Below are 123,144 nucleotides of genomic sequence, written 5' to 3' on the forward strand. Positions count from 1 at the left end.
GGATGTCCGAGGGCAGCCAGGGGGGTTCTGGCAGGATTTTCTTTGTGTTTCCATCAAAACCATTCCAGATGGTGCTGCAGAGGAATTCTCACCCCGACCAGGTGCAGGATAGTCTGGAATTGCTTGGTGGGATAGAGGGAAAAAAACTTGTTGCAGCAAAAAAAAACCAACTCCAAGTGAAGGATTTTTTGGCAAAAAGTGAAATGATGAAGGTGCTGCCTGGCTGGAAAAAGGGATTAAAGTTTATTTACAGTGCAAAAAGGAGGAATTAGTGCAGTTCAGTCCCTGAGCCAGGCCAGGAGTGAGGGATGAGGGGAAATAGAGACAAGAGGGATTTATTATTAAATTAAAATCACTTAATTACTGCAAATGTTAAATATGCACTTTTCTGGCATTTCAGGGATGTTTTCCCCTCAAATTGCAATGAATTGTCCACTTGGAATTCCCCCTCCTGCAGCAGCGGGTAAATGTCAGCCCTAAATTAAAGTTAACTGGGATCTGCTCCACCTCAGCAAAAAAGATTTCATTAGAATCAATGAAGCGCCTTTGGCTGGAGCTGTGCAAATGCAGGGAGCCCGAAACCTGGGCAGCGGCTCGCAGCCCGGGCTCAGGGGGAGCGCCCGGCCGAGGGACACGGCCCCTCCTGCTGGGGCTTGCCATGGGGCTCAGAGCCCCGGTGCCAGCCCTGCTGCAACCCCACCGGGTTTGGGGGCAGCTCCGGCATCCCCAAACCCAGCCCTGCTGCAAGGGCCTGGAGCAGGGACAGGGCTGCAAACCCCTCCCAGCGCGGCCCCAGGCGGGATTCCACGGCTCCAGGACTCTGGGACTCTTGTTCCCATCCCCAACCCCATTTCCAGCCCATCCCAATGCAGGATTTGATGTCTCCAGGACTCTGGGACTCTTGTTCCCATCCCCAACCCCTTTCCCATCCCAGCCCAATGCAGGATTCCACGGCTCCAGGACTCTGGGACTCTTGTTCCCATCCCCAACCCCATTTCCATCCCATCCCAATGCAGGATTCCACGGCTTCAGGACTCTGGGACTCTTGTTCCCATCCCCAACCCCATTTCCATCCCAGCCCAATGCAGGATTCCACGGCTCCAGGACTCTGGGACTCTTGTTCCCATCCCCAACCCCATTTCCAGCCCATCCATCCCATCCCAATGCAGGATTTGATGTCTCCAGGACTCTGGGACTCTTGTTCCCATCCCCGTTCCTATTCCCATCCCATTCCCATTCCCATTCCTATTCCCATTCCATTGCCATTCCCACCCCATCCTCATCTCATTCCCATCCCATCCCATCCCATCCCATCCCATCCCATCCCAGTGCAGCATTCCATGCCCCCATGATCCCATAACCCTTATTCCCATTCCCAATCCCATTTCCCAGGTGCTGTGCCCCCGGCAGTGATTCCAGAGCCTTTTCCAAACCCATCTCACAGCCCCACTCCCTAAAACAGAGACAGAAGGCTGGGCAGTGTCAGACTGTGGGAAGCAGCTGGAATTTGATTAGGAGCCTCCCAGCACACAGAGATCAGCGGGAATTAATGCCCTGACCAATTCCATCGGGAATGGGATTTTCAGGGAGTTCTTCCCTTAATCCTCTTGTTCTCCGCTTCCTTAGGAGGAGGCACAAAAGCTCCTAAATTAGGACAAGGAGATATTCAAATATTCAAATCCCGCTGTGGATTCTGGAGACATCCGGGGGGAATCTCCTCCAGCAGATCCCAAATTCCTCCCTCACAGCTCCCCTGCTCCCACTTCATTGTCTGGCCTCATCCCGCTGGGATCCCGGATTATTTGGAGTCAAATTCAATTAATTTGCTGTGTTTGAGTCAGAAGTTTTTATATTTTCAAATGAATTCCCATATCCAGCTAGAAAACCTTAAACTCACAACATTTCCCTGTGGCTGGGAATCCAGGAGGGCCACAAGTCTGGATCATCCCAAATCCCACCCAGGGATCAGAATAAACGGGAAAAAGGATCAGTTTGATTTAACATGAGGAATTCCATCATCCCAAATCCCACCCAGGGATTAGAATAAACGGGAAAAGGGGATCAGTTTGAACCCCCTTTAACATGAGGAATTCCATCATCCCAAATCCCACCCAGGGATTAGAATAAACGGGAAAAGGGGATCAGTTTGAACCCCCTTTCCATGAGGAATTCCATCAGGAGCTCTTGCAGGTAGTGCTGGGATTTCCACTGGGATTTCCACTGGGATTTCCACTGGGATTTCCACGTTCCCCTTGGCAGGAGGGCTCTGGGATTCATGGGATTCACTCCCCACTCCCCATCCAAGCTAAAAAGGCACAGCAAGGTGGGAATTGCCTGCAGTTGTCCTACACGACAATCCCATAAATTATTCATGGCCACCAGTTATTATTCCGTGAGTAATTCCGAGGCAGCCCCGAGGAGTTTCCCTCCCAGCCACTACACGTGTCAGGCTGGGAGCCCAGGGAGGAATATTTTAAGGACAACAACTTCTTTTTCCCATTTTTTACCCGGCCAGGACTAAAGTGAGGCACTGCCACACTTGCTCCCAGCTGGAAAAACCATCCCCAATATGTTTAAAATTCCACAGGAAATAGGATTTCCCTAAATCTTCCTATTTTTAGATGCTCTGCTTTGGTTTTCAAGATTCCCTCTTTGATATTTTCTATTTCCTGAGCTGCTATCCCAGATTATCAATGCCAGGATGGAATTGGGATTGGGACCCCAAAGGCGTCTCCAAGCTCATGGATGAGGAGTTCAGGAGGAATTTCCCCATGGAGAGGATCCCTTGGGGGTGTCCCAGGCTCTGTGACCCCAAAGGCATCTCCAAGCTCACCGTTGCCACGAGGAGGAGGAGGAGGAAGGCTGGGGACACCTGGAGCCCCCAGCCCCTTCCCAGGTGATTCCCCAGCCCCTCTTTGTGTCCCTCAGTTGTCGCTGAGCATCTCGAGGCATTTCCAGCAGGAAATTGCATTTGCATCCTGTGTGGCACAAGCATGTTGTGAATCTCATAAAAACACATATGGTCCCAAAGGCTGGGAGAGAAGGCGATAAAAGTGACATTTAGGGAACAGCTTTGGGAAAGGCAAACCATGTGCAGGGAGCTGCTTTCCTGCAGCTCCTCCCTCAGAAAGATTCTGGGCTCTCACTTCTTAATTCTTAATTTTCTCTGCAAACTTCCTTTTGTACAAGCTCCCTTTTTCCAAATTTGTTGGTGCAAGCTTCCTCACTTTCATTCTACAAACTTCATTTTCTTCTCCCAAACTTCCTAATTCTTTTTGTACAATGTATTGAAATGCTCATTTCAAACGTGAGACGTTTGAGCTTGAACCTCCTGGGATATCCTGGAAGAAACTCCAGGTGTGGGACAGATTCCATGGCAGGTTCAGATTGAATTTTGAATAGCTTGGAACAATATTTTGGGATTTCATCGCTTGGACTTTGATCAGGAAGTTCCTGGGTTGGATGGGAATATCCCCGGGATACTCTCTGGGAATCCCTTGGGAATTTTCCTGCCTGAGTTGGATTTATGCTGGAATTCTGGATAGCACAAGTGTGTGGACCTCACGAAATACGAACTTGCAACAAGGAAAAAGGAATAACTTGGTGCCTTGGAGGTTCTGGGTGGAAAAGCAGGAAGTCATTCCCACAAATAGAACTCCCATGAAACCATTCCCAATTTCTCTGTGGCTTCAGAGCTCCCTGTGAGGATCATCCCAGAGGATGGTTCAGCTTTTCCAGCCCTCCTGGTCCATGGGCAGGATCCCTGCGAGTCCCAGCAGGGAATTGATTCCAATTTTCCAGAGCTGTAAACTGCAACCCTTTACCGTGTGCCAGCAGATCCGACGGGAGCGTGCTCTGCCATAAATCCTCCCAAAATGTTCCTTTTGCTCCCAAACGCTGCGGCTGATTCATGCTCCAAAGGCGGATCTGCGGCTCCTGCCAAGTCACCATGGCTCCTTCTGCTTGCGAGCAGGGAGGAGGAGGAGGAGGAGGAGGAGGAGGAGGAGGAGGAAGCTCCAGATCTGCCTGTCCCCGCAGCTGCGGGCTGCGCTGCAGCTCTCCCGGGGGTGCCCGCGGCTCCTGGCATCACCGGCAGGGATTCCTACTGCTCCCGGGTGGGGAGCACACGCCGAGCCCTCCCCGCGCCGCAACGCCGATCGCTGGCTTTGAATAAAAGTTCCACAGGAATCCAGCGGCTGTAAAAATAGCAATACTGTGAGAGCGATGATAACCTGGACAATATGAGACAACAGAGACTCCTGGGTACCTTTTGTGGGCACGCATTAACAAAGGATTGACCCTTAAAAACAACAGCCTGTTGCATATTCATACACCTCATGCATGATGCATAAATTCTATTGAAATTCCAAATTCTGCCTGGTCATCCTCAACTTCTTCCTTTTAATCCTAACAGGAAGAAGTTCACTTCTTCTGCTCAGAGAACAAGAAATTCTTTTTTTCTGAGAGATTCAGGTGTCCTGTGGCTGCTATCTTTAAAAAAGTATCCTACATAGCATCGTTTCTATTTGAACACTTTTTAGAACCTGAAATGATATTTAAGAGAATGAATCCAGCATCACTTTCTAGCACAACACATCGAATATTCATTTGAATATTTGCAAAAGCCAGCCATCAAATACACATTTTTCACCCTGCCTCGGGAAGCAGCGGGACAGGGTGAATCCCGGCGCTGTTCCCGCTGCGAGGAGACACCCGGGAAAGGAAAGGGGGGAGCCCTCCGGCTCGGGGAATTCACAGCCTGACAAAGTTGTGACTTGCAGAAACGCCAGGGAACGGGGGAGCTGCTGCTTTTCCCGGCAGGGAAATTGTTCCCCCTAGTTTCCAGTCGGGGAATCGTTGAGCTGCCTCGGGAAAGCACCCGGAGGGAGGAGGAAGGCTGGAGGATGAGGATGAGGTGGCGCAGATGTCTCCGGAGCTGCGTGCCTCGCTGCGGGATTCACCGCCCAGCTGCTCAATGGAAACAATTGCTGCTTCTCCAGCAAGAGAAACAGCTCGGCGAGAAGCCTCTCCCTGCTCCGTGCCTCCAGCCCCAGCGGGGCACCGGGGAGTGGGAGATGCTCCACTGGCAGGAGAAGCTCCTCTGGAAGGTGCTCCACTGGCAGGAGAAGCTCCTCTGGAAGGTGTTCCACTGGAAGGAGAAGCTCCTCTGGAAGATGTTCCGCTGGAAGGAGAAGCTCCACTGGAAGAGGCTCCACTGGAAGGAGAAACTGCACTGAAAAATGTTCCACTGGAAGAGATGTTCCACTGGAAGGAGAAGTCCACTGCAAGATGTTCCACTGCAAGATGTTGCATTGGAAGGAGAAGCTTCCGTGGAAGATGTTCCACGGAAAAGAGAAGCTCCACTGGAAGGAGAAGCTCCATTGGAAGGAGCAGTTGCATTAGAAGGAGATGGTCCACAGGAAGGAGCAGCTCCACTGGCAGGAGAAACTCCACTGGAAGGAGAAGATCCACTGGAAGATGTTCCACTGGGAGGAGATGTTCCACTGGAAGATACGTTCCATTGGAAGGAAATGTTCTACTGTAAGGATAAGTTCCACTGGGAGGAGATGTTCCACTGGAAGATACTCCACTGGAAGATGTTCTACTGCAAGATGTTCCACTGGAAGGTGTTCCATTGGAAGGAGAAGCACCACTGGCAGGAGAAGCTCCACTGGAAGAAGAAGCTCCACTGGAAGATGTTCCACTGGAAGGAGAAGCTCCACTGGGATTAGAAGCCCCACAGGAAGGAGAAACTCCCCTGGAAGGAGACGTTCCACAGGAAGGAGAAGCTCCATTAGAAAGAGACACCATCCTGCTATCCACACCCTGGCTGTGCTGCAGACCAGGAGCTGCCTTGGGTTCCTGTTCCTCTTCCCACCAAAGCAGGAACCACATGGAATGTGCTCCAAGAAACCCTTGGAGGACACTGAATCCAGAGCTCCTGGATGTGTGTCCCACAGGGACTTTGGGGCAGGATCCAGAGCTCCTGGATGTGTGTCCCACAGGGACTTTGGGGCAGGATCCAGCTCCTGGTGTGTGTCACGGATTGGATAGTTGTGTGTGTACAGACGTTGGGGCAGGATCCAGAGCTCCTGGATGTGTGTCCCACAGGGACTTTGGGGCAGGATCCAGAGCTCCTGGTGTGTCCCAGGACTTTGGCAGGATCAATTGTGTGTGCCCCAGACTTTGGGGCAGATCCAGCTCTGGATTGTGTCCCACAGGGCTTTGGGGCAGGTCCAGTCTTCCATCAATTGGGAGGGGGGGCAGGATCCAGAGCTCCTGGATCTGTGTCCCACAGGGACGTTGGGGCAGGATCCAGAGCTCCTGGATCTATGTCCCACAGGGATTTTGGAGCTCCAGGCAGGATCCAGGAAGCTCCTCCAAGCCCATCCCACATCCATTTTTAACCCAGACCTTCTGTGCTCTCCCTTTTCCAGCTCTGTGGCTCCGAACAAAGATGTTCCTGGCTTAGTGGGATTAAAAACCAAATTTCAGCCCCAAAAAACCCTGGCAAGGCCAGACATGGTTTCAGGAGAGCCACAAACGGACAGGGAGGGAAGCAGATGTGGATGGGGATGGAAGGACAGGATGGAGACCTGGGAGTCAGAAACAAAAATCTCTCAGTTGCTGTTCCAGGATTGCAGATTGGAATTAGAGAAAGAGGAATGGGATGGAAATGAGGGAAAAAGAGAGAAATGGTGCTTTGGTTTGTGCTGAGAGAATAAATCCATGCTGCATTCCTGGGGACAAGGTGGGGCCCAGGCCCAGCTTGGACAAGAAGCTCCTGGAGCTCTTTTCCAGCTGAAATCACTCCGGGATTCTGGGATCCTCATCCAAAAACCAGATCCTGTGTTCAGGCACTGGTGTGATCCTCGGGGAACATTCCAGTGTTTTCTCTGTGAATTCCTGCTGTGTTTTGTTTGGTTTGCTCTTTCCCCTTGCAAGATTGATTTTTCCCTGGTGTCTCAGGAGCTCCTTGTGGCCATCTGCAGCATTCCCTGGGAATTTGGGATTTTGTAGCCCAGTGCCAGCCGGATTTGCCGTCTGTCTGTCCTCGGCAAGGACAGACAGCAAATCTGTCTGTCCCTCGCAGCCCCAAAGCGCCCACAGAGCTCTTTCACAGCTCACAATGGAGCCATTGAGAGCGCGGAGTCATTTGGAGTTATTTGGGCTTGAGTCACACCTTGGCAGCGGCCAGCCCTGCACAGATTTCCTTTTTTTCTCTTTTTTCAAGTGCACTTTTCTTTTCCAGCTCCAGAAACAAGGGACCTTTATCAGCTTCGACTTCATCTCTGCCCCAGAAAAGCTGCACCCGGCCCAGTCCTGCCCGAGGAAACTTCCAGAACTTCTGCATCTGGGGACTTGCAGCTCCCAGTGGCTGCGCTCTCACCCCAGTTGGAACTTTGTGTGAAAAGCCTGCAATTCTTGGGCTGTCAGTGCCTGCAGGATTGAGGGACCCATTCCCATCTCTCCATTGGCAGGTGTGTGAAAACCTCTGGTCTTTCCTACATTTTCCTGTGCTTTCTGTTAAAAGGACAGATTTTCCTTAGGGAATGCTGCGCACTGCAGAATGCACCACCCATTCCTCGAGCCCACAACGTCCACACTCAGCTCCTGCCCAGCCTGGATGCTCCAGAGGGGACAAAGCTCCATCCCGAGCACCCTCAGGCTCCGCGGTCAGGCTGCTCCCTCCCTCCAGCTCCCGTGTTTTCCCGGGAGTTGGGAAGGCGGCCTCGGCTGCAGGTGCCAATCGCGGCTCCGGGGGGAGCGCGGGAGCTGCCGGGCCATTGTTCGTGGGAGCGCCGACGGGATCAGGCACAGATGGGAGACACGGAGCTGTCAGGAAGGAGCCGGCATTGGGAAATGTTCTAATTGGGATGGTAAACAAGTTCACAAGGAGCCTATTGAGGCGAGGCATTGCCATGGTAACCGCCCGGCAAAGTCTGGCAATGAGGAAGGGGCAGCACGGGCAAGGGGGATGCAGGCTCTGGGATGGGCTCCAAGGCTGCCCTGCGGTGGGATCCTGCGGGACGGGGCTGGAAAGGACCTTTCCAGCACTCCCAGCAGCGCTGGGGCTCTTCAGCAGCTCCCTGCCTTTAATGGGATCATGCTCCACAGCCCAAGATGGATGCAGCGATTTTCCCGGCTCCAAGAAAACCATAAAATTTCTTTATAGGCCAAAAGAAATGTTAAGGACCCGGGGCCACTGAAAGCCTCAGAACAAATCTTTTTTAAGTGGCAGGGCAAGGAGTTGTCTGCCAGGACTTGCACAGTTAATTTGGGAAGAGAGCTTTTCCCAAAAATGGACATTTTTGGTGCCCCTTCTGTTCCCCAAAATCCCCCTGATCCACAGACTGCAAGTGACCAAAAATGCCATTTTTGTATGAACTGTTCCCCAAAATCCCCCTGATCCATAGACTGCAAATGACCAAAAATGCCATTTTTGTATGAGCTTTTCCCCAAAATCTCCCCAATCCATAGACTGCCAGTGACCAAAAATGCCATTTGGGTTCCACTTCTGTTCCCCAAAATCCCCCTGATCCACAAACTGCCAGTGACCAAAAATGTCATTTTTGCATGAACTTTTCCCCAAAATCTCCTGATCCACAGACTGCCAGTGACCAAAAATGCCATTTTTGCATGAACTCTTCCCCAAAAATCCCCTGATCCACAGACTGCCAGTGACCAAAGATGCCATTTTTGTGTGAACTTTTCCCCAAAATCTCCTGATCCACAGACTGCAAGTGACCAAAAATGGACATTTTGGGTGCCACTTCTGTATGAGCTTTTCCCCAAAGTCCCCCTGATCCACAGACTGCCAGTGACCACAGCTGCCATTTTTGGTGCCACTTCTGTTCCCCAAATGTCCCCAATCCACAGGCTGCCCGTGCCCCCAGCTGCCCTTTGGTGTGTTTCGGAGCACGCCGTTTCTCGTTCCGAAGGAGCGCTGCGAGCGGGCGGAGCGGGATCCCCGCTCCCACCTGCCAGAGCCATCAATAGCAGCCCAGCTCCCATTCCCCTCCATCATGGCTGATAATCACTTATGGATGGAGCCACCGCGTCCTGTGCAAAATCAGGAGCTGGGCTGATTATCAGAGGCTCAAATCAAGAGATTGATGCCCAAAGGCTGCCTAATTAGCAGGAGTCTATTGGAGAGGAAGCTGAGCATGCTGCTCCAGCGCTGCCAAATGAAATTAAAGCCCAATTATTGATAAATGAAGAGTGGTTTGTGCTGGAGCCTGGCCTGGAGTCGAGGAAATGCAGCTGTCACTTGGGCTGCCCGCGAGTCACTCGCGTGTGACACTGCATCCTGCGCAGCCTGGGCTGCAGCTGGGGCTGCTGCTGCTGGGCATGGGGCCATGGCAGCCACGGGGGACAGGGCACGGACACCAGGGACAGCTCCTGATCCTGCCGTGGCAGCCACGGGGGACAGGGCACGGACACCAGGGACACCAGGGACAGCAGGGACAGCTCCTGATCCTGCCATGGCAGCCACAGGGGACAGGGCACGGACACCAGGGACACCAGGGACAGCACCTCCTGCTCCTTCCCTGCTCCTGCTCCTTCTCTGCTCCTTCCCTGCTCCTTCCCTGCTCCTTCCTTACTCCTACCCTGCTCCCATGGGTTTCCACTTAGCAGGGACTTCACCATCACCATGAAAATGGGGAATTTGAAATTCCTCATTTCCCCAGCCTCTCAAGCCACAAAATCCATAAATGAGGTCAGTGGGGTTGGGAAGCGAGCACTTTTCAGAGACCTTCAACTGGAGCAGATTTTGGTCAGTCCCTGGCCAAAAACATTGGATCAGAAGGAATTTTTCAGGAGTTCTGGGGCAAAGGGAGGTCAGGGATGGCAGAGGAGACCTCCTGCAATGACCAGGGAAAGTTCACACGGGATATTGGGAGTTAATTCCCAGCTGGGTGCCCAGACTGACCAAGGCCAGGTTGGACATCGAGGCTTGGAGCAACCTGGTCATGGAGTGGAAATCCTTCAAATCCTTCAAATCCCTTCCAGCCTGAATGATTCCATAATTCCCCAGAGATTCATAGAGCCCTGGCCAAGCTCTTGGCTCCAGAGGTCCCAAAATACCTCCGAGGATGTGGGATGACACCTTGGGAAGTGCCTTTTGTCAGCTCCTTGTCACAGGTGTCACCGTGTCTTTTAATACCCAAACGTTTTTGGAAATCTGCCCCAATTTTAAGTAGGGCAGGAAATGTCAGTTCATCTGCAAATCTGGTTTTCCTCCTGCCATTTCTCCCGCTCCCTCCAAAGCAGAGGAATCATCCCAGGGATCCCCCTGGAGCAGCACCAGGCCTGCAATCCCAGCTCCATGTCAAATATTAAAAAGAGCAATGCAATGGAACTCCAGCTACGCATCCTAACCGGGTTTGGGGCTGCAGGCATTGATTGCATCGTTTGCAGCCCCTCTGGCTCCCCTGGGGGATCCCTGGGAGTGCAGCTGCTCCCAGCTCACCTTGGCTGTCCCCTGGCTGTGCCGCCTGCGCTGTGACCCCAGTGTGCAGGCAAAGCTGCCAAGGCCAGCCGGGACAGGCACATTGCCTGAGCGCACAGCTCCAGGAGAACCCTGCGGCGCCCCAAACCATCGCAGCTCGGGGTGCTGAGGCAGCGTGCAATAAAACCAGGAAAAGATCTCTTTTTTAGTGAGAACCACATCAATAAAACCCTTAGATTTAAAAATAACAGGAGGAGAACAAGCTGAGCTACACAGACACAACAGCCACGGAGGGCTGAGAGCTGGGGAAGGAGCTGGAGCCCAGAGAGGGGTTTTGCAGTGAGGTTTAAACCTCTCACAAATGTCAGGCTGGGCTTGGCCAAGCTCTTCCTGTGGCACCACAGAATGAAATTCTCTGAGCAGCCTTTGGGGCCCTGCAGCAGGCGAGCAGCGGATGAAATGAGCTGCAAATGTCCTTTAAACACAAACTCAAGGCCTTTCGTTGGAAAAAATCTCTTTCAAGGCATTGTTTCTTTGGTTTACCTTTGGTTCCTTAACAAAGTAAATTAATAAGTGGAGGGGTAGCAGAGTTGTTTCTATAGCAATCCCCATGGAAACATCAAAAATGCCACAAACACTCGTGCTCAGCCTCCAGCTCCCAGCTCAGGGTACAACGCAGCCGGAGCTCCTGCATCCGGCCCTCGACAGCCACAGACCCCAAAAAGTGAAGTTGTCAGAGCAAACCTAGTGAGGAGGAGCTGGAGCTGCCCATCCCCTCCCATGGGGGCTGGTGAGAAACTCTTGGTGGGTTAAACCTGGCCATTTCCCTGATTGAGAGCTCGAGTGAGCTCGGTGAGGCGGTGCCAACCTCTGATCCTGGCACCCCTGCGTGCCCCGGTGCGTTTGGCTCACTATTCGGCCATCCAGTTAATATTGAGTGTTTTTCCAGCTGTTTTATCAATAACACAGGCAGAGAATGCAGCCAGGATCTGTTGGAGACACCTCAGGAAAAGGAATGATGTAAATAACAGATGGAGGCAGAAACAGGCACCAAAATATTCCCTGCCTGTGTAGGGAGAGGCTGAACAGACAGATGGACAGAGGGACACGGGACAGCACGCGGGGCATGGCTTCATCTGACAGAGGGACACGGGGACAGGACAGAGGGACACGGGGACAGGACACGGGGCATGGCTTCTCAGCATCTCCAGCCTGGAAACCTGCTGGGATTTCAGCATCTCCAGCCTGGAAACCTGCTGGGATTTCAGGGATCTCCAGCCTGGAAACCTGCTGGGATTTCAGGGATCTCCAGCCTGGAATCCTGCTGGGATTCTCAGCATCTCCAGCCTGGAAACCTGCTGGGATTTCAGGGATCTCCAGCCTGGAAACCTGCTGGGATTTCAGCATCTCCAGCCTGGAAACCTGCTGGGATCCTCAGCATCTCCAGAGCTCCCGTGTCCCTCACCAAGCCCCAGTTGGGAGGTTTGGGAACCCCAGAGCTGTGTTAGGATAAGGCCCGGCTTTAATTGCAGTGAGAGGAGGGGATAGGTGTGATTTCCAACAGGAGGAATCCTCGGGATATTTATGGGATATTCCTGGGATATTTCTGGCCCCATTCAGCGCCGTGCTTTGCCTTAAGGAGGAGGGGATTTACACGTGCTGAGTGCTCCTACAAATCTCCTGCGCCCTTTCCTGGAAAAGGGCAGCACAACAATAATTGGGAAATTTATGGCTAAACACGTCTGTACTGCAGAGAGAGCTCGGCAAACTCCTCACACTTCCTGCTTCTTCCACTTTCTCTCCCTGAGCTGCTTCCATCGCAATTCCGGGATCCAGGGGAGAGGCTGACGGGCAGCTCTGGCACTGCTGGAAATTCGGGAAGTTTCTGTGCACAAACTGTGATTTCCTCACCAGAATGTACTCCTGGAATCCTCTGCAGTCACAGGAACTGAGGTCGGAGCAGGCCTCCAGCACTGGGCAGTTCAATCAATCCCTCCAGGAACGGGGATTCCAGCTATGCCAGTGCCTGAATTTGCCCTAAAACCCTGATCCTGACAATGCCACCACCTTTCCAGGCTGGAGATCCCTGGGAATCCCAGCAGGATTCCAGGCTGGAGATGCTGAAATCCCAGCAGGATTCCAGGCTGGAGATGCTGAAATCCCAGCAGGTTTCCAGGCTGGAGATCCCTGAAATCCCAGCAGGATTCCAGGCTGGAGATGCTGAGAATCCCAGCAGGATTCCAGGCTGGAGATCCCTGAAATCCCAGCAGGTCCGGCTGGAGATGCTGAAATCCCAGCAGGATTCCGTTTGGAGTCCTGATCGTTTCCTTTTTGAGATCCTGAATCCCGCGTCCAGGCTGGAGATCTGAATCCCAGCATTTCCACTGGTTATAGGCTGGAGATGCCGAGCTGGTTGGTTTGTTTAAGGAACCCATTCCTCTAAACTCAGTTCCTTTGTTCTTTGCCCCTTTCTCCTGTGCCCATGGCTCATGAGAGCTTTTCTCCCTTCCAGAGGAGGGTCCCTCGTTCCCAGGAGCTCTGCCATGGCCACCTCGTGGGAAGCTGGGATTCCCAAGGATGCAGCAGGCCTGGAATCCCCATGGATTGAGGAAGCACCAGGGTAAGCTGCAGGAAAATCTGCTCTTCCCGAAGTTTTGAAGTTTGCTTTTCCCTCGCAGGCAGAGGAAGGAGTCCAACCCCCTGGCCGTGCAAGAGGGAGCATCTCCTGTCGAATTTTAGCGTTGCTATAGCGATTGATTAAATAAAATAAAATAACCCGCCCTCCCCTCCGCTTGTAAATTCCAAGTCCTAATTGTACTGACAACAATCTGAATGTGCTTGGAACAGTGAGTCACACTGCACATTCCGTGTCTGAGCAGGGCTTCATTTCCATCTAACAAGGCAATTACTGCAGCCGTGTTAATTCCGTGTTAATTCTGTAGCATTTGATTAACAAAAACGTGCCGGGGAGCTTCAGCACCTCTGCTATTCCGGCAGATCCTTATCTCCACCCCTGCTCATTAGCATAAAATATGCAGATGCGCCCTCCCCAAACGGGACCAGGAGAAGCTCAGATCCACGGGAAATCACAAGGAGAAGATTTCCTTTAAAGTCTGATCCCACAAACGCTTCTGTTTCTCAGCCCGGGAAGCTGCCAAGGAATTCGGGGTCACTTGCAGCAATTAGGTCATTGCACAGATCCCCTTAATGAGTTTGCAGTGACTCAGCCCCGTCCTTGGCCAGGCAGGAGGAACTTTCCCCACGCGGCTCTGCTCCTTCCTCCCAGAGATCCCACAGGATCCCCAGGAGCAGCTGCAGCCACCCAGCGCCTGGCTCGGCCCTGAAAACATTCACTGAACAGCCAGGAGGAGATGGGGAGGCCGTTCCAGAAATCCCAAATGGGAAACGAGGCCTTTCCTCCCTAAAGGGGCCATCCCATGGCAAACAGAACTTCCCATTCCCCACTTCGTTCAGCCAAGGCTCCCTGATTACTCCTGGAATTGCTCTGGAGTCATTCTGCATGGATGTTAGCTACACACAAATGGCATTTCCTTTGCAATCCCTATTCCCAAACCTGTGCACAACCAAATCCCAATCCCTTGGAGGGCTGAACTTTGGGATTTGCCAACTTTGGGATGGCTGAGGCAGCACCAGGATGTGAGGCTGGGTTCCCATTCCCCCATTCCTCCCAGGAATTGCTCTGGAGTCATTCTGGATGGATATTAACTACACACAAATGGCATTTCCTTTGCAATCCCTATTCCCAAACCTGTGCACAAACCAATCCCTTGGAGGGTTTTATTTGGGATTTGCCCCAGGGAAAAAGGAAAAGCAGCTGGAGCTGGGAGTGCAGCCCCACGTGCTGGAGCTGTTTGCTTATGAATATAGATGACATTTTTGCCATGGCAAATAAACAAATGCATAAAGATGCATTATTTCATAAGCATAAAAAAATCCCTGCTGCAACTATAGTGCTTTTCATTTGTTTTTATGATTACTTGTAATTAATTAGCATCAAAAGAAGATTATCAACATGGCTAAACCCCGAGATTGTAGCAGCAAACGCAGCGACGATGGCGCTGCTTTATCTTTCTATTAAGGTGGGAAAAAAAGGAAATTATCCCTTTTTTATTTCCTTTTTTAACTCTGCTGAGATTGGAGTGTCAGAACCCGGTGGCACACAGCCTCAAAACGCACAGAAAGTGAATCTCCAGTGGATCTCCGGCCTGGAAAGTGCTGGGATCCTCAGGATCTCCAGGGGGAATGTTCTGGGCTCCTCGGGCAGCAGCAATCCCCAGGATTCCAGAAGTTTCCAGGAGAACCCCTGGGTGTTCCAGACACAGGAAATCCTTGGGAAGGAGGCAGTGTGTCCATCCAGAACTCTGATCCCATCTCCCGCATTCCTCATCCAGCCCAGAGCCTCTTGCCAAACCCCCAAATCCAAATTGTGCCTTCTTTTAATGGCTGATTAATTAATGAAGGGCCGTGCTTGTCCCACGCTGATGGGCACGGGGCTGCTCCCATCCCATCCCATCCCATCCATCCCATCCCATCCCATCCCATCCCATCCCATCCCATCCCATCCCATCCCATCCCATCCCATCTCATCCCATTATCCCATTATCCCATCCCATCCCATCCCATCCCATCCCATCCCATCCCATCTCATCCCATTATCCCATCCCATCCCATCCCATCCCATCCCATCTCATCCCATTATCCCATTATCCCATCCCATCCCATCCCATCCCATCCCATCCCATCTCATCCCATTATCCCATCCCATCCCATCCCAGAATGAAATATGAACTGAGCTCGGGCTCAGAACCACTCTGGCGCCATTAGCTCTCATTTGCATATTCATGAGGGCTCATAAATGTTGAAGGAGTCAGAGAGGCGCCGACAGCAGCAGCAGGGCGGAGCCAAGGTGTGTTTACAGCCCTTTTTGTGGCACAAATCGGCCCTAATTAGGGCTGGCTTTGTGGGACCAATCGGCCCTAATTAGGGCTGGCTTTGTGGGACAAATGCAGAAGCAGAGCCCAGGAATTCCCCTCCATCCCTGGAACGTGGGAAATGAGGGAAGCCTTGGAAACCTGCTCGAAGTGCCTGCTAGCAGGAGAAACGTCCGTGATTTCCCTCGCTGCTATCGATAACAAAGTGCTAAATGGATGGTATTTAATAACATTTTCCTGTCTGTTAAGCGTAGCTAAAGCAGGACAGCGATTCATTGGCAAGACAAGAAAAAGTTCCTTTTCTGCTTACTGGATGTTTTCCCCTCTGCAAAGCATAAATCACATTTTGTGTGAAGCGTGCATCCTTGCTCTGCCCGTTATTTGAATCTCTGGTACTTTATAATAAATGCTTTTTATTGATTTTTTTTTCCTTCAGGAAAAATTGAATAAACTCCTGGAGCAGGCAGCTGAGAGGAGAAAATGGGATCAGCATCTTTGCAAGGTAAAGGCGGCAGCACAGGGGGACTTGCCTCGCTCAGCAGCTCGGGCAGTGCCACCGCAGCACAAACCGGGTGGCCCAGGGGCGCTTGTGGAGTTCCAGAGCTCTGGGCCAGGCCAGGAGCGGCTGGAGAGCCACCGAGGCCCAGGGAAGGGACCTGGAGCATCTCGGGTGGGATTTGTGCAGGATCTGGGCTCACAGCACAGAGCTTCGCACCCAAAGATGGCCCCGCAAAGGCCACACTGTTCCCTGCTGGGAGTGTGCTCCTGCTCCAGGTCACAATTACCTCAAGCGCTCCACACAGCATTCATTGCTGCTTGATTGAACATTCCCGTGCAGGAGCCACCTCTGCCATGGTGACAACCTGCAAGGCACTGGTGGGGCTCCTCCAGCAGGGAATGGATGGAGAAGCTCTTCCAGCTCGGGACATTCTGTCACTCCATGAGCTGATGGATTATTGACAGAATATTCCTCAAACCCTGGGCCTTGTCAAGAACTTGGCCACCACCTCCATGGGTCTGTCCCCAAATTCTCCAGAGGTTCAGGGGCTTCAGGTGCTTCACCTTGTGAAGAAAACATTCTCCATGCAGGAGCCACCTCTGCCATGGTGACAGACTGCAGGGCACTGATGGGGTTCCTCCAGCAGGGAATGGATGGAGGGAAGCAGAACCTCAGCCTCAGTTGTGGGGGGAAGAATGAGGCAGAACTGATCCTTCTGGCACTCAAAGTACCAATCACAGGCTGAAAACCACCTCCAAGTGCTCTTCCAGCTCAGGACATTCTGTCGCTCCACGAGTTTATGGATTATTTACAAAATATTCCTGAAACCCTGGGCCTTGTCAAGAGCTTGGTCCCTGCCACGTCCCCGTGGCCGTTTGGAGGTCACAGGGAATTTTCCATTCAGTGAGGAGAGAGGATTTTGCCCGAGGTGCCTGCAGATGTTGCCAGAGATGCCCCAAGGCCCTGCAGATCCCTTCCTGCCTGAGATGGGAACCAAAGAGAATTCCCAGGCAGCGCTGCTGGGTGTGAGGGGCCTTGGATCAGCGGGCTCACACACTGAAAGTGTCACCGGGAATTCTCCACCCTGCCTTTATATAATAGGGGAGGTATTAATCAGGAGTGGAGGTCTGCAAATATTTGCCTGTTTCCATAGAGATGGGGAGCCCACACACACAATAAATACCTTTTCCCACATGCGTTATCATCGCTGCCTAATCATATAATCACCAAGGCACGGCTCAGGCGGGGCCAGCGGGAGAATAAACACCATTAATTAACAGATTGATCAACTAGAGGAGGAGGAGGAGGTGGCAAACGAGGAATGGAGTGGAAAAAGCGCTTTGGAGCAGGTTTGGGCCTTTCTCGTTTCTCCAGGAAACTTCACAAACTCTTAATTAGCTCCCCAAATCCTCTCTGTGTTCTTCCAAAAATAAAACTTGTGACAAGTGTTCAAAACCACGCCGCGCTCTCACCCACCAAACACACATTGGAGCGCAAATAGAAAGCCACGGCGGGGAAGTGTCACAGGCATCGCTGGGAAGGAGGAAAATAAAACTGAGACTCCTGGCACAGGCACAAAATCCGACGGGCTGTCACCCCGCGATTGTCTGGGAACGGGGCACGTGCTAAATCCAAGCGGAATTTTGGAATTCAAGCACTTTGGGGAGTTCCTTTGGTTTCCAGGAGCTTTGCCCAGGTGGCACCTCCATCCAGCCTGCTCTCCATAAAGGGAAAGGAGCATCCAGACCCAAAGGGATTTTGGGGTCAAGGCAGGTGCTGTTCATTCCTCATTCCATTCTAAATCCAAATGGAGTTTTGGAATTAAAGTAGCAAAGTTCGGGGAGTTCCTTTGGTTTCCAGAGGATTGAGCCCTGAGTTTCCAGGGACAAAAGCACCCCTGGCTGCTGGGGGTGCAGAGGAGCCATCCCCAGGGATTGTCCGGTGGATCATGGAATAAACCATTCCATGGGGCTGCCAAGGGACCCAAAGCAGGACAGGGCCACCCTCCAGTGTCCCAGGGTGCTCTGAGCTCCATCCAGCCTGGCTGGGACTCTCAGGGTTTGTTATTCCCACTGAGATTTGTTATTCCCGCTGGGAATTCCGTGATTTGGGGGCTGTGGCTGGGAAAGGACCCAAAGCAGGACAGAGCCACCTTCCACTGTCCCAGGGTGCCCCATGGAGCCTGGCCCGGGACTCTCAGGGTTTGTTGTTGTTATTCCCACTGAGGTTTGTGGTTCCCGCTGGGAATTGCGTGCTTTGGGAGCTGCGGCGGTGCCAGGGCGGGCACGCACCGGCCGCCCGTGCCCCGCGCTCTCCAGGCGGGGAGCGGGGCCGTGCTTGGCCGCAGCGCGGTGTCCCCACGCTCGGTGGCACCCGCAGCACGGTGTCCCCACGCTCGGTGGCACCCGCAGCGCGGTGTCCCCAGCCTCGGTGGCACCCGCAGCGCGGTGTCCCCACGCTCGGTGGCACTCGGAGCGCGGTGTCCCCAGCCTCGGTGGCACCCGCAGCGCGGTGTCCCCGCGCTCGGTGGCACCCGCAGCGTCCCCGGCCGGGGCCGCCCCTCGGGGCCGGGCCACGCCCGTCGCGCTGACATGTGAGTGATGCGCGCTCCAGCGGCGTGACGGGCTCATTATGGAGCATAATTGCGGCGCAATCTCCTGGTAAACACTGGGTTAAAGCCCCTGGAAGATGCTCGTTCCTCTCGTTATTAATTAGCACGTGTCCACTCCGCCAGATCCAGAGCCCAAACTTCATTTGTTATGTTCAGCCAAATGCATGAGTAGCTTTGGAGTAATTATTTTCCAACATCATCTAATACCTCTCTGCACATCAATTAAAAATCCTCTTAACAAGGAACTGCATTTTGTTGGAGATCAAATGCCTCGTCCAAAGCTGTATCAATCATGTAGAGCTAATTAGTGGGTCTGCTTTATATCATTTGTTTTACTTTATTATTCTATTATACACTTCCTAATGAAACCAATTGAACAATTTGGAAATCTTTGTTCAATTAATTGAAGGCTTAAAGGCCAGCTCCCTTTTCTTTTGCCTTTAAAAAGCAGAGATGCAAAGGGAAAGAAGATTCCCTGCGCGCTTTAGATCTATTCATTCTATTTATTGGATATCTCACTGCGGTTCTGGAGGAGAACTGTCCAAGGAAGGCTCTCCCAGCCCTGCAGGAACCCAGGGAAGGCTCTCCCGGCCCATGGTTCTGCAGGAACCCTGTCCAAGGAAGGCTCTCCCAGCCCATGGTTCTGCAGGAACCCTGTCCAAGGAAGGTTCTCCAGGCCCATGGTTCTGCAGGAACCCTGTCCAAGCAAGGCTCTCCAGGCTCTGCAGGAACCCTGTCCAAGGAAGGCTCTCCCAGCCCATGGTTCTGCAGGAACCCAAGGAAGGTTCTCCAGGCCCATGGTTCTGCAGGAACCCTGTCCAAGCAAGGCTCTCCAGGCCCATGGTTCTGCAGGAACCCTGTCCAAGGAAGGCTCTCCAGGCCCATGGTTCTTCAGGAACCCTGTCCAAGGAAGGCTCTCCAGGCCCTGCTTAGTCCCAGCAGCTGGATGTGAGAACTTCCAGGCCATCCTGCAGCTCTGTTTTCCAGACACCACAAGCAGAGGGAGAGGATTAGAACCACAAACAACAGAGGAGCATCCCAAAGATAAACCTGCAGCTAGAGAAGGGAAAGCTGGACAAGAGACAGGCTGAAGGATGGGATAAAGGGGATAAAAAAGTGTCTGAATCCAGGGAGGCTGATGGCACCTGGATTGTGTCACCTCCTGTGGCAGCAGGAGCTGGGCAGGGCCAAACCTCCAGTCCTGGGCTCCTCATGACAGGGAAGACATGGAGCTGGAAAGAGCTGGAGAATCCCTGAGGGAGCCGGGAAGGGGCTGGAGAATCCCTGAGGAGCTGGGAAGGGAATGGAGAATCCCTGAGGAGCTGGGAAAGGGCTGGAGAATCCCTGAGGGAGCTGGGAAGGGGCTGGAGAATCCCTGAGGAGCTGGGAAGGGAATGGAGAATCCCTGAGGAGCTGGGAAAGGGCTGGAGAATCCCTGAGGGAGCTGGGAAGGGGCTGGAGAATCCCTGAGGAGCTGGGAAGGGAATGGAGAATCCCTGAGGAGCTGGGAAAGGGCTCAGCCTGGAGCAAAGGAGGCTCAGGGGGACGTCCTGGCTCTGCAGCCAGGAGGGGACAGGGACAGGGACAGAGGGAGCAGCCTCAGGCTGGGCCAGGGGACGTCAGGGATGGGTGCTCAGGAATTGGGGCTGCCCAGGGAGGGTTGGAGCCCCCGCGGTCCCAGGTGCCCAGCGCCCCTGGGACACCTCAGGGGGACAGAGCACAGCTCCATCCTGTCCCAGGTGCCCAGCGCCCCTGGGACACCTCAGGGGGACAGAGCACAGCTCCATCCTGTCCCAGGTGCCCAGAGCACAGCTCCATCCTGTCCCAGGTGCCCAGAGCACAGCTCCATCCTGTCCCAGGTGCCCAGCGCCCCTGGGACACCTCAGGGGGACAGAGCACAGCTCCGTCCGTGCTGCTGGTGCAGGAGCAGGAATTGAGAGCAGCCCCTCTGCAGCCACCGTGAAAGCTTCTCAGCTAAATGGAACTGACAAATCAGCAGATGCTGAGGGGCTCGCAGCAAATGGACTGTGTTTCCTTTCTCATATGGAGAAGGAGGGTAAAAATAAGAATGGCTTTCACATGCCGTCAGATTGCTCGGGAGGAATGAAAGGATATTCTAGAAGCATTGGAGCAGAGGGAACTCAGATTTAGAGCTCTCGAAATCTGAGGTTGCTGCTTGTCAGTAATAGAAAAATCTTATTTCTCCGTTGGTTTAAAGGCACGGCTCCGGCAGCAGGGCCAGCAGGAGCCACCCCCAGCAGAAGCAGCTCCGAGCCTTGCCAGGGGCTGGCAGCAGTTGTGGCTTGGCTGGGAGCAATCGGAGCACTTAGGCTGGGTGTTTGTTGTGCACACAGGTCCCCCTCGGCCCCAGCTGCTCCAGATGTGCTGCGAGTGCGGCCCGGCGCATCCCGGACACGGGCACGGGTGGTCCCGGCCCGCGGAGCCTCTGATGTCCAGCCCAGGTAGGCAGGGCTGGGATGGGGACATTTGGGAGCCATTAGGGCTCCTCGCTCACACACGGGAGGGAGGAGGGGAAACATCCTTTTCGGATTAGCCCGGCTTCCTGTTTGGAGAGCTGCGGCCAGCTCCGGCTCGCAGCCAGCGAGGAAACAAAAGCGGCCGCGCACACAAAGCCCGGGGCCCCTCGGTGTCACAGGAGGGCTGAGCTCAGTCACTTCCGAGCTTCAAAACATCCCAGGAAAAAATAAAACATCCCGAGGTTGCTGAGCGGAGCGCGGGGAAATAAAAAAGGAGTGGAAAAGCAGCCCCGGAGCTCACCGCTGTGCTGAGGGTGTCACTCGGCCCTCACCGCACTGAAGCCCCGTCTTAAAATAGGGCTGAAGTAGGCCAGAAGTGCCGGGAACCTCGTGCGCCGAGCGGGGACGTTTCAGCTCCAGCGAGCGCGGAGCTCTCGCTTGGCCCGGCTGAACCCGGCTGGCACCGAGCCCCGAGCCGAGTTTAGCCAGGGCGGCTGGGTCCGGCCGGGACTAGCAGAGCCCCGAGCCGGGTTTAGCCAGGGGCGCTGGGTCCGGCCGGGTCTAGCAGAGCCCCGAGCCGGGTTTAGCCAGGGCGGCTGGGTCCGGCCGGGTCTAGCAGAGCCCCGAGCCGGGTTTAGCCAGGGCGGCTGGGTCCGGCCGGGTCTAGCAGAGCCCCGAGCCGGGTTTAGCCAGGGCGGCTGGGTCCGGCCGGGTCTAGCAGAGCCCCGAGCCGGGTTTAGCCAGGGCGGCTGGGTCCGGCCGGGTCTAGCAGAGCCCCGAGCCGGGTTTAGCCAGGGCGGTTCCGCCTGCAGAGCCCCGTTTAGCAGTGCGCCCTTTAGCGAGCTGGGTCCGCCCAGCAGTGCCCCGGCTTTAGCCGGCGGCCCGGCAGAGCCCCGAGCCGGGTTTAGCCAGGGCGGCTGGGTCCGGCCGGGACAGCAGAGCCCCGAGCCGGGTTTAGCGAGGGATCCAGCAGGATCCAGCAGTGCCCCGAGCCGGGTTTAGCGAGGGATCCAGCAGTGCCCCGAGCTGGGTTTAGCGAGGGATCAGCCGGCTCCAGCCTCTCCTCAGATGGCTTTAGGGACAGCAGCTCGTGGTGCCCTGGCAATGGATCCCGACAGAGGCAGGCAGGGGTCCCCTCCCACTCCTGGGATCCTCTCCTGCCCCTCAGCTGGGAAATGAATTTGGAGCAAAGTGTAAAGGCAGAATATTTTAGTGCTCGAATGCTGTAGGTCCCATTATTTAATTTGTGGATACAAAGCAGGGAATGCAGAGGCAGATGCGGGAGAGAGCTCGAGAGGCAGCAAGGACATTGTTCAGTCCTGCTCCTCTGAAGAGCCAATTATTCCCTTCAAGCCCTTCAGCTCCAGGGGCCGTGCAGGAGTTGCAGGGATAAAAGTGGGAGCCTTTCATCTGGAGCACTCGAGTGCCATCCTCCAGGCAGACCAGAGCCTCGTGGAGAGGCTGCCTGCTCGTCCTCCTTAATGCATTATTCTGGAATGGGATTATTAAACAGTACTGAATGGAGAATTTAAATTCGCAGCATTGACGGCTGATTAATTTTTTTTTAAACAAGAAGAACAATTCACTCATCATCAGAAATATAAATTAAATCTTTTTAGGGAACCTCCAAGGAAAAACACAATGGTTGCTGTTTTCCCTGACTCTGGAGCTCCTTTCTTAATTCTGCATTAAGGGGGAATTTCCTGTGAGCTACCAAATAAAATCCAGATTTCAGTCCATGAATCAGGAAGTTGGAGGTGTCCCGTCCCGTGAATCCCTCAGAGCAGGTGCCGAGGAGCTCCTGCACTTCTGGAACTCCCCAGTTCCCATCCATGTCCATCCATACCCATCCATGTCCATCCATGTCCACCCATACCCATCCATGTCCATCCATATCCATCCATGTCCATCCATGTCCCATCCATGTATCATTACCATACCCATCCATGTCCATCCGTCTGTCCATCCATACCCATCCATGTCCATCCATGTCCATCCATACCCATCCATGTCCATCCATACCCATCCATGTCCATCCATGTCCATCCATACCCATCCATGTCCATCCATGTCCATCCATGTCCATCCATACCCATCCATACCCATCCATACCCATCCATGTCCATCCATGTCCATCCATACCCATCCATACCCATCCATGTCCATCCATGTCCATCCATACCCATCCATGTCCATCCATACCCATCCATGTCCATCCATGTCCATCCATGTCCATCCATGTCCATCCATGTCCATCCATACCCATCCATGTCCATCCATACCCATCCATGTCCATCCATGTCCATCCATACCCATCCATACCCATCCATGTCCATCTACACTTCCAGCCAAACTTAATAAAAATAATAACGACTACACAAATCAGCCACTCATTTTACTCCCAATTAATGTCGCTTTCATTCCAAATGTCACTTTAATTTCTGCAATGGAACTGATTCCTCGGACATCCCCTCCTTTTCCTAATTCCCATTCACTTTCCCATGTGTCCTGCTGGAGAGAGTCTCCCCATGGAACCAAGGCATGGTCTGGGTTCGGAAAGGCAGGGAAATCCCTCTAAATACAAATCCTGAAGTAGGGGATTTCTGGAGCAGCACAGGAGGGTGTACCCCTGGATTGGGCAGGGATTTAGGTCACAGAGCCACAGCACCCCGCGATGGTTTCATCTGGAAGGCGTTCCAAGGGTTTTTGTCTCATTCCTGCCATCTTGCTCCAGAACACCCCAAGTGCTCCCAGGAAATGCAGCATCCCATAAAAATTGCACAGCTCTGGAGGAAACAGGATCCTTTGCATGGACTTGGGAATCCGAGGGATTAGGGGTTTATCTGTAAGCCCAGCTCAGGCTGCTCTGCAGCACTTCAAACTCCTAATTTCCCAAAATCTCCATATTACCCGCTCAAGATCTTTGAGCAACCAGCAGATTTCCCCAGACTGTGTTAATCCCACATTTCATCCTTCCCCGGGCTGTTTTTAGAGGCTGAGAAATGTAATCCTAATTGAAGCCCGGCTGGAAGCCGCTGAGGGAGGCGCAGGGGCAGCGGGCAGGTCTGGCACAGCCATGGGGTCAGCAGGAAAGGGGTTCCCAGAAATTCCCTTTGTGCTCCCGACCCCACAGCCCTGCTGGGTGGGTGGGTGGGGCAGAAAGGGAATTTCAGGGACACGGGGGGATTTTCCCCCGCTGAGGATGCTGAAACTTGGATATCTCCACCAAGAACACCCTCAGAGACAACCTCGAGGAATTTATTCAATCTTCCTTGGTAAAGCAAAAAGGAAATATCCTCAGCTCTCTGAGGCCTTGGCATGCTCAGAATATTCCAAGAACTTTCATTCTCCTTGTCCCCAAAAAGAGCTCATCTCTTTTTTTTTGGTGGGAATACCGGGTTGAGATTGAGAGCAGAATAAATCAGGAGCCGGACTCTGCTGCTCCCGGTGGGGATCAGGAAATTCTGTGGGTCCTCCTTTGCTCAAATTCCAGTTCCAGTGCTGGACAGGAGCTGTGTCCAGGCAAATTCCATCTCAGAGTGACCCCTGTGCCTCTTCCCTCCCTGAGCCCCGTTCCCACCTCCTGCCCAGCTGCTGGGTAATTCGCCCTGGGGCACAAAGCAGTTTTCATCTTTAGCTTTCTGTTCAGGACAAACAGCCTTCCCTCCCCATCCTATTCACCCTGCACCTCAGGAATGCTGGGCTTAGTTAAGCTCAGCTTTAGGTGGTGCTGCAGGGCTCAGCCTCTGCACTTGGGAGGTAAATGGGAATACAAACATGGGAAATGTGCCATCCCAAGTGCAGAGAGGAAACCGGGGGTCTGAGCCTCCAGCCCAGCTCCTGGAGCTGGGATTTAGGGACTTTGTGGGGGATTAGTGGGATGGATCACCTCCCTTCGCCCCAAGATTCAGCAGGGCTGTGATTTGTGCCTGCTAAGCCGCTCTAATGATGAACAATCCTTTTTATTACCGGGCCTAAAAATAGCAGCTGCAGCCAGCCCTTACATAAAGCAGCAGTGCCGTGTGTCCCCCCGGGAGAGCTGCAGGGGCACAGCGGGCTTCAGCTGCTGTCCCCGGGATTGGGGGCTGTGGGGCTGCGCACCCACAGCAGTGGGGATTTCACCCCAGTGTCCCTCAGTGTCACCAGGGGCTGCTCCCCCTTTCCCATGAGTTTTAGGGGCACAGGACACAGCCTGGGATCCCCACAGCTCTGATTCCTTGGGGCCCTCTCAGGGATGCCTCAGCCTGTCCCCTTTCCATGTGGGAATCAACCCTGAAATAAAACAGGGGGATGAAGCAAAAAGGAGAATTCTGTCCCTTCCTAAGAGAAACCTGGCAGTGATTCACACTCAGCTCTGGGGAACCCTTCCCCAGTGAGCTCCGAGTGCCTGAGCCAGCCCCAAACGCTGAAACCCCCAGGAACCAAACCCTGTTCAGCTTTTCCCCAGTGAGCTCCGAGTGCCTGAGCCAGCCCCAAACGCTGAAACCCCCAGGAACCAAACCCTGTTCAGCTTTTCCCCAGTGAGCTCCGAGTGCCTGAGCCAGCCCCAAACGCTGAAACCCCCAGGAACCAAACCCTGTTCAGCTTTTCCCTGGGCTCTGCTGCTCTCTGGAACTTCCAGGATGGAATTAGCAGCTCAATCATGAGAAAAGGCATCGGAGCCTCCTCCAAGCTGTCGAGTGCATTTTGCTGGATGATTAATTGGCAGAGCTGTGGCCAAGCCCTGGGTCCTGCTAAAGGCCATGCCCTTGACTTGCACCTGCCACTGATTGCACAAAATGGATGTCTTCACTTCTCCCTCGTTGTGTTTTTCTCCTCCCGGTTGTTTTTGGGTGCAGCTGTTAAACTGCTTGAAGGAAATCTTATTTATCCCGACCAGAAACTTGAACTTCTTCTGAATGGAATTCTCTGCCTCAGCCTGACTTATGGAAGCAATATTTTAGGATCTTTAGGAAAGCTGTGCTCATTGGACATGATTTTTGTTTCTTTTCTAGGAGCTGGGATGGTGCTGCGCTCTGCGGAGGTGCTGGAGTGGGATCTGCCCAGGGTGAGTGCAGCAGAACGGGGGAAACCCCAAAACAAATTGCTTGCAGCTGGTGAAGGAAAACAAATGTTTACCTTTGGCGTTGAATTTTGTGGCAGAGACCAAGGCAAAAAGGCAAATCCAGTGGTGGGTAATTCCTGGTTATTTGGTGTCGCAGGGATTCACTGATGGGGACAAACCTGGGGCTGTGGCACCGAGGAAAATCCCTCAGAACTCCTCCCTCCCCGGTGGTTCCGCGTGTGGAAAAGTTGGGGAAAAATTGGGGGGAAATTGGGAAAAATTGGGGAGAATTGGGGAAAAATTGGGGGGGGGAAAATTGGGGAAAAATTGGGGAAAATGGGGAAAAAATTGGGGAAAAATTGGTGAAAAATTGGGGGAAAATTGGGGGAAAATGGGGAAAAATTGGGGAAAATTGGGAAAAAATGGGGAAAAAATGTGGGGAAATTGGGAAAAAATTTGGGGGGAAAATTGGGAAAAAATTTGGGGGGGAAATGGGGCGAAATTGTGGAAAATGGGGGAAAATGGGGGAAAAATTGGGAAAAAATTAGGGAAAAATTGAGGAAAAGTAATGGAGAATTGGGAGTCAAACAAATTGAGAGTGACAGAGAAAAAACCCCAAGCTTGCCTGGATTTGCTTGCTGGGAATGCCACGAAGTCAAGTATCTTATTAAGTTCAAGAGAATTTCATTTTCCATGCTCCAGAGAGAGACACGAGCCCTTTGGAACATCCTAATGAAGGGCTTTGTGCCACCCTCATTTGCATAGCTTTGATAAATGGCTGTAACCAGATTAGGCCGATAAAATAACCAGTCTATTAATTACCGTGATTATTATTTAATCGAAAATGGGATTCAGCAATGCATTCTAGGGATGTGCTGGTTTATCTTTGGGACGAAGATAAGTGTCCGGCTCCTCTGCAATCCAAGGAATACGTTCATTACCTGGCCAAGATTTATAAGTATAATTGAGTGTAATATTTGAAAACTCTTTGCCTTACTCGGTGGCCGAGGCAGGGCTGCTGCTTTAATTAAGCCGCCTAAATGAAGTTATCAAGCAGGGAGCCATTTGTAGGGAATTACTGCAAACTTTGGGAGCTGGGAGAGCCCCGGTGTTGTTATCTACAGCCCCGCGGGTGTTTTAGGGCTGTCTCGTGGAAATGAAATAAAAACTGTGAGGCCTCAGGGCCCAGTTGGCAATTTCCATGAGAAATTCCTGGGCTCCTCAGGACAGGGCAGACCTGGGGGTGTCCAGGGCAGGGAAAGGAGCCCCAGGAGGGGCTGGGGGAGCTGGGATGGGGATGAGGAGCTGGGATGGGGCTGAGGAGCTGGGATGGGGATGAGGAGCTGGGATGGGGATGAGGAGCTGGGATGGGGATGGGGGAGCTGGGATGGGGATGAGGAGCTGGGATGGGGATGGGGGAGCTGGGATGGGGATGGGGGAGCTGGGATGGGGCTGAGGGAGCTGGGATGGGGATGGGGGGAGCTGGGATGGGGCTGAGGAGCTGGGATGGGGATGGGGGAGCTGGGATGGGGATGGGGGAGCTGGGATGGGGATGAGGAGCTGGGATGGGGATGATGAGGAGCTGGGATGGGGCTCAGCCTGGAGAAAGGAGCTGGGGGAACCTCCTGGAGGTGTCCAGGGCAGGGCTGGACCTGGCTCTGGGTTTGAACAACATTTCCCAGAGGGCATTGGTGTGGGGCGCGGCAGGGGCAGGGCCAGGAGGGACGGGCCCCGCGGTGTCCCCTGTCTCTGTCCCCTGTCCCTCTCCCTGCCCCGTGTCCCTGTCCCGTGTCCCCTGTCCCGTCCCCTGTCCCCTGTCCCTGTCCCCTGTCCCGTGTCCCCTGTCCCCTGTCCCGTCCCCTGTCTCCTGTTCCTGTCGCTGTCGCTGTCGCTGTCGCTGTCGCTGTCCCGGCCTGGCTGCCGGTGGCAGAGGCAATGAAAGATGGATGGTGCCATCTGTGCCCGCACATGGCACGGCGCAGGGGAGGGCAATGCTAAGTAGAGCACGAGACGCGGCTGCCGGAGCCACCGTGGCAGAAAATGAGCGCCCGCAGTGCCCGCGGCCGGCCCGGCCCCGCACCGCCCCCGGGGCCGTGTGCCCCTGTCCCGTGTCCCACTCCCCTGCCCCGTGTCTCGTGTCCCCTGTCCCCTGTCCCGCAGCCGCTCTCTGTCTGTCCCCTGTCCCGCAGCCACTCTCTGTCTGTCCCCTGTCCCCTCCCTCTCCCCGCGGCTCTGTCCCCGCCTCCCTCGTCGCTGTTGTCACCTTTCCGGAGCCGGTGTCGTGTGTCACATCTCCCCTTGGCACCCCCAGCATCCGTGACTCCCCCTGGCATCTGTCAGGTCACCCTGTGCCACCCCCGAGCGGGGCAGTGCCCGGGCATGGAGCCCCAGCACCGGCTCACAGAGCAGGAGCCAATGCCACCCTTCCAATGCCACCTTTCCAATGCCACCCTTCCAATGCCACCCTTCCAATGCCACCCTTCCATGCCCACCCTGCCATCCCTACCCTCAAACTGACAGCAATTTGAGCACCTCAAAAACCAGCAGAAAATTCAGGGCAGGCAGGACCCAGGATCTCTCCATTCCACCAGGAAAACAGCCAGGAACTGGTGGGTTTAGGGACATGCAGGATCTCTCCATTCCACCAGGAAACAGAGAGGACCCAAGACCCCCAAATTCCTGCTCTGGGGTTCAATGTTCAGCTTGGAAAAGGCTCCAAGACCCCCAAATTCCTGCTCAGATATTCAGGTGGGAAAAGGCTCCAAGACCCCCAAATTCCTGCTCAGATATTCAGGCTGGTAAAGGCTCCCAAGACCCCCAAATTCCTGCTCTGGTTCTCAAATATTCAGGCTGGAAAATCCTCCCAAGATCCCCAAATCCAACCATTCCCCTGTCCCCAAGTGTGACATCCACATGGATTTTAATCCCTCCATCCTGCCTGTTTCTCACTCTTTCAATTTGGAATTTTCTCCCCAGGGATTTTGTTCCAAATGGTTTGGAAATTGTTGAGGTGTCCCTGGAAATGAGGAAATTCAGGTTTTTGTGATCCTCACTCTGAGTGCCTCAAACAGGCAAGGGGAAGAAGGATCATTCCCATTTCTTTGCTAAAGTGAGGAGGAAAGAAAAAGGAAAACCAGGTGCTTTAAATTTTTCCAAGGTGCAAACAAAATGACAAAAGGCAGGAGCGGTTCATTGTTTGAGTTTGGAATAAAAGGCGGATAATTAGGAAATTGGGAGTCGATTAATTTCCCAAATTTACTCAGGCACGAAGCACTGAGCTCTGGTGATATTTGCTTACCTCGTCATTATGCAAAAATATATTAGCTAATTATTTTGACTAATGCAATTAAGATATGCATATTTAGCAGAAACTCCACAATGGAAACGTTCCAGTCAGCAGTTGCTGGCTTTGCACTCGTGGGCAGCGCAGAGGCGAGAGCCAAACGGGGATTCGGTGCCACAGGAGGCGCCACACGGGCACCCTGTGCCCGGGCACGCCGGGGACACACGGGGACCCTGGGCATGGCACCATGGAATGGCTGTGCCCGGGCACGCCGGGGACACGCGGGGCGCCTGGGCATGGCACCATGGAATGGCTGTGCCCGGGCACGCCGGGGACACGCAGGGCGCCTGGGCATGGCACCATGGAATGGCTCTGCCCGGGCACGCCGGGGACACGCAGGGCCCCTGGGCATGGCACCATGGAATGGCTGGGGCTGGCTGGGGGCACCGTGTGCCAGCAATTCCAGCCCATATCCCAGATTCCTGCTTGGGGGCAGCTTGGAACAATGTCCTTTCCTCCTTTCATGGAATTCTGGAATGGTTTAATTCCAATATCCCATCATTCCAATATCCCATCATCCCAATGTCCCATCATTCCATCATGGAATTCCAATATCCCATCATTCCACTATGGAATCCCAATATCCCATCATCCCAATGTCCCATCATTCCACTATGGAATCCCAATATCCCATCATTCCAATATCCCATCATTCCAATATCCCATCATTCCAATGTCCCATCATTCCATTATGGAATCCCAATATCCCCAATTCCTGCTCCGATATTCAGCTTGGAACAGCCTCCCTCCCTCCTCTCATGGGATTCTGGAATGGTTTAGGTTGGCACCACGGAACGGGCATGGAAGGGACCCAAAGGTCACCCAGCTCCAGGGCGGGATGGCACCCTGGCCATGGTGGGGAGCGGCTCTGGGGGCACTGGGTGCCAGCTGGGCGCCAGGCTGGCCCTGCTGGGTCACTGAGTGCCAGGCTGGCCCTGTAGGGTCACTGGGTGCCAGGCTGGCCCTGCTGGGTCACTGAGTGCCCAGGCTGGCCCTGCTGGGTCACTGGGTGCCACGCTGGCCCTGCTGGGTCACTGAGTGCCCAGGCTGGCCATGCTGGGTCACTGGGTGCCAGGCTGGCCCTGCTGGGTCACTGGGTGCCAGGCTGGCTCTGCTGGGTCACTGGGTGCCAGGCTGGCCCTGCTGGGTCACTGAGTGCCCAGGCTGGCCATGCTGGGTCACTGAGTGCCCAGGCTGGCCATGCTGGGTCACTGAGTGCCAGCTGGGCGCCACGCTGGCCCTGCTGGGTCACTGAGTGCCCAGGCTGGCCATGCTGGGTCACTGAGTGCCCAGGCTGGCCCTGCTGGGTCACTGGGTGCCAGGCTGGCTCTGCTGGGTCACTGGGTGCCCAGGCTGGCCCTGCTGGGTGCCAGGCTGGCCCTGCAGGCTGCTGTGGGTGCCCGGTGCCCGCGGGCCCGGCGCTGGCAGCGGAGCTGTTGCAGACGCAGCCCAGATTGGCAGCAGATGGCACATCCCACTCTCAGGGAAATATTTGCAAGGGCACCCAAACCCAGCAGGAGCCACTTGCCAGCCCACATGGCTGGGCAGCAATGCAGCAAAGCGGGCAGAGCCAGCCAAACCGCGGCAGCTACCCCTCGCTGTGCCCCAGCAGTGCCAGGCTGGGAGCCCCAGAGGGCACATCTGGCTGCACAACGCCTGGGTGTGCTGCAACAGAGAGCCGGGAAAGGCAGCGGCATGCTCGGGGAGCTGAGAGCGGCCGGGGCACCGCACCCACCGCCAGGGGCGGCACTGGCATGGAACCGCCGAGCCGGCCGGGAACATTCCAGAATGCCAGGAGAGGGGGATTGGCACGGAATTCCTGGAACATTCCAGAATGCCAGGAGAGGGGGATATTGGCACGGAATTCCTGGAACATTCCAGAATGCCAGGAGAGGGGGATATTGGGATGGAATTCCTGGAACATTCCAGAATCCTATGAGAGGAGGAAGGGAGGCTGTTCCAACCTGAATATCTGTGCAGGAATCTGATCTGGGATATTGGGATTCCATAGTGGGATGATGGGATATTGGAAAGATGGGATATTGGAATCGGGGATATTGGGATTCCATAATGGAATGATGGGATATTGGGATGATGGGATGTTGGAATTCCATAGTGGAATGATGGGATATTGGAATGTGGGATATTGGAATTCCATGATGGAATGATGGGATATTGGGATGATGGGATGTTGGAATTCCATAGTGGAATGATGGGATATTGGGATGATGGGATATTGGAATTCCATAGTGGAATGATGGGATATTGGAATGTGGGATATTGGAATTCCATGATGGAATGATGGGATATTGGGATGATGGGATATTGGAATTCCATGATGGAATGATAGGATATTGGGATTCCATAATGGAATGATGGGATATTGGAATGTGGGATATTGGAATTCCATAATGGAATGATGGGATATTGGAATCTGGGATATTGGAATTGTGGAATGATGGGATTGTGGAATGAAAGCATTCCAGAATGCCATGAAAGGAGGAAGGGAGGCTTTTCCCAGGCGAGTATCCGAGCGGGAGTTTGGGATGTGGGGCTGGAGCTGCTGGCACAGGGTGTGCCAGCCCTGCAGGCCCAGGGGCGCTGGCAGTGCCACCCTGGGGGCTGCGGTGCCCTCCTGGCATCCCCGCCATCCTCACCCGGCCCCGCGCGGGATGCATCCCCCGTCCTGCAGACACTCTTTCCCTGCCTGGATTCTGGGCAGTTTTTCCCTAAATCCCACCCCAAAATCTGCTCCTTAAACTCAACAGGTTTAACTCTGCTTCGGCTCCTGGGGATGGGGTGAAAATTCCTGAGGATTCCAGCTTCTTTTTTTCCTCCAGGAATTCTCTTGTCAATGTTCAGGGGCAGTTTCAGTTCTCTTGACAATGTTTAGGGGCAGTTTCAGTTATTTTGTCAATGTTCAGGGGCAGTTTCAGGGTCAGGAATCTTTGGAAGAGTTGGAGGGATCAGGCAGGTGGGATTTCCTCCCCAGCAGATCCAAAGCTCAAGGCACAAAGAGCAGATCGAAGAACGGGAATTTTCAGCCTCTCCTTGGCTAGATGTTCATCTTGTCTGGATTTAGGGAACTTGTGGTGACAGCAAATTGAAAAGCCAAGGTAAAGCCCCTGGATTTGCTCCTGGTGAGGTCCCAGCACGTCCCGGGCTCGCCCCTCCACAGGCAGCGATTTTATCTCCCCCTCGCAGCGCCTGACTTTGATTCCCTGCGATGATTTTGGAGCCGCTGAACAAGTGCGATGGGAAGAGCTCTGGGGGCAGATTATTGCGGCAGCCGCTGCAATGTAAATCCCATTAGGCTGCGCCGCGCATCGGACAGGGAGATCTGGCAGCCCCGCTCCTCCTGCAGGGCTCTCCGCTCGCCGGGAAGCTGCGCTGAAACTTAATCGGGAATTACAACCCTCTAAATACCCGCCGAGGAGAGAGAGAGCGGACTTTGCGAACCCAAAGCCTTTAATCTTCTTAGGTAATGAGGGGAAAAGCGGCCGAGACGGCGGCGCCGCCGCTCTCCGAGGGCAGCGGCAGCTGCGGGAAACTCCGGCTTGGTTAGCGACCCCGAATAGCGGCACCAGCCTGCAGCAAACAGGGCAAAGCAGCTCCCAGCAGCCGGCACAGAGGCACTTTCCCTCCTTTATTCCATTAATTAATCCCACGAGGATGGCGGGAGGGAGGAGAGCAGCAGGTGGATCCCGGGGAGGAGCTCCCGGAGCTCGGGGAGGAGCCCTGTGGGAAGACGGGCTCAGAATTCCAACCTTGGCATGGCAGGAAGGGGCTCAGAATTCCAACCTTGGCATGGCAGGAAGGGGCTCAGAATTCCAACCTTGGGAATGGCAGGAAGGGGCTCAGAATTCCAACCCTGAGATGGCAGGAAGGGGCTCAGCATTCCAACCTTGGGAATGGCAGGAAGGGGCTCAGAATTCCAACCTTGGCATGGCAGGAATCGGCTCCAGAACTACAGAATTCCAACCTTGGCATGGCAGGAAGGGGCTCCAGAATTGCAGAATTCCAACCTTGGCATGGCAGGAAGGGGCTCCAGGATTGCAGAATTCCAGAGACCCATTCTCATTAGGGTTTCCTTTGCAATTTTGCCTAATTAGTCTCCAATAATTAATGCTGCGAGCTGGAATCAGACAAATGCCGGCGAGGCAGCCCCATGGAAGCCATCAGTCTTGGGTAGTAATGATTATGTTCTTTTTTATTATTAAAGATCCCATTAGAAAGAATTGATGATTTTTCCCCTTTGTGAGAGAAATAATCAACATTCCGTCGGCTGCTCCCGGTTTTTGGTGCGGATCCCTAATTAGGCACAGTTAAAAAGAGATTTTGCCTGAATGGCTTTTGGGGAACATTACATCCAAATTACAGCCCCTCCGATTTATTTCCTGGGAAAATACATTCCCAATAAATAACTCAGATCCGCTTGGGCTGAAACAACATTCCAGCCAGGAGGAGGCAGGCGGGGAAGGAGCAACTCCCGTTGGAGAAAATCCCCAAAGCCGTTGGGAAATTGGAGAAAATTCCCAATGGGGAATTGGAGAAAATTCCCAATGGGGAATTGGAGGAAATTCCCATTGGGAAATGGGAGAAAATTCCCAAAGGCAATGGGAAATTGGAGGAGATTCCCAAAGCCATTGGGAAACTGGAGAAAATTCCCAAAGCCAATGGGAAATTGGAGAAAATTCCCAAAGCCATTGGGAAACTGGAGAAAATTCCAAAGACAATGGGAAATTGGTGAAAATTCCCATTGGGAAATTAGAGAAAATTCCCATTGGGAAATTGGAGCAAATTCCCAAAGCCAATGGGAAATTGGAGCAAATTCCCAATGGGAAATTGGAGAAAATTCCCAAAGCCATTGGGAAATAGGAGAAAATTCTCAATGCCAGTGGGAAATTGGAGAAAATTCCCAAAGCCAAAGGGAAATTGGAGCAAATTCCCAATGGGAAATTGGAGAAAATTCCCAACAGCTCCTTGTGTGGGATCCTGTTCCAGCTCAAGGTGCATTTTCCACAGCTGCTCTTGGAAGTGCCTTCAATGGGAAGCCATTCCAAGGGGAAGTGATTTGGAGATCATTCCCATGCTGGGAAATTTTGTTTCCAGAGCCGTTTCATGGAAATTTCAGTCTCTGCTTGTTGGGAGTTGATGAATTCCAACGGCGCTCGCCTCGAGTTTTTACGGCGTCGGATTCGCTGCGGATCTTAAAAACAATGCCCGCAAAAATTCCGCTTCATTCACTGGGAATTCAGCTTTTATTTCCATCCTGGCTTTGGCAGGCGCCTCCATTCCACATGCAGGAAGGATGGAGCCTTTCCATCCCCAATCAAATGGAGCTGGTGATTTGCATGCACCTTTGGAGTCCAAATCAAACATTTGCCCTGCCTTGGCCCCGGTTTAATTAAAATGATGAGAACGGGCGATAGGCTTTTGGTCTGAGGCAAAAAGGATGCACAGCCCTGAAATTTGGAACAAACATAAAAAAAATTGCGAAAGGCATGGTTGGAAGTGATAAGAAATGCCAAGACTATGTATTACACGGGATCACGGGATGAAAATAGAAAATATCCTTAAAAAAACATCCCGGCGTGCTGTGAAAGTGTCGTAGGAAGGGCTGGATTGGATTACAGGATTTATGGATAATGGCCCTGCACCCAGCTCTGCCCAGGCTGCTCCCCAGCTGCGGGAAGGCAACGGGAATTTTCTCATGGATACGGGCTCCTATTTGCATTTTTGAGCGCGGCTTCATTTCTTTAATTGGGAGTTGAATGCATTTGAGATGAGGTGAAATGCAAGTTCTGGAAAACAACTGATCATTCCTAGGGAGCACCATCCATTGTGGGAGCTGAGGGCTCCCTCCCTGCCATTCCCATCCCTTCTGGCTCCGGGGTCTGGGGCCATCAATGTTCCAGGTAAACTGAGGGGTGGAGGGTTTGAAAATCACATTTTCTCCCCTGAATATAAAGTTTCTTTTAAAAACTCTAATTTCCATGGGCTGTTCAAGGAGCTGATTGGAATTGAGGGTTTTCCCCAAGACCAAGGCACCACTGGAACAGCTGGGCTAGTTTTCCCCCCGAAGCTTTGCACAGTGAAATAAAGAACAAAGCAGGAATTCCTGTGGCCTCGATTCACCCTGCAGAGTTTGGGCTCTCGGGTGTCCTGGGCGGCCTTTTCAGGGGCATTTCCACACCACCACCCCAGCTCCATGGGGAAAATTCCTCCCCACAGGAATTCTCCTCTTGGGATGGGTTTTCTCCCCCAGCCCATCACCAGCAGAGCTGATTTTATTTTCATTTGTAAATGCTTTGATATCCGGGCACTTGGCTCTTGTACAGCCCCAAATTCCAGCAGGGGGGAACAGTTTCCAATACTTTTTACTTGACTCAATTTCCCATTTTTCTTCAAGTCTCAAGGGGGAACTGCTCATTTTTCAGTGGGATTCTCTCCTGCTCTTGGGCTTGCTGGCATCCCGGGAATCACATCCAGGAATGGGATGGGATGGGATGGGATGGGATGGGATGGGAATAGGAATAGGAATGGGATGGGATTGGGAATGACAGTGACAATGGGATGGCACCAGGAATGGCAGTGGGAATGTCAGTGACAATGGGATGGCAATGGCAATGGAAGGGGCCAAGTGACAGAACTCCAGAGGATTCGGGCAGGGTAGAGGAGGGAAGAGATGCACAGGGGCTGAGCTGGGCTGGGAGCTGAAGCTGGGGGGCTTTGTGCTGCTTTGAAATCCCTGCGGCGTCCGAAGGATGAGGGCAGTGTCAGAAAACTGCCATTTGTCCCTGTAGCTGCAGCAATAGTCCTGGGAGACTGGTTCCATCCATCCATCCATCCCCCATCCATCCATCCATCCATCCACCCATCCATCCATCCTCCATCCACCCATCCACCCATCCATCCATCCATCCATCATCCATCCATCCATCCATCCATCTATCCATCCCCCATCCATCCATCCATCCATCCCCCATCCATCCATCCATCCATCCATCCATCCATCCATCCATCCATCCATCATCCATCCATCCATCATCCATCCATCCATCCATCCATCATCCATCCATCCATCCATCCATCTATCCATCCCCCATCCATCCATCCATCCATCCCCCATCCATCCATCCATCCACCCATCCATCCATCCTCCATCCACCCATCCATCCATCCATCCATCCATCATCCATCCATCCATCCACCCATCCATCCATCCATCCATCCATCCATCATCCATCCATCCATCTATCCATCCCCCATCCATCATCATCATCCCCCATCCACATCCATCATCCAATCATATCCATACCATCCATCATCACTCCACCATATCCATCCATCATCCATCCATCCATCCATCCATCTATCCATCCCCCATCCATCCATCCATCCATCCATCCATCCATCCATCCATCCATCCATCCATCCATCCATCATCCATCCATCCATCCATCTATCCATCCCCCATCCATCCATCATCCATCTATCATCCATCCATCCAATATCCATCCCCCGTCCCTCCCTCGCCGCCTGCAGCGCTCCCCGCCCGCTCCAGCCCGTCCCCAGTGCCGGCCCCCCCGCAGCAGCTCTGCCTCGCTGCCCACAACATCTGCTCACCCCGTGGCCTTTGCTAATCCAGTCGCGCCGTTCCCTGCGCGCATTCCCGGCCGCCGGCCCCGGGCTGCCCCCGCTCCTCGTTGCGCGGCTGCCCGGGGTTCGCACGGCAGCCGGGGCCGTGCCCAGCCTGGCAGGGCTGCCCGGGCATCGCGGGGGTACGGCGGGCACTGCCAGCACAGGAGCCTGCCTCGCTGCCTGCACCAGCACAGCAGACTGCGCCTCTCTGGTGCATTGCCTACAAACCCAGCTAAAATGGTGCTGGAATGTCAAAAGAGACCCTCAGGACCGTCAGATTTCACAGGCAGGACTGAAAAAAATAAAATCCAAGGAGCTCAGCACATGGAAAAAGAGCTGGGTCTGGAAGGGGGGTAAATGTAAATCACTCTCCAGCACAGCACCAAAACGGCTCCTGGTGGTGCTGTGGAGTGTGGGCGCCTGGCATGGGGCTCCTGCGGGACATTCCGAGGGCAGGAGCCACCAGGGTCACGCCAAAGGGACATTGCTGGGGTCACCCACAGCACATGGAAACATCACCACATGGAAAGTGTTTTGCACATCTCCAACCTTCCCACCGCATTGTTTGGGGAATAAAACACAACCTGCTGGGCAGTGAGGGACAGCTGGGCTGGTGGCCTTTAGCTGGGGATTTTAGGAGGCATTTGAGGAGGGAATTGTTCCCTGGCATGGTGGGCAGGCCCTGGCACAGGGGGCACAGAGCAGCTGGGGCTGCCCCTGGGTCCCTGGCAGTGCCCAAGGCCAGGCTGGACACTGGGGCTGGGAGCAGCCTGGGACAGCGGCGTCACTGCCATGGGGAGGTGGCACTGCCATAGCAGAGCTGTCGCTGCCATGGGGAGGTGGCACTGCCCTGAGGAGCTGTCGCTGCCATAGCGGCGCTGTCGCTGCCATGGGGAGGTGGCACTGCCCTGAGGAGCTGTCGCTGCCATAGCAGAGCTGTCGCTGCCATGGGGAGGTGGCACTGCCCTGAGGAGCTGTCGCTGCCATAGCAGAGCTGTCGCTGCCATGGGGAGGTGGCACTGCCCTGAGGAGCTGTCGCTGCCATAGCGGCGCTGTCCCCTCACAGCGGAGCCGTCCCCGCCGCTTTCCCGCCCTTTTCTCGCGCTCGCGCTCCCTCAGCGCTCGGGCCGCCAGGGGGCGCTGTCGCCCCAGGTTTCCCCTCACGGAGCGGCGGGAGCGGAGCGGCCCCGGCGGCGCGGAGCGAGCGCGGAGACACCGGCGGCTCGGCACGGAGGCTGCTTCGGGGACCACCCGGTGCCACACCTGCACCTGCCACGGCCCAGGTAATTCCAAATTGCCCTGGAACGCTTCCAGGGATGGGGCAGCCGCAGCTGCTGTGGGCGCGCCGGGCCGGGGCTCAGCCCCCTCACGGGCAGAAACCGCCTCACAATGTCCCCTCACGGGCAGAAACCGCCTCCTAATGTCCCGTCTAGGCCCGTCTGTCAAAGGGAAACCGCTCCCCCTTGTCCTGGCATTCTGTGCCTTGTCCAAAGTCCCTCTGCAGCTCTCCTGGAACCCCCTGGAACAATTTCAGGGATGGGGCAGCCGCAGCTGCTGTGGGCGGGCTGGGTCGGGGCTCAGCTCCCTCACGGGGAGAAACCGCCTCACAATGCCCCCTCACGGACAGACATCGCCTCCCAATGTCCCGTCTGTCAAAGGGAAGCCTCTCCCCTTGTCCTAGCATCCCGTTCCTTGTCCAAAGTCCCTCTTCAAGCTCTCCTGGAGCCCCCTGAGGCATTTCCAGGGACGGGGCAGCCGCAGCTGCTGTGGGCGCGCCGGGTCGGGGCTCAGCCCCCTCACGGGCAGAAACCTCCTCCCAATGTCCCGTCTGTCAAAGGGAAGCCTCTCCCCTTGTCCTAGCATCCCGTGCTTTGTCCAGAGTCCCTCTGCAGCTCTCCCGGAGCCCCCTGGAACACTGGAAGGGGTGCCAAGGCCTCACCGGGGAGCTGCCACATTCCCCAACCCTGGCGCTCCGTGAGGGGAACGTTGGCCCTCTGAGGCTGGAATGAAATCTATGACAGATGGCTTCAAAAAACGAAAAAAGCAATTATCAAAGGGGAAGGGTTTGGAACATGGCCTTTGAAATCCAAATTTGTTTAGCATTTTTAGCAGCTGAAATAATTTTCGGAGCATCTGATGAGAGCTTTGAGTGCTTCCTTCCCTCCTCTCCCTCGCCAAGCCATCCGTTCGAAGGCTGCCACTGGCACAGCGAGTTCCCTGCTTTATTGCCATTGGAATTTCTCATTGGGGAATGCTGGAATGAGGGGTGAACTGAGATGTGTCCTTTTGAAATCCTCCGTGCCTTTGCAGAGGATGGAAGAACCGTACTCTGGGATTCTTCAAACATAACTACACGGGAATGTGTCTCATTACAGCTTCCCTTCCTTCCTCACTCTATCCTGATCTCCACCAAAAAGATGGGGATTAATCATTCCCCTTGTCCATTAGCCAGAGCAAGTGCCAGATCACTGGAAAAATTAACGAGGGGTGAAGGAAGCACCTTTTTGTCACAGGCAGCTGTGCTGATGTTTTGAAACTGCTCCAGGGAAGGTGGCTGCTGGGGAGTTGTTAATTGGTGTGTGGCCCCAGACAGCTCCCATGGAGGCAGATCCAGGCTGTGGAGAGTTTTCCAGCCTCCCCACATAAACCAGGCACAGGCAGGGGCAGTCCCCTGCCCCACCTCGGGCAGCTGAAGGGGCTCTGGAGAGGCTGCACGTCCGATGGGATGAGTCTCAGGAAAGAGGATAACAAGGCCCTGCAGGAGATTAAAGCTGGCTCCTTCTGGTGTGGATCTGGAGGACAAACAGCCTCTAATCCCGCTCCAAAGGGAGATCCAAGGCCTCTCTTAAGCCGCCGTGGTTTGGGCTCGGCCGGGAGCTGCCCCCGGGCTCTGCGGCTCTTTCCTGCTGCCAGGCTGGGCAAAGGGGGCTCTGTGCCAGCCAGGGGGGCTCCACAGCCCCAAAGCCGGGGTCATGCCCGGGGTCATGGCAGTGGGGCGGCAGCGAGGCCGTGCGCTTGCTTTGGGTAAGGCTCTCTCAGACTCTGGGGTCCCCAAACCAGAGCTGTGCTTCCAGCATCATCCCTAGAAAAGCTTACAGAGTGTTGGAGCAGCTTCCCAGGACTGACATTTGTTTGTTTCTTTCATTGTGGTTCTGATGGAGGCAAATCCCGGGTTTCCTAGGTAGGATGGGGCTGTGAAGTAGAGCTGGTTTAACCAAGGACAATCAGTCAGGAAGTGTGGGGGCGAGTTTGGAGCCCGCTAAATCTTTGTGCGTTTGGGGGGTGACCGAGGTGTGCCTCACCCATCCCCAGGGTTTCCAGCAGAAATTCCACAGTTTTCACCCACCGCAGACCCCGAGGTGCAGCGAGCATCTCGCAGGGACTGCGGTGTGTCCTGGAAGCGGTCCCAGATGGGCTGGGAACGCAGCAGTTTTCCTCGGAGAGAGCTGAAGGTGCTGCCAGGTGTGCGGCTTCCTACCTGGCTCGGGGCCACGGGCTGGAAAATGAGCGCGGGAGGGAGGGAAGGAGGGAAGGAGGGATGGAGGCAGCGCCCCCGCGGCGAGCTGGAGCGTGCCTAATGCAATTACACAGCCGCTCCTTGCGCCGCCGAGCAGGCCGAGCTGCACTAATGCTGCCGATACCTGCGGGGCGGAAATGGGAAACAGCTGCTGGGACACCGAGGGGCCGCGACATCGGCACGGGAACCCAGGGCAGCTCCTTATCGGCGCTGCGGAGCATCCCCAGCCTGTCCCAAACTCCTCCTGCCCGGCTGGGTGGCACCGGGACGCACAAAGCCCCAGCCAAAGCGGGCTCTGCAGGGGAGGGACATTGCTCTGGGAATGTCCCGCTCCGCGGGGTTTCACACATTCATTCCAGAGCCTCTCAGCTCTTCACCAGCACGGTACAGTGCTTTAATACCCTGGGGTTTGTTTGTACCTCATTCCTGGGACCTCCCCAGGAATAATCAGGATGACTCCGGGGGTCTCCCAGCACACACAGGCTCCAGGCCCCAGCCCGTGTCTGCCCCACTTCTGGGTTCCTCTTTGTGTCAGTGAGGGAAACGGTAGAAAAGCAAAATATTTGTACATGTGCGCCTAAAATCACATTTCCCAAGGGCATTTCCGTAACACACTCCCAGGAGATGATTTTAGAAAGTGCAGGAGGTGTTTGGGAGCCTTTGAGCCCCAAAAATCATCAGTGGCTCTTTAAAACATGGATTTATCAGGTGTGGCACAGAGGGAGGATTTTCCAAAGGGCCCTCAGTGCCCGGGCTTGTTCTAAATGGAGAGCTCTGGGAGAGCAGCAGCTCAAACAAACAATATGGAATTGATAAAATTGTGGTGGATATATAGGGGTAATAAAGTGTCTCTATTGTATCTAATGTTATAGATTTTATAAAGTTATATAAAGTTGGGATCCAGGGTTGGGCCCCTGGAGCAGATCCCGTGGATCCAGGGCTGGATCATTTCCCCTGGAGCAGATCCCATGGATCCAGGGCTGGATCATTTCCCCTGGAGCAAATCCCATGGATCCAGGGCTGGGCCCCTGGAGCAGATCCCGTGGATCCAGGGCTGGATCATTTCCCCTGGAGCAGATCCCATGGATCCAGGGCTGGATCATTTCCCCTCCATTTGTACTTTTCCCACCTTTCCCAGCATTCCAGCTCCAATGGCCATTCCCACGAAAGGATAATGTGCGCAGGATAAAGGAGGCATTTAGAGGATGGCAAACTAATTGCTGTAGGAATGAAATTGGAGAAATGCTCCATCTTCCCGCAGCAGTGGGAGTGCAAACCTCCGCCTGTAATGAGCTGGATGTGCCGCATTCCCGGGATGAGGCTGCATTCGGAGCTGCTGGGATGGGAATTGTCATTACCCGATCCACCGGCTCCTCCCCGCTCGGGGCAGCGCGGCGCTGCCGCAGGTGCTGCACGGAGCCGCCAGGAGCCGCCCTCGATGGGCATTAGAGGAATTGGGGCGCCTCTCGCTGCCGCGGGCTGCGAGCGCGCCTCTAATGAGCCTCATTTAGCGGGACAAACATCTCTGCCTCGTTAGCGCTGCGGAGCTCTGCCGGCGGCTGCTGCCGCGCCGGAGGGCTGGCAGCCCCGCCAGGGTGTGCAGGGCACCGGGTGTGCCAGCACCGTGCCAGCCACAGCCAGGGTGTGCAGGGCACCGGGTGTGCCAGCACCGTGCCGCCCACATGGCTGTGCAAATAAATTCCATTGGGATCCTGCCCACGGGTGTGCCACCTTTCCTCACCCAGAGCCCTGGGCAGCCAGTTTGTGAAAAACGCCAATCGCTTGGGTTTAAAGTTATGCAAGTTTAATAGTAATCAAATGGTTATAATTTGGACAAATTGAATTAGGACAATATGAGACAATAGAGACAAAGAGTTACGGATGTCTGGGTACCTTTTCTGGGCAGCACGAGCCCAAAATTAACAAAGGATTAACCCTTAAAAACCACAGCCTGTTGCATATTCATACACTTAATACATGATGCACAAATTCCATTCAAACACAGGATTCTGTCTGGTCATCATCAACTTCTTCCTCTGAATCCTGACAGGAAGAAGTTCGTTTCTTCTGATGAGAGAGCAATAAATTGTTTTTCTCTGAAAGATTCAGGTGTCCTGGGGCTGCTATCTGGTGCGAGTGCCTCATTCCTTTCTTAAAAAAATTCCCACTAACATAGTTCTTATTTGAACCACAAAAGTCACCTTTTAACTCCAAGACTACATTTCTCCTATAATTAAAATGTTAATACAGCACTGCTACTCAATCCATCAAAATACACATGGTAGGGCCATTTAATGTGCACTTTGCACAAAGTTCAATATGAGAGTGTGCAGGGATTATACCCGTACGGTATCCCACTTAATCCCAGTTACCAGGGGGCATGAAAATATCCCGTGAAAATATCCCGTGCCGTTCCTGATGGCCAGGGAGCCTTTGGGGAGCTGCTGCTTCCTTTCCCCGCCTGGTCAGGGATCCGGGAGCTGCACGTCCCAGGCAGAGCAGGGCGCCCCTCGGGCCGCCTGGCAGCTGCAGCAAAGGTCAGAGAATTCATTAAAGTGTCCCCCGGCCACCTCGGCAGATGCCGCGGGCTCGGGCAAAGCCGCAGCCCCTGGGCTCCGCCTGCCCGGGGAGCCGAGAGGGCATCCCGGTCCTGCCGTGCGCTGCTGGGGGACAGGGGGACAAAGGCAGCTCTGGGAATGGCGAATGTGCCTCGGTTCAGGAGAATGAGCTCCTGCTTGGAGCTCTGAGCACATTGCTCTGGGAATGGCGAATGTGCCTTGGTTCAGGAGAATTGGGGGCTCCAGGTCCTGCTCGGAGCTCTGAGCACATTGCTCTGGGAATGGCGAATATGCCTCGGTTCAGGAGAATTGGGGGCTCCAGGTCCTGCTTGGAGCTCTGAGCACATTGCTCTGGGAATGGCGAATGTGCCTTGGTTCAGGAGAATGAGGGCTCCAGGTCCTGCTTTGAGCTCTGAGCACATTGCTCTGGGAATGGCGAATATTCTTTAATTCAGGAGAATTGAGGGCTCCGGGTCCCGCTCCCAGCTCGGAGCGCTCAGCCTGGCTGGCGAGCAGAAGGTGGCCACGGCTGGCCGAGATAAGCCCTGCAGCTCCCGACTCGGAGCAGGGCTGATGAGGTGATATCGCGGCTGATAAGGAGCCCCCCCGTTATCAGGTGTTGCCGGTGTTTGTGTTTGAAGTGTGGAAATGGATAGCAGGGCAGAGCTGCCGTTCCCTATGGAAAATGGAACCCGGTTGGGATGTTGGAGACGAGTGCCAGAGCTCAGCTTGTAAGGGACTGTGGGGCCGTGGTGTGCCCCCCGTGCCATGGCAGGGACACGCAGGGAAAGGCTCCTGGCACGGCCGTGCCCAGCCCGATGGCTCTTTGTGCCAGCCCTCCCAGCTCCACGTGTTTACGTTCCTTCTGCTTAATATTTCTGCAATCTTCTCTGGCATCATCCACTCGCAATTTTTCTCCTCCCACTTCACACCTCGGCGGAGCCTTCTGGTCCCGCAGCAGATGCATTGTGAGGCTTCTCCTTCTCCGGCGCCCGCATATGCTCCATTAAAAGTGTTTGTTTCTTTCAGCGCCTCCCAGTTGGGATGTGACGGAAAAAAAACCCCAAAAAACCCTCCCAACTTTTTTACTTTTTTGGCCCGGGCTCGGCCGAGGAGCTCCAGGCGCGGGGTCCCCGTGTCACCCGCCCGCTCGGTGCCTCCGCCGTGCACCGGCAGCCAAAGATAGAAACGGGGCTTTGCCGCATCCCGGCGCGGCAGGAACACGGTGGGAGGGAGGGAGGTGCCAATGCGGGCGCGGAGAGCGCCATGGAGCCGTTGCCTAGCGATGGCAGCGCGGGCAGGCTGGCATTTCCCGCGGCGCGGAGCCGTGCCAGCCCCCAGCTGGCACCGCCGCGGGGTGCTCCGAGGGCACAGGGCGCGCGGGGGTCACCCCAGGGAAACTGAGGCACGGCTCGCTGCCTCCTGCCAAACCGGGGACAGCTCCCGCCGATAGCCCGGCATGAGCAGCGGGCAAGGCCCTGCTCCCGAGCGGCACAATTCCTGCCTGGATTAACAGGTGTTGATGGAACGGCTCTGGCCACAGCTGCACCCATAAAATACCTCTTTTATTCCTGCTGGAAAAGGTGGTTGCTTCCAATGGCTGCAGATGTGGGAATTTCAGAGTAACGGTGCCCCGACACCCTCGGGAGCGGCAGCAATCCCGGCTCCCGGCTTCCCTTCCCGGCGGGGCCGGGCCGCCCGGGGCTCCGCGCGGGGCTGCGGCGGCGGCGCAGGGAACAGAGGCTCGCTCAGCAGTTTGGGCTGATGGGAAAGAGACCTCCATCCTTCCAGAGCATGGGAATTGCTGCTAAGCGTGGTCTGCTCTCCATCCCTCCGCGGCCGGGGATCCCGGGCATCTGCAGCTCCCGGCGGGGCTGCCCTGTCCCTTCCCGGCTCCGAAATCAAACCCAGCGAGTTTAATCCAGGCGGGGCTGCCCTGTCCCTTCCCAGCTCCGAAATCAAACCCAGCAGGTTTAATCCAGGCGGGGCTGCCCTGTCCCTTCCCAGCTCCGAAATCAAACCCAGCAGGTTTAATCCAGGCGGGGCTGCCCTGTCCCTTCCCGGCTCCGAAATCAGCGGGAATCACATTCCCGCAGCATTCCCGCAATTCCCAGATGTGGAATGACTGCACATTCGGTGTTTTCCGTCCCCCCTCGGCCTGGGCAGCCCTTCCCTTCCCTTGCCCGGTGTGGCACTGCCACCTGCCCGGGCTCCTCCTTGTCGCTGCTCAGTTTCACATCGCATTTTCCCGCTGGCTCGCATGAGAAATGCGGCTGCCGGGATCCTCCCCGGCAGGTATTGCTGTCGAACGTGCCACGGAGCTGAAGAACTCACCGCGACACCAATTACCGCAGGAAAAGCGCGGGCTCAACCGGGGCTGGCAGCCCGCGCTGCCCCGCCTGCGACCTCCTCAGCCGCGCCTAAACCCGGCCTAAACTAGTCCCGATTAAACCCGCCAGCCTTGCCGGGAATCGCTGTCATTCCTACGGGAAAATGGGACTGAATTCATGGCTCAGGAGCTACAAATAATGCAAATCCAAATCGTTTTATCTACAGGAAAATACTGGGGGGTAATGACTGAGGTGGGGCTCACACTTAGCAGGGGGTGTGTAAGAAACAAGAATGTGTAAGAAATGTAAGAAAAGCCTAGAGCGTTTCTAGCGGGATATTTCAAATTTCCCTGGAAATAATGGTGAATTCCTCTAGGAAAATCAACCTGGGAGAGCACATGAGCAAGTGGAGTCATTCCATGCTCTGAGCAGGAAAAACACCTTTATTCCCCTTGGGAAGGGGAAAAGCTTTGAACTGTGGTGGTCACAAATGGGGCAATTTCACCAAATTCTCCTTGTTCTCCTTTTCCCCCCACTGACATGAAAATATAATAAACTGAGAAAGCACCTTCACCTTCCTTTCCCTTTTCCCTTGCATTTTCATTTCCCTTTCCTTTTCCCTTGTCTGTGTGAGTTATTTGCTGAGCTAATCTCAATATGAATAAAAATAAAAATAATAAAAATAAAGACAATAAATACAAAAATCCAAACCCACCCAGGGTCGGGATGGAGAATTTGGGGCATTTTGTCCATCCTTGGAGGTCCAAGCCCTTTCCTGGGACATGGTCAGGGACATGGGACACAGGTTTGTGTCACCTCCCTGGGACACTCCTTTGTGTCACTTCCCTGGGTCATGGTCCCTGGGGGTGACACAAACCTGTGTCTCCTGTAGCGAGTGTGTCCCTGGGGGTGACACAAACAAGGGTCCCTGTCCCTGAGCGTGTCCTGGGGGGTGAAACAAACCTGTGTCCTGGGGAGGTGACACAAATGTGTGTCCCATGTCCCCAAGGGTGTCCCTGGGGAGTGACACAACTGTGTCCTGGGGAGGTGACACAAACAAGAGTCGCATGTCCCCAGACGTGTCCTGGGCAGTGACACAACTGCGTGTCCTGGGGAGGTGACACAAAGGAGTGTCCTGGGGTGACACAAATGAGTGTCCTGGGGAGGTGACACAAATGGGTGTCCGGGGGTGACAAAAATGAATGTCCTGGGGTGGTGACACAAACAAGTGTCCCAGCTGAGTGACACCAATGGCTGTCCCAGGGGGTGACACAAAGGACAGTTCCAGGGCAGTGACACCAATGGGTGTCCCCGAGCATTCCACCGCCTGCAGCGCCACCTGGTGGATCACAGCACGCACTGCACCGGGAGCACACGGCATAGCAACAGAATAAATAAATTATAAAATAAAATAAGCTATAAAATAAGCTATAAAATAAGCTATAAAATAAAATAAAATAAAATAAAATAAAATAAAATAAAATAAAATAAAATAAAACAAAATAAAAAGACCTAAATTAAAAAAAAAGGTAAAAGAAAGAAAGGATAATATAAAAAAAATTCAAACTCATCCGGTGGCTATAATAAGTATTATTTATGAAATAATCGTTGTCATTAATTATGTGATAGTTACGAATAAATATAATTTTATATCAATGTATATAATTACTATATCAATTATAATTTATAAAGTTTACGGTAAGTACCTGTACTTATTAATTATAATACATACCTAAGAATACATACATAACTGTGCATGACTGTACATACCTGTACACACTGTACATAACTGTACATACCTGTACATATCTGTACACACTGTACACACTGTACACACTGTACATAACTGTACATACCTGTACATATCTGTACACACTGTACATGCCTGTACACACTGTACATAACTGTACACACTGTACATAACTGTACATACCTGTACATATCTGTACACACTGTACATAACTGTACACACTGTACATAACTGTACATAACTGCACATATCTGTACACACTGTACATAACTGTACACACTGTACTGCACTGTACAGAACTGTACGTACCAGTACACACTGTACATAACAGTACATAGCTGTACGTGCCTGTACACACTGTACAGAACTGTATATACCTGGGCACACTGTACATAACTTTACGTACCAGTACACACTGTATAGAACTGTACAGAACTGTACATAACTGTACGTACAAGTACACACTGAACATAACTGTACAGAACTGTACACACTGTACATAACTGTACATACCTGTACACACTGAACACACCTTACATATCTGTACACACTGTACATAACTGTACATAACTGTACACACTGAACACACGGTACATCACTGTACATACCAGTACACACTGTACATAACTGTACGTGGTAGTGCACACTGTACACAACGGTACATAAATGCACATACCTGTACGTTCCAGTACACACTGTACATATCTGTATGTTCCAGTACACACTGTACATAACTGTACGCACAAGTACACACTGTACATATCTGTATGTACCTGGACACACTGTACATAACAGTACATAACTGTACACACTGTACACACTGTACATAACTGTACACAGTGCACACACTGTAGGCACTGTACATAAGTGTGCACAATGTGCACACTGTACATAATTTGACATAACTGTACGTAACTGTACATGAGTGTACACACTGTAGATAACTGTATATAATTGTACACATTCTACATAACTGCACATAACAGTACACACTGTACATAACTGTACATACCTGTACACACTGTACATAACTGTACACACTGTACATAACTGTACATAACTGTACACACTGTACACACTGTACATAACTGTACATAACTACACAGTGCACACACTGTAGGCACTGTACATAAGCGTGCACAATGTGCACATTGTACATAATTTGACATAACTGTACGTAACTGTACATGAGTGTACACACTGTAGATAACTGTATATAATTGTACACATTCTACATAACTGCACATAACCGTACACATTTTACATAACTGCACATAACTCTGCACAATGTACACACATTTTTTACCGTAATTCTCCTAATTTATTCCCATTTTCCCCAATTTTTACCATAATAAAGCCTTTAACTGCAATTATCCTAATAGATTCCCAAATTCTGATTTTTTACCGTAATTCTCCTAATAGACGCCCAATTTTCCCATAGATTTTAACCGTAATTCTCCTAATAGATTCCCAATTGTCTACCGTAATTCTCCTAGTAGATTCCGTATTTTCTCCGAATTTTTTACCGTAATTGTCCTAATAGATTCCCAAATTCCTCCCAAGTTTTTTACCGTAATGCTCCTAATAGATTCCCAACTTCCTCCCAATTTTTTTACCGTAATTCTCCTAGTAGAGTCCCAATTTCCCCTAAATCTTTACCGTAATTCTCCTAATAGAGTCGTATATTTAACCGTAATTCTCCTAGTAGAGTCCAAATTTTCTCCCGAATTTTTACCGTAATTGTCCTAATAGATTCCCAAAATTTCCCCCAAATTTTTACCGTAATTCTCCTAATACATTCCCAATTTCGCTCATTTTTAAACCGTAATTCTCCTAATAGATTCCCAATTTTTTTCCAATTTTTTCCCATAATTCTCCTAATAGATTCGCAATTTTCCCCCAATTTCTCCCAAATTTTTACCGTAATTCTCCTAACAGAGTCCCAATTTTTTAAACCGTAATTCTCCTAGTAGATTCCGTATTTTTCTCCGAAATTTTTACCGTAATTTTCCTAATAGAGTCCCAATTTCCTCCCAAATTTTTACCGTAATTCTCCTAATAGAGTGGCATTTTAACCGTAATTCTCCTAATAGAGTCCAAATTTTCTCCTGAATTTTTACCATAATTCTCCTAATAATTCCCATTCCCCCCTAAATTTTTACCGTAATTCTCCTAATAGAGTGGCATTTTAACCGTAATTCTCCTAATAGAGTCCAAATTTTCTCCCAAATTTTTACCATAATTGTCCTAATAGATTCCCAATTTTTTAAACCGTAATTCTCCTAGTAGATTCCCAATTTTCCCCGAATTTTTACCGTAATTGTCCTAATAGATTCCCAATTTTTTAAACCGTAATTCTCCTAGTAGATTCCCAATTGTCTCCCAAATTTTTACCGTAATTGTCCTAATAGATTCTCGATTTTTTCCAATTTTTACCATAATTCTCCTAATAGATTCGCAATTTTTTTCCCAATTTATCCCAAATTTTTACCGCAATTCTCCTAATAGATTCCCAATTTTTTAAACCGTAATTCTCCTAGTAGATTCCCAATTTTCTCCCGAATTTTTACCGTAATTGTCCTAACAGATTCCCAAAATTTCCCCAAATTTTTACCGTAATTCTCCTAATACATTCCCAATTTCGCTCATTTTTAAATCGTAATTCTCCTAATAGATCCCGACTTTCTCCCAAATTTTTACCGTAATTGTCCTAATAGATTCCCAATTTTTTCCCATAATTCTCCTAATAGATTTGCAATTTTCCCCCAATTTCTCCCAAATTTTTACCGTAATTCTCCTAATAGATTCCCAATTTTTTTCCCATAATTCTCCTAATAGATTTGCAATTTTCCCCCAATTTCTCCCAAATTTTTACCGTAATTCTCCTAATAGAGTCCCAATTTTTAACCGTAATTCTCCTAGTAGATTCCCAATTTCCCCAAAATTTTTACCATAATTCTCCTAATAGATACCAATTTTCTCCCAATTTTTACCGTATTTCTCCTAATCGATTCCCAATTTTTTAAACCGTAATTCTCCTAATAGATTCTCAATTTTTCTACCATAATTCTCCTAATAGCTTCCCAATTTTCTCCCAAGTTTTTACCATAATTCTCATAATAGATTCCCAATTTCCCCCAGTTTCTACCGTATGTCTCCTAATAGATTCCCAGTTTCCCCCCTATTTTCTTCCAATTTTTTTACTGTAATTCTCCTAATGTAGTCTCAATTTTCTCCCAATTTTTACCGTAAATTCTCCTAATAGATTCCAAATTTTTTACCATAATTCTCCTAATAGATTCCCAATTTTCTCCCAATTTTCTCCCGTAATTCTCCTAATATATTCCCAATTTACTCCCATAATTGTCCTAATATATTCCCAATTTTTTACCATAATTCTCCTAATATATTCCCAATTCCCCCATTTTTACCGTAGTTCTAACAGATTCCCATTTTTTACCATAATTCTCCTAATAGATTCCCAATTTCTCCCCATTTTTACCGTAGTTCTCCTAATATACTACCAATTTTTTTATACTACCAATTACACACTCTAGCCAGTCCATATCCTGCCCGCACTGCCCACAGATCCCACCGCTGATTTCCCTGCCCACCGCTCCGGGGCTGCTGCCCCGCTCTGCAGGGATTTTGCCGCCTCATGCTCTGCCATTTCTGCCGTTCTATTGTGGGTTTGAAATTTCGGCGGTTTCACTTTTTGTTTTTCACTTGTTAATATGGTTTCGTATTTTTCCTTTGTGGTATTTTTCCAGTTTTCTTTTTTTTTTTTTTTTTTAATTTCCAAACTTGTTCAGGATTTTTTGGTTGTTTAATTATTTTTTTGGTTATTTTTTTTAATTTTTATTTTTTCTATTTTTTATTTTATTCTATTCCTTTATTTTTTATTTTACTTTATTATTTTATTATTTTATCTTTATTTATTTATATTTCAATTTATTTTAGTTTTCAATTTTATTTTTATTTAAATTTCTTCGATTTCTTTTTATTTTATTTACTTTAATGTATTCTGACTTTACTTTCCTTAATTGTATTTTATTCACTCTGCGGCGTGAAACGCGTGTAAAAAAAACACACACACACACGAACGGCCCTCCCGCCCGGCCCTAATGAGGAGGCCCTTCCTAACCCCCCCCCCCCCGGGACCCCCTCCTAATGAGAGGGTCCCTGTAACCCGCACCCTCCACCCCCCAGTGTGATGTTGGGAAAGCCGGAACCCCGGCGCTGTGGGGCGGTGCTTTAGGCTGGAATGGGGGGACCCGCAGAACGGGTCCGGCCCCGTGTGGGGACCCAGCGAGGGCGGGGGCGCCGGGCTCCGGCCCTCAGGGCTTTATTATTGCCCGGCACCCCGGCAATATTAAAGAATATTGGGAATCTATTAGGAGGATTACAGTAAAAATTGGGGGAAAATGGGAATAAATTAGGAGAATTACGGTAAAAAATGTGTGTACATTGTGCAGAGTTATGTGCAGTTATGTAAAATGTGTACAGTTATATACAGTTATCTACAGTGTGTACACTCATGTACAGTTACGTACAGTTATGTCAAATTATGTACAGTGTGCACATTGTGCACACTTATGTACAGTGCCTACAGTGTGTGCACTGTGTAGTTATGTACAGTTATGTACAGTGTGTACAGTGTGTACAGTTATGTACTGTTATGTACAGTGTGTACAGTGTGTACAGATATGTACAGTGTGGACAGGTATGTACAGTGTGTACAGGTATGTACAGTTACACACAGTTATGTATGTATTCTTAGGTATGTATTATAATTAATAAGTACAGGTACTTACCGTAAACTTTATAAATTATAATTGATATAGTAATTATAATATATTGATATAAAATTATATTTATTCGTAACTATCACATAATTAATGATAATGATTATTTCATAAATAACACTTATTATAGCCACCGGATGAGTTTGAATTTTTTTATATTATCCTTTCTTTCTTTTACCTTTTTTTTAAAATTTAGGTATTTTTAAAAATTAAATTAAATTAAATTTTATTTTATTTTTTATTTTATTTATATTTTATTTTATTTTACAGCTTATTTTATTTTATCATTTATTTATTCTGTTGCTATGCCGTGTGCTCCCGGTGCAGTGCGTGCTGTGATCCACCAGGTGGCGCTGCAGGCGGTGGAATGCTCGGGGACACCCATTGGTGTCACTGCCCTGGAACTGTCCTTTGCGTCACCCCCTGGGACACCCATTGGTGTCACTGCCCTGGAACTGTCCTTTGTGTCACCCCCCGGGACACACTCGGGGACAGGAGACGCATGTTTGTGTCACTTCCCTAGGACACAGGTTTGTGTCACCCCCCTGGGACATGGTCAGGGACACGGGACACAGGTTTGTGTCACCTCCCTGGGACACTCCTTTGTGTCACCTCCCTGGGTCATGGTCCCTGGGGGTGACACAAACCTGTGTCTCCTGTAGCGAGTGTGTCCCTGGGGGTGACACAAACAAGGGTCCCTGTCCCTGAGCGTGTCCTGGGGGGTGAAACAAACCCAGGTGTCCCCGAGCATTGCGCGGCCTGCAGCGCCACCTGGTGGATCACAGCACGCACTGCACCGGGAGCACACGGCACAGCACACAACAGAATAAAGAAGCTATAAAATAAAAAAAAGAATAAAAAAATAAAACTAAAAAAAAACCAAAACAATAAAATACTATGAGATAAAAATACCTAAATAAAAAAATAAACAATATAAAAGAAAGAAAGTAAAAAATAAAAAGAAGTCAAAGTGATCAAGGGGTTATAATGATATTACTTACGCAACAATCATTATTATTAATTATGTGATAGTTATCAATAAATATACTGTTAAATAGATATGTTATAATTCCTATATAAATTATTACTTATAAAGCTTACAGTAAGTAATTCTACTTATTAATTATAATCCATACCAAAGAATACGTACATAACTGTGCATAAGTGTACAAACCGTACAGAACTGTACAGAACTGTACACACTGCACACACTGCACATAACTGTACATGACTGTACATGACTGTACATAACTGTACATATCTGTACGTACCTGTACACACTGTACACACTGCACATAACTGTACATGACTGTACATATCTGTACATATCTGTACGTATCTGTACACACTGTACATAAGTGTACATAGCTGTACATAACTGTACACATCTGTACGTACCTGTACACACTCTACATAACTGTACATGACTGTACATGTTTGTACACATTGTACATAACTGCACATAACCGTACAGAACGGGACACACTGTACACACTGTACACACTGTACACACTGTACACACTGTACATAACTGTACACACTGTACACACTGTACATAGCTGTACATACCTGTACATAACTGTACACACTGTACATAGCTGTACACGTTGTACATAGCTGTACATACCTGTACATAGCTGTACACACTGTACATAACTGTACATGCTGTACATAACTGTACACACTGTACACGCTGTACATAGCTGTACACACTGTACACACTGTACATAGCTGTACACACTGTACATAACTGTACTCGCTGTACATAACTGTACACACTGTACACGCTGTACATAGCTGTACACGTTGTACATAGCTGTACATACCTGTACATAACTGTACACGCTGTACATAGCTGTACACGTTGTACACAGCTGTACATACCTGTACCTATCTGTACGTACTTGTACACACTGTACATAACTGTAACAATTTCATTTTTAAATCTTAATTTTTTATTTTATTTAAGTACTTTAATTGACTCTGATTTATATTCTTTCCTTAATTGCATTTTATTTTTAATTTATTTTATTCATTTATTTAATCATTCAATGACTTTATTTTTTTATTTTGCTTGCAATTTTATTTTATTACTCTATTTTCCTTACGTTATTTTTATTTATTAGAAATTTATTCTAATTTAATTTTATTTTATTTTGTCCTACTTTATTTTATTGAAACTCCTTTAATATTTTTGATGTTTTTCTTTAAAATTATTTCATTTGATACTACTTTATTTTACTTTCTTTTATATTGTCTTCATTTTTTATTTCAGTTAATTTTTTTAGCTAATTTTATTTTAATTTCCTTCATTTAATTATGTATTTGATTTTATCTATTTTTGTCTTATTTAATTTTGTAAATTTTTCTTTATTATTTTTATATTTATTTTTCATAATTTTATTTCACTTTATTTTATTGAACTTTTATTATATTATTGTTATTAGGTTTTATTTTCTTAAAATTTGGTTATTGTTATATTAACTTTTAATATTCTATAATGTTTTACTATTTTATTTTATTTTACTTTAATTTTTTTTATTTTATTCTTTTATTTTCTGGGTTTTTCCTTTTAATTTTGTTTTAAATTTTTATATTGCAATTTATTTTTTACTTTTATTATTTTTTATTTTGTTTAAATTTTATTTTTTTAAAAACTTGTATTTAATTTTATTTAATTCAATTTTGTTTTATATTTTTATTATATTTTATTGCACCTAATTTAATTTTAGTGACTACTTTATTTTTTTATTCTTATTTATATTTTAAATTTATCATTTAATTTTCTTTTATTTTTAATTTCATTTTTGTTTGCGTATATTTCTTTTAATTTTGTGTTGGGCGCTTTTTTTCTCTTTTATTCTTCATTTTTTTTATCTTGGTTTTTTATCATTTTGGGTATTTTCATTTTCTTTTATTCTTAATTTTATTTTATTTCTTAATTTTATTTTATTTCTTAATTTTATTCATGATTTCTGGCAGATTTTTTATCGCTTTTAAAAGTTGTTTCTGTTTTTTTTAAATTATTATTCCTTTGAGATGTTGGTTTTTCTTTTAGTTTTTATTTTGCTTTTTAAATTTTGTTTTTATTTTGGGGGGTTCAGGAGGTTTTTGTGGGTTTTTTACTATTTTTAAGTATTTTGACATTTTTGGGAGGCGTTTTTTATTTCATTTTCTTTTTATCTTATTTTTATTTAATTTGTATTTTTTCTGGATTTTTTTGTGGAGATTTTTTTTTTTCCTTTTTGTGGTGGTTTTTTTTTGGTGGTTTCTTTCTATTTTTAAGGATTTTTTCCATTTTGGGGGGAGGTTTTTTTACTTTATTTTTTATTTTGGTTTTTTATTTTATATTCAAATCATTGCTATTTTATTTGGTGGGGGTTTTTTGTGTTTTTCCTATTTTTATTTTTTTATTCTTTTGGAATTCTTGTTTTTTATTTTATTTTTGAATTGTGATTCTTTTTAGTGGTGGGTTTAATTTTTGTGTGTTTTCTTTATTACTTTATTTGTTATTATTTTGGTGGGTTCTGGTTTTTTATTTTATTCTTTATTTTTTTATTTTTGTGGGGGTTTTTCTGTTTATTATTTGTTGTGTCTTTGATCTGTTGTTCTTTTTAAATTATTTTTAAATGTTTTGTAGGGCCGGTTGTTATTTTCTTTTCTTTTTTTAATTTTTATTTTTAATGGGTTTTTTTTAGGGTTTTTTCTATTTCTTTGTGGTTCTCTATTTTTCTTTATTTTTTATTCTTGTGGGGGTTTTGCTTTTTATTTTGGTTTTTTAAATTTTATTTTATTTTTTGTGGTTTAATTTAAAAAAAAAATAATCTATTTTTCTTTTTTAAATCATTTTGCAATGCTTGGGGGTCTGGTTTTAATTTTATTTTTTAATTGTTGTTTTTTTCTTGGGGATTTTTTTAGGGTTTTAATTTTTCTAATTCTTATTTTTATTTTGGGGTTTTATTTTTTAATTCTTATTTTTATTTTTATTTGGGTTTTAGGGTTTTAATTTTATTTTTGTAATCCTTATTTTTGTTTTGGGCTTTTTTTTAGGATTTTTATTTTATTTTTTTAATTGTTATTTTTATTTTGGGGCAGGTTTTTAGGGCTTTTTTATTTCTTTGTAGGTTTTAAAATGATGATTTTATTTTCATTGATGAGCACGGAACTCCAGCGTGCTGGGAACGTTGGCAATTCCATTCCCGCAGGCACTCACCTTCCCGGCACCGCGGCCATTCACAAATCCCCGCGCAGCGATTCACGAGGCAATGAATGAACTCTGCGGCTCCTGCGGACGCGCTGCTGCTGCCAGCCGGGAATGCTGCGGCATGAACCCCAACACGTCTTACCTGGATGGGAACCAACATTTCCTCCTCAAGCACACGGAAATGAACCCTAAAACCGTCATCAATAAAGTCCTAGAGTACAAAGCAAGGAATGTAAATAAAGTTCCAGGATCCAAATAAAGTTCATGAATAAAATAAATAACCTGAATCATTCTACAACTGTTCCCTGTGCTCTACAATAAACACTTTATTTGTGTATCGGCCTACAAGAAATATTTCTATTTGTGTGTCAAACTGCAATAAATAATTTCTGTAGCAATCTAGAATAAATATTTTTGTATCAGTCTACAATAAATATTTCTATTTGTGTATCTATCTATAATAAATACTTCTATTTGTATCTCAATCTATTATACTTATTATATATTTGTGTATAACTAGCAATCTTTAATAAACACTTCTATTGTGTATAAACCTGTAATAAATATTTCTATTTGTGTACCAAACTACAAGAAATCATTTGTGTACTAATCTATAATAAATACTTTTTGTGTCTATCAATCTAGAATCAATATTTCTAATTGTGTATCAATCTGTAATAAATACTTCTATGAGTCTATCAATCTATAATAAATATTTCTATTTGTGTATCAAACTGCAATAATTTCTGTATCAATCTAGAATAAATATTTTTGCATCAGCCTACAATAAATATTTCTATTTGTGTATCAAACTGCAATAAATAATCTGTGTATCAATCTAGAATCATTTGTGTATCCAGCTAGAAGAAATATTTCTCTTGGTGTATCAATCTAGAATAAACACTTGTATCTGTATATCAATCTATTATAAATACTTAATAGATATTGGTGTATGGATTAGCAATTTCTAATAAATACTTTCCTGTGTGTATCAATCTATAAGAAATATTTCTTTTTGTGCATCAACCTAGAACAAATCCTTTATTTGTGCATCAATCTGTAATAAATATTTCTATGTGTCTATCAATCCATAAGAAATATTTCTATGTGTGTATCAAACTACAAGAAAATCTTTTGTATCCACCTACCTTACTATTTCTATTTGTGTACCAAAACAAATAAAAGAATACAAGTTCATGAATAAAATAAATAACCAGAATAACCCCACAGTCTGCTCCCTGTGCCCTGATTTTTAGGAATGAACCTGTGGGGTTCCTGCTCTGCAGGAATTTTGGGGAATGAACCCTAAAAATGTCATGAATAAAATAAATCACCAGAATAATTGTACAATCTGCTCCCTGTGCTCTGATTTTTAGGGAATGAACTTGTGGGGTTCCTGCTGTGCAGGAATTTGGGGAACGAACCCTAAAAATGTCATAAATAAATTTAAAAAACCAGAACTGTACAATCTGTTTCCTACTCTGATTTTCAGGAATGGCCCTAAGAGGTGTGGGTAACAGCAACTCCAACCTTCCTTGCAGGTGCCACGGGAAACTCTCAGCAGCCCTGGCAACAGCCTCTGCTCATTCCTGCAAGAAGAAAATGCACCTTGGCAAAAGTCAGCGGTTTTATTTACAAATCCAGCAGCAGCAGCAGCAGCAGGAGGAGGAGGAAGAGATGAGGAAGATGCTCCAGCTAAAGCAATGATTTATTGGGAATGGCAGCAAATCAAAGGGACAGTCCCTGCTTATGGCAGCACTTATCCAGGAATGGAGAAAGGAAAACCAGGCTTTCCATGGCTTCCTAGTGGCTCTCTCCCTTCTTGCCCACTACCTGCAAGAGGAAAGAGCACAGTCAGCCCTCTTTGCCAAAAATTCCCTTTGTTCCCCCCTCAAAAATCTCCGTTTCCCCCCCAAAATTCTCAATTTCCCTCCCCTGCAAAGTTCCCTTTTTTTGTCCCCAAAATTCCCTTTTTTCGCCCATCAAAATTCCCTTTTTTCCCCCAAAAATTCCCTTTTTTCCACCCCAAAATTCCCTTTTTCCCCATCAAAAATCCCCGTTCTCCCCCCAAAAATTCTCCATTTCCCTCCCCGCAAAGTTCCCTTTTGTTTTCCTCACAATTCCCTTTTTCTCCTGTCAAAATTCCCTTTTTCCCCCCAAAATTCCAATTTTTCCCATCCAAATCCCCATTTTTTTGATTTTGGGAGAAAGTGGGAATTTTAGAGGGAAAAAATGGTAATTTGGGGGAAAAAATGAAGTATTTTACAAGGGGGAAGTGGTTATGTTGAGGAAAAAAATGGGGCAAGTGGGAAAAAGATGAAAAAAAGGTAGAAAAATGAGGAAAAAAGGAGAAAAAATGGAGGAAAATTGAGATTTTGGGGGAAATGAGAGGGGGAAATGGGAATAAATAGGCAAATGAAATGGAAAATTAGAAAAAACAGGAGAAAAAGGGGAAAGATGGGAAAATGGCAAAAAATGCAAAAGAAGAAACACTGGCAGCCAACGTTTGGGAGAATGAGGGAAGTCTAAAATCTGTGTTTATTTTAGAGCAGCAGAATGATTTTTGAATGATCTTGAGTGGTAGGGAAGGGCAGGAAAAGCTGTTCAACTCCTTTATTAACTTATTAGCAGCAGAGAAATGAAGTTTTAGTTAAAAAAAGGAATGAAGTTTTAGTTAGGATCAAGTTTTGCTGCTAAGAATTAAGTAGGTGCCATGTTGGTGTTAGTGCTCTGAAATTTGTACCAGAAATATTGAAGCAGTTTGTTTTAAAATCGAAAATAAATAAAAGAAACTATTTACTTGATTTTATTTGAATATAAAAAAATCAAAGCAAGGAGCTCACTCGTTTGAAGTCGTTCATGTTGGTGGCCTGCACTGGAGTGCCAATAAACGTGAAATATGTGATTCTCGTTGTCTCCTCGTCACCATGATTGGACTGCACAAACAACTGCAGAGGGGAAAAACCAAAAAAAGGAGTTTAGATCTTTTCTGAAAAATCCTTTTGCCAGGATTCTTTTCTGCTGAGAAGCTGAGAGGCCTCAGGAACAAAATGTAAATTATAATTATCTGCTGCTGTGCAATGCAACAGGTGCATCTTTGATTGGTCTCATGTGGTTGTTTCTAATTAATGGCCAATCACAAGATTTTATTATCATTCCTTTCTATTCTTTCCTAGCCTTCTAATGAAATCCTTTCTTCCATTCTTTTACTATAGTTTTAATAATATATACATCATAAAATATAAATCAGCCTTCTGAACCATGGAGTCAGATCCCCGTTGTTGGGATCTCCAGCTCAGAGTGACTTTGAGAAGAGTTCAAAGTCTTTTTTCCCAGCCGGGCCCTTGAAGAAGGAGTCAGGGCTCTCAAGGTTGTTTATTGTATCTTATCTAGAAAATTCTTTCTCTTGTCCTGCTGAGGTCTGTCCAGCAGGACAGCTCCAGGCACTCTGCCTGCCCCCTTTCTACTAAAAACTACGTGTACACTGTTTACAATTACTTTAACTGATCTGTAAGTGCCAACAGCACAGCAGAAGATGGAGGCCAAGAAGAAGGAGAAAGGCTGGACATGCCCAGTTCCCTCCATACCAGAAACCTTAAAATCTACTTTTCCACCTCGTGATGACTTCACTATTATTCTACTTAACTTGTCATGGCTTGTGGATCTTCATATCTAAGGTTGGTAACTTTCAACCCCACGGGTGTTTTGGGTTCTGAGCCGCCTGGCAGGGGTCCTGGCTGCCCAGGACAGACAGAGGGATGTCCTGGGCTCTGACATTCGCACACCTCGTCTCTTCCCTCTTCCAGCTGCTCCAGATGTGGGAGCTGGCCACATCACAGCTTTTTTCCCATTCTACACATCTCTGTCTCTTCATTTAATAATTACTCAGAGAGCAGTGCTGTTTTCCTGGCAGCCTGTAAAACCCCCCCAGCTGGGATTCCCACAGTGCCAGGCTGGCTGGGCTCTGACAGAAAACGCAGACTACCAGAGCAGTGACAGCCCCTGAGCTGGTGGCACTCACAGTGACACTGTTGACATTCTGGAACTTGACGTAGCGCAGCTGCACGATGCCATCCTCCCTGATGTCCTCGGGGCCCAGCTGCAGGGCCTGCGTGGGCTCGCTGCGCTCCGCCTCCTCAAAGTCCATGGAGCGCGGCAGGTTGATGAAAATCTTGATGGACTTGGGGCCCTGCCCTGGGACACACAGGGAAATGGGAATTACACTCCCCTTGATGGATCTGGGGCCCTGCCCTGGGACACACAGGGAAATGGGAATTACAGTCCCCAGGGATGGATCTGGAGCCCTGCCCTGGGCACACACAGGGAAATGGGAATTACAGTCCCCAGGGATGGCAGGACCCAGCCAGGAGATTGGGTTACTATAAAACATGGGGAAGATTTCAGTGGATCTCACTCTGGCCTGGAATTACAGCCAGGTATCTCTCTGCAGCCTACCAAACTATAAATACTTCTATGTGTGTATCAATCTGTAATAAATATTGTATTTGTGTATCAAACTATAGTAAATATTTGTGTATCACTCTATATCTGTACAACAATCTATTATAAATAATATATATTTGTGTATAGATTATCAATCTATAACAAGCACTTCTATGTGGGTATCAATCTGTAATAAATACTTCTGTGTGTAGCAATCTGTAAGAAATATTTCTATTTGTGTATCATACTACAAGAAATACTTCATTTGTGTATCAACCTATAATAAGTATTTTTTTGTGTATCAATCAAGAATACTTCTATGTGTGCATCAATCTGTAACAAATATTTCTATTTGTGTATCAAACCACAAAGTATTGTGTATCAATTTGTAATAAATACTTCTATGTGTGTATCCACCTATAATAATATTTCTATTTGTGTATCAAACTACAATAAATAATTTGTGTATCAATCTATAATAAAGACTTCTGTTTGTGTATGAATCTATAATAAATATTTATATTTGTGTATCAATCTATAATAAATCTATGTGTACACCAAACTATAAGAAATACTTCGTGTATGAATCTATAATAAATACTTCTATCTATGTGTGTATCAATCTATCTAAATACTTTCTTTGTGTATCACATAATAAAATTTCATTTTTATCCACAATATTTTATTTGTGTATCAACCTATAACAAATATTTCTATTTGTGTATCAAACTACAATAAATAATCTGTATCAATTTATAATAAATTCTTGTATGTGTGTATCAATCTATAACAAACATTTCTGCGTGCATCAATCTATAATAAATATTTTATTTGTGTATCAAACTTCAATAACACTTTATTTATAAATATAGTAAAATATTTGTGTATCAATCTATAATAAATAATTTCTATAGTAAATATTTGTGTATCAATCTATAATAAATATTTCTATTTGTGTATAAATCTATAAGAAATCTATGCGTGCATCAAAGTATAAGAAATACTAAATATCTTTATTTGTGTATCACTCTGTAATAAAATATTCTATGTGTGTACCAACCTTTAATAAACACTTCTATGTGTATATCAACCTATAATAAATATTTTTATTTGTGAATCTATACTAAATATTTATATTTGTGTATCAGTCTATAATAAATCCTTTGATTTGTGTATCAAACTGTAAGAAATACTTTGTGTATCAATCTATAATAAATCCTTTTGTGTATCAAACTGTAAGAAATACTTTGTGTGTCAATCTATAATAAATCCTTTGATTTGTGTATCAAACTGTAAGAAATACTTTGTGTGCCAATCTATAATAAATCCTTTGATTTGTGTATCAAACTGTAAGAAATACTTTGTGTGTCAATCTATAATAAATCCTTTGATTTGTGTATCAAACTCTCATCTTTGCCCATCAACCAACAATACATAATTCTACCTGCAGCACTCACCATTGTCTGGCCCCTGCAGTTTCATAGAGTAAAGCTTGACAGGCTGACTAAAAGCAACAGTGATGAGCAGCTGTGGAGGGAAAAACCAGAATTACACTCTGGTTTGTGCACTTGGAACCAACCCAGCACAGGAGACAGGGACAGGGCAGCTCCGGAATAAAATGCTGGGCTCACTTCCCCTGTTCCACCCATCCTGGGCCTTTGCTGCCCTGGGCCTGGGCATTCTCAGGGTGGAAAACTCTGGAGCCTGCAGGAGAACATCCCCAGATCCATGGGCAGCACACCCTTGGAGCTTGCAGGAGAACATCCCCAGATCCATGGGCAGCACACCCTTGGAGCCTGCAGGAAAACATCCCCAGATCCATGGGCAGCACACCCTTGGAGCCTGCAGGAGAACATCCCCAGATCCATGGGCAGCACACCCTTGGAGCCTGCAGGAGAACATCCCCAGATCCATGGGCAGCACACCCTTGGAGCCTGCAGGAGAACATCCCCAGATCCATGGGCAGCACACCCTTTCCAGCAGGCTCCCAGCCCCTCAGGAGAACATCCCCGGATCCATGGGCAGCACACCCTTTCCTGCAGGCTCCCAGCCCCTCAGGAGAAGGTCCCTGGCCCACGGGCAGCACACCTGCTCGTCGCAGTCGGACTCCAGGTAGGAGGAGTCCTTGCGCAGGCAGTTCTCGAAGCCGTGCTCGTCGCTCTCGTTGAGGCACTCGCAGCCAGCCTTGTTGATGAAGGGCAGCAGATCCATCTGGGGACAGAGAGCACACAGTTCGCAGCTGGGACAGCCACAGTATGGCACACAAAATGCATTTTAATGACTAGGGACATTCTTAGGAAACATGTATATGTCAATATTTACGTTTTTTCTGGAAAAGAAATCCCGGACAAGTGATTTTCTTGGGCAGCTCTGCCTAAAATCCAACTATTTGACTTCAAGTACATTTGCAAACCACCTGAGCTACACGAGCACTCCCATGAAGCTCTGGGGAGATACTCACATATCCCTTGGGGATGTCTGTGTCTTCGCTGTTGCCAGGATCGTTCTCCAGGTGCTGTTTGATTTTGTCCTCCAAGCCCACGGCATCTGCTCCCTGGTACTGGTCGATGCGCACCTTGTTCCGGAAGAACAGGAACGTGGGCGTTGCTGAGATGTTGTTGGTGGCAGCCGTGCCCTGGGAGCAGACAGGAATCCTTTAGGAAATCTCACCTGCACCACTGGGAGCTACCTCGTCCCACCAATAAACCCATTTATTTATTTTTTGCCTTTATTTCACCCTAGTGCTGTGTGCAATATCTAAAGCACTGTTTGGGGTTGAGGACAAATGAATTAATGAATTACTGCTCAACGGAAGGGCAGCACAGCAGGAATATTTCTCCTTAGGAGGGATTCTGGTCTCCCAGCTTGGGAGAAGTCACTGTCAGGGCTCCTGTGCCCTCCCCTGTGCCCATGTCCCGGGCAGCAGGAAGGCTCTGGAGCACACACCTGGCACTGGTGCACGTCCACCTCCAGGAACGTGGCCTGTGGGTATTTGTTGCTCAGGGCATTGAAGGCGGGCGCGATCCGCAGGCAAGGGCCGCACCTGTGGGAAAAGCGACACTTCCACTGAATGCCACTCTTGGTTTCTTTTTCACTGCCTGCCCCAAATGCAATTAGAACGTTCCTGCTCTCCCTGATATCCTGCTGTAAAAGCAGCCGCTCTACCTGGCTGACAGCTGCTGATCCAATGAAGGATGCCAACTGGCAATCTGCAATTTATTGCCTTTATTTGCAGCATTTTTACCACAGTCCTGCTCGAGAAAGTGTTCCAAAGGAGGGCAAAAGCAACAAGAAACTCCTATCATTAGTCCATGCTACCTCCTGGGAAAAAATTATATTTACCCACAACTTAAATATTTAATGGTCAACACGTATCAAATTGCTCCCACAACAAATCTCATTTACACCTATAACATGTTATCCCCGTGTTTATTTGGCCCTGGGAGGACAGAGGTTGGTTTCTTTTGATTCAATTGCATTGCCTTGGATGAAAATGTGTATTTTTTACTTATTCTGCGTCAGCAAAAGTGGAGGAAGTGCTCAGCTGCACCAATTCCTGTAAAAGGAGTTTCTCACTGAGAAAGAGAAACAAAAAGTGGAATAAAATAACCTTGATATAGAAAATTGGCACAAACCACCCATAACTAAGAGGCAGCAGCCAAAAAATAATGAGGTGCGCTGTGAACCCCCAAACCCCTGAGATTATCACTATTCTCCCTGATTTCACAAATTAACGGGGATAATTCAGATATCGAGGTTTATTTGGTGACAAATTCATCCCGATTTCACCACAGTCGCACCTCCCTGCTGAGGAGGGGAAAAGGGATACTCTACTTGTCCCGGGCAAATGGGGTGCGGATCCAGCCAAGTTTTATGGGGCAAAAGATGTTTTCCCAAGTTTTAAGTTGTTTTTAGTGTTGTCAGGGCCTTGTTCCCATCACTTTCCTGCCCTTTAACGGGGCTTTAAAAGCGCAGCCCCTGCTCCCTCAGAGCGCCTGAGGGATGGCGGGTCCGCGGGCAGTGGGTTCGGCGGGAAAACCGGGAATTTATTCCAGGAGCCGGGAACACGGTGTTAAAAATCGCGGAACTTAGAAAGGCGCTGATGCTGCGACTGCACTGACGCGTTCCGGAGCGCCCCTCACGCTGCAAACCGCGCCGGGGAACCCCGAATAAAAACACGGGAACAGCGGAGCCATTCCCGGGAGCCTGAGGCGGAACGGGCGCGCAGGAGCCGCCCCCCGCCCTCACTCACCCCCTCATGGTGAACTTCACCACGGCCAGGCGGGAGCCGGCGGCGCTCAGCTCGGGCTGGAACTCGGTGTCGTTGGCGATCACCTTCACGCCCGCCATGGCCGCGGGCCCCGGTGGCGGTGCCGGGTGCGATGTGCAGCGTCACGGCGGGCAGGACGCCCGGCATGCACCGCTGGCACGGGCGCAGGCGCGGCCGCCCCGCTCCGCTCCCGCCCGGCCGCCATCTTGGGGCAGGGCATGGCGGGGCGCAGTGACGTCACCGCCCGCCATTTTGGGAACGGGCAGCGATGCCCCCGGCCGCCATTTTGAGAACGGGCAGGCCGTGAGGGCGCGGCGCCCTCCGGTGGCCATTTTAAGAAAGTGCAAGCGCGGGAATTCTGCGATGGGAGACGCGACTTTAAATATCAAAATAAAAATTTAGTAGTAGTTCCGTCATTAACTCGTTTTTGGTGACGTTATGGGGATGACCCTTCTGTCTTGCAGGCAGAACTGATGTGAATTTTTGTCACCTTACTTAAATTATGTTTTTTAATAAAGTCACGCTGTCGCGATACGGAAAAGAATTCTGAAATAAACGCTGAAGCCAAAAAGGAGGAAATACGATATAAATGCTTGTAATAAACACAAAATAAAACCAAAATTAAATCCAGGACTTTCTCCGATCCCACTTGCAGCGTCATTCCTGACAACTTCCAACGTACTTTAGAACACAACATAATGTCACTTCAAGATGTCTCATAATTCCGCTTTTCCTGCCAAACACCAGGAATACCCCCAGCACTCTACTCTCGCCTGCTGTAATTCAAAAGCCTTGCAGTAATCGCTAACAAATGAATTAATTTTTGAAGCAAGTAATCACCGGTTCCCTGCGCGCCCTCGGCGTCACCCGGCCGTTTCCACGGCGGCGGCACCTTGCCGTCAAGTGCGCCGGCCGGAGCTTTGCGCCAGTGTCGCGGGCCGCGCTGTCATCCGGCCGCTGCCGCACCGAGCGCGGCGGGGCCGCGGCGCCCGGGACGCCTGAGGGCCGGGACAGCCACCGGCACCGCCACCGGCACCGAACAGGTGCGACCGGGGAGCGGGGCGGGAGAGCGGCTCGCTGCCAGCGGGAGCGTGGGGCGAGCCCGCGGCGCCCCGCGGGCCCCGCAGCATCCCCTGCGCCGGGAGCGCTGAGGAGGCTGCGGCAGCGGCAGGCGCGGGGACCCGGGCGGTCCGGGACCGGCGTTCGGCTGGGTCGGAGCCCAGGGAGCCCAGGGATCCCGGGACAGCGGTAACGGGGCAGGATGGGGTTTGGAATTCCGTCAGGGTTCACCTCAAACCGAGCACTGGGTTATTAATGGATGGATGGAGGTTTCCATCGCTGCTAACGGAGAGGCTTCTGGCAGGAATGGATCCTCTGGGGGCTTAAATGCCTTTTAATGCCGATTTTTTGCTACCTCGCAGCCTTCCCGGGTTTTATTTCCCTTTCCTGTGCCAGACGCGGTGCTCTTGGCACCCAGGGGTGGGATTTGGGGTGCTCCAGCTGCTTTGGATAACTGTCCTTTGTGACAGTTCGAAACAGGAAAAATTACTGTGGCTTCAGTGTGTCAGCAAATTAAGCACCAGGAAAACCTGCAAGTGGCTTCCGAAGGTGTTAATTAACTCCAGTCTCGTGTCCCAAATTAGTGTTTTGTTCTCTGTCTAGGTTTGGAAGCTCCTGCATACCCAGGGAAGGTGTTCTCATTGTATTCTCCCTCCCTCAATGGTCTCTTCTGTCCATCCCTAAGTAACAACCAGAAAGTCTAACCTGTCATTAAATATAAAATCATTACATTTCCCCAAAATGCATAAATAGCCCATTCATAGCTATGTTGTACTATTTAACACTATTGAGTGCTATTTATTAGTATTTTGGGGGCAGATTATTGGAGTGTGTACACATATCCTGAGATTAATTATTTCCTTAATGGGAATACAAATGTTTGGGAAGAGCTGCTCTGCTGTAACAGAGGGGGGGTTACTTTTGTTTTACCTCCTCCTCCCGTGGGTTTGTTCTGTTGGGGGCTTTTCTGTAAAAACCCACGGTGTGGATTTCTGGGTAGACAGCTTGGAAAGGGGTTTAGTGGGGTCTCGGATTCAGTGTTTAATTCCTTGTACTTGAAAAATCAGTTCAGTGGCTTTACTGAAATAGGAACTGATCCGGGATTATTGACTGTGCCTAAGTCCCACCTTCAAGCAGAGCAGTTCAAAGAGTCACATGTTAGTTAACATTTTTTGGTTCATTTCCTCATTTAAATAATTGCTTTCTGTTGAAATATTTTAAAAATCCTGGTTTTGGAAGGTGTTTTTCCACATCCCTGCATTTGTCCTGTTTATTGTACAATATTGTTATGTGTTTCCCACATCCCTGCATTTATTGTAGTAAGATTAGAATTATTTCTATATTATTTATTTGTTATTATTTGCAAGGTTTTATGTTAGAAAGTTTCAAGCGAAGGAAATAAATACAGGATGATGTGTGTATATCCCTGTGTACATGGAATAACAGGATAATCTGCTCCATTGTGTTTTGGGAGGAAAACCAGGATTTTGGCCCTTGTGGATAGAGACAAATTTACCCCATGGAGACACAGGAGGAATTGTACTCGTGGCATCTCCATTTTCTATTTCCAAGTTCCCTTTTCTGCAGGAAATAGAGGGTTTGGGGCAGTTCTGAGTGGTGGGAATTGCTGTGGGATGATTCCCTGCCTGCTTTTGGGCCCCTTTGGCCCTGGGACAGTGCTGATTTGCTCCTGCACTTTGTCATCACTGATGTCAAAAAATGGAATTATTGATTGTTTTCAGACAAAAAGGGATTTTGGTGCTGCCAGGGGCTGCACTTGGTGTGTGCCGGGGCTAAGCTCTGGAGCCCAAATTCCTGGGGAATTAAGATGTGGCTTTTCCTGAAAAGGAAGTTTTTTATGAAGGCTTTGTGCTGCCACAGTCAAAAACTAGAAGGAAAGAGGTAGTTTTTGTTTTTCCTCTCTCTCCCAGAGCCTTGCTGTGAAATACTCTGACACCTGGGTTTGAAATGGGACTGTCAGGGGGTTGATAACGTGGTTTCTGCATGGAAAATCCTGAATCTCTTAGGGTTAATTGTGTGCTAGTGCTCTTGTATGTTGTAATACCCTCCTGTATGTTCCTTTTGAACATTCCCTTCATTCAGAGTGGGGTGGGTTTGGAAGTGTTCAGAAGTAGCTCTAAATGCAGAATTGTTAAGTGCAGATGCAATGCTGGGCCTCAGCAGGGGACTTTCTGTATTTATTAAAAAATGCAGCTGGTTTTGACAGCCCCGTGACACAGGAGCACTGTCACTTGTTCCCTGAACTGGGAGCAGGAGGACAGCAGAGCAGTGGGAAGGGATTTTTGTGTTGCTCATTGGTGTTTTTCAGCTCTGCTTTAGTCATTTCTGGTTTGTTTCCTCACAAAAACTGAGTGGGTATTTATGTTTGTGTGGGCGGTTTTTTTCTTGTTGTTGATATTTGCATTTTGGTCTGTTGCATCTGGACACTTTATTCCTGCTTTTATTCTGTTTTTATGATGATTTCCCTGCAAATGAAGCCTGGTTTAATTGTAGCTCTTGGTTTGTTTAAAATGTTGTTTAAAATGCTGAATTAATTTCTCTTTCTGTGCTGTTATGGTCCAGACAGAGCAATTGATCCAGCATTGCATAACAATTAACTCTGCAGGGCCAGGTGTGGTTTGCAGTGTGCAGAAAGACTGGATTTTTGCTCTTTATTGATCCTGATCATTACATTCGAGCTCTTAATTAAATAGCTTTTGATGAAGATGGGCCGGTGGGCTGCCAGAAATGAGCTGCTTCCCTGGGAAGGGTCACTTGATGTGATACCAGTGATTTGGTGATGTGGATTTTGTGGAAACCCCAGAGCTGATCCCTGGCTTGTCAGGAGCCTCCCGGGAGCCATGTGTAATCCTTAGCCATTCATTACCCTGCCCTTGCCCGCTCCCTTCCCCCTTTTTTCCACGGACACAGTCACGTTCCAGTTCTCTGGCTGCACGGGGTGGCAGCACTCATCACACGGAGTAACAACTCCTGCGGGTTTACACGCATGAGAAATGACCGGGATTCCTGTTGGAATAGACTGGGGTGCTGGCACAGGTTGTGCAGGTCAGAGTGACCTTAATTTTTCTGTCATAATTCAGATTTATTCCCTCTGAAGTGCTGTGAAACAGGTTTACAGACCTGTGAGAACTCAAGGTAGAAGAACGTGTATATAGCTATAAAAAACCCCACAAAAACACACATATTTCATGCTCCTCTAAATCAGAGCTCTGCTTTGAACTGGGGTGAGTTCAGAGGATAAAGCTCCACAAGATAATCCACAAGGAGTGTTTGGTTATTAATTTAACATGACCTTTTCACCGATAAGAAAACCTCAGTTCTAACAGCATGGAAGTGCTGGGCAAGCTGGGAATGTTGCTACCACAAACAGAAGGTTGTTGTGGGGTTTAAATCTTGTGCAAATTCAAGTCGGTTTTATTGCCACAACTTCAGTTGCTATTCCCAGTCATTGAGGCCGTTTTGGCTCAGGGACAATTGAAATTCCACTGTGTTTTTTGTGTCAATATATTCAGAATATCCAAAATGTTGCTGTAAAGATAGTGCTGGACCCATTTCCTGCTGGACAGTGGCCAGGATCCAGTTTGTCAGTGGATTTACAAGGTTGATTTCACCTAAGGCAGGATATTCCATATTCCAACATGAATGTCTGTGTAACAGGGACATAGCAACATCAGGGGTATAAAAACCGCTTCAGCCTCAGGGCTTAAAACATTTGTAACTTCAAAATTACTCTAAAAAGAGGGATTTGGGCAAAAATTCTTGTGTGCACAGAGATGTGCTGTTTGGCCCCCAACTTTTACTCCCCTTCCTTTTGGTTTGAAGGATAATATTTTAGATTTTGGGAGACCGAAGCCTTTCCCCCCCCCACCCCCCATAAAGTAAATAAACAGCACCATTGCCTCATACCTGGGGGGTCATGTCTGTCTGTCCGTCTGCTGCTCCTCATCTGCTGCATCCTCCCAAATGTGAGGGGAAAAGGGTGGGAACCATGAGGGGATAGAATGGCAGAGACAGGAGAGGACAAGATGGCAAAAACATGAGGAGGAAAGATGGCAAAAACATGAGGGAAAAGAGCAGGAAACGTGAGGGGAAAAGATAGAAAAACATAAGGGGGAAAGGGTGGGAATGAATGGCAGAAAGAGGAGGGGACAAGATGAAACATGAAGGGGGAAATGCAAGGTAAAAAAGAATAGAAACGTGAAGAGAAAAAATGGCAAAACATGAATAAAAAAGGGTAGGAAACATGAGGGGAAAATATGGCAAAAACATGAGGGAAAAAGTGCAGGGAACATGAGGGGAAAAGAGCAGGAAACGTGAGGATAAAAAGAGTGGGAAACATGAGAGAAAAAGATGGCAAAAACATGAGGGAAAAAGTGCAGGGAACATGAGGGGAAAAGAGCAGGAAACATGAGGAAAAAAGAGTGGGAAACATGAGAGAAAAAGATGGCAAAAACATGAGGGAAAAAGAGTGGGAAACATGAGGGGAGAAGATGGCAAATACATGAGGGGAAAAGAGCAGGAAACACGAGGGAAAAAGATGACAAAAACATGAGGGAAAAAGAGTAGGAAACGTGAGGGGAAAAGGGCAGGAAACATGAGGGAAAAGAGTGGAAAACATGAGGAGAAAAGAGCAGGAAACATGAGGGAAAAAGATGGCAAAAATATGAGGGGAAAAGAGCACGAAACCTGAGGGGACAAGAGTGGGAAACATGAGGGGGAAAGATGGCAAAAACATGAGGGAAAAAGAGCAGGGAGTGTGAGGGGAAAAGAGCAGGAAACATGAGGGGAAAAGAGCAGGGAATGTGAGGGGAAAAGAGCCGGAAACATGAGGGGCAAAGAGTGGGAAACATGAGGGGAAAAGATGTTAAAAACATGAGGGGAAAAGATAGCAAAAACCTGAGGGAAGGGAGCGGGCCGTGCCTGATGCTGCTGCGCTGTTGGGGTTGCAGGCGCGCCGTGGCCATGGCCGGGAACAGCCTGGTGCTGCCCATCGTGCTGTGGGGCCGGCGCGCCCCCACGCACTGCGTGTCCTCGCTGCTGCTCGTGGATGGCTCCGTCATCGTCACCGGCTGCCACGACGGGCAGATCTGCCTCTGGGACCTGGCTCCTGACCTGCAGGTAATGGAGGCACCGTGCCCCTCGGCATGCCCTCCCTCTCCCCGTGCTCGGGCAGCTGCTCTGCCCTGCCCACAGCGCTGTCGGGGGTTACAAACAGGGGGTTTGCCTCTTGGGCTTCCTACAGGAGCAGCGCCTTTTTTAACTCGTTCCCATTTCTTGGAGCTGCTCTAAACCAGTTGCTTTCTAGTTGAGCTGTTTAATACTGTGTTGTGAAAAGGAGTTCCTTCCAATATCCCATCTGGCAGTGGGAAGCCCTTTTCCTGGCACTCCATTCCCTGTCCCAAGTCCCTCTCCAGCTCTCTTGGAGCCCCTTTTGGCACGGGAAGGGGCTTTAAGGTCTCCTCTTATTTATGGGTTTATGGGGAAAACTCTTAATGTGCAACACAGTCTTTTATATATGGCCAAACTCAATTTAAATTGAATTGAGCCAAAGTCAGCTCTTGATTTGTAAATATTGGGAGGAATTTGCAAAATGCTTTTCCCCCCCAGAAAATTCTTATTTCTGTGTGAAGTAGAAATTGTTCCAAGATGATCCATCCACTGCTGTGTTAATTAAACATGTGTGCACATATGAATGCATATATAACACATGAAGTAGGAAGCTGGGATATGGATGTTCTGGTCATTTGTGTGATTTTGACTCTCTGTTTTCTTTCCCTGCTCCCAGATCAATCCCAGAGCTCTGCTCTTTGGTCATACAGCCTCAGTTACTTGTTTATCCAAGGCCTCAGCTTCCAGTGAAAAGCAATATATAGTGAGTGCATCAGAGAGTGGGTGAGTTTCTAAGTGTTTATTATGTGCAATGATGGGAATTTGTGCCCAGTTTACCCATATATTCAACACTGTGTTTGATTTTTATCCTTTTGTCCTCAAGAGAAAATTCCTCAGCAAATACATTTTACTTTTTGATTGGTTTTATTTATTAATCAGAGAGCAGCAGCTAAGTGGTAGAAGGGGGTAATAGCTGCTCATTTGAACTGCTGCAGGTTCTGTAATTTATCCTCACAGGGAACAGGAGGTTGTGTGGATTTAGGAGTTGATTTTGAGTTTCTCTAAATACAACTGACCTAATCCCTAATAAATGGTTCAAGTGAAGGTCCCCCCAGTGTGGAGGGTGTGAGGTGCTTGGAAGCCTAGCCTGTTTTCCAGGTGGTGTTTTCCCTGTGTTCCAGGGAGATGTGCCTGTGGGATGTGAACGATGGGAGGTGCATCGAGTTCACCAAGCTGGCCTGTGCACACACGGGCATCCAGGTGAGTGTGGGAGCACTGGCGGCGAGGGAGGTGTCCTCTGCAGGCAGCAGGATGGCTTTGGGAGCACACCTCAGGGCCAGGCTGGTTTGATGCCTGCCCTGCACGGATTCTAATCTGTGTTTGCTCCCATCTCTGCAGTTCTATCAGTTCACAGTCGGCACGCAGCGGGAAGGGAGACTCCTGTGCCATGGACATTACCCTGAAATTCTGGTGGTGGATGCAACCAGCCTGGAGGTTCTTTACTCTCTGATATCCAAGATCTCTCCTGACTGGATCAGCTCCATGACCATCATCCGCTCCAACAGGACACAAGGTGATTGTTTCTTGTGGCAGGGACACCTTCCCCTGTCCCAGCCTGGCCTTGGGCACTGCCAGGGGCAGCCACGGCTTCCCTGGGAATCCTGGATCAGCTGGGGTGTCACCTGAGCACAGGCTGGGTTGGTTCTGCTCATGGTGTTAATTTGGTGGGCTTCAATTTCTGGCAGACAGGTGTCTTGTTGGGATGTTCCTGTTGTGGAGAGTGGAATTCCTGAGAGGTTTGGGGAACACTGAGGAGAAAATCCTGACTAAAGGACTTCTCTCTTGAGTTAAGGCTCAGCAAGAGTTGTAAACTGGGCATTCCCAAAATCCTGGGGTGGGAAAGCTCAGCTCTTATCCCCACAACAAATAACTTGCTGGGACAACTGGAAGTGATCTCTGCCATGAAGGGTTCATTCGTCCCTTGTTCCATCTTCACAAATGAACACTCCATCTGGAAGCACGTGCTCAGGAGTGCTGGGTCAGGGTTTCACTGCTGCTCAGCTGTGCCCAGGTGAGGAGCTCTCTGTGCCTCATGTTGTGTTTCCCAGAGGACACTGTGGTGGCCGTGTCCGTGACTGGCATCCTGAAGGTCTGGATCATCACCTCGGAAGTCAGTCGGATGCAGGTAGGCACAGGCTGCTGGATTAGTGGCACTGCTGGTGGGATGGAGGGGTCTGTCCCTGATATTTTCTGCTGATAGCCTTTTTCCTATTCCAGTGGAAAATAGCTTACTGAACTTTCCTTTACTGGTTTAAGTTGCCACCAGAATTCCTAGTACTCCTCAGAGAACTGATTTCCAAATGAAGTGTAGGATTATGTCCAGTTTTTCTAAATCTGATTTTTATTTGTACCATGTAGTGATTCGGGGTTAATATTTTGCTGAGCAGACCATACAGTTTTTAGGAGTAGTCATTATAAGGGATTATCTCCAGCTCCCTGTTATTTGCCGTTTCCTGGGTACTGATGAATAAAAGTCTTCAAGGAGATTTGCCCCAGATCTCAGGGGCAAATCAAGGTTTTCTTCAGGGAAACCTCTTGTAAAATACATTTATCAGCTAAGGAAAAATCACCTTCTCTTTGGAAGTGGAATCTGCTTCAGTGGCTGCAAGGTCAGCAGCACTAATCTGGGGAACCTGGGGATTTACGTGCCCAGAGGGAACACCACGTGCTCTGCAGATCTGCTTAGGAGGAGTCATGGAGTAAAGCCTGCTCCGAGGGTTGGGTTTATCCTGGAGTAAAGCCTGCTCCGAGGGTTGGGTTTATCATGGAGTAAAGCCTGCTCCGAGGGTTTGGGTTTATCCTGGAGTAAAGCCTGCTCTGAGGGTTGGGTTTTTCATGGAGTAAAGCCTGCTCCGAGGGTTGGGTTTATCCTGGAGTAAAGCCTGCTCTGAGGGTTTGGGTTTATCCTGGAGTGAAGCCTGCTCCGAGGGTTTGAGTTTATCCTGGAGTAAAGCCTGCTCCGAGGTTTGGGTTTATCCTGGAGTAAAGCCTGCTCCGAGGGTTTGGGTTTTTCATGGAGTAAAGCCTGCTCCGAGGTTTGGGTTTTTCATGGAGTAAAGCCTGCTCCAGGGGTTTGGGTTTATCATGGAGTGAAGCCTGCTCCAAGGTTTGGGTTTTTCATGGAGTAAAGCCTGCTCCGAGGTTTGGTTTTCCCTGCGGCACCTGCAGGAGCGCCTGGCACGGTGCTGGGAGCAGAGGGAGCAGGCAGGAGGCGGCTGAGGGCTGGTTCTGTTTGCTCCAGGACACCACGCCGGTGTTTGAGGAGGAGTCCAAGCCCATCTACTGCGAGAACTGCCAGAGCATTTCCTTCTGCGCCTTCACGCAGCGCTCGCTCCTCGTCGTGTGCTCCAAGTACTGGAGGGTAAGGCACAGCCCCCTCCCTCAGGAACCCCCATTAAACCACATGAGACATCCAGGTGAAGGTGCTTCAGGTCTCTTCAATCTACCTCTGCATCAAAATACACAAATATTTAATGTAAATATACATCTATTTAATGTATTTCTAGATATTTAATCCAAATCTCTGCCTGTGGTGAGGTTTGGAACAGGATGGCCCTTAAGGTCTTTTACAACCCAAACCATTCCATGATTCTGTGATACTGAACCCAAAACCAGCTGCTGCCTGGGCATTTTACTATTTAATTAATTGGTTAATAATCACAGACTTTGTTTCCTCTCAGGTCTTTGATGCTGGAGATTATTCCCTCTTATGTTCAGTGCCCAGTGAGAATGAGAAGACCTGGACTGGTGGGGACTTTGTGGCAGCTGATAAAGTGATTGTATGGACAGAGGATGGACAGAGTTTCATCTATAAATTACCAGCCAGGTACTCAACAGAAAAATACCCCCTTTATTTAATTTTTGATTTGAATTGAGTTTATTGAAGAGCTACTGAAGTATTGATCCAGTAAGGGAAGACATGTAAATATAAAGCTATCAAATGAATTCAAAATTTGGCATCAAAGAGGTTAAAAATGACAGGAGTAAAATCAAAGATTTTCTTTCTGATATCTTCATGTGTTCTGGGTAGCGATAGTGTTTTATCTTGGATATTCCCACATAAATCATGTGGGAACTCCTTCCTTGCCCTCGTGTGATCAGAGCACGAGGATGGGAGCATCACCCATGTCCTGCTGTAGGAATCACTCTTTAAATGCAAGGAATTTTATTAATATAAATGTATTATCTCCTTTCTCTGTTCCTACCCGCAGCTGCCTCCCAGCCAGCGATTCCTTCCGCAGGGATGTGGGGAAGGCAGTGGAGAACCTGATCCCACCTTTGCTGTACAGCGTGTTGGACAGAGCAGAGAAACAGGTACATCTCTTTAAGGGGCTGTGTTGGGCTTGTCCTGCTTTGAAAGGAGGGAAGCTTGGAGCTGAGCACATGCTTTGTGCCTGCTCTGAGCTTGTGCCTTTTCTTTCCAACAGCTCCTGATATGTCCTCCAGTGACTCGCTTCTTCTGTGGCCAGAGGGAGTTTTCCTACAGGCTCTTAATCCAAGGGGACTCCTCGGGGAGGCTGTGCATTTGGAGCGTGCCCGACACCCTGGAGCAGCAGGAGGGTGCAAAAGGTACCTCAGTAATAGCCAGGTCTTGGTGCTTTCTGTGTGGTTGTGCTGAGCTGGATGAGGGTGCAAAAGGTACCTCAGTAATAGCCAGATCTTGGTGCTTTCTGTGTGTTTGTGCTGGATAAAGCTGTGCTGGATGAGGGTGCCAAGGGTACCTCAGTAATAGCCAGGTCTTGGTGCTTTCTGTGTGTTTGTGCTGGATAAAGCCGTGCTGGTTCTCCCACGGATCACAAAGTTGGGGTTTAATTGTTACCTCCTTGCAGGAGTTGTAGTATCTTCACCTTGTCAGATATGCTCAAAATCTTAATTAGCATTTTTCTTGTAGTGACTTCATTCCCAGTAGAGAATCCCACAGTGGGTTGGGGAGACCTTAACCATCCAGTTCCATCTCCCAGCTCAGCCCTGGCATTCCCGTCCTTTCCCAGGCCTGCAGGCAGCCACGTCCAGGTCCCTGCAGGAGGCCTTTGACCAGCTGAGCCCACGGCCCGCGGGCATCATCGACCAGCTGAGCATGGTGGCCAACGCCAGCGAGCCCCTGCGCGTCACCGCCAGCGTCTACATGCCGGCCCACGGGCGCCTGGTGTGCGGCCGCGAGGACGGCAGCATCGTCATCGTGCCCGCCACGCAGACCGCCATCGTGCAGCTGCTGCAGGGGGAGCACATGCTGCGCCGAGGTACGGCCGTGCAGGGCTGGGAATGCACCAGCCTGCTGCCATCGTGCAGCTGCTGCAGGGGGAGCACATGCTGCGCCGAGGTACGGCCGTGCAGGGCTGGGAATGCACCAGCCTGCTGCCATCGTGCAGCTGCTGCAGGGGCAGCAGGAACCCCACAAACCTGCTGTGCCCCTCTGTGCCGGCAGTCCTTGCAGCTGTCCAGCCGGGCCAGGTGAATTTGGGTGTTTCTGCAGGGTTTTTGAGATGTAGGGGCAGAGATAAGGTGGGGGAGCATCTCCTGTGCTGTCCGGGATTGTTTCAGTAGAAATCTCTGTGGGGAAACCTGCCAGGGTTCCTGGTGGGATCCGTGTGCTGTGCCTGGGCTGCTCTTGGGTGTGTGGGTTCCATGTGACATTATCTTCATAGTCTGGGGGTCTGAGTGCAGAACAAGCACCTGGGAGTCGATTGTCTGTTGAATTTCTGCTTTCCCTCTCTTTCCCTGTGCTTTTGCCCACGGGCAGGCTGGCCCCCTCACAGGACACTCCGAGGCCACCGGAACAAGGTCACGTGCCTGCTGTACCCTCACCAGGTGTCCTCCCGCTACGACCAGAGGTACCTCATCTCTGGAGGGGTGGATTTCTCTGTCATCATCTGGGATATCTTCTCGGGAGAGATGAAACACATCTTCTGTGTCCACGGCGGAGAGATCACGCAGCTGCTGGTTCCACCAGAAAACTGCAGTGTGAGTGCTCCAGGATAACCCTTCCCGCACCTCAGTGCTCCTGGGGAATGGGAATGCAGCAAGGAATGCTGGGGATGTATCACTGACCCAGCTCTTGCAAGAGCTTCACTAAGAAGAGCTTGGTTATTCTGTTTCTTATGGTTTTCCCACCATGTTTTAATTCTATAAAGGGTTGAAAATAGGGGCTTTATTAAAGCTATTAAAAAGAGGGTTTAGAGACAGTCTTGCCTCTTGAAACTTAATAAATAGAATTTAATGAACAAAGTGACATCGATTGAAAACTCTGGAGTTTGCTTAACAAAATGGGGTTTAATACCCATTTCTCTTCATGATGGGAATTTCTGGTCAGGGAATTCTGTTCCCAGGACCTCAGTGAGTTTGAACATTGGTGTAGGTGCCTGAGTTTGGTGTCCCTGCCCGGCCCAGTGGGGGAAAGGTTTTTAACACCAGCTGTGCACTGCGATGAAGCTGTTTCTCTGTTCCCTCCTCAGGCCCGAGTGCAGCACTGTGTCTGCTCTGTGGCCAGCGATCACTCGGTGGGGCTGCTGAGTCTGAGGGAGAAGAAGTGCATCATGCTGGCATCCCGCCACCTGTTCCCCATCCAGGTGATCAAGTGGAGGCCCGCTGATGACTACCTGGTGGTGGGCTGCTCCGACGGCTCCGTGTACGTCTGGCAGATGGACACTGGTGAGCTCAGACATCCTGGCTAATCCCTTTGTCGTGGGTAGAGCTAGAGATCTGAAGTACAGAAATACAGATCTGCTCCTAGTGCTGTCAGAGCTGCGTCTGAGGGATGTAGGGGTGATGGGGGTAGGATGGAGACCAGAGATCTCTGGAGCCAGGTCGTGGAAATTGGGGTTTATTGCAAAGGGCCCTGCTGGGAGCTGCCAGCCACAGCTCAGAGCAGGCCTGAGAGAAGTAAAGAGTGAGGCAAAGAGGATGAGAGAGCGAGGTTCCCATTACAATACCATCAATCTTCTCCTGTGCTGAATAATCTAATTCTTACTAACCAATCTAGTACAAGATACAAATCCTAGAGCACTTACATACAGCCTGTAAGAATCATTACATTACCATACTGTGTTACATTTTAAACCCTAAAAGCTCCTCTTTGGGCCCCCTCTGCCAAGCTGCAGGGTCTGCTCTGACCCTTGGGCCTGTCTGCAAGCAGAGGGTGTTGTTCCATCAAAAGGGATTACCTTCAGCCAGCCACACCATTGTTTTCCAGTTGTTCAGTAACTGAGGGATCTCAAAGCTTGCTTTCATTTCAATCTCACTTATAGTTTCCATATTCTCAAAACCTTTTGCTAGGCATTCATATCTATAAGGCTTTCCTGTTTCATCTCCCCCAGCAGAGGGAGAATTCAAACACTTTGGCACATTTCTATGAGGAGCGTCACACCGGGGGTTTGTGACCCTCATGGAAACGTAGAGAATTCCATCCTTTCAGGCGTGCTGGTTCAGAGCCAGCTGGTTACCTGTCACCCCCAGGTGTCCCTGCCCCGCGCAGGGGGGATGTTGAGCTGTGCCTGTCCCCGTTCCAGGGGCTCTGGACCGCTGTGTGATGGGGATCACGGCCGTGGAGATCCTGAGTGCCTGTGACGAGGCCGTGCCGGCGGCCGTGGACGCGCTCAGCCACCCCGCCGTCAACCTGAAGCAGGCCATGACCCGCCGCAGCCTGGCCGCCCTCAAGAACGTGGCCCACCAGAAGCTGCAGACCCTGGCCACCAACCTGCTGGCCTCCGAGGCCTCGGACAAGGTGGGTGGGCTGTGTTCACAGAAGGAACTGAAATACAGGAAGTTTCTGCCAGAGCAACTCAAACATGGTTCTTCCCCAGTTTATGTTGCCGTCCATGATACCACTCTGTGTATCCTGCTCTCTGGTTTTGTGCAGGTTGAGTTACAGAATCTGGACTCATGCTGTGCTTTAGGTGGAAAAGCCCTCTAAAATGAAGTCCAAGCTTTAATTGCCCCCAGCCCGTTCCATGAGGAGCTGTTCCCCATATCCAGCCCAGAGCTCCCCTGGCACAGCTTGTGGCCAGCAGAGTGCAGCAGAACTCCATTCCCAGCTTCTCCATGCATCCCTTTCTTTGCCTTCTGTTGGGAGAGAAATCTGCGAGTGATGTGGTGGGAACATTCCTTAGAGCACCACCAGCATGTTTCCATAAAAAATGTCTGCTCAGGGTCTCTGCTGCTGCTCCTGCTGGATCCAGGCAGAACTGGGAATATTGCATTTGTTCCTGCAGGGTTTTGTGTGTGGGCTCCTCGTCCAGTGAGGGTGCTGGGAATGAGGGGCTTAGGGCAAAGCTGATGTTCATGTTCTGGTTTGCAGTCTCCTTCTTTACATCCTTCAGATTTTTTCCACAGGACCTTCATTCCCTGCCTCCTGCCTTTTTTCCCCGTTGGGAGGGAGGGAGGGAAGGAGGAAGAGGATGGACTGATGTGATGCAGTAATTGCAGGTCTGGGTGAATCTGAGAACTGCTTTCCCAATGCCATGTATTGATTCCATATTTCACCCTCCAGATATCAAATATTTAATATGTTTTAAGCTTAATAACAATTTGCTGTTGCTTGGAACATAACTACACTGTCCCAGGCTTCAGGAGAAGGAAGTGTGAGCTGGTGTCTCACCTGGACAGCTCTGTTTGTCTATAAACACTTGGAGATTGAATTTCTGTGGTTTGTGGGTGTGTTTCAAACTTGGCTCTGTGGTAAATTCCATTTGCTCTGCTGTTTCCAGGGGAATTTGCCGAAATACTCGCACAACTCGCTGATGGTTCAGGCCATCAAGACGAACGTGACGGACCCGGACGTGCACGTGCTGTTCTTCGACGTGGAGGCGCTGATCATCCAGCTGCTGACCGAGGAGGCCTCGCGGCCCAGCGCCGGCCCCGCCTCCCCGGAGAGCCTGCAGAAAACCCCGGGCGGTGCCGACAAGGGCGGCTCCTTCCTCGCCGGCAAGCGCGCCGCCGTGCTCTTCCAGCAGGTCAAGGAGACCATCAAGGAGAACATCAAGGAGCACCTGCTGGACGATGAGGATGAGGATGAGGAGGCGGCGAGGCAGAGGAGAGAGGACGGCGACCCGGAGTATCGCTCCAGCAAATCCAAACCGCTGACTCTGCTGGAGTACAACCTGACCATGGACACGGCCAAGCTCTTCATGTCCTGCCTGCACGCCTGGGGCCTCAACTCGGTGCTGGACGAGCTGTGCCTGGATCGCCTGGGCATGCTGAAGCCGCACTGCTCCGTGTCCTTCGGCCTCCTGTCGCGGGGCGGCCACATGTCCCTGATGCTGCCCGGCTACAACCAGCCCGTGGGCAGGGCGGCCCTGGAGCAGCTGGGCAGGAAGATGTCGGTGACAGAGGGCCTGGGCAAGGGCACCTACGGCGTGTCCCGGGCCGTCACCACGCAGCACCTGCTGTCCGTCATCTCCCTGGCCAACACGCTGATGAGCATGACCAACGCCACCTTCATCGGGGAGCACATGAAGAAAGGCCCCAGCAGGTAGGGCAGGCGCTGCCCTGGCTCGGCAGCACCCTCTGGGATGCAGGATTTGGTGTGGGTTGCCTGCTGATGGGTGGGTGGATGGATGGCTGGCATTGACGTGTGTCTCCATTTAGGCCACCCCGGCCGGGCACCCCCGAGATGGCCAAGGTGAAGCCGCCCCCTCCCGTGGCCAGCCATGCAGCGCAAGGGCAAATCAAACAAGGTAACACCGCCTCCTTTGCAGCCCTTGCATCTGTTACTGCAGCTGAATTTAACACCTTGTTGTCAAGAGATAAAATTACTGCATGGGAGGACAGTCGTGTAATGTTCATCTCCATGAAATTACTGGGGATTAGGGCTTGGTTAGGAACCGGTACAAGATGCTGATTCTGCCTTGCCATCATCATTGCCTGTTTCAAGTGCTCCCACGCATTCTGGCTCTGAGGAGGCTTTAAAGCCTGGAGCTAAAGGCTCTGCAGACTCATCCCAAAGTGTTTCTGTGGGAATGATCCAGGCAGCCCTCAGGAATTCATCCTGGACATCTTGGAGTGACAGATGGGGCAGCTCAGGCTGACTGAGGTTTATTTTTTGGCCTTTGGTGCATAGTACAACTTCCAAACCTGTGGAAATGTGGGAAAAGCACAAGAAAAAGCAGCAAAATTCCTGGGTTTCTAACTTACAGTCAAGCATGAAGTCAAACCAAAGCCACCTGCCTAAAAACATACTTAAAATCGCTTGATTTAGTTATATTTTGGTCTTTTCAAAACATCCCAGTTTCTGTCACTGTCTCCATGTTCCTCTGCAGCTGCATGTCTGCCTCTTCCTTCTTGGAAAACCTGGAATTCTCATTACATTGGATATTATTTTGAGTTGAATATTATTTTGAAGCCGAGTTTTATTTTTAAGTTGAATATTTCAGTTGAAGATCATCCCAGCCTCCCCTTGTGTTCCATTCTCCAGTGATACTAACCCGTTTTTCTGCTGCTGCTCTCCTCACTTCCCTCTTTTTTTTTCTCTCTCTTTTATTTCTTCTTCTTTCCTCTGCAAGTTGCTCCTGCTGCTGCTTCCAGCACGGAATCTGGGCACTCTGACACTTCTGCTTTCCATTCCTGTTTCTTAGTCAACGAAGGTATTTCCTTCCTCACTTTTCTACTTGTCCTTTACTTCAGCCAAAATCCCTCCTCATTGTTCTTTGATTTCTAAAATCATTTATTTGATTTCTAAGGGAATTCTTTGAAACCTGGGGTAGGCTTCCCCAACAGGGGGCCTTAAATCTGAGTTTTGGTGTTGATGGAGATTTGAATTGAATACTGCACATACATTGAATAGAATGTGGGATATTTTTATTTGAACTCTGGATTTCTCTCCTGGTTTTACCTACACAGAGCTGTAGTAAGAATGCACCTGGATAAAGTGTGCTGAAATAAAGAATTCAGGTGGAGAATAAGGACAGCAGTGTGCTAATAAGGATAAACTGTGCTTGGATCTATTGGCACAAGTTTAGCCGAGGATGAGTTTGGCGTACCTGATGATGCAGTGTGAGCAGAGGGGGATGTGGCTGGGCAGGATGATGTTCAGTGCCCGTGCTGGATGACTTTTGGGGTTCATTTTCTGTGCTGCCCAGGCTGGAGCCAGCTGGCTGCCATGCACTGCGTGATGCTGCCCGACCTGCTGGGGCTCGAGAAGTTCCGGCCGCCCCTGCTGGAGATGCTGGCCCGGAGGTGGCAGGATCGCTGCCTGGAGGTGAGACCAGCCCTCCTGCTTACTACTACTACTACTACTATTATTATTATTATTATTATTTACTGTTGCTCATTATTATTTCTGCTGTTGCCATTATTATTTCTACCGCAAGAAAAAAAGGAGTAACAACAAAAGCAGGTTTGAGTCCAACAAAGCATAATTACTTGTTAATATCAGAGTCCTTTTTTGTCTTTTTTGTCTTTTAAATATCATGCTGCACAAGTTTAAAATGAAATGTTTTCCAACACCCTTCTCCCTAAATAAAAGGCCTTTAAAGGATGCACCTTGGCCAGTGCAAGGGCTGCACCCCTGATGGACTCCAGGTCACAGATTTTCACACTTTGATAAGTTTTGGTCCATTTCCATATTGGGCTTCATTGTCCAATTCCACCCTCACAGTTTGCTCTCCTCGATTCTTTGGTGTTTGTGCTTTATGGTACTGAAGCTTCAACAGTGTCAGTGTTGGTTCTGGGGCTGGAAAAGGATTGTTTAGTGTGACTGAACCCTGAAGAGAACTTGCCAACACTTTATATGAAATTCAGCGTTACACACTAATGCAGTGCAGAACGTGGAAAACACGAAAGCTCAAACTGAATGCATCAGAACTGTGTTCGTGCTGCAGGCGCTGCTGCTGGAATAGTTCCCAGTTAATCCCAGTTTAACTCTCAGGAATGGCACTAAGGCTCGGTGTCAGTGTGGTTGGCGCCCCTCTGGAGCTGTGTCTGTGTTGTGCTGTTCCTGTTGTGCCCCTCTGGAGCTGTGTTTGCGCTGTTGTGCTGTGCTGCAGGTGCGGGAGGCGGCGCAGGCGCTGCTGCTGGCGGAGCTGCGCAGGATCGAGCAGGCGGGCCGCAAGGAGACCATCGACACCTGGGCTCCCTACCTGCCCCAGTACATGGACAGCGTCATCTCCCGTGAGGAGCGCCCTGGCACTGCCCTCACCCGGGAAACGGGGCCACAGGGCCCTGGGAACCCCTCGTGCACAGTCAGTCATTGAGGGACAGGGCCTGGGAACCCCACATTCCCAGTTATCCACTGAGGGAACCCCACATTCCCAGTTATCCATCCTGGAAACCCCACATTCCCAGTTATCCACTGAGGGAACCCCACATTCCCAGTTATCCACTGAGGGAACCCCACATCCCCAGTTATCCATCCTGGGAACCCCACATTCCCAGTTATCCACTGAGGGAACCCCACATTCCCAGTTATCCATCCTGGGAACCCCACATTCCCAGTTATCCACTGAGGGAACCCCACATCCCCAGTTATCCACTGAGGGAACCCCACATCCCCAGTTATCCATCCTGGGAACCCCACATTCCCAGTTATCCCTCCTGGGATGGGATTCTCCCTGCAGTCAGAGCATTTCCAGGAGCTTTTTTCCCCTGAAAATGATTTTTCATTCATATTCCCCAGCTGATTTTACAGTGTCCATAGTATTACATCCTAATGGATCATGTTAGGATGTGGTTTGAGCTCATTTAGACTGGAAATCATTCCTGTGGGTCAAAACTGGCAAATTTGGGATTAGGTTTTTATGGTAAGTGTTGGAGCTCTTGGAATGAAGGATGCAGAGCTGGAGGAACTGAAGGGAATAAGAATTATTTGGGATATAACAGACTTGTGAAACGTCTCATTTACTGCTCGGAGGAGACAGTGGAGCATAGGAAAGATAAAGAAATGTTCTTTATTCCAGCTCCTTTCTGCCCAGAATGACCTGTGGGGCCTTCTGCTTCCCCTGTGCCTGGAATTCTCTGAGTTTGGGTGAACTGTGGTTTATTCTGAAGGGAACACCTGCAGAAAATAGAAAGGATTTGATGGCTGTCCTGCATGCTCTGGGCTGGAACAGGCAGGGACACCTCCCACCAGACCAGACTGGCCTGGGACACTCCCAGGGATGGGGAACAATCTATGTTAGAGCCAAATAAATTCCAAATTCCGCTGTTTCCAGCTGAGGCTGAGCATCTCGTGCGAGGCTGGAGGGGAAGGAGCAGGACATGGAGGGGTGGAATGAAGTTCAGCTGCTGCAGAACAGGGAATTGTTCCCCAAATCCCTGACTTTGGGTTGTTCCTGCAGCTGGAGTGACCACAGAAGCCCTCCAGAGTGCAGGTGCCACCCCAGACCCCTCAGGAGCAGAGGCCAAGGTCCAGGAGGAGGAGCACGACCTGGTGGATGATGACATCGCAGCAGGTGAGCCCTCATTATTATCATTAATGTTACCAAGATAATTAATGTGCTTAATTGATGCTCTCCAACCTGCCCACAGCCAGCAGCAGCTCTTCAGAAATAAAGGATTTCTGTGCTCGTCTGTCATTCTTCAGAATTGTTCCCCAAATCATTTATTCTGCTGGAGGATCTGATTCCAGGGGGCTGAATTTTGGGTTCAGGGGGATACAGTGAGGTTTGTATTGGGAGAATAGAGGGAAAATAACAATTTTTTCCTCAATAGGATCTTTTCCAACTTGAGATTCCCCAAAAGCTTCCACTTATCAAGATCATTTCTAGAAAGGATCATTTGCACCTCAGAACTTAGGGACAGGGAAACGTTTTAGCTGAAAATCCCTAATACACTCCAGTGGCTTTTACTTAGAAAATTTGGTCTGTCCTCAAATCTCCTTTTAAAGGCTTTTTTGGGTACCTAAAAACAGACCAAATATTTTGTTTAAACAATTCACACATGAGCAGCAGCTTTTTTCCAGTTGGGCATAAATTCTCCTGGCTCCAGTGGTCAGAATTTGGGAATTTGGTGAATTGGCTTATTCAGGGTATATTTTGAATTGTGTAAATTATAGACTTTCTGATTTTGGGTAACCTCAAACAGATTCCAAAGTGATTTATTATTTGTTCTGGGTGATATTACAACTGTTTTACTCCAAGAAATCAAATCTTTCAGAAGGAAACTCTGTAACAAATGATAAGTGCTGTTTTAATTTTAGTTGCTCCTGTTGAGCTTGTAGCAGTGTGAATTTTAATAACCTGGGTTCCTGCATTTTCCTTTTGGGATGGGATGCTTTCCTGAGCTCCAGGACTGCTGGCATTAAAGCCATTAAATCACTGAAATGGTACTTTTTGATTTGTGGGGCCGTTTTTGTGGGTAAATTTTTGTAGGTAAATTGATGCCAATGGGTCTGAAACTCCAAAATCCCATTCCTGCACATCAGAAATCTGGTGGAAGTGTGTGTGCTATTTTTTTCTTTAATTTTATTTGGGCTGTAACTACTCCAAATTGTTACTCATCACTGTTTATTCCAAGTGATCCTGTTGGGAAGTTGGCACTAAAGTTCAAATCCAGTATTAAATACCATTGGTCTGCAGACTCTTTATATTGAGATCCCATTAACAATGAACAGATCTTTTAAAAATTGAGATTCCTATCCCTTAAATGTCCCCTGTGAGGGAAAGGTTGATGGATGGGCCCAGTGCTTTCCAAGCTGGCTAAAAGGCGCCTGACATTCCCCATCTGGGCAGCACAGGATCCATTTTGTCTCTGCCTGTTTCCCTGGAAAAGGCTGCAGCATCCTCACCCATTTTGTGTTCCCAGACGCTGCTGCAGCGCAGCGAAACATTCCCTCAGAAAAGGGAGCAGAAAATTCCACTGAACTGCAGCAGCTGGGAATGGCTGAAAAAAACACTCATTTAAAGTGTGCACAAGCACATCTTCTACCTGCAATTAAAGAAATTAACTTGTAATTTCTAATGCATGACAAGTCGCAGCACTTAAAGAGCTCTGCCATTAAATTGTTCCCAATTTAGAATTCCAGATATTCCAGAGCAATGATTGCATTTGTTATTAGAAGTAATTGGCAATGAATTATGATGGCAGACATAATAGAGGATGGGCTGTCAGGGAGAAATTCCCAAATTCTCCAGGAATTCAGCTCCCTGCCAGGCTCCCGTTCTCTGTGGAACCAGCAGAGGGAACTGTGCATCCAGGAATGGCCCCAGGTTTTGTAAAACATTCCTGTTTCCCTGCATTTTCCTTGTGGGCACCAGCATTCCTAGACAATATTTTCACTTCTGATTTATTGGGAGAGAGTCCTCACAACTCTGTGTGTGTTGAACAAATAATTTATCTGTGTGAAATGTCCAGTGTTTCCAGTATTTCTGTATTTCCAGGTGGTTTTTATGCGCGTGAGTGCTGAGCCTGGTGGAAGTGTTGAGTAGCTACACCCGCGAGTAGGCAATGCCCAGGGGGCTCTCGGGGCTGCTCAGGGCAGGGATTTGGGGCTCAGGCTGGATTTGGGGTGGGTTCCTGGCTCTGGAGGGCACCTCTCCTTAACCCACAGCCCTGGATCCCTCTGCAGCTCAGCCTGGAGAATTCCCTGGGCCTTTAATCCTGTTATTGTAAGCTGGGCTGCAGTTAATTTCCCCCACAAGTGTGCAAAGCCAATTAAGGGGAGCTGGGGAGCCACGTGCTGCTGGGTGTTAGCTGCAGCAGCCATTGATCAGCCACAGCCTGCAAACCAAGGAGCTTTGGGCACCTTCCCCCTGCCCAGCCTGCAAACCAAGGAGATTGGGGCACCTCCTTCCTGCCCAGCCTGCAAACCAAGGAGATTTGGCCACCTTCCCCCTGCCCAGCCTGCAAACCAAGGAGATTTGGGCACCTCCTTCCTGCCCAGCCTGCAAACCAGGGAGCTTTGGGCACCTTCCCCCTGCTTCCCTCAGCCCTGGGCTCTGGGGCTTGCAGTGGGAATATTGAGGATTGTGTTGTCGTTCCATCGGCCTGAGCTGGGATTTTCCCAGCTGAAATCCCGGTGGGTTCTGTCCTTCTGGCAGCCCAGCTCGTGTTTTCCTGGCGGAGCCATGGGAGGTTGTTAATTCTGTGCCTGTGATAGGGTGATCAGGGGTCCTGTCAGGAAAGTGGATCTGTGTGTCAGCCCGGGCTGTGATTGAAGGGGCACGCAGCATGAGGACAAAATACCAAACTGGCGCAGCCAGATGAAATCCTCTGTGCCAGGTGCGCTTCCAGAGGAGGTTCTGCCGGACCTTAGGGGTTGGCTTGGTTAGCTTTGGATTTCTTGGAGTTTGGGGCAGGTTTGGGGGATTTTGGGGGTTGTTTTCTTTCTGAGGCAGAAAATCCTGCACTGCAGCTGTGAGGCTCAAGCTCATGGGACACTGTGGATCTTTGCCAGCCTGTCCTGGATGGAATTTCTTCTGGGGTGAACAAGGAGTGATGCCTTGGCACAGGGGAGCTCCTGCATTCCCAGTAGGATTTTTTTTTGGCCATTCCAGGTTGATACATGAAAATTCTCTTCATGAAAATTCTCTTGGTAGAGATTCTGTGGCCCAGAGATCTTGAGGATTCCCTATCCCTGAAAACAGTGGAGCTCCTGCATTCCCAGTAGGACTTTTTTCAGGATTCCCCATCCCTGAAAACAGTGGAGCTCCTGCATTCCCAATAGGATTTTTTTTTGGCCATTCCAGGTTAATACATGAAAATTCTCTTGCTACAGATTCTGTTGCCCAGAATTTCCCATCCCTGAAGTGTCCAAAGCCAGGCTGGGCTAATGGAAGGATGGGATGATCCCTAACCCCTCGCACCCCAAACCATTCCGTGGTGTGAAGGATGCTCCCTGTGGATGCAGAAAGGGTTAACAGGGTGCGGGGACACGGCACAAACGGCTCCTGGGCACTTCCAGCTGTTCCTGCCCTGCTTTGTTCCAGCCCCTTTGCATCCTTCCTCCTCCAAAGGCAGTTGCTATCGATTTTTTCCCTTTTTTTTCCCTCCCTTCCCATTGTTAAGGTTTCCCTTGTTTTTCTCTTCCTTTTGGCTCGAGCACAGCTCCTAAATTTTGGTTAATTCCTTGTTTTCCTCCGGAGCCCCATGGATGTCATTAACACTGACATCCCGTGTGCTTCATTAATCCAGCCTTCATTAATCCAGGTGCTGCCTCCCAGCTCCTCAGCAAACAGCACTTGGGAAGGATTAAATCTTCCTCATATTTTGGAATAAATGGTTGGGAATTTCCCAGGATGCTGGAAATTATCATCTAGGTGAGAGTGGACTTCATTTGTCAGAATAAGTGACTGGTTTTGTTCCAATAATTTCTTCCCAAATTTTGGGGATTTTACTCCAAATAAAAAAACCTTCTCTGCTTAGTGGAATTTAGAATCCCTGGACTATGTTAAACTAATAACACATATTTCACTTTTATGTACAATTCACGATTGTGGTTTTGTCCCATTGTTAAAATTCCATAGGTGCCGTTTTGCTCTGTTTGGTTTAATGGTGTGTACTGTTGTCCTAAAATTGAAATATCCTGACATTTAATAGGAAGCTGGATGTGGTGATGGATCCTTTATCAAAAAGATGCTTTTATACCAAACATAATGCAAAGAACTTATCCTGAAAAAAACCCCATCTTTTAAAAACAATAAAAATTGCAACTTGTCAATTCAAAGTGACCAAGAAGCAGAATCACTAGGTGAACATAGAATTCTTCTCTCACTGAGCAAACCAAGCTGGAAATTGCTGGTGACTTTCTTTCCCCGTGAGTTCTCGGCAGCTTTTGAAGGGATATTTTGGCTTTTTTGGAGGTTTCTAGGGGCGGATGGAGTTGTGTCCGTGCCGGTGCTCACAGGGACGCCGCGACGCCACGACGGGCTGATGTTTAATTTGCTGTTTGCAGCACTAACCCCCTGCCCCGGCTCTCCCCGCAGGCTGCCTGGCGGGGCTGCCCCAGCCCAAGAAGGTGTCCTCGTCCTACGAGGAGCGGCACAAGCAGGCCACGGCCATCGTGCTGCTGGGCGTCATCGGCGCCGAGTTCGGCGCCGAGATCGAGCCGCCCAAGCTGCTGACGCGGCCCCGCAGCTCCAGCCAGATCCCCGAGGGCTTCGGCCTCACCAGCGCGGGGGCCAACTACTCCCTGGCCAGGCACACCTGTGAGTGCCCCGGCATCTCCTGGGCATGGGCTCCTTCAGTTTGCCTGGGAAAGGGCGGGACTGGGGAGTGGGAATGGGCTGTGAGTGCCCTGGCATCCCCTGGGGTTTGTTCAGTTTGCCTGGGAAAGAGTGGGATTGGGGAGTGGGAATGGGTGTGAGAGCCCCGGCATCCCCTGGGCATGGGCTCCTTCAGTTTGCCTGGGAAAGGGCGGGACTGGGGAGTGGGAATGGGTGTGAGAGCCCCGGCATCCCCTGGGCATGGGCTCCTTCAGTTTGCCTGGGAAAGGGTGGGACTGGGGAGTGGGAATGGGTGTGAGAGCCCTGGCATCCCCTGGGGTTTGTTCAGTTTGCCTGGGAAAGAGTGGGATTGGGGAGTGGGAATGGGTGTGAGAGCCCCAGCATCCCCTGGGCATGGGCTCCTTCAGTTTGCCTGGGAAAGAACAAGATTAGGGAGTGGGAATGGGCAGTAAGAGGTGCTGAGGATTCTGCCAGGCTTTATTCTCCTGCCAGGTAAAGCAGAGCACTTGCGCTGCATTTTTCTTGGTTATTTGTCACCTTCCACTGCCCCAGGATGCTCCAAGCCCCACCCAGCCTGGCCTTGGGCGCTTCCCGGGGTGGGGAATCCACAGCTTCTCTAGGCAAGCTTAAATCCATCAACTGCAGGGTGTTTCTGTGCCTCCCAGTGCCATGGAGCTGGGACTGTGGGCCTTTTGGAGAGGGTGGAATTCTCTAGAAATTCCCTTGCCTGGCACCCGCATGAATCCCTGGATTAATCACAACTCTTTCCAGAGGCCCTGGCACAGGGTGCCCAGAGCAGCTGTGGCTGTCCCATCCCACGGGCAAGGACAGCTCCCACCAGCCCAGCCTGCCCTGGGGCCATTCCAGATGGGAGGTGATTGTAACTGGGGAAAAAAAAATCTGATTATCATTATGCAAAAAACAAGTGATTTTTAATTTATCTTGATTTGATACCTGAGAGAAGAGCTGGAGTAAAAATAAAAGACTAAAAATCCACTGAGCAGAAAGGGATGAAGGGATATGGAATTTTAACCCAGCTCTCCAAATTTCTGTCTCTCTGTGGAAAATCAGGGAGAAAAAATCATCTAGAAAGGGTCACAATCAAGTTAAATCCTATTCTTGGAGTCCATCATTTGGATTTAGTTTTATCTTGATCAGAGTTCTCAGTGGCTCGTTCCTGCCTGGGCTATTGATTTTCCCCAGCAAATAATTTCATTTTTTAAAATCCATTGGCAAACTGGGGATAACAAGGCTGCCTGTGGCCGTGTGCTCACAGAGATTCCAAGGCACGGAAAGACATTTTGGGAATCCAGGGGCTTCTGTGCACTGACAGAAAGGGATAAATTGCAGCATTTGGGCACATCTGGGTTAACAAAGCGATGTAAGGAGCAAATGTGCCAGTGCAGAATGACCCACCTTGGATAAAACTCTGCTTTAACAGCACTCTGAGTGGGAATGGCACTCCCTGGGCTGCCTGGGGAGTTGTGCCCAGCTGCATTTTTGCGTGGGGAAGGTGAATGGGCACTGGGGATGCACATCATGCCGGGGTGCTGAGCTTTTCCAGAGCTTTTCCAGGGCTAATTACCTCGTCTGCCCGGCTCTAATGTGACATGTTTATTGCCCTAACGAACAACTCATTAGCGCCGGGATGTTTTTGTCAATATTCATTCCTTGGCTTAGGGCCGGGCAAGGCTTTGAACAAAGATGTCCCAGCCTGGCACCACCTTTGGGTCAGGGCTGCTGCTGGGTGCTGAGGGGACAGGGGAGGTTTTATTTGAGCACCTTTTTAATAAGGGTTTGGTTCTGAGGCAGAAAATCAACCTGGTGGCATGACAGGGAGAGATTTTGGGGGCAGTTTCGCACAGATTGGGATTGGTTGGTGTGAATTAACCAGAGAAGCTCTGATGGCTTTTCCCAGTCCTGAAAACAACAGGAGGCTTGTTTAATAAACAAACCAAGCAACTTGTTGAGGAGGGTTCAAGCAAACCCTGATAAAATCAGCAATTATCTTTACCACAAGAAGCACTATAGAGGGGTAATAAATAATGATGGAGAGATAATAATAAATTATCAGCCAGCGCTGCCCTCCTCCCTTTATGTGTAAGTAAAAGCGGGCTGTTAAATTAAATATGAATATTTCCAAAATGTGCAGAGCCTGGATCAAGATTCAGGGTTCCATTTCTATTTCCCCCCGAAGTGCATTTGCTGTTATTGCTTAGGTAGTGACGATGCTGAGTTTGACAGTCAGGGTGGCGCAGCCGCCCACGGGCAGGGCTTGGGGCAGGCCGGGCCGGGTGAAGGGGCCGTGCCCACGTCAGGGGCGGCCCTGGGTGCCGAGGGGTCCGTGCCAGCCCCCCGAGCACGCTGCCTCCCCCCGCAGGCAAGGCGCTGACGTTCCTGCTGCTGCAGCCGGCCAGCGCGCGGCTCCCGGCGCACAGCACCATCCGCCGCACCGCCATCGACCTCATCGGCCGCGGCTTCACCGTCTGGGAGCCCTACATGGACGTGTCGGCCGTGCTCATGGGGCTGCTCGAGCTCTGCGCCGACGCCGAGAAGCAGCTGGCCAAGTGGGTAACGGTGCCAGCCTTGCCAGCCCTGGGCAAACCCTGGGGGCAAGGACAGGTGGATGTTGGAAGGGGATTGGTGCGGAGGAGCCGTGGCTGCTCCATCCCTGAAGTGTCCGAGGCCAGGCTGGACAAAGCATGGAGCAGCCTGGTGGAAGGTTGCATCCTTAAGGTTCCTTTCAACCCAGATCATTCCATGGTTCCATGAAATAGTTGTTGACAAACACAGAATTTAAATGGCACCTGCAATAAGGAGCTGCCCAAGGCTCTTTCCATCCCAGAAATGTGTTCCCACATCCATCAGTCTTGAGGGTTCTGACATTGTTCTGAGCCCACTTTATGTAAGTTTTAATTTCCTCAACGTACAAAGAACGGATCGTTGCCCTGTGTTGGCAGGAGAAATATGGACAAATTGGATTACCATTGTTTTTTGTCTGCATTCCAGTGGTGCCTTGTCGTGTGACAGGAGGCACCAGCACCTTGTCCCTTCCCCAAGCCCCGTGTTATGTAAATCCCGACTTCCAGGATCCCAGTGCCCACAGCTCTTCAGCGAGTCCTTGTGCTGGTGTGATTCCACCCTTAGCTGTCAGGAAGATTAGTCTGGCTCTCCCTCCAAAGAGCAGGGAATAAATGAAGGGATCAGCATGGAGCCTTGAGGAGCCCCGCGCAATTTTCCTCATGATAAATTGCATAATAAGCGCGAAAGCGTTTGCTTATTAATCCATAACAAGATTTAGATTGAAAATGGCCTGTTACATTGCTGACAGATCCAGGACGGAGGGAGATGGAAAGAAATGGAGCAACAACGTGTGCAGGGGTTAAGTGTGGATCTCACCCTGGCGGAGCCCCGCTGAGCTCCCGCTTTGTGCCGGATTTGCCGCGGACACAATAACGGCACACAGCTGCCGGCGCCTCTCCCGGAGGTTTTATTAAAGAGCTTTTATGTCAAGCTTCTGCTTTTAGATAGAAAAGAAGAAATCACATTTATTGACCAGCAAAACGAGTGGGGTTCTTTTTTCCCTGCTGAATCAAGGGAATATCCGAGCTGTTAGGCAAAACTCAGGTGCTCGGAACTCCTTCGCTTGCCCAGCTCGCCCTGGTTCCCAGAGGTTACACTGTGCCAAGGGAAGCTGCTCAGCTCTGAGGAAAAAGAGTGTTTTCCCAGCATTTTGAGACTTTGATGTCTTGGCTGGGACGATGATAGGAATCATTTTTGGCTGTGTTTTTGCTTTCTGAGTTAAACTGTGTTTCACACAGATTCCACTTGTCCAGGTTGCTCCGAGTCCCATCCAGCCTGGCCTGGAACAATTCCAGGGATGGGGCAGCCACAGCTTCCCTGGGCTTTTCTCTTGGATCAATCCATGCATTTTATCTGTGCAAATCACCTTAGGATCCATCCATGCATTTTCTCTGTGCCTTGGAGCAGTCTGACCCTAGGATGGTCTGGGTGCTTTTGTCCTGGCTGGAATGTCCCCTCACAGGGCTGGCCCCTGTCACATCCTCCCAGGGGAAGGAATTCACTAAAAGCCTGTTGCTTTCCAGGCAAATACACACTTTGTGTTACATCCTGTAAGGGAAAACACTGCTGGTGTGACACTGAGCCTTCGGAAAGGGAGAGAGGCACTCGGGGTTTGCTGGCTTTGGCTTTGGCAACCCCTCCAAAAGTTAACTGGGATAATCCTTCCCTTTTCATGGAACACCTCATGGACAGGAGTTTGGAAGTTACATTTAGGTGTGGTTTTCCAAGGAAAGGCCAGTGGGGACATCACCTTGTGGTAGAGACTTTATTTAGTTTCACATTTGGGGGTTCTAATTTGTGCAGTGATGGTGAGGCATGGGAAAGGAAAATAAACTGGTTGGGATTATAAACTCCTGCTATTCTCTTCCCAAAAAATCAGTCAGAGAGCACAGGGGAGAAGGAGGAACCCCTTCCACAGGTTATCCAGAAAAATAAGTGGCTGCCCCATTCCTGGAAGTGTCCCAGACCAGCTTGGACAGGGCCTGGAGCAAGCTGGGGTAGTGGAAGGTGTCCCTGCCCATGGCAAGGAGTGGAATAGGTGATCCTTAAAACCCCTTCCAATGCAAACCAGCCCGTGATTCCATGTTCCTACATTTTGGGGAATTTTTGGATAACGTGCAGGGCACGTAGAAATTTTATTTTTGCAGTTACTGGGTCCTTACCACCTTATTGCTTTTTGCTTTTATCTTGTCACAGCCAGTAAAAGCCTTGAATTAAGGAGAATTACTCTGGCCAGGGGATTTTTCAGGCTGTGTTTAAAATACTGTAAAAGACCAAACCATAAATCCTTGGGAAGACGCCGTGGGCCTCCGTGGGGTGATATGTATTCAGCACATACAGATAATTTGTTAACAAGGCCTTTTGCCCACTTTGGACAGATGCACTTACTGTTTTCAATCTTCATGGTTAATTATTCGATTTGGGGTTGATGCTGGAACACCCTGACTCCTAATCACTGCTCTTTGTTGGGAGTCCATTATACTGGAACTGCCGGAGTGCTCCCGGTGACCTTGAACTGACATTATAAGCTGGTTCTAATCTTTTCACTCTATATTTCTTTCCTTTGTGCCTGCCTTTGTGCGGCTCCCGTTTAGCATCACAATGGGGCTGCCCCTGAGCCCCGCGGCCGACTCGGCGCGCTCGGCTCGCCACGCGCTGTCCCTGATCGCCACCGCCCGCCCGCCCGCCTTCATCACCACCATCGCCAAGGAGGTGAGGGCGCCTCGGGGCGCAGGGGGGCGCGGGGGGCTCTCCCCGGGCTGGGCGCGGTGGGCAGGACCGGGCAGGGCTGGGAGCTCGGCCGAGGCTGGGCTGAGCCGCCCCGGCCCCGCCCGCAGCCCGGCGGAGCTCAGGGACACACAGGGCTTGGGGGGGACACGGAGGTGCTGCTGGGGTCAAGGGTGGCCTCATGGTCCTGGTGGCCATGGAGGTGGTGCTGGGGTCAAGGGTGGCCTCATGGTCCTGGTGGCCATGGAGGTGGTGTTGGGTTTAAAGGCAGCCCCACTTGTCCTGCTGACCATGGAGGCGGTGCTGGGTCCAAGGCCAGTCCTGCTGGCCAGAGGCGGTGCCGGGTCCAAGGCCAGTCTTGCTGGTCCCGAGGCCTTTCCCAGTGCCTTTTCCCTGCTCCCCAGGTGCACCGGCACACGGCGCTGGCGGCCAACACGCAGTCGCAGCAGAACATCCACACCAGCACGCTGGCCCGCGCCAAGGGCGAGATCCTGCGCGTCATCGAGATCCTCATCGACAAGATGCCCTCCGACGTCGTGGACCTGCTGGTGGAGGTGAGGCTGGCTCCACTCGTGGACTTCGGGAGTAGAAAGGATTTGCTTAATGTTTCACAAACTTTAAATTGTTGGGGAAAATATCCCAAGCAAAAGAAGGTCAAGGTCAGGTTGGACACAGCTTGGAACAACCTGATCTGTTGGGATGGGATGACCTTGAGAACTTGATTGTCAGCTGATGGTAATTTTTGTTTCCAAGGTGATGGACATCATCATGTACTGCCTGGAAGGATCGTTAGTTAAGAAGAAAGGTCTTCAGGAATGTTTTCCAGCCATCTGCAGGTGAGCTCTTCCTCTGGGAATACTGGGAAGTAAATGATGGGATCACCAGCAGGATATATTTCCTAATTAAGACTGAAACAGTCTTTTAGGTGACACAACAAAGAGTAAAATGTGATTTATAAAATGGGAGCATTTCCAGTGTCTTTAAATGTGAATAAATATCCCAGTCATCCTCTTAAACTGGTCCAGCCAATAAATTCTAATAATCACCTGTCGGCCATTACATTTTAATTTAATAACCTATTAAAATATGGAATAGTTTCACGGAAAGAACAATTATCCCGTTGCCAGGCTGGATCCTGATGGAATGATCTTCCTCCTTCCTGATGCTTTAAGTGGCTTTCCTTAAAACATAAAGGGAAGGATAAATGGGAATTAGTGCCCAATCTCCCTATTGCTGTGTATATTTATTGCCATCCAGTATTTTAAATTCTCTGCTAATATTTCCTGGTTATAGCCAGTGTAAAAATGATCCAGCACCCAGCGATGGAGAGAGCCATGGGGAAATTGCCAGCAGGCCACAGGAAATGGGGGGATCTCTGCAGAGATTCCAGGGGGAAGCGCTCTGCAGCATCCCATGGTTAATCCCTCTGATTTTCCAGTGCTCCCCATGCTGGACTGGAATGTGTGTGGCCAAATCCCTGGATCAAAGCTGGAGGACAGTCATACCTCAGGGAGGGACACACCATGCAAAGCTGCAGCTGAGCTGCATTTTCCCTTTTCCCTGCACAAAAACCAGGGATTCTCTTCCTTCTCTTCTCTTCTTTCTTGGTTTTCGCCCATGTTTCATCCTGCTTTCCTTGCCAGCTGCCATCCTGCAGTGCAGGACGTGTCTCGTACATAGCAGTTGCTATGGCACTGGGAATCCCCAGGAACCAGGAGAGAAGTCTGAAAGGTGGCTTGTTTGAAGCCCTAAATTTGCTCAATACAGTTTTTGAGAGTGATTCCAGGTATTTCTGGTGCATTTTGGTTGAGGAAAATTTAGCTGCAAAATTCCAGCATAATTCAGAATGCAGCTGGCCCTTCCACAGATCTGCTCTCCTGTGATAAGGCGCAGTGATATCCTGAAGGATTTGAATCTGCAGTTAGGATTTAGTGTCTCTTGGGTCTCAAAGTGGTGAAATTCCTTGGATTTTGCGGCTGTTGGAATTCCAGTAAATGCCACGTGGTCACACTGGGTGTTCAGGACTATTGCAGCCTTTACCCCAAGGGTGTTACTGGAGTAAAGAATGTGTGATGGCAAATCTCCCTCTTCCTTTTTCTTTATGCCCATCAGAAATTGATGAGTTTGCTTATTTCTCCTTCCACTTCCCTTCCTTTCTGACTTCCATGGGAAATGCCCTCAGTCACACAGGGTGTGGGATGGGTGCTTTTGCAGTTTTACTGAGGTGTTCCAGCACAGGGAGGGTACACCAGGGAGCTGGTGGTTATCCCATAGACTATTCCCAAATAAATCAATCAATCCGAGGGATAAATCTGATCAGGTTCCATGGTAACATACCAACCATCAGCTGGTTTTGTGCAATGCCAGGTGTTACACTGGCAGCGAGCGGATCTTTAAATCGCCTCTGAGTTCCAGCCCTTAGTGAGTCCCAGATGAGTGTGGCGTGCCAGCCCCAGCTCCCTGTGCCATTGTTGTCCCCCCCAGGTTCTACATGGTGAGTTACTACGAGCGCAGCCACCGCATCGCCGTGGGCGCCCGCCACGGCTCCGTGGCGCTCTACGACATCCGCACGGGCAAGTGCCAGGTGAGAGGGGCTGGGGTAGGTAGGACGGGTCCTTTTCAGGGTTAATTATTACTCATGAGGTACAAACTATTTCCTGATAAATTACTGTGGGGCAGCACCATCTATTGGATACGGATTCCTGCCTCCAAGTCCGATTTTATACGTAATTTCTCACATCTGCATATTTTTCTGGCTGCTCAAAAACATGGAATAACTTGAAAAAGCTGTGCCATTGGAGAAAAGCTCAGGTTTTTAATTACCTTTCCTGTGAGGGGTTTTGGGATCCTGAGAAGCATTTTGGGTTTGGTTTTCTTTCCCTTTCCAGGTAATTTTAATTTTTTTTAAGAAAGGTGGTTGTAAGAACTGACTGAGAAACTACTTGGAATGATCAATAGGATGACTGATATCAAAAATCCCCCTTATTAACAAAAACTAAATTAGCATTTATCTAGCATGGGGTTTTCCCTCAGTAAAATTTACTGTGTTAGTAGACTGTATTGTGACTATTCCAGATCCAAACACTGAATCTATTTTTCCATAACTCCATATCCAAAGCAGGTTCCTTCTCCTCCTCCTCCCATGAAGTGAGTTTGTGAACCCTCGCTGGGTGTTGCTGCTGGCTCCATGGGGTGGCTGGGGCCGGGCAGTGCCCGTGGCCATTGATCTGTCCTTCAGCTGCTGGCAGCTCCCAGAGCTCCCAGGGCTGGCTGTTGATTATTCATTCCCACAGCAGCTCGCACGCTATTGACCCAGAGCCGCTCGCTGCAATGGCTCTGCTCTCTCCCCCATCTCCCTGAAGCTCCTGATAAACTGCCTGGGAGCTCCGTGCCTCTGGGAGCCAGCCTGTCCTCAGAGGGGCTTCTCCCTCTGGGAGCAGCTTGTCCCTTCTCCCTCTGGGAGCAGCTCCTCCTCAGGCAGGGTATTTCCCTCTGGGAACCAGCTGGGAGACAGGTTTGTCACCCATTCCAAGGAGGATCCGTGCCCTGCGCTCAGGTGCTGTCCCACATGGCAGCAGCAGCAGCAGCCTCACATATTCCCCCTCCATATTTCCCCTCACACATTCCCCCTCACATATTCCTCCTCCATATTCCCCCTCACACAATCCTGTTCCACATTCCCCCTCACATATTCCCCCTCCATATTCCCCCTTACTCATTCCCCCTCACATATTCCTCCTCCATATTCCTCCTCATATTCCTCCTCACACAATCCTGTTCCACATTCCCCCTCACATATTCCTCCTCCATGTTCCTCCTAGCACATTCCCCCTCACACATTCCCCCTCCATATTTCCCCTCACACATTCCCCCTCACACATTCTTCCTCCATATTCCCCCTCACATTCCCCCTCATATTCCCCCTCCATATTCCTCCTCCATATTCCCCCTCACTCATTCCCCCACAGAGATGACAGGGATTGCATTCTGAAGCTCAGAATTCCTCACAAACGAGCTCCATTTTAATTTTGGGAATAGGTAGCTGTGGACCCCACGCTTTCCCGGCTGGCGCAGCGGTGGGTTTGTGGGCAGGTTCTTTGAGCTCCTGGAACGCCTGGACAGGTGGGAGGTCAGGGCTCTGAGCGAGGGTTTCCCTGCTGGGTGGGGGCTGGACCAGCCCCTGGAGGACCCAATTCCCCACAGGGCTCAGGTGTGATTTTATTGCTGGTGTTTTATCCCGGAGCACAGCCTGCCATTCCACAGCCAAATCCCGGCCCGGGCTGTCCCTGGCTGAGCGTGGTTCTCCCTGCTGGGCGGGGAGCCCCGGGCTGTGCTGGTTCTGAGCTCCATGCCTTTGCTGGATTTGGAGCACTCCTGTCTCAGGTGAGGCAGAGGTTAAACTCGAGCAGCTCCCAAAACGAAGGTGGAGCTTCCCTGAGCACCTGCAGCCCCTGAGCCGCAGCACAATCCGATGATGACTATTGATCCCTTCCTTCCTCCCTCCCCAGCTTTTCCCTGGCTCTGGCAGTCCTGCTCCAGCGGGGCTCCATCTTGATCAGGGCTGAGATGAGATCTGGGATTTGATAAAGATAATTGATGCTGCACAGGGAATTGGAAAACAGTTCTGAGAGCAGCAGCTCCACCTGGAAATGTGCCCTTTGTTTGCCCAGCTCAGAACCCCACGGCCGCAGCCCAGCCAGGCACACAGGATTAAGCACCAATGGCAAATTTTATCCCAAAATAAACCCCTTGGATTAATAATTACAACTGTAAGTCATCTATAACAATACTAAAAGGATTAGGCAGCAGGATTAAGGTATCGTTGAGCACAAGCTCTGTTTGCCCAACTAAACACTAAAATAATATTAAATTCCAACCAAATTATTAATACTTTGTATAAGATTCCTAATTATTAACACACAGCTAAAAACCCTGCACTTAAAGGTGCAGTAACACAGGAAAATGCTGATGCTATAAATGCTATTCTATGTAAAATGAGACTGGAGAGCGAGAGATTGCAGGTAACTGAATTTTAGGATACCTGATAGTTGATTTTGGGATGATGGGAAAATATTCATATTTTCACAGGTAAATTCCTGCTGAGTACCTGAGTCTGGCCCAAAATCCCCCAATTAATTCCTCAGTACAGGTTCTTTAATTATCTTCTTTTCCTTTACGACCGTATTTGGGTCTATAAGGAGACACTCTGAAATATTCCATTTTTATTGATTAAAGCTTGGGATTCATCATAAATATTTAGAGCTGCATTTCAGAAATACATGTAATTTTTGTACCTAAAACCTGGGTGATTTGCACCAGAAGATTAAAGGGAAACATAAGTTATTTTGGGTTTATTTCAAAGCAAAAACTACTTTTAAGCCTGGGCTGGAATCAATACTGTTTGGTCCTGGGTCCTTCCAGAATTAAAATCCCAGCAATCCGAGCATTAATTGGATTGTGCAGGGCTGATTTTATTTCAGTCCTGGATGCCTTGGCAAAGTTTGATTTATGTGGAAGGCAGAAAAGGATTTAATATTCCATTTGGAATGAATTGTGGCTTGGCTTAATTAATTACAGGGTAAACGATGCTGTTCTTGAAAGCAGTGCTTTAAAGGTGTTTATCCTGCACTCCACACCTGCACTTCCAGGCAAACCTGGTCACTGGAAAGCACATCCTGAAATTATAGGCCAAAGGCCTTTTCTAAACACAGAAATAACAGAGGAAGGGATTTTCATTGATTTATGTATGAAATCAAATGATTAAAGGTGCTGAAACCGGTGTGGGTTCATAGAGCTTTCCCCTACATTGCTTCAAAACCAGGGATTTCTTTTGAAAAGCTTGGTGGGGCCATTTTGCATTTATGAATACAAAATTGATCAGTGTGGGTGTTTACATCGCCTTTAGTGGCACAGAGCAGTTCAGTGGAGACTTTTCCAAACGCTGGATATGGCTTTGGGTTGTTGGGATAGCTGCAGTGGGTGCTGTGGTGCACGAGGCTCCCAGGAGCGTTCCCTTCCCCTTCAAACCCTGGCAGAGGGAAGCTGGAAGCAGCTGCTTCACTTCCTGGTGGAAAACACAAGCTAAGAGCAAAAAAATCCTGGCTGGGGAGGATTAGCATCAATTAGAGAAGCGCTTCCTTTAAATAACAAAGCAGCTGGATTCCCTGAAGGATTTGTACTTCTTGGAACGTGTTCCAGGAGTAAAAAGAGCAACAAGTGTGCTGCTCCTATTGATTTCTACCTTTGTCTCACCAAAACATATTTTATTGACAAGCGTTCCGTGCTTGTTAAGTGCTAAAGAGTGGGATGGGGCTAAACTAATTAACTGTGGGGATCCCATTAAAGAGAGAGATCTGGGGTTCACCCACCTCAGGAATAAATGAATATCTTAATGGATTGTTAATATATCAGGCTCATTCCAGGTGCACACCCCGAGCAGGGCTTTTAATAACCCGGGCATGGGCACAGGAGCCCTGCTAATGGGGTTTGCTAGTGCTGATCCAGGAGGGAGTGGGATGTTCCAGGAGAAGATCATGTGGCACCTTGGATTTAATGCACGCTTGGGCTTTTTGATGCTTTTTGGGGGAGCTGCAGTGGGAGAGCAGCTCTCTGGGGAGACATTTCCATGGGGGGCTCTTGTTTTGGGGCTGCCAGTGCGTGGCTGTCCCTCATTCCCATTGTGTGCCCTGTTCCCAGACTATCCATGGCCACAAGGGACCCATCACTGCCGTGGCCTTCGCCCCCGACGGCCGCTACCTGGCCACCTACTCCAACTCGGACAGCCACCTCTGCTTCTGGCAGGTGAGCACACCTGAGGGCTTTGTCCCTTCTTTACAGGCATTTCCAGCAGGGAGAGCATCCCCAGGGAGGGAAGGTCACAGCGGGACTGGGCTTGGAGCAGCCTGGGCTGCTGGAAGGATGAGCTGATCCTTGAAATCCCTCCCAGCCCAGACACAAGGGGTTAAACAACCTCTGTGCAGTTCTCAAATGTGACCTCGTGCGCTGGTGATTTTTCCCTTCCGTGTCCTGTTTGGCACGATTATTAATGCAGGAAAATCAGGCACATTAGTCATCCTAAAAGGGTTATTACTCAGGATGATTTAAATTGTGAAAATGTCAGCGGGGCTTGCACGCTGCCGGCCCGGATGCCGTGATTTACACCCTGACACGGGAGAGCCGGGACAAGGGTGGCTGGGACAGGGCACTGCTCGGGATTCAGGGCACTGCTCAGGATTCAGGGCATGGCAGTGAAACAGCCCAGGGTTTGCCAGGGCTTCCTGGGCACAGAAACCGCAGGCTTGCCGTGCACATGGGGGCATGGAGAGTTTGGAGCCCGGAGAGCCAGGACAAGGGTGGCTGGGGCAGGGCACTGCTCGGGATTCAGGGCAATGAACCGCCCCGGGGTTTGCTGGGCACAGAAACCCCAGGCCTGCCATGCTTGTGGGGGCACATGGAGAGTTTGGAGCTGGCACCAGCAGTGCTCAGCCTGTTTCCCAAGAGTGGAAGCCAGCAGATCCCTGGAGGTGTCCAAGGCCAGTTAGACAGGGCTTGGAGAACCTAGCGGGGATGGCAGGGTGGGCTCTGAGGTGCCTTCCCACCAAGCCAGCCCCTGATCCTCAGTGCAGCCTTTGCTGTGCCGCACGGGCAGGGTCAGAGCCCGGCCCCCGTGCTCTCTGTGCTGTGGGGACCCCCAGGGCCAGGCTGAGCCAGGCTGTGTCCCCAGATGAACACGTCCCTGCTGGGGAGCATCGGCATGCTGAACTCGGCGCCCCAGCTGCGCTGCGTCAAGACGTACCAGGTGCCGCCGGTGCAGCCGGCCTCGCCCGGCTCGCACACCGCGCTGCGCCTGGCCCGCCTCATCTGGACCTCCAACCGCAACATCATCCTCATGGCCCACGACGGCAGGGAGCACCGCTTCATGGTCTAGGTGAGCACGGGCACAGGGCATGGCTGCGTGGTCTGGGTGAGGGCAGGGAGCTCTGCTTCATGGTCTGGGTGAGCCTGGGTACAGGGCATGGCTGCATGGTCTAGGTGAGCATGGACAGGGCAGGGAGCACCGCTTCATGGTCTGGGTGAGCCTGCCTGGGCACAGAGTATGTCTGCCTGGTCTGGGTGAGCCTGGGCAAGGCAGGGAGCATGGCTTCAAGGTCTGGGTGAGCCTGCCTGGGCACAGGGAGCAGTGCCAGAGCTGTGCTGGGGAGCACCGGGACCCAGGAGGGGCCTGCCAGGGTCTGGGCTAGAGGATGTCTGCCCGGTCTGGGTGAGCCGGTGTGAGGGGCTAGCCAGCATCTGGGGGTCGCAGGTTGGGGGCTCGGGGGTGGGGTGTGGGGGGTCACCAGGTCTGGGGGGCAGGTGGATCTGGGGGCTCGCGGTCTCACCGGCAGCAGTTGGGGGAGTTGGCTCAGGTTGAGGGGCTCAGCGAGGATCTGAGGGGCTCAGCCAGGATCTGAGGTGATCCTGCCCAGATCTGAGGGGCTCAGGTGGGATCTGAGGGGCTCAGCCAGGGTCTGAGGGGCTCAGCCAGGATCTGAGGGGGTCAGGTGGCATCTGAGGGGCTCAGGTGGGATCTGAGGGGCTCAGGTGGTATCTGAGGGGCTCACCAGGGTCTGAGGGGCTCAGCCGGATCTGAGGGGGCTCAGCTGGGATCTGAGGGGGTCAGGTGGCATCTGAGGGGCTCAGGTGGGATCTGAGGGGGTCAGGTGGCATCTGAGGGGCTCAGCTGGGATCTGAGGTAATCCTGCCCAGGATCTGAGGGAGCCCTGCCCAGATCTGAGGGGCTCAGCTGGGACCTGAGGGGTGCAGCCGGGGTCTGAGGGGCCCAGCCGGGTCTGAGGGAGCCCTGCCAGGCCTGAGGGGCTGAGCCCACCCTTGCCGGCCGGCCGGTGGCACTGACACTGACAGCCTTTCCGTGCCCCCAGCAGGAGGAGGGCGCGGGGCCGCTCGGGCACAGCGGGATCAGGAGCAGGAGCAGCTCGTCCCGAAGCCGGCTAAGCCCGGCCCCCCGGCGCTGGATGTCCCCGAGCCCTGTTCCCTGCGGAGCCTCCCAGAATGTCAGTGTTTACCAAAAAGGCTCGTGTTTACATGGACGTGCTCCTGGTGGCCGCGGAGTGCTGCCCCCAGCGCCAGGCACCTGCCTGGGAGTGGGGCTGGAATGTGGGGCCGCGGCCTGCGCTCACCCTCCTCCCTCAGGGGATTGGAATGCTGCTGTGCCCAGGCCCGAAGGAAAAATGATAGTCCACGTGTAAATAAATAATTTAAAAATCCTGTTCAATGGCAGACTTGGAAAAAAGCAGTATTTATATAGAAAGGTGGTTTTTGCCACCAGTGCAGGTATTTATTTAAATAAAGGACAAAGGGGGCCATTTTGAATGGAAAAATGATCAAAATTATGGAAAAATGAATTATTGACTGGATGTACTGAAATATTTCCTTCAGTAGGAATATTCCTGTGTGACACTCGCTGTGACTGTGTTTCCTTCTTACATATCTGATTCTGTGGAATATTTTGTGTGAAATGTTCTGTTTTCTGCTCATGGGAAAGAGAAAAATATCTCTCAGATCCTTTTATTTCAGTATCTCTGTGCAGCTTTTCCTTGGCTGCAGAGCTCAGACCTGAGGCTGGCACTACCTGCTAAGCTAAACATGGTACTTGTTCCAAAAATGCAGGAATTCATTTTTCACGTGGCTCCGAAAGAGGAAATAAGTGTGTTTCACTCCGCTTTGGTGATGTGTGTAGTGCCCAGGTGGGATTTGCAGCCCAGAAGCTCCATATCTGTGTGCTGTTCTAGTGAGGAGGCTCGGAGCTGAGCGGGGTGAACCCCAGCTGCTGGAGGTGGGTCTGTGCCAGGGCTGTGCCCGTCCCCGCTGCCAGCTTTGCGTGTCCTTGGCGCTGCTTGGCCTCGTCCCTGTGCGTGTGGAGGTGTCCCTGGATGGGGGGGATGGAGTCACCCTGGGGTGGTCCCAGTGTCTGCTGCTCCACCCATCCCTGCCCTCTGTGCATTGACATTCCTGGTGTAAATATGCTTGTGGAATAAAACTGGACTGAAACGTGTTGGCTTGCCTGGGTGTCAGTGATCTCCTGCTGATGGTTCTTTGCCCCCTCAGCAGGAATCTAAATTTCCCCCATTTCCTTTGGAATGAGAGCAGAATCCTGCAATGGTTTGGGTTGGGAGGATATTAAGAAATCCTGTAGGAAACTTCACCAGCATTAATACTTTTGTCTGAACAACAACAACACCAAAAACCTCAGGAAAAATCTGGAAGGGAGCCTCCAGTGTGATAAATTGACACTCGGTCCAGCGGTTGCCTGGAGCGCGCTTTGAAGCGGGAGAGGCTCCTGGGGAACTTCCCCCTCTCTCTGATGTCTGAAAATTAAAAATTAATCCGCTATGAAAAATTAAAAGGTGAAACTTTCTGCTCTTTCAGCAGCAGAGCTTTTGGAATGCTGATGTGGGGCTTGGAATGGAGGCTGAGTGACATCTCCGGGAACATCACCGTGGGCTGGTGCATTCTAATATCAGATTTTAATTGATTTTTGTAAATTGGAAACCTGTTTGCAAGGACTGGAGATGCTTAAAAAGGGGTAAATATTTATTTATTGATGTAAATAACCTTAAACAGGCATTTACTCACTCCTGCAGAGCTGCTCACAGTTTACAAGACGGTGAAAGGAGACCGATGCTTCCAGCTTGGAAGGGACGCTGGAATCTGCACGCCTTGCAAGGTTTAATTTGGCTTTTTTATGAAACAATGGATTCAGGCAGAAAATGGGTTAAAATGCACTTTAGTCAGGAACAAGCAGCAGAGGTGCTGCTGCTGAGGCAGAGGGTGGGGAGAGGGATGGTCCCAGGGTGGCAGAGGGGTTTCCTTGGCCCCCCTGGCTGTTTGTGCAGCACAGATCTGTGTTCTGTCGGGCACTGAGGGGAATTCTGTCCTCCCGAGGAGAACAGACCAGCCTGTGTTCCGTAGGTGAGGATGCCTGCTGAGCTGGCAGGAACGGGAGCAAATGGAAGCAGAGCCCCCATCCAATCTGTGCAGGGAGTCAGGGATTCAGCCAGCCGAAAGCGGCCGTGTCCCAGCCCGGGATGCCAGGGCAGCCGTGGAGTGCAGAGATGAGCTCCCATCAAGTGCACCGGCTCGGAAAATGGGGAAGGTTTAGGGTCAGGCGCACACGGTCCCAGGGGAAGCTCTGCCAGGGGAAATGGGAAAAGCTGCAGCCGCCTCTGCTGTGATTGCTCCTTTCAGAGTCAATTTTCTGTGGGTTTCAGTTGTCCAGAGCCATCACCTGCTCCTGGCTGTGGGAGGGGGGTGCAGAATGCTGGAGTGCTGGAGTGCTTTGGGCTGGAAGGGACCTTAAAGCTCAGCCAGTTCCAGCCCCTGCCACGGGCAGGGACACAGCTCAGGATAGCAGCTCCCTAATGGAATTCTGTCTGACACAGCTGGGGGGCACTGGGAAGGAGGATAAATGGGACTTGTGGGCTCAGAACCACACACTGCCTGTGAGGGACAGCGCAGGCGTTCCCTCTGCAGTGCTGGGAGTTACTCTCTGTGGGACGCTGCCTGTCCCAGCAGCCCAGCAGGACTGGATGGTCCTTTCCAAGCCAAACCGTGCAGGGATCAGCAGGGTGTGGGTCACCTCCTTCCAGGATGGATCTGGAGCCCCGCTGCAGAGGCAGCAGGCAGCAGCCCTGGGATACAGGGAATCCTCTGTGCCTGGGGCCTGTCCTGTGGGATGTGGGTTCCAGCTCAGAGGTCCGAGTCCCAAGGGATTAAAAGAGATTAAACACTTTTTTCTCCCAAACTGGAGGTTTGGATAATGAATTGCTCCTGAACGTGGGAGCTGGAAAAGGTCACCCTCCATCTACACCAGATTCCTTCTGCTATTCTGCTTGGCTGTCCCTGCAGGGGAAACTCACGTGGAGGGTAACAGATACTCCCTCTTTTTGGTAAAACACTGCATTATTGCACCCAAACTGCTTGGAGCAGCCTCAGGCAAAGGGGCTGAGGGGACAAGGACAGGGAGCCACTGCTGGGGGCACATGGAGCCCTGGCTGGCTGGAATGCCGTGCCCTGCTGGGGACACATGGAGCCCTGGCTGGCTGGAATGCCGTGCCCTGCTGGGAAGGTGCCCAGGGAGCCCCCCCAGCTGCTCTTCGGAGCATCTTGTCCAACTCTGCTAAGGATTTAAACACCCGTTGGAATTAATCTGCTGGATAAAACCTTTTCTTCATAGTCTTCATTAATCACCCGTCCTTCCCGTAGATCCTTGCAGGAAAATAGATTTTTAAAGCTGTCAGCCGTGGTTTTGTGGGATTCATTCCGTGCCTGCTCTGTCTGTTCTCCTGCACTGCCGGGGAGGAGGGGGACAATTAAAAACTCCGGGTGCTCATTGCTGCACCGAGCCCGTAGCCGGGAATTATGTAACCACTGGGTGGGCTGGGGCATTAAATGCGGAGTTCGGGTCGGGGACTTTGGGTTTCCCGGCAAGCCGGGATATTGGCGGGGCTGAAAATCCGTCCCGAGCCGCCTCCCTGGGACAGCGGGGGATTTGGGAAGGGGAGGGAGGCTCCAGCGCTGGCGGCGGCTCTCGCACGCCTCGCCCGAAGCTCATCCCCGACATCGAGCTCACGGAGGGCAGGTTTCCATCCAAACCGGCCCATCCGTGTCCCGCGGCCCCAAAACCAGCGCGGCGGGCACTCGGATGTGGTACCCCGAACCCCGCTCGGGTCCCTCCCCGGCATCAATAATGGATGGAGGCGGAACTGCAGGGCCCGAGGAGGAAACACTTCCAGGAAAGGCGGCCGAGGAGCCCCCGGGGAGCGGCGCGGAGCGAGCGCGGCTGTCGCTCCCGAACGGAGCCGAGCAATTAGCGCGGCTCTGCCGGGAAGGGCGGCTGCGCTGCCAGCCCTGCCGAGCGCGGGAGGGGCTGCCAGCCTCGGGGAGCTGCTGGGGACCTGCCGGGGACCCCAGGGCTGCAGGGCATCCAGAGGGACCCCGGGCACGCAGGGCACGCAGAGGGACCCAGGGCACGCAGAGGGACCCAGGGCACGCAGAGGGACCCAGGGAACGCAGAGGGAGCCGGGGCACGCAGAGGGACCCAGGGCACACAGAGCACGCAGAGGGACCCAAGGCACGCAGAGGGAGCCGGGGCACTCCAAGGATGCAGCCGTGGATGAAGCAGCACTGGCAGAGCAGCAGTGCCGTGCTCTCCCCTGTTCCCACAGCAGGGACCGAGCCCAGCCCCAGGTTGAGCTGTTTGCCCTGTTTGAACACGGGCCAAGGGGTAAAATGCAGATTTATTTATTCTGCTTTAGCCCTCAGAGGAAGGGGAGGGAATAAGGAGCACATTCCTGGCTGTGAGGGTGGTAGGCCTGGCACAGGTGCCCAGAGCAGCTGTGGCTGCCCCTGGGTCCCTGGCAGTGTCCCAGGCCAGGCTGGGACAGCGGGAGGTGTCCCTGCCATGGCAGAGCTGGCACTGGAGGGGCTCTGAGCTCCTTTCCAGCCCAGAATTCTGTGACTTGCAGCACAGCCCACAGGCTGGCAGAGCATCACCCCGTGGGGAGGGCTCTGAGGCTGCTCCAGGACAGACACGGCCCATCACTGAGCTCGTTTTCCATATGGAGGGATCCATACGCTGGTGACATTTCTAGGACACGCTATTTTTGCCTTGTGAGGGGGCTGGAAACGTCAGAGTGGCTTTCAAGAAATGAAAGCACCCTATTTAAGCTGAGAAAATTGTTCTTGCTGATTAACCTCGAGCTTTTGCACAGTGCCTCTGGTGACACAGTCCCACAGGATCTGAGGCGAGAAGGACAGGTGTGGTGGAGCTGCTGCAATATGCAGCGGGGAAGGGTCCAGATGGGGTTTGGAAACCTCTGGAGCTGCTCCGTGGGGATGTGTTGGGGTGCTGAAAATGGCCACCCTGAAAAGTAACCCCCAAAACTGGGGGTCAGAGGCTGCTCCTCAGCAGTGGGACATGACAGCTTGGAAGTTACAAAAGTAATTCCCTGATGGAAAGCAACCACAGATTTAGGTGGGCAAAGGGGCAAAAAGGCAGAAAATAAATTCCCCTAAACTTATTGTACTTCATTTGCTCCAGAGTTTGCAAAATTTCTCAAGTTCATTGATTTTTATTTTTTTTAATGCAGGAAATTCCATGAAATTTATGACAATTCTGGGAGGTGAAAGCCAGCACATCTCCCGGGGTGCAGATCCAGCGAGGGGGGATTTAGCTCTTCCAGCCTAGAGACACACCAGCTGCAGTGTGGAGAGGCTCCCAGACTTTCTTTCCCTTTCTTTTTTCCCTTTTTTCTCCGTGGGGATAATAATAACAGTGTCAAGGACACCATTCAAGCTGATGCCTGGAGAGCTATTCAGTCCAGGCCTATTTACGGCCATTATAAAATGCCTGTGGATAGTTCAACGACCGATTTTCAAGAGTCTTTCTCTACCTTTTGAAGGCTCAGGAAAATCTATCAAACTGCAGAAATTAAGCTATTTTTCTTCAGGGGAAGAGAAACAGAGCAGGGAGCTTCTCACATTAAAATGCTGCCGTAGATTCCCGATGAATGAAAAATTGCCCGGCATAATAATGAGCTGGGAGATGGATTTTGAACCAGCTCAAAGCCCCTCTCCGGCTCTGTGGCAGCAGTGCTGGGGATTTGGAGGTGAAAGATGGAGCATCTCTGGGAGCTGCTACTCCCACATCCATCCAGGGAGTGAGGGATGCAGCCAGGCTCAGAGCATCCAGCAGGGCACAGGGATGGAGGCTGGGGCTGGGCAGGACAGCTCTCGGGATCAGAGCTGCAGATTGCCTGGCTGTGCACCCACAGGCACAGGGATGGAGGCTGGGGCTGGGCAGGACGGCTCTCGGGATCAGAGCTGCAGATTGCCTGGCTGTGCACCCACAGGCACAGGGATGGAGGCTGGGGCTGGGCAGGACGGCTCTCGGGATCAGAGCTGCAGATTGCCTGGCTGTGCACCCAGCAGGGCACAGGGATGGAGGCTGGGGCTGGGCAGGACAGCTCTCGGGATCAGAGCTGCAGAGTCCCTGGCTGTGCACCCACAGGCACAGGGATGGAGGCTGGGGCAGGACAGCTCGGGATCAGAGAGCAGAGTCCCTGGCTGTGCACCCACAGGCACAGGGATGGAGGCTGGGTGGGCAGGAAGGGGATCAGAGCTGCAGAGTCCTGGCTGTGCACCCACAGGCCAGGGATGGAGGCTGGGGGGCAGGACGGCTCGGGATCAGAGCTGCAGAGTCCCTGGCTGTGCACCCACAGGCACAGGGATGGAGGCTGGGGCTGGGCAGGACGGCTCTCGGGATCAGAGCTGCAGAGTCCCTGGCTGTGCACCCAGCAGGGCACAGGGATGGAGGCTGGGGCTGGGCAGGACGGCTCTCGGGATCAGAGCTGCAGAGTCCCTGGCTGTGCACCCACAGGCACAGGGAGGCTGTCCCTGTCACACATGGCTGTTCTAAAGGGCCAAAACCCCCTCAGGAAGGGGCACAGCCCGGTGTGTCCTCACTGCCACCCTGCCTTCCTCCTGCCTGCTCCTCCACTCACCTGCACCCCTGGAAAATGGCACACGGAGCAGCTTGCTCTGGAAAATGGGGAGTTAGAGTGCTGTGTGCTAATTGTCACACAACAAAAACAACCCATGTGCTGAACAAGCAGCTCTCCCCCAGATGGGCTCCCAGCACGATCTGGTTCTCAAAGCCATCCCAAAGCCGCAAATGGAGCCCCCTGGCTTTTCCAAAGCCTCCAGTTACAATTCACTGAGTGGGAAGCACGTTTCTTTTTCCCTTACAAGATGCCAGCTCCCTCCTGTGTGTAACCACAGAGCATCATCTCCCCGTCCTGCAGGCAGAGCCCAGCCCACTTCCCACCGGGAGGGGAGGCCCAAACGATCCGAGGCCATGTCCTTGCCTTGGGGAGCAGCACGGGCTCCTCCAGCTCTCCTCCTGTTCTCATTCCCTGGGAGCAGACCCCGAGGCCTGCCTGGCTCCATCTTGATGTCAGGGAGCTGTGGAGAGCCAGGAGGTGCCTCCTGAACCCCCTGTTCTCCTTCTGCCCTCTGGAGCTGAGGGGTGGAGGGACTGTGGAACACTCAGGGTGGTGGCACATCCTGGCCTCGGGGGATGCCCTGCCCTGCTGTCCTACACCCCAGCCATGCCATGGTGCCACCCCCTGCCTGGTGCCACTGCCCTGCCCTGCTGTCCTACACCCCAGCCATGCCATGGTGCCACTGCCCTGCTCTGCTGTCCTACACCCCAGCCATGCCATGGTGCCACTGCCCTGCTCTGCTGTCCTACACCCCAGCCATGCCCCTGCTCTGCTGTCCACACCCCAGCGCGGTGCCATGCCCTGCACGGGGATGCCCTGCTCTGCTGTCCTACACCCCAGCCATGCCATGGTGCCACTGCCCTGCTTGTGTTACACCCCAGCCATGCCATGGGGTGCCTGCTCTGCTGTCCTACACCCCAGCCATGCCATGGTGCCACTGCCCGTGCCCTAACCCCAGCCGCTGCCACTGCCCTGCCTGTCCTACACCCCAGCCATGCCATGATGCCACTGCCCCGCCCTGCTGTCCTGCACCCCGCCAGCCATGGCCACGGCGCGATCTACACCCCAGCCGCCACGGGGGGCCTGCCCTGCCCCTCCCTGGATAGCACATCCTGCTTTCAGGGCCTTTTGCGCTGCCAGCCTCCCCTCCCTTCCCAGCCCGGCCCCATCCCAGGTTCCCTTTTTGTGCTGTCCATCGATTGTGTCTGCCCGAGCCCCCGGTCTGTACACGGGAATATGAATAAATAATGCCCTGGGGATGGAGAGGATTTGGAGCTGCCACGTGCTCCTGGGGTAAAACCTTCCCTTCCAACAGCCTGTGCCACTCCTGCATTTTCTTTTCTGCTGCCGAGGCTTTTGCTTCCCGTTAGAGCAGGAGCCGTGTCCAAGGCACTCCTGAGGGACAAGAGCTCGGCTGCTGAATTTCCAGGGCTGACACGAGGCTGTCAGTGCTCCAGGACCCTCTGCTGTGGGGTGGTGCTGCGAGGCAGGGGCTTGGTTTACAGCAGCAAGGAGGGATTTGGGAAATGCCGAGCGCCTCTGCCGGGGGAGCGTGCCTGGGGCGCTGGCTGGGGGTTGTTCCCTGCTGGGACAATGCTGGGGTGCCAGGGCATGGGACACACCTGGGGCACACCGCACCGCTCTGAGGCTCCAGCACCTCTGATGCCCACACTGCTCTGCCCTGGAGGGACAGGGAAAGCCCTTGGCGGAATGTCATTGTCACCAGGGAGCTGCAGGAGCAGCCAGGGCAGCCGGGAATGTCACTGTCCCCAGCTGGCTGCCAGGGAGCTGCAGGAGCAGCCAGCCCAGCCCTCCCTCCTCCTCCGCGGCGCTGCCGGAGCTGGCGGGGCCGGGCCGAGGCTCAGGTGCGGCCGCGGCGCTCCGGGCCCCTTGGAGCCCCTTGGAGCCCCTTGGAGCCCCTTGGAGCCCCCGGCTGCCGGCGGGACGCGGCGGGACAGGACGGTCCCCGCGGGCAGCAGCTGCCCGCTCCCGTGGGAAAGGCGCCGGGCCGGCCCCGCGCCGCTGCCGCCGCCGCAGCACTTTGTTCTTTGTGAAAAGCGGGAGCTGCGGCCGCTCTTTGTGCCGCCGATTTGAATTTGACCCTTTCCAGCACCAAAAATCGATATTCCCGGGGAGAAGCAGTGGGTGCTATTTTTCCGAGCCCTGTTTACAGCGGAGCGGTCCTCGAGGCAGATGTTATCTCGCGGACTTTACCAAATTTTACAAAGCATTTTCTGAGCACATAATGACAGTATTATCTTTGTCCACCTGCTGAGAGGAGCGGTGGGCTCACAATAAATATTGGCTTCCGAGACGGGCGAGTCAGAGTCCGTCTTATCTGTCCAGATGGGGGGAAAAAAGGCCCTAATTTACATCCCAGAAAGCACTGGGGTGTGACAAAGGTCATCGGCTGACACTGTACCCTCGACTGGGATGAAAAATATATGAGCCAAGTCTGCATTGTCTGAGGGGAACCCGGGCCCTTCCAGCGGCTCCTGCCCCCGCTCGGCTCCTGCGCCCCGCACCACCGGAGCCGCGGCATTCCCTGGCTGGCAGAAAGCGCCCGGCTCCTCCGGGTTCCGCACCACGGGCCGGGTTCACACAGCTCCTGTCCCCGGAGGAAGCGCCTCCCGGCGCTGACAGCCAAGGTGGGAGCACATCCACGGCTCTGGGTCCGGGTGCCGCCTCCCACGGAGTCTCCTGGCTGGGCGACTCCCTCCTTCCCCTCCATTTCCAGGACGTTTCCTGGGTTTTACAAATACCCCACAATTAGTGAGTTAATGAGCTAATGAGGGAATTCTAGCCAGCTTCCCTCTCATGTGAGACCCCACGGGATCCTCCCTGCTCAGCGTCTCAGCAGCAGATCCTGGAGCATCCCGGGGGGCACAGCCCATTACGGAGTGACAGATTCCTGGAATTAGCCATCAGATTAAGGTACACGGCCCCGGAATTAGCAAAGGCACGTGTGATGCTGAGCTGGTACCACAGGAGCTCAGTCAAACCAGGGGTGAGGGCTCTGCTCCGAGGGGCCAGGGAGGCTCTGGCTGCTGGGGTGTCACCGTGGAACCTGTCCCAGTGCCCCGCCAAAATGACTAAGAAAAATGAGTGGGGAGTCAGAAGGGAATATAAAATCATTAACACAGCGCCTAATACAGTGGGAGAAATGTCAATGGGGACGCTGAGCTAATGGGCTAGTCTCCTCCAGAATTTTATTATCTCTGAAGTTTTAAATAATGCATCGCACTCTGATCCCCGTGTCCCTCCTGCTGTCAGTCCGTGATTCCCCAGCCCAGCACAAGGAAGCGGGAAATCAGAGACACTCACCCTTGTCTACACGTTCTACAGGTAGTGACTGAGCCAAGATTTATTTATTAGTCAGGCTGTGATTGATTTAGAGGAGATTTGCTGGCTGGAGTTAATTACAAGCAATAACTGGCTGCGCTGGCTGCCGCGGCGGGGACATCCCGGTCAGTGCCCGCTGCGCCCCGCGGCTCGGGACAGCAGCCTGGGCACCTGAAGCCAAGGACATTCACCTTGGGCTGAGCAATGGCCTGTCCTGGAAGTGCTGGAGCCCAGGAGGAACAGGAGGCAGGAAAGGGAGCGGAGGAACGGCCGGCCGCATTGCCCATGGCCCTGCCCTGTCCCCAGGAGCGTTCCCGGGTCCCTCCCTGCCCCGGGCTCAGGCCTGTGCTGCCCTGTGAGGGTGCAGTGCCTGTGAGAACAGGAGTGGCTGTAAGCCCGTGCCACGGAGCTCCAGCTGAGGCTGCAGAGCTGAGATCGAATTGTTTGGGAGCCAAACACGCCAGGGCACAAATGGCTTCTCCAGGGGAAAAGGAACAAACCGCTTTTAAAAACCACAAACAAGTAAAAAAACCCAAACAAGTAGAGAACCCAAAACAAGCTCTCTAAATTTCATCTCCCAAGGCAAATCCTTTACTGTCAAGCGTCAGTTGCAGGTTTTTGTGCTCATTATCACGCTGTAAAGCCCCTGCTAGAGGGATGTTTCCTGCCTGGCACTGGGGTTTGTCATGGAAAAGCTGACCCAGCCAAGAGGGAGCTGGGAAAGCATCCTGCCATGAGCATTCCAGGGGCACTGCCTGCTCGGTGCTGGCACACGTGGCACAGACTGAGGGTGCCCCAGGTCACCCCAGGAGTGGCACATGCACAGCCACCAGTCTCTGCCCCTCCGCTGGCTCTCAGGGTGTTAATTAATTAATTAATTAATTAATCGTCTCTCCCTCGTCAGCTGTTTGGGTCAGGCTCCCCGTGCCCATCACAGTGAGAGCACCCCAGGGAGCCCTTTGTTCCGTGGAGGTGAAAAATTGTACCCACAAAAAGAGTTCCCCCTGCGATCAATTCCCTCTAACAACTTTATTGATTAGCTGCAGTAACATCTCCCATTTATTAATTATGAAGAAGATGTTCTAGTGATTGCTTAAAGTTAACTGTTGTGCTTTCCCTCTGCCCTCAGGCCCCAGCCCAGCCAGCGCTGCCCAGAGTGGCATCCCCGTCCCTGGAGGGATTTAAAGCTTTGGGGATGTGGCACTTGGGGACATGGGGCAGTGGTGGCCCTGGCCGTGCTGGGGGAATGTTTGGCCTCAGTGAACTTGGAGGGCTTTCCCAGCCTGTTGGGATTCTATCATTCCTCTACACCCTCGTTCCAGGATGCCAGAGCTGGCACCTGGCCATGGATTTGTGTCACTGCAGCACGGGGACCACAGGGGTGCTTGGTCCCAGATCCTCTGCACAGGGGATGTCTCCATGGCTTTGGCTGTTTGCAATTACTGACAGCAGAGGTGACAAATGCCAGCACTGGGACCAGAGTCCTTTACACGCAGGGAAGGGATGCTGGGGTGGTTCCAACAGCCCAAAGGGGAGATTGCCCACCTCCTTTGCTGTGGAGCTTTTCCAGGTGAATCCAGCCCGGCAGGGGGGTGCTCCCGCCTCTGTCCAGCCTCAGGAACACTCCACCCCAAAACCCCAATGTCACCAGGGCTGAGGGGGCTCATAAACCACGTTCACACCGTGAATTAACTGAAGGAGTCAAGCGAGGGCAAGGAAGCCCAGGAGCAAGCTGGAAGCAGGGGTAAGGAAGGAAAAGGAAGGTCAGAAAGAGGGTAATTAAGGAAATGCAGCAAAGAGAAATTATACAAGAGAGGATTAGAAATGTACAATTGGTGTCGCTACCCGGAGCCATAAATCACCCGCGGTGGAAGGAGCTGCTGAAGGAAGCCCAGGGTGATGCTGGACTGATTATGAGTTTGAAATATGGCACGTTGGCAAAAAATCCACGGCGATTTATCTTCTGTCACCAACCATCCCGGGAAGGTGGCAGCCATCCCCACACAGCTCTTCTGAGACTGAAACTCTGGTGCTGAATTGATTTCTGAGCCTGCCAGCCTGCATTCGTCTGAGCGGGTAACAAATAACACAGGGAGGGAAAAATTGGGAAATCAAAGAGATCACAGTCACGGCAAAACAAATGGATGGGGGGCAGGACAGGGATTTGGATAGCTCAGACTCTATTTACACCCTGCAAGCAAACAGAACCCCAAATAAGCCTTTAACGTGGTGTCCTGGCTATGTAAAGATTTAATAACTCAGATTTGCAGTCCTACCCACACAGAGTGATTGCCAGCCTGAGAGAAGGGTGAAAATCTATACTTTTAGCAAATATCTAGATCTAAAAATAAGAGGGGGATACAAATCCTAGCAACGCAGAGGGGTTGGCCGGGAGGTGAATGAAATCCCTGCGTTAAAATGTGAACATGTGCTGTAACTACAAACCCGATCCCAGGCTCCCAAAGCCCCTCCGTGGGCACAGGGCAGGAGCAGGGCTGGGAGCCAGCCAGGAGGGCCTGGGGGGGCTGGAGATGCTGCAGTGCCGGTGGGAGGCAGAGCAGGAGCCTGAGAAAAGCTCCAGAAGGATCTGCTGGCAGGAAGCATAGACCAAAAATAGGCAGTGGCAGGAATCAAGCCGAGAGTGGGGAAAATGGAGACGGCGATCAATACTTGGAGACCAGAAACACAGAGGATGTGAACAGGTTTTATTCCTGACCTGTGCTACCAGGGGCTAAGCTGAAAACCTGATTTCTCTTAGACAATTCACAGGCCTGGTTCAGAAACGTCTAAAAATGAAACATGTAAATGAGGGCATTGACTGCAAGGTGTCCCTGTGCCTTTAGCACTCCTGAGCTGCTGCCAGAGGCTGGATGGGGGTCCTGACACAGGAAAAGGGGACCCTGGGGCATGTCTGCCTGGCCACGTGGGCACAGCGCAGTTCAGGGATCAGGGAATGTGCCTCTGTCCCCAGACAGTGACTGCCTGCTGCTGCTGCTGCTGCCCTGAGGCTGTGGGAGGGGGTCCGAGGCATCCGGAGTGGATGGCAAACACCCATTCTCCAGCTCACCCATGGTGAGGATGGAATGAGCAGGGAAGAGCTCAGAGCTGGAGATGCATCGTCCCACAGACAATAATCCCAGCACGGGGCTTGCTCCCGAGCACCTGGAGCAGCCCCACTCCCACAGCAGGCCCAGACCTCCAGCCTGGGATCCCACAGCCTCTCCAGGACACTTCACCACCTCCCCACTGGGAGAACTGCCCCCCTTTCCTAAAAACATTGAGCTAATTGGCCCTTGTGCTGCATTTCCCCGTGAGAGCCCGGCAGCAGTGCAGCACCTCAGCGTTCCTGCTGCCCCACTTCCACCCTGGGACACAAGGAGGTCACGGGGGCGGGATGGCCACGGCCTCACTGCCATGGGATTAGAGCAGGGAGTCCCGGGGCTCAGGGTCCTCCCCAGGCACGGGAGTCCTGCTGGAAAACAGATGGTGAGCAAAATGATTGGAGGAGGAGATTAATAATAACACTGATAGAAAACCAGATCGAAGGGATCAGGGCGTAGCAGAGGGCCTGAGCGATAATTTGGTGCCTTGTGGGAAATGAGGGGGACAGATGCTTGCCTAAATTTGGGGATTAGATTTTGTAGCCTAAAGAAGATAATAAATGAAATGATTATGGCATTAAAGTGCTGGTCCCTGTGGACAAGGAGGCTGGGAAGACCCTTGGCATTAAGAGCCAGGGATGAGGGGACAGGTCAGTTTTAGGGCAGCCTATCAAAGGTCATCTCCTTGAGCAGCTCAGAGCTGCTTTGGCCCAGGGGAAATTCCTCCTTCAGGGGATCTGTGGAGCACGGGACAGGGGATCTGTGGTCACAATTTTCCAGGAAAGTTTACCAAAAAAAAGCTTTTTTTTTTGTTCTTTTTAGCTGGCTCATGCACTTCTTTGTTCTTTGGGAAAGTCATGGCGTTTCAGTGGGACAGAGTTCCAGGGCCACCTTACCGGGGTGGCTGGGAGGGCAAGGACGAGTACAGCCACCAAGCCCAGGCTGCACTGGCAGGGGCACCCTCAGCTCGGCCGGCTCCACACTCAGAGCTGCCCTGAACAAAGAGGTGCTTTTGTTTCCGGGCATTTCCCCTGGCCTTTGTCCCCAGTTTGAAGCCTTTATGGCACCGGAGCTGAGCCGAGGCGGGGCCCCAGCCCGTTGAGGGGTGCCCGGGGCTGCTGGGGCTCCCCCGTGCCCGGCAGTGCCGGGGCGGACGGCGCTGGCCCGGCTCCGGAGGGACCATCCCTCGATCCCCGCCTCGCTCTCCCTGGGTGGGTAATTGGCGCTCGGGCTTGAGATGAAGCTCCGGCGCTGCCTGGGGTCCGTGCGCTGCGGCCCCGCTGTTTATCCGTGCTCCAGTTAAAGAGTTTCCCGCGGAGAAGTGGCTAATGATGGCCCGAAAAGATGAGCAGGGAGGAGGCAATGCAGGCGCTGCTCGCCGAGCTGCTCCTGCTCTGCCGGAGAGGGAAGCGGCGTGGGAGAGCCCCGGGGCCGGGCGGGGAGGAGGAGGAGGAGAGGGAAGTGCTTTACGAGGAGAGCCTCTCCTCTCCCACACAAATATCTAAAAACTATTAATTTCGGGCAGCAGCTAGGAAGATATACATGAAAGGGAAATTGATTTCTATTTAAATTGTATGTTTTCATCACCTTTTTTCAGAGCATGAACATTCATCTCTGAGTACCTGTGCTAATTGATTTCAAACGCAATTCAACACAATCGCTGTAGAATAATAAATCTGGGGGCCAAGAAGGGAAAGGAGGGAGCTCAGCACGCCTGGGAGAGGGAGAGCCCGCAGGCACAGGGACAGGAGGTACATCCAGCCTGGAAAAGGTGGCACAATCCCATTAGAGCCGTCCCTGGGGGATCAGCGAGGTTTACGGATAACACAACGGGACCTGCTAATCCACATAAACTCTCGGGGAGAGAGATAATGAGGGACATGGGACACAACCCAGGAGAGAAGCCGGGCATCCCGGGGCTGGGAGGGGCTGGTTTGGGTTGGGAGGGACCCTACAGACAACCCAGTGCCACCCTGTACCCTGGGCAGGGACACTTCCACTGGAGCAGGTTGCTCCAAGCCCCATCCTGAACGCCTGCAGGAATGCAGGGAGCAGCAGGAGCAGCAGGCAGAGGAGCAGGGGAGGCTGGAGGAGCCGGGGGGCACCAGGAAAAGCTGCAGCTGGAGATCCAGGGTCGCCTGCCATGTCCTGGGGGGACACCGCAGAGGAGGCCGCTCCGGGAGCAACAGCTCTGAAAAACATCCAGCTTTTAGGTGTTTGTCCTCAAATAAATAATGGACCATGATACCCAAAAAGCTGCTGTGGGAAAATGGGCTAATGGAAGGCCCGGGTAAATGCAGGTGAGGCGGAGGGGAGCTGCTCCTGCCTCAGCATGGGGCACTTGTAGCCAGATATTGCAGTGCTACAGCCTGTTGTGGTACTCAGGGCTCGAGAGGATGCTGGAAACCCAGGAGAGCACAGAAAATAGCCATAAAAATTACCTGCGGCCAGAAAGACACTGCACAGCAACCAGCTGAAAGAGCCTGACATGTTTAGCTCATCAAGGAAAGAGGGGAAAATGCCCTGAGAGCCGGATATGGGAACTTGTGCAGGAAAAATGATGGGATAACAAGGCACCTTTAACCTGAGGCTGCTCTGTAAGGAAAGAGCCCCCAGACTGGAGCTGGGGGGAGCTGTGCAAGCCCTGCCCCACTGACACAGGTGCCTGTGCCTCTTGGGCACAAGGAGGATTAGGGAGAGAAATTCCAGGGCCTTTGGTAAATGAGCAGTGTATGAATTCAGTGTGGCACTGTAGGATAAAGCTCAATAGCAATATTCATATGGAGTTAGCCCCATTTGCCCTGGCTGGTTTGGCTCCCAGCTAATCCCAGCCATTTCACACATCGCTGGGAAGGAAAGGGCATGGATGTGGACACTGCCCAAAATGGAGGTGATGCTGCAAATTCTCTGTTCTTTTGCTCTCTCCACTGCTGGGACAGAGACAGGCATTTTGCTGGACTTCTCTGAAGCAGTTTTTATGGATATCATCTTTTTCCAGGACATGTAACCTTGCCAGGGAGAGGGTTAGAGCTCCAAACCCACCTCCAAACCACTTGGAGCTCTTGTATTGATGCAGCTGGGACTGTAAGCAAAATAAACCCAGTGAAATAATGGCCAGTGGACAGGCAGAGACCGTGGAAAGGATATTGATTGGAACAGGGTCTCTTTTCTGCACAGCACAGTGAGCTCTGGAGGGCTGAGCTTCAGGTAATTTCTAGCAAATAATGTGTTGTACACTGTTATTTGTGGATCCTGGAAATCAAACTGGAGCATCCGGGGCTCTTGTCTAACAAGTCCCTGTAGCTAGAGCCAGTAGCCAGTGCCTTGAGAGAGGAATAAAAGCAGCAAATCAGAAATAAATGGGAATAAAATAAACGCCAGCATGTTTGGCAGTGGTGGGACACCAGCTGCACCTTCCCCGGGTCCATATGTAAAACACCCAGGGAGCTGAATGGGATGAAGCTTTCCAGGGGCAGAGATGCAAGGTGGGATGGGACACACGGCCACAGGCACAGGGGGAGAGCCGGGAGCAGCAGCTCCTCCCTACCGTCCCTGCTCCAGGGCCGTGGAAATGGATGGGTTTGTTTATAACACTCGCTCGAGCTGCCAGCCCTTGCTGCTGAAGGGTTTGGGGGCAGAACACGCCCGGCCGTGGCAGAAGGGGTGCCAGGAGCCCTGCCAGCCCCGGCCATGAGCCCGGCTGGCCCCGCTGCGCCTGCCTCCTGCACGGGTAACAAAGAGATTGCAGCACCGGTTCAGAGGTGGGGAATTTGATAAACTGGCTCATATTTTTAAATGAACAAATGACACTTCATCGTGGCCATGACAGAGGGCTCGGCGCTGCTTTACAGTAATCTATGCCTTCTTTAACACACGGCTGCGATCCTGGCCCCCGGCAGATGAAGGATGGAGGAGCAGGCAAAAGGTTAATAGAGCATTGGGCCTTTTTTAATTGAAAAAATGACTGAGGGACCATGTAGCAGAGCGAGCAGTAATATTATTACAGGCTGTAAGTACTGTTCCAGAGACTTACTGTTCATCTGGGAGCAGAGTAATGAGCACAGCCGGGCTGCTCCCGCCTCGGCCGGAATGCCGATGGCTGCAGCAGGAACCGGCTGCCTTGGGAGAGGGACAGGATCACCTAAATGTTTGTGTTCCTTTGCAAACTTTGAGTTTCTCCAGGAAAAAGTACCCTGGGTGGCTGGCAAAACTGATTCCGCCACATGACGCCTCAGCATCGGCGCGCGAGGGGCTCCAGCTGGGCTGGGATTTGTGGTTGAGGAGAGAGGCTGCAGGGAGCTGATCCAGCCTGTGGGGCACAGGGCAAACCAGCACAGCTGCGTCCAGCTCAGGAAGGGACAGACCTTTACACCTCCATGCATGGGCCCTGTGTCCTTCCCTGGCACTGATGGTGCTCCCTGCTGCCTGTCTGGCACAGGGCACAGCATGGAGCATTCCTGCACCTGAGCATCCCTGTGCCAATTCCTGCACTGGGACATCCCTGCGCCAGTTCCTGCACCTGAACATCCCTGTGCTGAACATCCCTGTGCCCATTCCTGCACCTGAACATCCCTGTGCTGAGCATCCCTGTGCCAGTTCCTGCACTGGGACATCCCTGTGGCAATTCCTGCACCTGAGCATCCCTGTGCCAATTCCTGCACCTGAGCATCCCTGTGCTGAGCATCCCTGTGGCAATTCCTGCACCTGAGCATCCCTGTGCTGAGCATCCCTGTGCCAGTTCCTGCACTGTGCTCCTGCCATGGGTGCCCTGGTTGGGATTTACAGCACAGACCACAGCACACTCCGGGCAGCTCCGTGACCCCACAGTGCCATCTGCTCCAGAGGTCAGGAATGGGCATAAATGGCACATGGGAGAGCCTGCAAGGAGAGAGAGCACGAGCGGGAGGAGGATGTCCCAGAGAAGCTGGCAGACAGGGGGAATGGCAGCCATGGAGGGAGCCCATCCTCGCAGACAGGGGGAATGGCAGCCATGGAGGGAGCCCATCCTCGGAGGAGGGATATCCCGGAGCAGGGTCAGTGCCCGGCTCGGCCGAGCGGCGGCGGGGCCCAGCGGTGCCGACAGGGCTAATTGATGAGGAATTGCCAGCGGAGCGCTGTGTCATGCCGAGGAGCTGCGCTCGGGGCTGGGGGAAGCAGGCTGTTAAACAGGCTGTGGCGGCACTTTGGGCTGCCAGGATTTATGCTCCGCGGGAGCAGCTCTATCTGTCATCTGTGAAAAGCCTCATTTACAGAGAGACTCCGTCAGGAAAGGCAATCAGCCTGGAAGCTGCTATGCTGGGAATTTATAACTGCTGTGCCAGGAGAGCTCATCCCTCCCTTGGGCAGGAGCTGGGGGAGCTGGCCTGTGCCTAGGCACGGGTGTTTGCTCCCCCAGGGAGCCTCAAAGGGCTCAGGGTCTGGAGAGTGACACGGTGATGGGGACACCCGGCTGTGGCACGGCTGGCAATGCTTCTGTTAGGAATAGCAGACCTGTCTCTGATGAGCAAAAGGAATTCTCATGGAAAAAAGCAGGGAAAAGGAGGCAGGTTTTGCCTCACCTCTGGGCCTGGTGATGCCCTGGGGCTTTGCCTCTGGTGTGGAGGAGGATTCGCAGGCATGGGAAACCACAGAATCCCAGAAAGGTTTGATTTGGAACGGGTCTTAAAGCCTTTGCAGTGCCACCCCTGCCATGGGCAGGGCCACCTTCCCTGGCCCAGGTGGCTCCAAGCCTCTCCCCACAGCCCGGTGTGGGTGTCCTCTCCTTCCCAGGACCCGGGGAGCCCAGCAGGGCACAGCACTGGGGCATCTGCTGCAGTGCCCCCATGATGGACCTCAGAATAAAGGCCCTGACCGAGGGATGGATGGCTAACATCATCATTTGTGCTGCATTTTCCTCTCCCGGGGAGGATGAGCTCCAGTTACTCCCATCCATCTCATTCTTTCAAGTCATCTTCATTCTGCAATTTCCCCTCACCCCGAAAAGAGTCAAAGATCGATCCATTTCTTTCCAATTTCAGCTGGGAGAGGGAAGGAGCCTGAGGAGAGGCAGAGGATGCCTTCTGCCTCCCCAGCACGTGCCTGTCCGTGTTTCTCCCCGTTCAGAGCGGGAGCACGGCTGGCTGGGTATTGATCCCTCCCTGGGAAGTGCTGCAGCCTGTGCCCTGACCTCCTGCTCACCTGCCAGAGCCAGAACCAGTCAGCTCTGTGTCTCTGCAAGCACAAAAGGAGTTTCCCCCCTCAAAAAGGCAGAGGGTGTCCCAGCCAGGACAGCAGCAACTGCCACTCTGCAGCAGCACAGAAAGGAATAAATCCCGACAGGAGGAGGGCGAGCCCTGCCCACATGTGCAGAGAGTTGTGTTTGGTCTCAGCTGCTCTGTTCACGGCCAGGTGGGACCCTGAGGATGGCAGCAGGGCATGTGGCACTCAGATCAACAATGGAATTCAGACACCCACCATGAAACACTACAGACCCGAACACCTCTGCCACAGCAGGGTCACTGTCCCGCTAAACCCTCACTCCAACACAGCCCTGTGGAGCCCCTTGCCATGGCTGGTAACAGGTCTGAATTTAGGAGCCATGCAGCAGGTGT

At 50.9% G+C, this 123,144-nt stretch overlaps 2 protein-coding genes across 3 annotated transcripts; one reads left to right on the plus strand and one right to left on the minus strand.

The window, feature by feature from the left end:
- Nucleotides 1-57,880: 57,880 nt before the first annotated feature.
- TXNL1 (thioredoxin like 1) lies at nt 57,881-65,064 on the minus strand. Its single transcript, XM_030968701.1, has 8 exons — nt 64,883-65,064; nt 63,577-63,673; nt 63,092-63,265; nt 62,719-62,841; nt 62,088-62,157; nt 60,209-60,381; nt 59,031-59,135; nt 57,881-58,020 (listed from the first exon to the last, which is right to left on the minus strand). Exons 1-8 carry the CDS (start codon nt 64,978-64,980, stop codon nt 57,991-57,993), a joined length of 870 nt encoding a protein of 289 aa, XP_030824561.1. The 5' UTR covers nt 64,981-65,064; the 3' UTR covers nt 57,881-57,990.
- Nucleotides 65,065-65,836: 772 nt separating this feature from the next.
- On the plus strand, nt 65,837-104,596 carry WDR7 (WD repeat domain 7). Of its 2 annotated transcripts, none has more exons than XM_030969065.1 (28): nt 65,837-65,943; nt 70,930-71,098; nt 71,766-71,872; nt 72,271-72,349; nt 72,488-72,662; nt 73,198-73,274; nt 74,391-74,510; nt 74,830-74,975; nt 75,361-75,463; nt 75,577-75,718; nt 76,141-76,389; nt 76,890-77,110; nt 77,602-77,797; nt 78,655-78,869; nt 79,852-80,615; nt 80,732-80,820; nt 82,222-82,340; nt 83,128-83,251; nt 84,418-84,531; nt 89,002-89,223; nt 91,622-91,808; nt 94,419-94,536; nt 94,956-95,105; nt 95,305-95,387; nt 97,036-97,135; nt 101,248-101,352; nt 102,275-102,478; nt 103,470-104,596. In XM_030969065.1, exons 2-27 carry the CDS (start codon nt 70,943-70,945, stop codon nt 102,476-102,478), a joined length of 4,365 nt encoding a protein of 1,454 aa, XP_030824925.1. In that variant the 5' UTR covers nt 65,837-65,943; nt 70,930-70,942; the 3' UTR covers nt 103,470-104,596. The 2 variants fall into 2 exon arrangements, with proteins under 2 accessions (XP_030824925.1, XP_030824926.1); XM_030969066.1 differs by having other exon boundaries at nt 103,473-104,596.
- The last annotated feature ends 18,548 nt before the right edge of the window (nt 104,597-123,144 follow it).

The sequence above is a fragment of the Camarhynchus parvulus genome, chromosome Z (genome assembly GCF_901933205.1).
Source record: "Camarhynchus parvulus chromosome Z, STF_HiC, whole genome shotgun sequence".
Classification (NCBI taxonomy): Eukaryota; Metazoa; Chordata; class Aves; order Passeriformes; family Thraupidae; genus Camarhynchus; species Camarhynchus parvulus.

What these genes read in the sequence shown, in the direction of transcription:
- TXNL1 (XM_030968701.1), bottom strand. Translation starts at nt 64,980, where the DNA reads ATGGCGGGCGTGAAGGTGATCGCCAACGACACCGAGTTCCAGCCCGAG. An exon ending in GTGAAGTTCACCATGAGGGG is followed by an intron (nt 63,674 to 64,882) that starts GTGAGTGAGGGC and finishes CTTTTCCCACAG; the next exon opens with GTGCGGCCCTTGCCTGCGGA. An exon ending in TGGACGTGCACCAGTGCCAG is followed by an intron (nt 63,266 to 63,576) that starts GTGTGTGCTCCA and finishes GTCTGCTCCCAG; the next exon opens with GGCACGGCTGCCACCAACAA.
- WDR7 (XM_030969065.1), top strand. Translation starts at nt 70,943, where the DNA reads ATGGCCGGGAACAGCCTGGTGCTGCCCATCGTGCTGTGGGGCCGGCGC. An exon ending in GTGCACACACGGGCATCCAG is followed by an intron (nt 72,350 to 72,487) that starts GTGAGTGTGGGA and finishes CCATCTCTGCAG; the next exon opens with TTCTATCAGTTCACAGTCGG. An exon ending in TCCGCACGGGCAAGTGCCAG is followed by an intron (nt 97,136 to 101,247) that starts GTGAGAGGGGCT and finishes CCCTGTTCCCAG; the next exon opens with ACTATCCATGGCCACAAGGG.